Consider the following 111,436-nt stretch of genomic DNA (forward strand, 5'->3'; position numbering starts at 1 on the left):
CTGAATTCAAAAAAGTTGGGTGCCATTTTTTTCACGTGCATCTTCAGCCACCATTTTTTTTTTAAATTTGGGAAAATACCATAACTTACTGACTACAGAGAACTGTTTTTTGATGAAATTGTTAAATTTTGATGATAGGAAACATTCATAAAATCATTATTCTTAATTATTTGTTATAAATATATATAATTGGTGGCCATTTTGAATAAATAATGAGCATTATTTTGAAATTTTTAAAGCATGTTCTACTGCATTTTGCGTTCGATTATGTAACAAAAACGTAACAAAAGACCAGTTTCATGCCACAACTGACCAAGACCTTGGAGAGATAGCACAATTTCTCCGGAGTTATATGAAGCAGGTAGGCTAGAGAGTTTACTTCACCTGATTTGAGCGAGAAGACAGGGAGGGAGGTGTGAGTTTCATCTTGGTGCTCTTGAGGAGCAATTGAAGTACTACTTTGCTCATGATTTCTACAAATATGCTCGGCTTGTGCCAGTCTATTTTGCCCAAATGCAGTTGCTGCAGAACACTGATCAAGAAATCTGGAAAGCTCCGAAAAGAGGGGACTTCATGGTGACTAAATCAGGCATCCCATTCTAGTGATTTCCCTAGAAATTTGGCAAGGCATTGTAGACCAAACACTTTTGGGGCATTTTCACCATTTTAGGGGCACTTGTTTTTCATTAAAAATGCACAGAGTAATTGAAATAAACATTAATGTAATTTATGTGCTTGCTTTAATAAATGAATGGCAAAAGATATAAAAGGCATATTTTATTAATTAATAATACCATTTTGGGGTGTTTTATAAAAGCAATTTTAGAATTAGAAAAAGGCTTGTTTAATCTCAGGGCAGCATGGTGCTGATTAAGTCAAGATGGTGCTAGACTACTGAGGCATGGTGCTGCACCATGCTAAAACAAGCTAGGGAAAACACTACATTCACAAATCTGTTCGTGGATCAAACATTGGAACAACTTATCAGAGAACTCAAGGTTGCAGGCGGAATTGTTGGAATTGCAAAAAAATGAAGATGCACTCAATAGATTCTTCTTGATTGCTCCTGAGCTAATCAGTCTCATTCACGAATTTCAAGATGGTTCTTGCACCGACGGTGACCATTCAACAACCAAGGAACATTATCAACTAAGTGGTTCAATACCAGTTCGCATGTTCAACAATTCAGCCATAATCAAGGAGGGCATTGTCAAACACTGTGGTGAAAATCGCTTCTTGTGTAAGGCCGCAAAGATTATGAACATAGCATCTAATATGGAGGTTCCAGAAACTGCTAAAGAAGACATTCTCCCCAGAGATGACAAGGATACAAAGACATAGAGTTTGTGTCAGAAAGATTAGTTGCATCTACAGCCGAGAAGTCAATTTGGGATCCGATGAAAAAAATTAAGCTAAGACATTCAGTACGTGTCAGAAGAAAAGTTGCTAAGTCGGTAATAAACTGGTAAAGTTAAGAGAAGATCGACAACTGTTGGCAAGGTTTCTTGATAGTTCAGCAATCACGCCCTAGTATGGTACAGTCTCTAAGTGAGTCAATTGGAAAATTTGAGTTTTCTCCTCAGATGGTCTTCTTCTCATTCCAACTGACAAGAGTGACTTTGTCCACGCTATTGAAGAGTACAAAATGGAACATTCAAGTGAATTGGGGGAGTAAGGGGGGGGGGGGGGGGGGGGGTATTTAGTTATAACCGATGCATGAAACGGAGCCGATACAATGTGTGCATTATCGAAGCAATGGCAGTTGTCCAAGCCATCAAGAAGGGTCCATCGATGGTAAATTGCTCCGATTTTGCACAAGCCTTTGTTCGAAGCATCCATAAAATGACTTCTAGGTATAAACAAGGAAGAGTTATCTTTGACAGATATATTGACAACTCACTGAAAGCTCAAGTCACGTGGCAGAAGGTCTGCTGGTGTTGACCCAGTTAAGTTTGACATCAAGGACTCGACTAATATCAAATTAGTACCACTCAAAACTCTGCTGTCTCACATTGACACAAAATCTTATCTAACAGAGTACTTGGGGAAAGCTCTACTTCACGAATATTCAGATAGCAGCAAGAACTTAGTTGTCGGCTATGGAACCTCAACGCATTCCAAAAAAACCAGATGTCTTTGATCCCAATAATGGTGAGCACTCACACGAGGAAGCAGATGCCTTGATCCCAATGCATGTGCTTGATGCATCCAAGACTGACGGAGACATCCAGGATATAGATGTCTTCATTTTCTTAATGGATTTGTTTTCAACTTACACCATTCCAGGCAAGCTTCATTTCATCACTGGAAAGGGAAAGCGAAACGGACAATTGACATACGAGCAAGATGTTTAGCAGTTGGAAGCGAGAGAAGTAAAGGACTACTAGGCCTTCATGCTTTTACTGGTGCTAATTGGGGGTGGGGGTGGGGGTGGGGGTGGGGGGGGAGAGAGAATGTGCCGGTATATCCAATTATAGGTGGAAAAAGCATTATCTAAGCCTTGGATCCAGTTCCGAAGTAATTGACGTTTTCCGGCAATTCGGTGAGGATGGTTTCGACTTCGACAGCATGTCAAATGAGCTTGAAAGCTTTGTGTCCGCAGTGTATGCCAAGAACAGCAAATGCAGCACAGTAAAGGAACTGAGATGGGAACTGTTCAAATCCAAAAACCTTGAAGCTGTAAAGTTGCCACCAACTCTTGGAGCACCGAAACCACATGTTCAGAGAGCCAATCTCATATCGCTAATCGGTAAAGGGTACAAACAGCCACAGCCGCACATACCATCGAGTACTGACAATGGATGGGAGAAAACATCAGATGGGACAATTTCCCCCAAGAAATGCCTTGAGCTACCTGCACCTCAGGCAGTTGTTGAACTTGTCAAGTGTGGGTGCCGTGGCAAATGCGCCAGTAACTGTTCCTGCCAGAAAAATAACTTGCCATGTACAGCACTTTACAAATGTACTGACTATGGTAACACAGTGGATTACAATATGACAAATCAAGAAGACACTGACTAGGTGACCAGTAGGCCCTGGCTTAAATGCTGATTGATTGGAATTGGGATATTTTGAACAAACCTTGATTCATGTACCGAAAAGATAACTCAAAATGTATAAACTGTGTATGTTAAGTTTATAGATAATATAGTACGATTTAATATGTATTACAGCTACATGTTTGTGACCTACACTGTTAAAATGCTTGCTTCAAATTTAACAAAAACTGATTACAATATGAACTTACCAACTGTTTGTATAAATAAAGTTCATATAGTAAATAGTGTTGGTTAAATTTTAAGCAACCTTCTTAACAGTGTAGACACTTTAAATGGTCATTCTATGATGAGGTTTCTCTATATCAAAATAATTTAGAAAAAAACAATGGTTTTAGGCACGCATACATCATTTAATACCCGAAACATCCATTCAATTAATACCAGAAAAACAAATCCAAAAATGGCCGCCATTTTGAATTTCAAAAGGGCGACTGAAGATGTGGTTGAAAAAAATGGCACCCAACGTTTTTGAAATCAGCACACCAAAATTAATAAAGTAAGACAATAAAATCCATTTTGGCACAAAAATCTAGATGGAATACATATGAAACCGTACTATTAGGGTACACTTTTTGGGGGGGGGGTGTACACTTTTAGGTGGGGGGTGGGAGGTGGGGGTGGTGGTCAAAAGTGTACGGTTTGTACGCTCGTGAAAATGTTGAAAATTATGGACGGCCCCTTACTAGTCTGGCCCCGTGCTTATAAAACTTTTAAAGTTTCTACTTAAGACTAACTAAAGTGTAGACTTTAAATTTAAAGTCTGGTGACCCACCAGACTTTAACATAAAGTCTGAAACAGTCTATCCCACAATACATCATCTGAAATGGCTGATATCAGACGACGCCGGCGTCTACGAGACAATTCCAGGGCCCTTAGGGTGTTTAAAGATCGTTCAAACCCATTAGAAGAGATGTCCCGAGAAAACGTATTTAGAAGATTCCGTTTCTTACCGGAAACTATAGTTTACATCACTTCTCTGATACTGGTACCACTGCATCGTTCGACTGCAGGAAATGTGTCTCTGCCTCCGCTATATCAAGTATTAATTGCCTAAGATATTTGGGATGTGGTGCGAACCACATGATTATAGGTGACTGCATGAACGTGTCTCGGGCGACAGTCGGTCGTATTATTATTGACGTGTGTTGTGCAATTACAGCCATTTCCGCACAGTTCATTTTGTGGCCAAATCATGAACACATTCGCCAAGTCAAACAAGCTTTCCATGATATCGCTGGTAATAATTATTCTTTGAAAATTATTTGCTACAATCTCTTGAAAGGAAATGACACATAAGTTGATCGCTGTTGACAAGAAAACCCACTTCTTTTATGCTATAGTCGATTCGTTTTCTATATACTGGTATGAAATGACTAGGGTACGAAATGACTGGGGTACGAAATGACTTTTCACAATGGTACGAATCGACTATAACATAAAAGAAGTGGTGTTTTTGTTTTTTAAACCCACCACTTTATTTTGACAGTTTGAAAATCAGAACACGTTATTGTGCAGCATATGTTATTTGTTTAAATAAACAATAACAACCGTTATAACATTAACTACCCTACTGATTGCCAAATTAGCCAATTGCTAATGTTTCTACAAAGTTGCAATATTTTTTAGTCTTTTACTGATAAAATATCTCTTAAATTAATCACAAATTTGTAAAAAAAAAAAAAAATTTGTAAAAGACACTACCGGGGTGGTTGTTATAAATTGTTATGCCATGGTACGATATGACTTTCAGTTATGGTACAAACTGACCAGGGTACGAAATGACCAAGGTACGAAATGACTTTTTGCAATGGTACGAAATGACCAAATTTGGTACGAAATGACTATGGTAGGAAATGACCATGGTACGAAGTGACTAGCAACCAGTGTTATCAAGGAAAAAAATTTCATTCAGTCGACAGACAGTTCATTGCCATGTTTTTCCATGTTTCCATAAAAAGAACCCAACAATCATATTGATAGCATTTTATGAAGTAAATGTTAAAAAATTTAAAAAATTAATATTTCAATACTTTATGTAAAACACAGCATTATTTATGTTAATCCCTTCCTTCTTGTTACTCTCCTGGGGCGAATCCAGCATTTATTTACTCGCTCACTCACTCACTCACTCACCCTCTCTCTCTCTCTCTCTGTCTTTCCAACTTCCTCTCTGTCTGTCTCTCTTCCCTCTCTGTCTCTCTCTCCGACTCTCCGATTGTCTCTCTTTCTGTTTCTCTATGTCTGTCTCTGTCTGTCTGTCTGTCTGTCTGTCTGTCTCTCTCTCTCTCTCTCTCTCAAAAAATTGTGGCTTGTGTTTTGGACAGGATTTCCCAATGTTGTTGGCTGTGTTGATGGGACACAAATTAGAATACAGGCCCCAAGGAATAATGAGGAAGAATTTATGAATTGAAAGGGGTGTCATGCCCTAAATGTTCAGGTGAACTATATCAAATAGGAATTATTTTACTACAATTTGCAACCATTTGATTACTTTCATCCCATTGTGATAACAGAAAGAAAAATGTTTTACATATTTTATTGGATTTACACCTTTTTTTTTACTACACACACACACACACACACCAGGCTCAACAAACAACAATGGTATAATTTTACAATACTTCAGCTGATCCTAAAATATATTTACATAACAACTTCTTAATTATCTTCTAGCCATCAGTGTTGGTAAATTTATTACAAATTCGTTGTACACTACATCCTTTTTCAAGTGGGGCAGGACGTTACCCAGAGGTAAAATGATTGCTTGATGCATGGTCAGTTTGGGATTGATCCCCGTTGGTGGATGTCTAGTTTCAGCCAATGCACCACGACTGGTACATGGCCGTGGTATGTGCTATCCTGTCAATGGGATGGTACATATAAAAGATCCCTTACTACTACTGGAAAAATGTGACTGACTTTATGTCAGAATTAACAAATGTGTGACATCCAGTAGCCGATGATCAATAAATCAATGTGCTTTAGTGGTAATTTTGACATATAGTCTTAGAGAGGAAAACCCGCTTATTGTTTTCATTAGTAGCAAGGGATATTTATATGCACCATCCCACAGACAGGATAGCACATACTACATACTTTGATACACCAGTCACAAAACTAGGCTTGTGGTGTTATGTGGGGGCCAGGGTTATACAACCATGTGAACTATAGAACATAATGAAATACCAGCATCAGTTGACACCAAAACAAGAATTCAATACATTTGACTAAAATGAAAATTAAAGCTAGTTTCAAGTGTATTATTTGTCTCTCTTTGATGAAGTCCATGGCTGTACCCTGATCAAAATCCTAGTTGGGGGTTGGGGGGAGGCACTACTTTTTATAAACAAATGAAACACTATACAAATTAAACTCTGAGAGAAGAAAAAAAGTGAGGGTACAGCCCTAAGTCAAAACGTGAGATATAGGTGTGACTTTTCCGATAGCAGGAACAGTCAACTTTTGCATTTAGCTCAATATTAAGCTGTCACATCTAGCTGTTTCTCGCAAACAAGAAGTCCTAGATCATTGAAACTTGGTTTATAGTTGTATCTATAAATGTTCATCTGAATGCATATCCTCTCCTCTTATAAAGACTCCTCTAAAATTACAATGGTTGACAATAAATCCAGAGCATTTTTCCTATCATTATGACATTATTATTATTGGTTTTTCTGCTTGTATTGATGTTTGTCTGGTTTGGTAATAAATACTAGATAGAAAATAATTTGTAAAAGCACAAAATGGTAATGATTGTATTTTTTTTAATAAATAAAAATCAGACAATGTTTTGAAAACATTATCTAACCCCTCCCTGCCCCATAATGTTTCATAACACATCCCTTAATACCACTCCCAGAGTATTGTGTAATTGTTGAATAGCCACTTAATAGATGATATCGTATAATGTGAAGGTGAAATTGAAGCTTTAATACTACAAAGTTTTCCCAATATATAAACACAACGGGCCAAATTTACGATGCTGATTTTGCTAAACAGGTGTTTAAGCATTTTAAATGTATGTTGTTATGTGTGTGTAAAAAAAACCCCGACTTTGTAAATCCAGGTCAATGAGGCAGGGCCCGAAACTTCCAGGCGCCAGGTCAACAAATGCGACCAAAGTCCCGTTTAGGTGAGTTTAAAATGTATAAAATAATAGCGTTAGTCACCCAAAAAAATATTATTTGGGAGATCTTTTCTACAACATATGAGCCACTATTAATAACTGTAAATCGCACATTTATTCCACATTAAAATTTTTGCTCATAGTTCGCAAAACAACATATCGTCATACCATAATTTCCCAACATCCATTTATGTACAATGATTGTGTAGACTGGATGTAGTTAGATGTAGTCTTGATAAAACAAAGGCTTCCTGATCCAGTTCGTAACCATTCTGAACATCTCATTTCAATATCATGTAGGCCCTATATTGATATTTTTGCTATCTGGAAGTGGTTCTTCAAATCGATATTACTTTATTGAAGCATATTAGTTTTAGAAAATTAAAATTAAACGTTTTCAGTTATTTAAAAACAAACCTGAAATATGAATATTTCATGTTTGGGCTACCTAAAGCATGTTTGGGCCACTGAAAATTAAACTTTAGTGGCCCAGATATTTAGTTTTGGGCCACCACACTTTCTGATGAATTTCAAGACCAGATGAGGCTTGCCAAATCCTACGTTAATGGTTTAGTTAAGTTTAATAATAAAATGTATCAGAAAATCATTTACATTATTGGTTTAAAGATATTTTTTTTTTCTCTGAAATTATTGGTGTTCCAAGACATCATTTCTTGCAATGATACCAGCTGTCATATAATGCTAATATTAATCATCAGGACTAAACTGAATGCATTTTGTTGAACTTTTATTATTACTGTTACATACCGCTCTCTTCATTGGTACCATGCAACCTTCATGTTTACTTGCAGTTACTTAATATTTCACAGTGATGTTATTAAGACTAGAAATATGTGAACAAATCTATATGAGGCTGTTATCAGGGTAGACTATCAACAGGTGTAAATTAACTTTTAAAAATATCACCATCAGGTTGGTAAGCTTTTTGCTTAAAATTCACTTCCTGGTCACCAAATATTCAACAGATGATAAAAACCAGCTGCTTGTTCCTCGTTAATGACATCTTTGATTTAATACATGGATGCAAGCAGCAATGGGCTATTTGGTTTTCTCCCTTGCAAACTTTGAAATAACTTCTACATTGGTGATGTTCTTTTAGCCATTACTCAAACGATCTTTTTCACTACCAGGATTGCTAGTGTCACAAGTGTTCTCCTGTTTCTCAACATGTTTCTCTTGTTTCTCAACATGTTTCTCCTGTTTCTCACAACTGTTCTCACTTTTTGGACAACTTTCCCCATTTTTCTCACAACTCTCATCTCTTTTCTCACCACTTCCCTCATTATCCTCATCACTTTCTTCATCTTCGTCATCATTTTCATCAACCTGGCCTGGAAATATATAACATGTAGCGATTGTTATACAAAAAATATCAATAATTTTAACAAAACTAAATGAGTTGTCAGTAGATCACAGTGCTGGTCTGTAAATGCAGTTCCCAGCAGTTGAAACTGAGTAGTATCTGACGTCATATAACCGAAATACAATGTGTTGAGTGCCTCGTTAAATAAAACATTTCTTTGAAATTGAGTAGCAGCTGGTTTCCTCTGTAATTATCTGTGTGGTCCTTAACCATATGTCCTACGCAATATAACCGTAAATAAAAACGTGTCAAGTGCTTCTATTAAATACAAGACTTGAAATTCATAAAGGGAGCAATCTCTCCTTTTCACTGTTTAGTCTGAAAACAACTGTTAGAAATTGAAAAGCAGTTCTAGAATTATGGTACTGACATAATCAACTTTTTTTTCACTTTATGAAACTTTAAACTAATGTGGACGGGATGTAGCCCAGTGGTAAAGCGTTTGCTTGATGCACAGTCGGTCGGAGATCGATCCCCGTCGGTGGGCCCACTGGGCTATTTCTAGCTCCAGCTCATGCACCACGACTGGTATATCAAAGGCTGTGGTATGTGTTATCCTGTCTGTGGGATGGTACATATAAAAAGATCCCTTGCTGCTAATCGAAAAGAGTAGCCCATGAAGTGGCGACAGTGGGTTTCCTCTCTCAATATCTGTGTGGTCCTTAACCATATGTCCGACGCCATATAACCGTAAATAAAATGTGTTGAGTGCGTTGTTAAATAAATCATTTCCTTAAACTAATGTAATATTGGTCATCTTAATGTTGATATCGTCACACTAATTTCTTAATACATGTAGTTGACATTGTGGCTCTAATTTCTTAATAGTTGACATTGTGGCTCTAATTTCTTAATAGTTGACATTGTGGCTCTAATTTCTTAATAGCTGACATTGTGGCTCTAATTTCTTAATAGTTGTACCGATACCGTGCTTTAAGATGGAAAGCAAGAGATGTTTATGAAACTGATTATCAGAAGCATATTGTGTTTTGAGTGGCAATTGCCACTTGCTATACTGAGCCTTGAAAACCCCATTTCTTTCTCTCCTTCTGAATCAACCATATAGCCTATATGGTGGCATTAGGTTTCCTCTCTTTCTCTTGATCATTTAACAAGAGTACCTGTGAGGTACATGATATACCTGTCAAAAGTAGGTCGCAGTGACCTAGTTATGGTTAAAGTTTGTTTTGTTTCGTTTGATGACACCACTAGAGCACATTGATTTATTTATCATTGGCTATTGGACGTAAAAAAAATGGTAATTTTGACATACAGTCTTAGAGAGGAAATGCGACACATCTTTCCATTAGTAGCAAGGGATCTTTTATATGCACCATCCCACAGACAGGATAGCATATACCACGCACTTTGATATACCAGTCGTGGTGAACTGGCTGCAACGAGAAATAACCCAATGGGCCCTAGTTATGGTATGCAACACACTGCCATACCAATTTGTACTTGTATGCAAGGTTTGATGTTCCTATATGAATTGATAAAAAAAGATATCTTCCGAAAACTAAACAAAACGTTTATGGACAGACAGACAACACCATATGATAATACAACCCAACAAAGATGGGTGTTCCAACAAATCCCCATATGTTGGACACCAAACAGCTGTAGTTTAAAATTTGCCCAGATTTGGTTAAACATTCCTTTCATTTTATTTCCATAAGAAGGACAAGACCTATCACAGCCACTGGCTTTCGCCCCATTTGTGGTGTACTGATTGGGATTAGTGGGGTACTGATTGGGATGGACAAAAAGCCCTGATTAATCCACAGAGGACAGTCGATCCTATGAACCACTGCTCCTGAAGCAAGTCCTCTCCCATAGAGGTACATCGCACTCTTACCAAATTAAATGTCCCTTGATACATACCCTTTGAAGAGTTATGCTTCTTCATTTTCTTTGCCTTTGCTTTTAATTTGGCCTTTTTCTTCAGTCTGAAAAAGATATGTTTTAAAAATACTCATTGACAAATTTTACAACAAGATATGGTCCAGACAAGGATTTACTGTTATGTGCAGTAGACCGTGAAAAGTAGGTCAGTCACCTAGTAATAGAACGCAACACACTGCCATCCCAAGTTGTTCCTACATGTGAGGTTTGATGATCCTATATGCATCTGCATGCAAGATATGGTCTGAACATGGATTTACTGTTATGTGCAGTAAACCGTGAAAAGTAGGTCACAATGACCCAGTAATAGTATGCGACAAACCGCCATCCCAAGTTGTTCCTACATGTGAGGTTTAATGGTCCTGTATGCATCTGTATGCAATATTATATGGTCCGGACAAGGATTTACTGTTATGTACAGTAAACCGTGAAAAGTAGGTCACAGTGACCTAGTAATAGTATGCGACAACCCACCATTCCATGCTGTTCCTACATGTGAGGTTTGATGGTCCTGTATGCATCTGTATGTAAGATATGGTCCAGACAAGAAAAAGTGAACAGACGGACGTACAGACATATATACGTAAGTACGGACGGACAACAACATACCATAATATGACCCATCATAGATGGGCGTATAAAAATTAATTGCAATTATAAACAGCCTTTAAATTATGTATTAAATAAATAAATAGGTATCCCACTAAAAATGTTTTCTGTACAAGAATAAAAACCACCATAAAAATGATCATGTGCAAAATTGTTTTTGGTAAAATCAGTACGATACGCACGTGAGTGTAATAATTTCTTTATTATACATATTATTATTGTACATTTTTTTATGAATAACATGGGTCGTCTCAATATGTTTCAACCAAACTAGAAGGAGAAGACGAAATGGCGTCATATTTCACATGCACAATCTGGGCTAGGACTGCGGAAGTGATATTATGTTATGATGTCACTTCCCAAAATTACGTCATTACACTTGTTATTATATGTGTTCTTCGTATGATTATTATTAACCCGGTTATGTTGAACCTTGTGGATAATAACTGATTTTATTACACACAAGTGTAAGATATTACTCAGGTCATAACAATTACTTAATATCTAACTAGTGTAATATTGGAACATGCAGACTGGCATAGTAGGTTTTTTAATTTGAAAAAAAAAAAAAATTGGGTGCATAACGCGTCCTTTTTATGACTGCTAGAAAACATTAAGTGCAAAATTTCTGTTGAAAATGTTTTGTTCAGAGATTATTAACATATCTAACCATGTTTGTACAAAATAGCGTCATTTAAAAGTGTACTATTACGAAATTTGGCCATTAATTGTAATTGCGATAAGATAGGCTGTTATATTTGGGCCTATTGTGTACGAAGCCAAAACGATGTTGCGGCAAATGTCGGCAAGCTGCTACTCATTTTACGGCCCTATGTACGCGTCAGCTTCACATCTAGTCAATCCCATTCACTCAGCTCAATCTTTGCTGGTCTGATCTACAATTAGTCATTATTGTGGATTTAAACACCTCATTGATTGACAATTAATGCAAGTTTCGCGCCAAAATCTAAACTGTACATTGCCGACATCTTGTTGCTCATTGTGATTGTGTGATGTAGATTATTTGCTGACCCAAATCGTACCAAAACTGTTCACTCGTTTCATAAAAATGGTATGACAGGCAAGCTCGTTTAGTATTCTATATATAACACAATAGCACTATAGCCTGTAGTACAGGCAGTGGCCACAACAGGCAAAATTAAATAATTTGATTATATAATGTTTGAAAAGTCTTGAGAAAACGTCTGAAGGATCATTAGCTAAAGGACATTGGCTAAGACTGAAATTCTATACCTCTTTTGTCTTTTCTTTGCTGTTCTCTCCTCAGCCTCCTTCTTGTGGGTTTCCAGTCTATCCTGAAATTCTTCGTCTTGGTCTTCCTAAAATATACACAGTATTATCTCCTATATTTGACTAGATGTCCAGCACTAAGAAAGTCGTACTACGGTATTTCTATACGCCAACTGGTGTCATATACTGCAAAACTCATGACATTTTGAACTGACAAAGAACTATAGAATCTGCAAATAACTGTCCATTGTTGTAAATTATAATTAGTGTGTCCCATGCTCCTAGAAAAATTATTTTTGTAAATACTTTCAGTTTGGTTCGATGTAAGAAAAAAAGTAAAAGTATTTGGGAAAGAACAACAAAAAAATGTGTGTGCAATTTAGAAATCAATCAGCTCAAAAATAAACAGTAAAGTAGTAAATTCCACAGTATGAAAAAAGGTGTTGTCTGTGGGAAAGACTACAGATACCATAGATGTAAAACGTACTAGTATATTAAAATGTGTCATCAGAAACACTGTAAATTAATTTTATTTCAAAAACAAAATATGTATCTTGATTAAAGTTTTTAATACTGTTTATTGTCATTCATAAGCCTACCTTTTATCATATCACATATGTTCATTTGACATCGTAAATTAATATCTATGATGTCTTAGTTAATTATGGATCATTTGGTATCTGGTGATAATTTGTGTAACTACCCTTGAGTTCTAAGGACATGCAAGCAATTTATTTTTATAAAACTTCAGGCAAATCCATTAATCTATTTGAAAGAATATTATATCATGTACGAAGATTATTTCTTAAAACTAACAGCAAAAATAAATAAATAAAAATGTAACAAAGTTTTAAAGTGAAAATCATCTCCTCTAAATTTCTCATTAATAGTCATTTTCTCTCATTGAAATTATACATGAAGAACAAAAAAAGATTACTTTTGAATGTTTTTCATTCAGGAATTTCTGTCTGGCATATTCTCTTCGACGCACACCTCGATACACATGGAAGTCACCACTTCCTGCTCCAGCACTTGATCCTGCAAAGGGAAATAGTTTTATTTATTAATCAATATTGGCACAAAATTGGGTTTTTAACATAAAACAAAAAATAATAATGTGCATGGAACATTTTGTTCTGTGTTCAAGTTTCAGAACTTGCTACATACATGTAGTAGCTGCTAATCAATTTGAAACAAATTAGCAACCATCACTAATCAAAATTTTGAAAACAATATTATCTGAATAGCTACAGGTCCAAAACAAATCTGATATTATTACTAGTAAAATCCTAAAGTTATTTTGTAATTGTGAATTACTTTTTAAAACAAATTTTATCAATTACAATTTACATGTATGTGTCTTACTTCAAGATATGAAAAAATTTATTTTATGAACTTACAGTACATGTAAAATGTCTACAGAACTTACAAAACTTATTTTAACTATCAGTCAAACCTGTCCTAGCAGCCACCTGTAATCAGTGGTCACCTGCCTTAAGCAGCCACTTTTCCCCTCCCAAACAATTTTTAATGTAAATGCACCTGTAATAAGCAGTCACCTGTCTAATGAGATCAGTGGCCACCTAAATCGGATCCCAAATTGATAAAATACTTGTACTAAGCGGCTACAGTAAATGCTTACTATGTTATATAAAAGTGATATTTTAACAGCGACAAGGTGCAGGAAATAACCAATCTTCACACCTTCAGGAATATTAGTACCCATTTATTCCTGACATCTCTACTTGGTATCAATTAAGAAAGTATATGTATGGCTGTAATTCATCTAATTGCCTCTGGGTAGACTAGGCTTGACAAAGAAAACAAACTTACTGAGAACGGTTAAATTAATACATTCCAATTACCTTAATTCTGAAGGAGGCGCATGTTGAATGTTTATTTATAGGCAACTGTGGAGAACACAACCATTAATTAGCAAAAAACAAGAGAAAGAAACAACAACAAACATTTTGAAGACTGTAATGTATATGTGGCAACCTGTAATCAACGGTCATTTAAATTCTCTACTCCCTTGTGTGACCGCTTAAAGGGACATTCCTGAGTTTGCTGCAATGTTTAAGATGTTATCGACTAACAGAGACTTTTTAACGATTGCAATTAAATATTAAATGTATTTTTCTGCATAAAATATTAATGGCTGTGTATTAAACATGTTTCTGATCGTTCTAATATTTGTACTGGGTTACATTTCGTTTTATTTCCTAAAATATGTTTTTTTCGTACGTACAAAATTATTTGAAGACGAAATCCACTTTGGGCTTCTTACACATATTAAGACGACCAGAAACACATTGAATATACAGACACTGATATACTAAGCAAGAAAATATATTTAATATGTAAGTTTAATTGTAGAAATACTTTATTAGTCGAAAACATATTACAATGCAGCAAACTCGGGAATGTCCCTTTAAGACAGGTTTGACTGTAGTTAAATATAGTTTTCAGTTTTTGTATCTCCCATACAGTATGTTAAAGAACATGAAAGTTACAATTCACATATTTGTACTGAATATAATATAAATTTCAGGGCTAGCTCTGCTAATCGTCAAATTTGCCAATTGCGAATTTTGAGAACAATTGGCGAATTTTATTTTAATTTGGTGAAAAGAAATTGTGTAATAATTAATAATTTGTTGGACAATAGCTATATATAGGTGAAATATCCAGGTGAAATTTTCTGATCACCCAAAGCTAGCCCTGAATTTATATAAAAACATTCACCATAATTACTATTTTGCTTACCCCAGACATTCCGTATAAATTCCAATGGAGCCCTCATTGAAGAATCTTTAGACTTTTCAGCAATATAAACTGGTTTGGTCTGAAACAAAAATTTAATTTAGGTGGGGGTTTTAAAGTATTTTTTTAACAATAGGTGTGTGTGTGTGTGTGTGTGTATTTGTTTTAAATATACTGGTATTTCAGTCTGTGTTGCTGTCTCTCTCTGTCTCTCTCTCACACACACATAGTCACACACACAGTCACACACACACACACAGTCACACCTTCATAGTTCTAAACAATAATATCCTGTAGCACCAACTTTGACATTCATTCAAATGGTACAAGGATAACATATCAATACATTTACTGCAATTAAGGTCAATGACAGAACTTTCCGTACATCATTTTGACTTTGGCTTCTAACACAGTAAATATAACATAATATTTTGATACATGTATAAATGATGAATTGTACTTTATTTTAAAACAAAAAATTGTGAAGCACTGTCAGTGTACTCTGACGGTGCGGCACATTTTGGTGGAGTGTCAGCATCTTAAAGAAATTTGAAAAGATATAATTGGTCAGAGAAATGTGATGGAATCATTTCGATTCCATCCAGAACTTATATTACAGTTTTTACGTGATACTGACTTTTATTGTAAATTTTAATTTTATCTATCTGTGATTTTTTTTTTTTTGTAGTCCTTTACACTGTGCTTTTATCTAACTGTTGAATTTTTATATTGATGTTGATCATCACTTTAGATTTCCATTACCATAGTTTGACACCAAATAGCCAATGTATTTTTCATGCTGGGGTGTCATTAAATATTCATTTATTTTTTTGTCGTCTATTTAAACTAAAACTTAATATTTATCTTCAATTTTTAAAAATAAAAGTATATTGACATGTAAACAGTGTTTGCATAATGTAGGGCAAGAGTTCCCCCTGTTCCCTCATAACAAATGCTTATTTAAAAATAGTTTTTTAAATAATATTTATATATATTATGAATATTAGAGTTAGGGTGAGGTTACATTCAAGAATACCAACATAATGTTCATATTTCATAATCCAATATCACCATGTAAACTGAATACTCCAAAGGTGGAAACAGGCGGAACTCTTTCGGCATGGTACATGTATCTAATAATATACGGGGTTTTTTTATTTGGGTACCAAAAATTTCACTCACAAGCCAGTTTGCTCCAGTTTGACCAGTTCCAGGGCTCTAACTTAAGAATTTGTCTCCCACAGCAATTTAAAAACAAAATTGCAGTGGGTGAAACGGCTCACCAACGACAATTTAAAGCTTGCCCATGGCAATTTTTGTAAAAATTATTTCTGCAGCAAATAAACACAACTTAAAGGTTATTTTGCTATATGTAGACATATTTAAATAAAATTTTGGAGGAGGTTGTTTATTTTATTTTATTTTTAAAATGTTTTTTTGTTGTTTGTGCATGTGGCAGTGTATCTGTGTATGTGTATTTTTGTTTTGTGTGTATGTGAGTATGTGTGTGTTTGTGTGAGGCCCTTGGATTTCATAGAAAATCATTTCTGATACAACGTCAGTAAAATCACGGAACCTAAATTTTGTTTCCCATGATTATTATATCAAGTACAACTATTTAATGAAAATAATATATATATATATATATATATATATATATATATATATATATATATATATATATATATATATAAAGAATTGCCACTGTGAGTCTTTAAGATGTTGGTTAACGGCAGTAATACCAAAACAGATAAAAGGGCCATAACTCGGGGGCTTGCAGTTGATCACTCAACTACAATTATTCAGTGATTCACAATTAATAATGTCAGATAATAAACAACTCTAGAAAAAAAAAGTTTGTATTTAAAATAGTAATTACTGGATTTTTCATTAACTTGTCCAGCCTCATTCTTTGAAGTTCATACGGTGTTTTGGCCACAACAACTTTCCCTTCCTCCTTTTCAGCCATCTTGACTCTCCTGTTGATTAAAACAACGAATGTCTTGGAATTAACTACTTTTATTAAAAAAAAAAAAAAACCGAAACGTCGATTAAAAAACAATAATTGTTAAATCAATACAAGTAAAGATCTAGATTTAGAGATATTAATTACCGAAGAGATGCGACAGTTACAAGATCTACATTGTAATTTTCACAGTGTGCCAGTGATATCACTGTATCCCCTGGAACGAATCGGTTACACAGACTCGATCTTTTGGGGTTTTATTTTTTATTTCGGACTGATAGTTGGTGTCGAATTTGACAAAATCGAAATTTCATAAATATATTTGAAATTATTTTTAAAATAAAGATTAAATGCATTAAAATTATTTACATATTTATTAATATATTTTCACACAATAACAGCTTCCGTGCTGTCTCAGCATGGTTTACTTTTTAATCACGTGACCTTTGCATAAAGGGTCAGTGTCTAAAATGTAAACAATAACATTTGCTTGTATGCGAAATACGTTTTGTATACATGTGCTAGCACGAAAAGCACGTGCAGGCAGTGATGCCAACTGGAATTAAAACTTGCACCAATTTTACAATATGAAGGTATATGTTGTTGTTTTTCAAATGATGTTTGGAAAGAAATTCTTAAATTGTGCTTTGGTAGCATAATTGCAAGAAGTGTTATTTGATACACCACTTGTCACTTGACTTAACTCCTTTGGCCTACCATTAAAGGGGGCGTCGTCGACACATTTCCATTTTCACGTATATCAGTGGACGGAATATAAATATATTTAACATCATGATGTCCAATGTAATGTAAAGTGAAATGGCATGCATTTTGTCGTTTTGTTTTGAAAATTATTGAACAAAGTAAGTGGTTATTATATATACATAATCTCAGAAAACGATGTGTTGTTGAGATGTAGTTTCATTTTGGATTCCTTAGTCTTTTTAATTCCAGACACTCTGAAGTGCATTCTAGATTATTTTGAATAGGCCTATAAGCATTTCTATTAATTATTTCAGTTTTATATTATTTAGCAAATAAGTGAGCTGTTAAATAAGAGAAAAAACAACCCCCAAACCCCAACATATTCCAGAAAAAGCAGAAAGTACTTAATGTGTTGTGATTTTAAAGACAGAAAGCAAAGGCGGATATATTGGTGGTGTGTGTGTGTGTGTGTGTGTGTGGTTCAGGAGCCCGGGTCCCCCCAAATTTTCCGACAGTTTTAAATTTATATATTAATTTATTTTTTATGACCCCCCCTCCAAACCTCCCCCGAACTTCCCTTGGCATTCCGCGTCATGTCATTGGGGCCCCTCCTAAATGGGTTTTCTGGATTTGCCACTGGAAAGGCAATAACTTTCTACTCCTGTCACTCGGATAACACTTGAAAAACATTTTAAATCAGACTTGTTTATATTATAATTGTATTTGGGAAAAACCAAGATGTTTACTGACAAAATATTTGTGATGGACAAAGCCTAATTAATTTGCGGAAAGACTTCCGAATGTTCCAGCATGCATGCTAATAATATCACTAACCCTAATCCTAAACCTAAGCCTGAATGAACTGAATGCTGGAACGTTCGGAAGTCTTGCCGAAAGTGCTGGGTGTTTTGACTGTTTCCTGTATGCGTATATATTCATGTGCATGGAGCTTGTTTACCCTTTTGCAGGAAGATTACAAAAAGGAATCTTAAGTTATGATCTACTTTTTAAACAATTACACAAAAGATAAATGTAAAATATAACACATGTAGCATGTTTTATGTAACGTAATATATCATATTCTCATAATATAATATCTTACATTTTCAGTGCAATCAAAGTATGTGATATTTTTCAGATCACATACTTTAAGAATTTGATAACTTTGCAAATTAGATGTAAATTAGTTGAGGTCTTGGCACTAGGTTTATTGACATTTAAGCAAACGTACTTGGGTGACACTCCATGATTGACGTATGCATTCATAGTCATCAAATAAAAACATTTCAATGGCAATTTCCATTCAAAAATACACCGCGCCACATATTCTTACGTCATTTGAATATCTAGTAATGGCAGACTGGAATTAAAGTTGCGTGTACAGTTTACAAAAACACGTTGTATTAAGCTTGAGCTTACACGATAAAGAGATTATTACCCTCGTGTATTTCGGTATCGTTAATATCATATACAGGGCCGTACCCTGACCAAAATCCATGGGGGGGCACTAAATTTTATAAATAATTTTTAACATACTATAAAGATTAAACATTTCTATGCTATTACTGGAGATATATAAAAAAAAAAAAGGACAAGATTCTCAGGGGGGGCAGCTGGCCTCCCTGCCCCCCACGGAGGGTACGGCCCTGATATATTAGGAATAAAAATAATGTATTATGCTTACCAGAGGCTCGCATAATACAATTTTTATTCCTAATATATGATATTGACGATACCGAAAAACACTGGTAATAACCTCTCTCTCTCTCTATATATAATATATAACATCCATTGCATACATATGGAAGCACTTCAGTTGATTTGTATATAAACTGTTATTTACTCACCACACATACGTTACCCATTTATGCAGAACATTCAGGACACCATCTACATGGTCACAACAGATTACCCCCTTCTCTCCCTCTCCCCACTCTCTCTGTTTCTCTCTCTCTCTCTCTCTCTCTCTCTCTCTCCCCCCCTCCCCCTCCCCCTCTACCTCTCCCTCTCCCTCTCCTGTACATGCATTGTTGTAGACACGAGGGAAAGCACTTGCATGATGCGCTGTAGGTAAATGATCGATCCCCGTTGGTGGGCCCATTGGACCATTTTTCATTCCAGCCAGTGAACCACGACTGGCATATCAAATGCTGTGGTATGTGCTATCCTGTGTGGGATGGTGCATATAAAAGATTCCTTGCTACTATGGAAAAATGTTACAGGTTTCTTCTCTAAGACTACATGTCAAAATATCAAATGTTTGACATCCAATAGCTGATAATTAGTAAATTAATGTGTTCTAGTGGTGTAGTTAAACAAAACAAAGTTTAACCTTGATATAGACATTTGCATGTACATAGTTTGTTGATATATTTTATTGTACATACAGAGAAAACAAATAATTTGGCACTTGTAAGTTTGCTAACTAATGAAGCCCTGTTTTATATGTGGCGATTATATTACATTATATTAGATTATATTACAGTATATTTAAACTATAAACAGAGAAAGATAACCATGCAGAGGAAGGAAATATATTATATACAAAAGCTTGAAAAAAATGGAAGAGGATAAAGAAATAATACTTCAGGTGCAATGAAACTGTTATCTCAGTTACAATTAATCCACAAGGTAATTTAAATTAAACTTTATTTATTAAAATGATGAGTTTGTTTGATATAAATTTGAACAGAAGTAAATATTTCTTTATTATTAGTACCATTTAATGTTTTGTCAATAGTTGATCATTTAATAGTGTATGTTTATGTACTTATTCTGTTTGTTTGTCAGTTCGTTATGGATGGTTTTCACAAGCTACATGATGACTTTGAGAAGGTGATTGAGAAGGATGGCAGCAGTAGCTCGGTGACGGATTCTGACGATGCATCAAAACATGAACAACAGACGGTCCGCGAATGTGTCAACCATGCGATTCACACAAACAAGTTTCAGATTGGCGTCATCATTCTGGTCATCCTGGACTGTTTACTGGTCATTGTGGAACTCTTACTGGACTTGAGAGTATTCGAGCTTCCAGATCATGAGAATCACATTGCACCTAAAATTATTCATTATTGCAGCATAGCCATCTTGAGTGTGTTTATGGTGGAGATAATGGTGCGGATGTACGCTCTGCGGTTGGAGTTCTTCAAGCACAAACTGGAAATGTTTGATTCTGCTGTGGTCATCGTATCGTTTGTGTTAGACATTGTGTATAGAAACCAGGAGGGGGCGGCCAATGGTGTCGGCTTGCTGATTGTACTCCGGCTGTGGAGAGTTACAAGAATTCTGAATGGTAAATATTAATTTATTAAAGGGACATTCCCGAGTTTGCTGCATTATAAGATGTTTCCGACTAATAAAATATTTCTACGATTAAACTTACATATTAGATATATTTTCTTGTTTACAATATCAGTGTCTGTATATTCAATGTGTTTCTGGTCGTCTTAATATTTGTAAAAATTTAGCCCAAACTGGATTTTGTCTTCAAATAAGTTCATATGTACAAATTAAAAAAAAAATTGCTCTGCTGTCTACAGCAAAGCCATCGACCATTACGTCATATAATCTTATGCGCATTACATGTCGTAATGCAAGTGATGTCATGGCATAACGGTGTTCTTTTTACAGCCAAATGTTTACAATATAATATAACTCTGGTGACATTAGAAATGCTATTAAATTTAAAACCGCTGCTTATGAAAATATATCATTTCATGTTTATGAAAGAAATGAGTCAAAAGTTTGCTTGAAATCTTTATATGTATAACGTATATGTAATCTGACTCATCAGTGGAGACATTATATGAATGAAAGTTCCGGCCGTGGCGAACAACCAACCAAACGTTGCTATTTTTAAGCCAGCCAATCAGTGGCCGTAGAAGCAAGCTCTGCACAGTGCAATTATTCAAAAATATTTTTTAACTATTTAAATAAATATTTGAGCCCATATGAGTAATAAAATATAACAACAGTTTTACAATTGATACAAAGATATGTATTCTATGCATATGTGTACTTACAAAGTACAATGTATCTTAATTTTGTTAAATTGTTGTTTTTTAAAAACAATGTTTGATAGAACATGCAACCAAAAACAACAATTAATGTCAGTATTAATCGTTGTTTAAAAAATAGTGAATTAAATGGGCAAACATTACAACTGGTAGTTCAGTATTACAGTAGGTTTTATGACCACCAATAATCTTGAAGGACGATTAGGGTCAGAAACGAAAGTTGAATTTTTTTTTATCAGTAAATCACTAATTCAAACAATAAAAATTACTAAAAACAAAACAATAACAATTGTATGATCAACAGAATGAAAAAGATTGACTGAAATAATGTTACACAGTGATTAATTGACCTTCCTGGAAATTGTCAAAATCGAGAATGACACCCCACGCACGTGTATGGGGCAACTGCATGATGTATGTGCAGACTATGGAATGTGTTTCGGTGTGTTGATAAACAGACCTGAACTTTCTTTACTAGGATGTCTGTGATCAAAACGTATGTTCGGACTAATAGTTGGTATTAACATTAATATTTCAGGTTCCCCTACTTTTTTTGAAGAGTATAATATATTAAATCTCATGCAAAGAGGAGGCTAAAAATTACTCCTTAGATTGGGAGCCAGAATAATATCTCTTTAATCAGGGCAGGTCTGGGAGACTGAATTTATTTCAGGTCGGATTTACTTGAGGTGGGTTAATAGTTACGAGATAGAGTAACAAGTGATAAATGGAGGACTCTTATGATATTACAGTACCATACTAGAACACAAACTACTGGTTCAATATTTCACAAAGGAAAATAAACATTATCTTTCTACACTTAATGACCTAAACAATATTTCATAATAAGCTTGGAAAATAGGCCAATATAAATACATACGTTACTGGTGTAGCAGCAGCGATGGTTTTTATATTATACCGGTATACGTGTGTGTGTGTGTGTGTGTGTGCCCTCACACTTTTTGGCACCTTCCTACGTCTGTGCATATATGAGTTCAAAATGTCAGTTAACTTTGTCATTATTTACTTCCGTTAACTCTACACGAAAAGAAATACTAAACTTTAAATTACATTGTTAATCAGAAAGATATCACTTCCAGTTGTGTTGTGTCCAATGGAAATAACTAAGCCTTTTGGTATTATCATGTACAGGTACACATATTTAATTCTGTATGGGTAGTTGCAAAAATTAAAACTGGTTACTTTCTCTTATCACAGGAATAGTTCTGTCAGTGAAGCGACAAGCAGAAAAGAGACTTCTGCGAGAGCATCGCCTTCGACTTGCCTGCGAGCAAGAGCTTGCCAAATTCCGAGAATATTGCACAGGGCAGGAGCATGAGATCGAAACCTTGAAAGAACTGCTTCGGAAAAACAACATAGACTTTGTTGAGAATCAAGAAGAACCTCCAATGTTCAGTACAATCGATGTGGTGGCAGAGGTGAACGAAACCATCCATGATTCAGATCCCAATTCAACTGACGGAGCAAAAGAAAGTAGTAGTGACCATTCTTAAAGGTTTTACACAAACACAGAATGTTAAGAAAACTGCCGTGTCCCTTTTCAGATATTTTGCCAAAAACTTAAATTGTCTTGAAGATTTTCATAATGGCATTTGTATTTAAAGATTAATAATAATAATAAAACGTTTGGATGTAGGTACATTTATATATATTTATATTTATACAAAAGTACTTTATAAAATCTTACAAACCAGTCTTAAGTGAGTAAAATATTCCACCAACTCATTGATCAACAATGGCAGTAGTAATTATACAGCCTTGTATTGTGAATAAATAGCCAAAATACTGATCAAGCCAAAGCTTACATGTAAGGAGTACTACAACTAGCTTTTTAGTTGAGAAGTGCTGTAGTTTTAACCTGATCTTTGGAAGACACTTAAGACCATTCAATTTTGTAAACTTTTACCAAAGTTGATCAATAGTTCTGCATCTACATGTCTATAAGGGTGGGACGCAGCCCAATGGTAAAGTGCTTGCCCGATGCACTGTCGGTCTAGTATCGATCCCCGTCTCAATCTAGCCAGTGCACCACAACTAGCATATCAAATGCTGTGGTATGTGCTATCCTGTCTGGGATGGTGCATATAAAAGATGCCTTACTACTAATGGAAACATGTAGCAGGTTTTTCCTGAGACTACGAGTCAAAATTACAAATGTTTGACATCCAATAGGCGATGATTAATAAATCAATGTGCTCTAGTGGTGTCATTAAACAAAACAAACTTTAAACTATGTGTATATATGCGTAAAGATATAGTCACATTTCTTGGAAATGTCAAAATTACATGTGCCTTGCAAAATAAAATATAATTTTTGAAAAGTATTTTTAAAGATTACAAGTAAAATGTTTGTCAAGAAGGCTCTTGTTAGTGGTATACATGTAGGAAAAGATTTTAGGATTTTTATAATAAAAATTAATACATTTTTTTACAGAATATATTTTGACATAATTCATTAAAATATTTGTCATTGTAATTATTACAATTTATTTTGAATAATTTGGATATGTACATTTTTATGTTCCTATACTGAAAACAAATAATTTTATACATATATTTATTTATTCATTTTAAAAATATATTTTCTCTATGAACAGAATCTCCAGCTACATGGATCATAAAAATCATGCAACAATGTTCACCATTTTTGTGACATTACTTTTGGGAGTCTTATTTTTTGATGTTAAGGATCAAATTACAGTCAAATCTATTTCAAATAGCCTTCCAAGGAAACATTATAAAGTGACCTTTTAGTCCATGGGCCAAATCCCAGTGTTTTTTTGTGTGTACAACTAGTAAAAGTTTACTGAAACAATGTATAGAAGCCATATATATGACCAAAACATGTTAAAACAATATGACAGTAACAAAGAATTATATTATAATATAAGAAAGTTTACTAGCCCTTAATTAATTTTGTTGAGTATACATGTATGTGCATCAATATTATGAAGATGTCCCTCTTCACTAAACACCAGTGTTAAAAATTTAAAGCATCAGTTTTGTGTACCTACCATAATTTCTTTTGCATTACATGTACAAGTAATCTATCTCACAGAAGTTCATCTTATACTAGTCTGTGTTTGTAATATTTTTAGATTTGCCTTTATATTTACATTGTGCTTAACTTATGCTCAGGTGTATATAATTAGCTTCTACATCAAATATTGTCTAGGAAAGTTTTGACTTCCTTTCATATTCCTTTGCATTTTCATGCAATTAAAATATGTCTGTCATGTTTACAATTTCTAGTATTTTCCTTCTCTAGACTCTGCTCTGGTCCCCCCCATCAGTATGTCCATCAGCGCTCATAGTATAATATCACTATTTCATCTCTAGTGTTCCTTCTAAAATTTCTCAACCATATGACAGTTTGGTTGGGGAATAGCCTGGACTGCCTGGCATGACTGATACCAAATGACAACTTGGCAATTTGTTCTCTTTATGTGCATTCTCAGTGAATACATACATGTAGAGTGGAGAAGGCTGATTTATATTCTACTGTAGTTCAATATTATCATCCTTGGTTTGGCAACAAACATTTCCAGATATTTCTCAAGTCATGATGTTTTTGTATGTTATTCGCACCTGCTAGATATGCCTGATGACTGTATCTGATGTCAATTATATAAACCTAAGCATAAATTAAGCACAATTTAAATACAAATATGTTTTTAAAAATAATACAAGCTTCTGTGAGATAGATGAATTGTAAATGTTTTAACACACATGCCGAGGAAAGGTACTTATAATTGGCTGGTACTAAGAACAGAGGGACATCTTCATAAATTTGTGAACATAGTATATAAACTCCATATACTTAACCATATTTGAACAATGAAGCCTCAATATGTTATAGAAAAAAGCCAGGTCAATTTGTTTTTTTAATAATAAAAGCTTCAGGCAATCCTAAGTATGTGTATACATAGAAATTAATATATTTCTGGCATTGCTTACTAGTAACCTATTTTGAGAAGTATATAATTATTCATACCTCATATTATATTGTTTTGTAATTGTTATTAACATCTACTTTATAGAATAAAAGAAAGGATGTAGAAATAGAAAATTGTAAACTTCACATATATCATATTTGGGTCACATAAAATGATTGAGAATTAGGAATGAAAGTTAGATTTTTAATGTGCTAGATATTTGCCTGATGACAATATTCTTACTGCAATTCTAAAATATTACAAAAAGCAACAAAGAAACTAGCTATTGTAAGATGAACTGTATTTAAGTAATGCTGCCCTCAGATATTAAATACAATACAATAATAAAAGGATCAGAATGTTTTAGGTTCGGTATGTATATATATATATATATATACACATGTACATAGAGAATTACATATATCGGGAACTGTGTAACTTTTGCTGGCGAGTATACCCCCGGTACTATATCCATACCACATATATTGCACTGCTTTGTGGTTTGTTGTTATGAACGTAATTCAGCATGAATAGCATTCATAATTTGGTCTTAAACCTGTTCAAAATATGTCTGAATGTTAACTTCAATATTGCCATGCAGGCTTTTTTCATATACTATGTTTGTAATAATCAGGACATTTCAAATTCATTGACTCACTATGCTTAGTCAGATGCCAAAAATTTATTATTTTTTAGTGGAATACATTCACCAGTAACCCAGCTTTAAAGTAAAAGCAGTGATATAGTCCAGAATTATTTTCAAAAATTATGTGGAACATTCACCTTGATCAGAAATTTGCCCTGTTAAAAATAAATAGGGTGCCTACACTCAAACGTGCCCTACAGGCACACCCACCAACAGATTGCCAGCAGACAAACTGATTTAAATATGGTTATGGATAGGCTTCAAAGATATATTCATCTTGAAAAATCCCTAAGGGGGGGGGGGGGGGGGTGGGGGGGGTGGTGGTTATAGTACAGGCACACCCACCAACAGATTGCCTGCAGACAAACTGATTTAAATATGGATAGGCTTCAAAGATATACTCATCTTGAAAAATCCCTAAAGGGGGGGGGGGGGGGGGGGGGGTGTGTGTTTATATAGTGGGCCCACAGTCTATTTTTAATACAGGTTAAATAATAATGTTTAAACACATGTACACCAGTCTGTTCTCCATATAAGTTTATTTGAAATATCGCATTTAACCAAACAATCTATTTTCCATTTCTTATAGGTCAATTAAATTGTTGTTGTTATTTTGGGGGTTTTTCAATTAAATTTTTGTTTCATATCGTATATGATATCCACATTTTAGATGGGGCAGGGGAAGAAGAAAACATTTCGAGTACAACTAATGAGCTACATGTACAAGAAATGAATAATTATCTGTTACAAGTGAATGAATGTTGTAAACCCGATCCTTTGGCGAGGGACAGATTAGAAATTGTAAATCCACATATCAAGTTGTTTATTCTCTTTATTACCCATTACCACTTTTAACTGGTTTTTAATATAAAAACTGCTCTGCTGTCTACAGCAAGACCATCGGCCATTACGTCATATAATCTTACATGCATTACATGTCATAATGCAAGTGATGTCATGGCATAACGGTGTTCTTTTTACAGCCAAATGTTTACAATATAATATAACTCTGGTTACATTAGAAATGCTGTTAAAACCGCTGCTTATGAAAATATATCATTTCATGTTTATGAAACAAATGAGTCAAAAGTTTGCTTGAAATCTTTATATGTATAACGTATATGTAATCTGACTCATAAATGGAGACATTATATGAATGAAAGATCCGGCCGTGGCGAACAACCAACCAAACGTAGCTATTTTTAAGCCAGCCAATCAGTGGCCGTAGAAGCAAGCTGCACACAGTGCAATTATTCAAAAATATTTGTTTAACTATTTAAATAAATATTTGAGCCCATATGAGTAATACAATATTTAATAACAGTTTTACTATTGATACAAAGATTCTATGCATATGTGTACTTACAAAGTACAATGTATCTTAATTTTGTTAAATTGTTGCTTTTCAAAAACAATGTTTGATACCCTAAAACAAACCCCCACTTTGGTAAACAATATATTTCTATGTTATTCTTAATGATTTTTTTCTTAATCTGTATCAAATTTTGGTTACAATGGCAAAAAAACAAAGGCTCACAAGTTTGGGAGGGGCATGGGATTTTTCACTCCAAACCCTGAGTGAGTGCTCCGCAAGGCTCAATGGGTAGGTGTAAACCACTTGCACCGACCAGTGTTCCATTACTGGTTCAACAAAGGCCATGGTTTGTGCTATCCTGACTGTGGGAAGTGCAAATAAAAGATCCCTTGCTGCTAATCGGAAAGAGTAGCCCATGTAGCGGCGACAGCGGGTTTCCTCTCAAAATCTGTGTGGTCCTTAACCATATGTCTGACGCCATATAACTGTAAATAAAATGTGTTGAGTGCGTCGTTAAATAAAAAAACAATAACCTTACAGTATAAAATATTACAAATATTACCGACATACATGTAATGTATAGGACTATCATTAGGCAAAAAACCAACAAAAAAATCCCAACCACCAGTGGTTGCCTGATAATGTAGGGTTAGGTTTTTAAATTTATTATTATTATTTTTTTACTATAATATATTCATCCCTACAGGTCCAATTATGCATGTATTCTTTTCACCTGTAGTGTACAAGTCATTATAAACTGACTGTCGTGTGTTCTGTATTGTGATTGGTTAATTACATTCTTTTTCCGGGATCAAATAGACAATAACACCCGGAAAGCTAATGACGTCATTAGAAAGTGACGGCATTAGCAATTGGAACAGGTGAACTTGACGATTCAAGGGTCTACAGTTAGATTGTAGCCAGGTATTTTTTTCAAGAAATGCCAAATATACAGTTAATTCTGTAGAAAAACGATTCAGTTTACAATGGACATAACCATATGGAGTTTTTAGATTTGCGGATGTTATTGTCTATTTGATGCCCGCAAATGTTTCATTTTTGACCTCAGGCTAACGCCTTCGGTCAAAAATGACATTTGCGGGATCAAATAGACAATAACACCCGCAAATCTAAAAACTCCATATGGTTATCTCCTAAGTAAACAAAAAACAAAAAAACCAACAAAACAAAAAAACCAATGAAAAATAAAATTAGGGTTTGCCAGTTTTTATAGATGCCTAGAAACACACACCACACTCCAATGTGGTATAATTATGCTGTATTATACAGCAACACAGCAGTATTTCCAGTTTGGTATTAGACAGTCTCAGGTAAAGTAAATGTGTTTATTCTGTGTACCATGTACATGTACAGAGTAAACCTACCATGGAATATTACTATTTATTTATTGTCGAATACTTTATACTAGACTTAGTGGTGAATACTGAAATACATATATTCACATCAAGTCAAAACTGGTGCTCTTTTATGCACTGAAAGTAGTTTGAGGAAGCACCTTGGGTGTGTGTGCAGGAAATTATGCTGATGGTGGGGTTTTAGACTAGTGAGCAATGTTTCTAGTTGGGTTACGGCCATGCTCCCCTAAAGAGAAAATTTAGTTTAGTGGGGGTGGGGGTGGGGGTTGGGGTTGATAACTGAACCTCCCAACTGGGCACGCAGTGGCATCTGTTACATTAATAGTAGTCTGACAAAAATACATTTTTGGAGGATGAGCAATTCTTGCACACCAAGTATTGAGAAAAAGTATACATAATCATGTAACCAAGTATATAGCAAACACATATGGACTCCAACTTGGAACATTTAACATGAATATTTATGTACATGAATTGGTACATGTCACATTGTGTATTCTTTAATGTCTGACTTTAGATTTCGTTTAAAAACAAATATTTTATGGTTAATACATGTACTTGTATAATTTGTATGTACAAATCCAAATGTATGTTTGTCTTATGGCAGTCATTGATATTTTGCATAACCTGTCATTTTTTTCTTCTACATTTATTTTTTAAAAAGAACGAAATTTACATTAAAAGAAAGTAATTAACATTAAAAGAAAGTAATTAATGTTAATTCTTGAAATATTTTGGACCTCGGATCTAGGGGGCCCCAGGGGCCTGCTTCCCCCTACATTTTGCAATAGTTATAATTTTATTATATATTAATTTTCATTTTTTTTACGATCCTCCGCCAAACCTCCCCCAAAGTTCCCTTGGCATTCCACCTCATGTCACTGCCCCCCCCCCCCCCCCCCCCCTCAAAATGGATTTTCTGGATCCACCACTGGATGGACTTCCATTTGATAACTGACATTTTGACCAGATAATTGTAACCCAATGATATACCATACAATTATTTTTTATTGATCATATATTAAGGGGGAAAATGTGAATGTACGTACATGTATTTGGTGTTATTGACCAACTTAAAAATGATTCATTTGTTCAGTATATTATCCAACAAGAACAAGTTAAACATTAATTTAAAATTGTTGGAAATAAAGATGAAGATAACTTGGTAATATAAAGCTGAACAAGGCAGGGGTTATCAGCAAGAAAACAAAATCAAATCAACTGAAATCGTGAAAGACCACCACACTAATATACATATGTCGGGTATACCGTATCCAAAGAATTTTGCTCATTTTCATCGAACCAATGTCATAGGGCAAAACATACTGATCCAAAATATTACTTGGACTAAACACTTTACATCACTAGAAGAAACACATTAAATTGTCAATTTTATTTTTAAGATACAAAAGATTTTGAATTTTTTATTTTATTTTATTTGTTCATGTACAAACTGCATCTCAAACATAATTATATGTACAGTGAAACCTCTCAAGACTGGACCCTCTGTAAACTGGAATACCCTCAAAACTGGAAATTTTTCAGTCCATTTTTAAAAAACAGTACATAATTGAACCTCTCTAAACCAGATCCCTATTAATACTGGACATTTTTATTGGTCCCAAGGGAGTCTGGTATACAGGAATTTCAATGTCGGAAGTGAATTTCACTGTATATATATAGAAATATATTTTTATCAAAATAGAAAAATGTCCTGTACAGCAATTGTATGAACCTGAGGTGCATTGGTTGTGAGATCGAATCTCTTCGCAGACCCATGAAGATCATATCTGCTGTCAGGTCAGTGGGAAAGATCCCTTGCTGCTAATAGAAAAAGGTAGCAGGTTTCCTCTGAAGACCGAATTACCAAAATTATGTCCGACATCCAACAGCCAATGATTAATGTGCCATAGTCGTATAGCTATAAACTTTAGCTGTATATTCTAGTGCTAAGTTTCTATAATACATGTTCACATGCAGCTGAATATTTTTTTGATAATCTCAGTTCAAATATATTTTTTACTTTCAAGAAAAATGTAATTTGTTTCCACTTTTTAACAACTTATATATTTTGTATATATATAAAACTTGGTGCCAGTAAAACATGATAAAGTGAATATACTGCAATATGAGTTGGGGTAGATTGGCAGTTTTATATGCTGATTCACCCCTACAGGTCAGATCTGATGAGAGGCCATCCATAAGTACAATCCATAAGTACATACATGCACAAAATCTGGAATTTTCTATCCCCCCACCCCCATGTACAAATTCCATACGTTTGATCATTACCCCTTCACCAAGTATGGGCATACATTATTCTTTCACATTGAAAAAGTACACTGGATACTTGGTGTATTCACCCCCCACCCCCAATAATCTCTTTGTAATCTTCACCCTCACTATGTATATGGATGGCCCTAAAGTGTTGTCACCTCCTAATAATAATTAAAAGAAAAAAATATATAGGTCTATCAGCCCTTGCTTCTAGATAGTCTTGTGTGCCCAGAAACACACAATCTTTTTTCAGGACTAAACTGAAAACAACATATATATATATATATATATATATATATATATTTTTATTTACAAAATCAAAAGTACCACTATCTTGTACTAATTACTATTTTTAAAAAGTTGTTTTTTGTATATAATATATAGTTTGTGACAAATATACTCTTCAAAGAAAGAAACGCATAGTTTGAATCTTTAATGATATATACATGCATTTATGTCGGACCAAAAAAGAACAGCTAATCTATGCTTCCACTCTATGCGATATGTTGTCAGTTTAGACTGTTGAATTTCTGAAGACCATTATGTAGACCATGTAATTAGTAAGTCATGAGAGAATCATTTGGACTAAGTTTGATTGAAACCGGCCTGGTGGACCTTGAAAAGAAGCAAAAACATTTCTCTGTCAATCAGAGGCCAGGGCAGCGATCTTGATTTTAAATCTGCCCGAAAAAATAACAAACTTGGTCAGGGCCATGAGAGGATAATTAGGAATACATATGGTTTAAATTTGCATGGTGGAACTTCAGTAAAAGTTAAAAATGTCTCAGTTATTCAGAGGCCAGGGCGGCCATCTTGGACTTTTTTTGGCCTGAAAAATAATAACACTTGGTCAGGTCTATAAGAGGATCATTTGGACCAAGTTTGGTTGAATCCTGCTTGGTGGAACAGGAGAAAAAAGAAAACAAGAAGAAACAAACAAATCACTTTACACCACAGTGTGGATCTCCAGATAGTGGAGGAATATAACCTAAAACAAGAAGAAGAAGAATATAGGACCAGGAGCTTTTTAGCATATTAGTTTAGTCAAGACTATCCCACATAAATGGAACATGTCTATCAGACAGGTAAACTAATTTTGTAGCCTAAGTATCTGACAACATGTAGCACCTATTTTTTTGTTTTAACTGTTCATGTTTTTCACTTTAAAACCATTGTTGTGTTTTTTAAAGAATTATACAAGATGCAAGATGGCTGCCACTGATGCAAGCTTGTAGGTAGATCATCGTAAGCTTACAGGAAGCTTGTTGCAAGCTTGCGGGAAGCTCGTCGCAAGCGTGCGGGTAGCTCGTCGCAAGCTTGCGGGTAGCTCGTCGCAAGCTTGCGGGAAGCTCGTGGCAAGCTTGCAGCAAGGTTGTAAAAAGTTTCCAAATACTAGCTTAAACTGAATAAGCTTGCGGGAAGCTCATCGCAAGCTTGCGGCAAGGTTGCAACAAGCTTCCCGCAAGCTTGCGGCAAGGTTGCAACAAGCTTCCCGCAAGCTTGCGACAAGGTTGCAACAAGCTTGCGGGAAGCTCGTCGCAAGCTTGCGGCAAGGTTGCAACAAGCTTGCGGCAAGGTTGCAACAAGCTTGCGGCAAGGTTGCAACAAGCTTGCAACAAGTTTGCGGGAAGCTTGTTGCAACAAGCTTGCGGCAAGGTTGCAACAAGCTTGCAACAAGCTTGCAACAAGTTTGCGGGAAGCTTGTCGCAAGCTTGCGGCAAGGTTGTAAAAAGGTTCCAAATACTAGCTTAAACTGAATAAGCTTGCATGCAGGAAGCTCGTCGCAAGGTTGCAAGAAGCTCGTCGCAAGCTTGTGGCAAGGTTGTAAAAAGGTTCCAAATACTAGCTCGAAACGCGGTAGTTACTACCTTGCCGCAAGGTTGTTACCAGCTATTTATTAAGCTTGCAATTTTTGTTTGGGAACTATTCATGTATCTATTATCTTGTAATTAAATGCACTTTTAATCTAACTATGTGTTTCTTTTTTTGAACTATATATATTTTAGCATGTTTGCAGTAGAGTTTATCGATATTATATACACATATTACCTAGACAAATTTGAAAGCACTTGTATTATAAATTTATACTTTTATATACACTATTTATACAATAAAGGTTGATGTGATTCACTCAGATTAAAGTGGATGAAGATAATAATTTGCTAACATGTTTGAAAATGATGATGAGCTTGGAAAGATGAATAATGAACAAGTTACGCATGCATGTAGTACATGTATATAATGTTTAGCGACTTGAATAAATACAGCTGTTTATACCATATTGTAGCATGTTTTCATTTTGTATAACTCTTAACGTCAGACTGAAACTATTCCTACAGAACCTGCCAGTAGCCAGACACAACAAATTTCAAGTCAGAACTTGACATGGATTCAATAATTCCGTGCCTTGTGATCATGGGAACCCATCGGAAACTGTTTATATATATTATTTTTGTTGATAGATGTACTCGATATAATAATCATGGGAAAACAAATTTCGGTTCCGTGATTCTACTGACACGGTACCATGAAATCCGAAGGCCTGCGAACACTAAATATGACTACACATTTCTAATAAAATTCTCCATATTACTAATAAAAACTGGACAGCTTATTCCACTTGCACAGCTTGCCAGTTTTGTGACCATTATTTTTGTTTACATTTTTCTTTTTAATGGACTGGTTTTACTTTTTTCGAATTGTCTTGTGCTTAAAGACGTGGAGGAGGAGGGGGTTAAGGGACCAGCATACACTTTTTTGAAAATGAAAAATGTAGATCAACATTTTTCATTTTGAAGATGCTTTGAATGTGCATCAACTTTCAAATTATCCTGGATATCGGCATGGACTGCTGGCAAGCCTTGGTATATACCTGTATTTGTTCAAGGTTGAAAATTAACATGAAAACCATGGTCGCCAATTGATGAATTTTTTTACTGGTCCTTCTCAATTTCAACTAGCCCTCCAATTTAACTGCACAGCCAAAAACATAACTAGAATGTTCTTTGTTGACTAATAACCATGTATATAGTCAGTTTTGCGTCAAAAGAAAACCAATGAATTGGCATGTAACATCATAACGAATGAAGTTAAAATTCATATTAGAAACACATTAAATTAAGTTTTAAACCCATACCAACCCAAATCACATTTAAAGAAGAAAAAAAAATAGTCCAGTATAAATAAGTTACTTTAAAAGTTACCATTAAATATAATTTTTAATACAGGTATACGAAAACAAAAGAAGCTAGAACAGCCAAGGTATATAGCTTCACTTACATTGTCTAAAGGTAGAACTGCATGTGTTTTAGTATATTAGTTTGGAATGGCAGTCTTCTTTGTGCACCTGTGGAGAGGTGGTTCAATATGGAGAACTCTCCAGTAAAGGATTTCCCTGGGAGTGGCTGTCCTAAAGATGAGGCACTAGATAAAGATTCATGGAATCAACCACAATATTGGCCTCCCCCACCCCCAATACTTGCTGCTGGTAATAACTTGGTACTTGGTGATGCCTCGACCAGAAGCGGTCAGGCCCTTTATAAGGGCCCTATGGGCAACCTAGGGAGACACCACAGCATCGTAAAGATCTAAAATTAACGAGCTACTATTGATTCACTAATATCAAAACCTGTATTAGCTCGGCCATTTACCTTTCGACCGACCAACCATTCAAAATTGCGCACCCTTTTCTCTTTGGCATTTAACTGCTCCATTCAAATTCCATAGCACCACCACCACCCCCACCCACCTGCTACCGATTTGATTGGGCTGCTGGTGCTCCCTTGCACCTACCAGTGCAGGCGGTCCCTCCTCTCCCCTCCCCCCACCTTTTCTGTCATGGACAGGCCTGTGTTACAACAGCTTGTTCTGAATGTGCACGTAAAACCCTATGACATGACATGACAACCACTACTTTGCCACATACCCAGTCGACTCTGCATTGTGCAGAGATATGGCCCTGATCTCGTATTGCGGTTTTGTCGTTCAGATTACCTTGGATTTATCCTTTGCAGTTTTATAAATATATAGTTTTTATTTACACTTAATATTTTATCCCCCAAAACGTTATTTCAGATTTACAATTTAATAAATTAATATGTTTTTATATTAATTTTCATCTTTAGGCCTACATGTCTGGTCCTTAACCATATGTCCGATGCCATATAACCGTAAATAAAATGTGTCGAGTGTATCGTTAAATAAAACATTTCCTTTAGGCCTACATGCCAGTTAACTGACTTTTGAAATAATCCATGTACATGTGTAGTAATGGAACATTTCATTGTTAGTAAAAGATAAAATTTGATTTTGTCCCAGAATAATATAAGCTAATTACATATGATTAATTTGTACCATAACATTGAATATTGTCAAAAAGTAGGTCTACTAAATAATTATGGCGTATCCAGTCCATTAAACTGACAACTTAAAAACCCCCACCAAAACATGATGTGTCTGCAATACGTTTTGAGCTATATTTTTTTAAAGCCCCGGACCAAAATTGCAGAAGCTGAGGCCGAATCTAGTCTAGTCTAGTCTGGCATTGTCAAAATATAGAACATGTTCTATAATGTTGTCTGTTGCCAGATCTGTTGTTTGCACCAGCACAAAAGCGGTGTGTTTTATCACATTCGATTCAGTTTCAGTGCATTTATTTTTCACCTGGAACCATACTCGCCAGACCCTAAAATCAATGGTCGCCCAACAGACTGCCTTTGTAAAATTCATAGTCGCCCTTAGCCAATAAAGATCGCCACGGGCGACTGCTAATTTTTAACCCTGTTTGTTAAGGTAGTAGATGGTATCTTGTGTACCGTACATATGCAAGGTAAAAACATACTATTAGTAATCTAAATGTCTTTAGAAACCATGTAAAATGCCTATAATCATGATAATCGGTCAATTTTTTTCTATAAAACTCCTATATTTGACCTTAAAATTCCTATAAAACTCCTATATTTTGGTATGCAAATTCCTATATTTCCTATATTTTAATGTGTAAAAGTGGCTGGGAGGCCTGTAATGAATATATACCGTTTTTTTTTTTTAATACGTTTTAAACATACAACATATTTTGGGTTTTCTTCAGTAGTCTTGGAGTATTGGTATAGTTTGCACATGAACACTATTGAAGCTAAGCTTTTGTACAGAATATGATTCTAATATAAACTTGTTGAGTGCATCAGTTTATAAAACCTTGTATCTCTCTACAAGACTTTTGTAGAGGACGCTATTAACAGTATGCAGTATGTTCTCATGGGATTGCCGTCATGTGCTTTGTAAATAGGACAGTTATCTCCAGGGGTGTGCAGACAGAATGTCAATGGACAAAATGTCAGTGGTCAAAATGTCAATGGACAAAATGTCAACCATTAATGTGTATCTCAGTCAAAATGTCAACTGTTAAAATGGTTATGATCTCAGGTAGTCGAGAGATACATGTGATGGTATTCTGTAGATTGGGTAACAAACTGGAGGTTTTAATGGGTTTACTCGTCACACACCAGTCACCACACTCAATATATTATCATCAAACCATCAATATTTGTAAAATTAATAACCCATTCCACAAACAGAATTATCTGTACATAAGTTCTTTTTGTGTGATTTTGTCATCAGATGCATGGCGTGAAGTGGTGTTCTGTAGTTCCAATAACGTCACCATTTGTAGTTTTTCAATGTTTGGTTAGTGTCTGAACCCATTTCACAAGCAAAAGAATGTGTACATTTTTTGTGTCTTTTTGTCAAGAGATACATGGCTTGTAGTGGTGTTCTGTTGTTCTGATAACATCACTGTTTGTCTCTAGTTTCTCCAGACAGTACAGTAAGGCAGTCTTGTGCAGCTTGGAGTACTGAACAGTTTTGTGAAGCTCATCGAGAAGATGCAGGTAGTGGCAGCCTTTATCACTGTCTGATTTTAAAAGAAAAATATTAACACAAGAATTAATCGGTTGCAGTACTCATTAATTTAGTTTGAAAGCCAAACATTTAAAGAAAAGAAATCTTTGTTTAAATAACAACACAACAACATATCTAAAGAGTGACCTTTGGGTGTTAGATATATGGTAGATGTGACACGCTGTCAAAGAGGGTGAGAAAGTTGAAGATTTAATGGACGGAAATGGAAGTTGGTTTAAAAGCACAGACCCAAGTTTCAACCCGTGAAAAATGGACACTAATTTGGTTAATTTACAAACCTGTAACACATTTGGATAAATTAAGATACAATAGAGTGAAAGAAGAGTCTGTGACGTTAAAACGAGGAAATATCCTTAAAAATAGACTAGAACTCGAATTAATAAACCGCTACTTCTCACATGCGTTTTCAAAAATATGAAAAATTTATTTTTTGGTACATGTATTCGAAACACCAGGATGACCAGAAACACTTCGGTTCTACAGCAATGGATAATCTAAAGGATAAATTATAAGAAATGTGTTATTTTAGTGATCATAAACGGGTTTAATAGTGAAAAATATGCTGTAGTGTTTAGAAACTAGGGTCTTTCCCTTTAAAAAAAAAAAAAAAATTGGAAATTTTAATACAAGTGGCCAGGTACTAAAATTGGCCCTAGGATTAGGGTTAGATAATGGTCTAAAATCACGGCCCCCATTCAGAATGTATGCAAGACATCAGCCAAAGCCGTAGAGTATGTTTTGGATGGAACACATTGAAAATATTGAACAAACAGCCCAAAACCCTGAAACAGTATACAGACAATTAAAAATCTGAATGAATAACAAACAAATGAAGCACAAAAAGGAAAGTAAAAAAGAATACAATGTCATGTATACTTTTATCATTCACATCAAACGAACAGAAAAACAATATGAATTCAGTTATTTACATACTGAAGATGTACTAACATTTTGTTTTCTCCGTTTCTCTAACAAGAATCTGAAGGAGAATCTCTTGAAGTTGATTCTTATAAAGAAGAACCTGAAAGGAGAGAAATATTTAGTACACCCATTCTATATCGCAGTAAGGACATTATTGACAGTCACAAAGGGCTCGAAATAGCGGCATGTAAAAAGACCTACAAGGAAGGAAATGTTTTATTTAACGACACACTCAACACATCTTATTTACGGTTATATCATATATGGCATCAGACATATGATTAAGGACCACAAAGATATTGATAGAGGAAACCCGTTTTTGCCACTTCATGGGCTACTCTTTTCAATTAGCAGCAAGGGATCTTTTATATGCACCATCCCACAGACAGGTAGTACATACCACAGCAAAAAGACCTAGTAGGTGAAACAGAAATTCCCCTGCTAAAACCAAAACACCTTCTAGATTATGGTAGCCCCACTCCCATGGCTAGTGATATTCAATATTGGGCTAGTAAATAACTACTACTGACATGCCCGATGGCTAGTGGAAGAAAAAAGGTCAAATGTTACAGTTAAGTCTATTTTGTAAATATGAATATCCTGCCCAACCACTCCAATGTTAGCATTTTAAAGCTCTATCTCCCTCTGTAGGTGACACATCTGATTATTACTATTATTTAGTAAAATTGTATTAACTTATAGTAAAGTAGGGCTTTTAAATCACTGATCCCATGGCTAGTGGATTTTATAAAAATTCTAGAAGCCCTGTATCTGCTATTTAACTTGTGATTCTATTTTAATTCCATGCTCTAATACACATCTCGGGAGGTCGTAATGTTTTACAGCCTATTCCAAATCCTCCCTTGCCCTATGCTGTTCCAGCAGGCCATAGTTTACATGTACTTCCCATTTTGAGCTCTGTCATGAGCCCATGTGTTTTTATCCTGTCGCCTTGACAAAGTCAAAAGGTGAAGTATAGATATTACGTAGCCCAGTGGTAGGGTGCTCACTCGATGTGCAGTCAGTGTGGGATCGATCCCCGTCGGTGGGCCCATTAGGCTATTTCTCGATCCAGACTGGTATATCAAAGGCCGTGATACATGTATGTACTACCCTGTCTGTGGGATGGTGCATATAAAAGATCCCTTGCTGCAAATCGAAAAGAGTAGTCCATGAAGTGGTGAAAGCGGGTTTCCTCTCTCAATATCTGTGTGATCCTTAACCATATGACTCCATATAACCGTAAATAAAATTCTTTCTTTCTTGAACCATTGAGAAAAAGTCTGGAAATCATATCTTCATATCTCTTAAGTTCAAAGGCCATAACTGTCAAAAATGGGTCAATCGCCATAAAAGTAAAGTTAATTTGTAACTGAAAGACAGACAGACAGAAACACCAGTAGGGGATTGAATGAATGAATGAATGAATGAATGAATGTTTAACGACACCCCAGCATGAAAAATACATCGGCTATTGGGTGTCAAACTATGGTAATGCAAATAAATAAAGTGATGATCAACATCAATATAAAAATTCAAGGTTTAAACAAAAACAGTGTAAAGAACTGTGCAAAAATACAAATACAAATATCACAGAATTTTACGGACACCGAATTTTACTCTAAACTTCAATTTGTGCTGTATTGGCCATTCTCAAAGAGAATGTTACACCCCTGCACCACGGTGAGGTTACAGCATGCGCAGGGGCAGTAGGGGATTGAAAACTGGATAATAAATTAATTCTGAATGTCACATCATAAATTATTTGTTTAATTACCAAAGCAAGTACGTGTATAATGCATTTTAAGCAGCATTTGCCGCCTGCTTCCTGTTAATTTCGAGCCTTGTGCGATTCCTAAGCTACATATTAAAATTAACATTAAAACTGAATTTGACAAATAACATTCATACCATTTCTATCATAATTAAACAAAATTATTTTTTGTACATAGTATTTTCTGTATATTTCTTGTTTATTACTGATGGGATCAAATGAAAATAACACCCAGAAAGCTAATGATGTTATTAGAAAGTGACATCATTAGCAACTGGAACAAGCCAAGTTGATGGTTTAAGGGTCTACGATTACTGACTGTAGCCAGGTGGGGTTTTTTCAAGAGATACCAAAAATACAGTTAGTTCTGTAGAAAAACAATTCAGTTCACGATGGACATACCCGTTAACTATATGGAGGTTTTAGATTTGTGGGTGTTATTGTCTATTTGATATACACAATTTATTTATTTTTCACCTCAGGCTAACGCCTTCGGTCAAAAATTACATTTGTGGGATCAAATAGACAATAACACGTACCCGCAAATCTAAAAACTCCATATGGTTATCTCCTAAATGCATGCCTGCCTGTATAGTTCCCGTCACAACCACTGCCGTATGACTGGTATATAAAAGGCTATGGTATGAGCTGTCCTGTCTGTGAGAAAATGCATATAAAAACAATCCCTTGCTGCTAATTAATGGAAAAATATACGGTAATGGGTTTTCTTTATAGACTATGTCCGAATTATCAAATAGTCGATCATTAATAATTCAAGTTTTGACTGAAATAAGAAATTATTTAATCAATACCTCGTAAGTTCGTTTATCTGTTCTGTGACAAATACATCCCTGTTGTTCTTCTAGCTCTGCTAAGGCCATGGTTACAAGAGAATCATAAGCTGATTCCTAAAATAAAAATGCAAGTATATTTCTGATGGAAGGAAGGACATGTTATATTTAACGACACACTCAACACATTGTATGTACGGTTATATGGTGAAAGCCACTGTAGTGTACACACACCAACGTGCTCAGGTAATGGACATGGAACATATATAACTCATAAAACCTTTTTTTTCAGAAATGCCTAGAACTTCATTTTTTTTTACCCAAAACACACACTATAAGGGTGAAAACCCTTCAAACATAGTTAGCTAGGCTTGCAGAATGTAGCCCAGTGGTAAAGTGCTCGCTCGATGTGCAGTCTGTCTATGATTGATCCCTGTCTGTGGGCCCATTGGGCTATTTCTCATGTGCACCACAACTGGTATATCAAAAGACAGTGGTATGCGCTATCCTGTCTGTGGGATGGTGCATATAAAATAATAATAATAATAATAATAATAAAATTCTTTATTTTCAGAGGGTAAACACATTCAGTACAAGGTGACTGGTCTCCCATGAGGCCCTCTCTAATCTATACATGATATTATACATACATACATTCAAAGAAACAACATCAACATACATGTAATATGTATAGCATGAGGAACAATAGCACATATTATGAATATATAAATAATATTTAAATCAATTTGTTAAGAAACTTGAGTCAGTGATAACTCAATACATCATAATTATTTTAACAAACACAAAATCAACAACAAAGGTATATCTTAAAATTGATTATTATTTGAATAGTGCTTAAAATAACTGGATTTGAATGAGGCGAGGGATTGAGAATATTTTATCTTTGAAGGTAGTGTGTTCCACAGTTTAGCTCCCCTGCATGAAAAACTATGGCGATAAAATTCTGTTCTTGGTTTTAATTCATAAAGGTGATTATGTTGAGTTGACCTCAGATTTAAGGAGTGAATTTCTGAAGTTGTTTGAAACATTGTTTCTAGATATGATGGAGATAGTTTGTTGAGGACTTTGTAGACAAACTGGCAGGTTCTAAAGTCAATTCTCTCTTTGATTTTAAGCCATTTGAGAGAGCTAATTATTTCTGCAGTGGACATTTCTTTGCTAAGATCCCTTGCTACTAATGGAAAACTGTAGCAGGTTTTCTCTCTAACATTACATGTCAGAATAACCAAATATTTGACATCCAATTGCCGATGATTAATGATCAATGTACTCTAGTGGTGTCATTAAACAAAACAAACTTTTAACTTTGCTCGTAAAAGGCCCACAAAATATGGGGAAAGGAAATAGAAATTCTGATTTCTTCCAAGTGATTTGTTCCTATTTCTCTTATTTTGTTCTTCACTTTATTCTGTGTGAATACTGCTGTGCCGTAAACAAAGATAGATAAAATTTCACTTAGCTTTTAACTTTTGATTTTTGTACAATTTTGTATCTGTTGCTATTTTAAAATATCTGACCCATGGGACTACATTTTTCACTAAAAGTGGCAAATATCAATATAGTAATGAGTGTGAAATATTAAAGGGCCATTCCTGAGTTTGAAGACAAAATCCAGTTTGGGATTCTTACAAATATTAAGACGACCAGAAACACATTGAATATACAGACACTGATATTCTGAACAAGAAAATATATTTAATATGTAAGTTTAATCGTAGAAATATTTTATTAGTCAGAAACATCTTACAATGCAGCAAACTCAGGAATGTCCCTTTAACATTACAATTTACAGTCCCTATTCTGTTACATTATTATAATTTTTTTCTTTGTCTGACAAATATTTTCTTAATCATGTCATGTAATATGACCAATGAAGTAATAAAGTGTTTGGTTACTTGTTTGTTTGTTTGTTGTTTTTAGCCAATTCCGTAGTCAGTAAGGTTTTTAGGGTCCACCCTATATGTATGTACATACAGTTGAATCTGCTACCAATAGATTATTTATTTGATTAAATATTACATGCTTATCATATAACTGATATGCATTATTAAATCTAGCATAATAGTGAAGTAATACCCAACACATAATCACATGCATTCAGCAAATCTCTGAAAAGGGAGTGTGGCCAAGTGCTATGACATCCTCACCCCCTGTGAACTTTGGGTATTTACTGTAATTATGAATTAGAACTAGAGATAATAAGCCAGAAAAACAGCTGGAGTCATTGTTCCTGCAGCTGATGCTAGACAACTCCAAGATGGTATCATAATGTAAATGTACAAACCAAATCAGTTGTCTGACAAATGTTACTGAATGCCATCAAGGTGATTTGTACTGTGCATTTAATAATAGCGTGTCCTGATTTCCTGTCAGTAGATTTGGATTCATACATGAGCGTGGGAAAGGATATTCAGATTTATTTAGTAAAGACCAAAATAATTTCATAACAAATAATAAAGAAATAAAAAATAGTTTTGTGGAATTAAATGATTTGTATACCATTTATTCAGCATCACCTCAATGCATGTTTAAAAAAATATCAATTTAAAAATAATAACATTATAATTTATAAATTATTAAAAAAAAATTTAAACATGAACTGAAATGAATATTCATAGATGTATCTATAAACCAAGTTTGATTGATGTATGACTTAACAGCTTGTGAAAAATGAAGTTAAATGTGAAACTTTAAAATTGAGCTACATGCAAAAGTTAGCATCAATGCTGGCATTGGAAAAGTAATCTACATGTATTTACCTATTAAAAAACCCCTATTATTTCTACTTTAGACACCCCCCCCCCCCCCCCCACACCCATCCCAACAACAAAAAACACTTAGGAAACAGCTGCAATGCATATAATCTAAACATAAGATAAAAATAATAATACAAAAATAATTGGGGGGAGGGGTGGGGGGATGTGTACATGTATTTCTAAATTATTTTTGTGTATACATTTATCTATAAACTTATCCATCCATCCAATTTCAAACATCCATCCATCCATTCATCCACATGACATTGTATACATCCATTCATCCAACCATGTAACCAGTCCACCCATTCACACATTCATTTATTCATCCATCCACGAAACATGTTGTTCAATACTGTATTGCAATTTATTATTAAAGTTTCAGAGATGACTACACAATTTTTAAACATTATATATAGTACTATAGTTGATATAATAAATTTTCAAACTGACAACATCAGTTGTTAATCTAAATTTTCCAAACATACAATCTCCATCCATCCATCCACTCATCCATCCACTCATCTATCCATCCATCCATCCAACTATAATACCCACTCACCAATCAATCATCTATCCACCCATACATATGAAATAAGTGTAATCACAAAAATAAAATTAATCAATTTAAAATACTCACAGCTATAATTATTAAATGTATTTTTACACTTTCATTAAAATATGTGATACAGATTATGTGTCAAACAGGACATAGTTTCCAAGCAGGACTAACATCTAGCTGCTCATTGATTGACATTAACCATAAATCAATAGTTGAGATGGATGCTCGACGATGATCACCACCGAGCAGTGTTATCAACACTGGAGTGGAACTGAAGGAACTGCGGATGCTAGGTAGGAACTTTGTTATATACACATCGTTATCAAACATACAATAACTGTATAATAAATACAGGTATAACTAGTTTGAGTGTGTGGCATGAAATTTACATGCCGTTATTTACCTGCCATTAAATTATAAAAAAATTAAATTAAAAAAGATGTTTTATTATTATTATAATGCTATTGTATTTTTAATTTTTTAATTTTACTGTTTTATTATAATACTATTATTGTATTAAAAATATAAAAAGGAATTATAAATTATGATTCAAACAAAACTCAGATGATTTTTATGAATTCATCATGTAATCACATTTTTTAAAAATGTTATACAAATTTAATCAAACAAATTTAGTTAATTAATTAAAAAAATTTTACATTTATTTGTAATTAGATATTTTAATTTTAAATAAGGACCATCTATTGATATTATTAAATATACATCATACATTTTAATTACAAAATGTTCAAATACGTTAATATTCCATTTTCGTAATACAGCTGTAGTCATCTATTGCACAACAAGTGTTTGATGGTCAAAGTCTTACCAGATGTTCTCAACACGGCTGTGGTCTAAATTTGCATGGGGGAAGAAAAGCATGGAATATGTTGTGCCGAAAAGCACAACAAACAGCATGTAAGTAATTTAATTTTTGTTATCCTGCAATCACTGTTTCTATTGGCAGATTATGATGACCAATCAAAGCAGTCATTAACGTATAGTAGCAGGTTATGACTTTTGATGTTACATGCATATCTACATTTCAAAATCATTCATCGGACTTCTAGGTCGTTGTACAATGTAGCTGAAATAACAGAAATAATAGTTTTCCCCTTAATTTTTATGGACTGCTGGATAAAAATAACAAGCATTTTGAGAATACTGCTAAAGCAATGCATGTCCCCTACTGAATTTTTTTTTTTTAATTTTCTCTGTATCTCCTAAATTCAAGATCCATGATTCTGTGAAAAATTGGAAAATCACCATAAAAGTAGTTAAATTTGATCAGTAACAGTTCATGATAAAGGTATATACAAAATTTCATATCAATATCTTCAGGCATTGCAAAACAAGTCTGGAAAACAAATATTCAAATCTCCTAAGTTCTAGGGCCATAATTCCATCAAAAATGGATCTGTAACAGTGCATGACAGAGATATACACAAAAGGTCAGGTCAATATCTCAAGGCTTTTCAAAAAAAAAATTCACATCGCCTAAGTTCAAGGGCCATAACTCTGCCAAAATGGATAAATCACTGTGAAAATCAAATTTGATCGGCAACAGTACATGATAAACTATACACAAAATTTCAGGTTCATATCTCATGGCCTTCTAAAAAAAAACAGTCCGGAAAACAAATTTTCACATCTAAGTTCAAAGGCCATAACTCAGTCAAAAATGGGTAAATTGCCATGAAAGTCAGAGTTGATCTGTAACAGTACATGATAAAGCTACATACAAAATTTCAGGTCAATATGTCAAGGTTTTCTAAAAAAACCCCAAAACATCCAGAAAACTATGTGTGGGACAGATGGATGGACAGACAGACAAACAGAAGGATGGAGACGAAACCTATATTCTCTCATCCTCAGGTATAAGGAACAGAGCTATCCCATGAAAGAAAACTATGTAAGGAATTTCTATCTTACATGGGATATCATGCACTTGCATTTAACAGGACATCGTTAGTAACATATGACGTCATATTAATGTGAGATGGTGATGTAAGGTCATTAGACAGTTTTAAATTAATATTTTGTTATTAAAACCTTCATTTTAAAATATATCTAGTTAATTTGTAGTGCTAAATTTTTATTTAACACATGAAACAAACACGACAAATATGATACGATATGATAAAATGGTAAAATAAAAAAGGTTACTTGTTCAGCCATCTTCGTCCATGGTATTTACCAAATGAATGAGAGAAAAAGACTCCATCATATGCATTCATGTGGAATAGAAAAAGTACACCTTAGGTGGTGAACATTTCGACCAAGGGACTCAGCAAGCCTTGTCCCAGGTTGAAATTTTCACCACCTCGGGTGTACATTTTCTACCCCACATGACCACATATGATGGAGTCTTTTAGCCCCCTCCAGTTAGACCGGTAGAGGGCTAATAACTAATTAATGACATAGAATATTGGCTTTATCCTGTGCAGGCTGAATGGAAATTTTCCAGTCTTACTATTGCAGGTTAAAGCCGATATCCTGTGTCATTGACTAGTTAAAGTTTATTTTGTTTAACAAGACCACTAGAGCACATTGATTTATTAATCATTGGCTATTGGTCATCAAACATTTGGTAATTTTGACATATAGTCACAGAGAAAACTTGCTATATTTTTCCATTTATTACCAAGGGATATTTTATATGCACCATCCCACAGACAGGATAGCACATTTCATGGCTGGACTATACTAGTCGTGGGGCACTGGTCGGAAAGAGAAATAGCCCAATGGGCCTACCGATGTCATTAACTAGTTATTCTCTATATAGCCCGTTTCTCAGTCAAAGGTGAAGCTAATCAGGAAGTGCACATAATCCCTGATTCTCAGTAGAGTTTTCAGTTTTCTTTGTTTAACAACACCACTAGAGCACATTAATTAATTAATCATCAGCTATATTGGAAAAAAAGAAAGAAATGTTTTTACACATTTTATTTATGGTTATATGGCGACACACAAATGGTTACGGATCACACAGATATTGAGAGAGGAAACCTGCTGTCGCCACTTCATGGGCTACTCTTTTCAATTAGCAGCAAGGGATCTTTTATATGCACCATACCACAGCCTATGATATACCAGTCGTGGTGCACTAACCGGAACGAGAAATAGCGATCGCTTTACCACTGAGATACGTCCTGCCCCCAGTTATATTGGATGACAAACATTTAATTATGACATGTAGTCTTTAGGGGATCTGTTATATATGCACTGACCTTCAGTCAGAACAGCATATACCATGGCCTTTGATATATGTCATGGAGCACTGGTTAGGACAGAAAAACAAAACAATAAAAATATTGGTCCAAAGAGGATTTGATCCTTCTACCCAAACACGTTAAGTCAGCTTTCTACTGACTGATCTACAATGTAGATCTCACACCCCCCAAATCTCTGTCATTATGCACAAAAGAAAGGAATGTGTGTTTAGTGACACTCCAATACATATTAAACCATGGTCATAAGATATCTAAAATATACTGTTCAATATAAGTAGGGGATATTCCATTTCAAATATCAATAATTATAGAATGAAATGAGATATAAAACTCAAAATAAGTGCACAATTTTCCCACTCAAAGAGCATGAAATTTTTTTTCCCATTATTTTGATCGCAAAGCACATGACGTGACGTTGCATGTGCAAAAAGGGGTGTGATTTGAAATTGAACACTTAGTTTGTGTGTACGTTGTGTGCACACTGTGGCAATATTCTTTCTTGTTTGTTGCTGGAACACTAAAGCGAATTGTGGCCCGTAGACTTAATGTGTCACAATCAGTCATCAGCCGATTGTGGGCCCGATATCGACCAATCAGAAATGCAGATGATCGTCCCCATTCAGGATTGACAAGGGCCACAACTCCGGTTCAGAACCGCTTCATTAGGACTTATATGTTGAGGAATCAAGGTCAATCAGCCAATCAAATCACAAGAGAATCCGTGTTACAACTGGCTTTACAGTGATTAGTCAGACTATTTGTAACAGACTGCATAGAAGTAACAATCCACGCATGTCGACCCCATGTTACCCCACATTTGACTGCGAGACACATTGCTGCCAGACGTCAATGGTGTACACATCATAGACATTGAGCTAACAGGCGTTGGGATCGGGTAGTGTTTTCAGACAAGTCCAGATTCACACTAGATTTCCATGATCAAAGACAGTATATCTGCCGATGTCCCAATGAACATTACGCCAATGTCAACATTCGTCCTCAAGACAGATTTGGAGGAGGGTCCGCTATCATGTGAAGTGGCATCACCATGACTGCCAGAACCCAGCTGCATATTGTTCATGGAGGGTTACTGGGCAGTACTACTGTGACAACATCTTTGCACCGATCGTTGTGCCCTTCGCATGTCAGGCTGGACGCCATTATGTTTTTCAGGACGACAACGCCCATGCTCACCGGAGTCTACTGGTCACTGCGTATCTGGCACCAACAGAACATCACCACACTACTGTGTCCAGCCCTAAGCCCAGACCTTTCACCCATTGAGCACATGTGAGAACGTCAACGTCAGCCGACCAACTTGGCTGAATTAGGTGCCACTCTCCAAGAGGAATGGAACAGGACCCCCCAAAATGTTATTGGACGTTTAATCAGGAGCATGCCATGTCGGATTCGTGCATGCTTGACAAACTGCAGAGATTTTACACATTACTAGTGCAAATATTAAAAAACATAAACTTGACAAGCACCATCTATGTCTCTTCCGGACCTACATCACTATCCTGGCTATAATCGTTAATGCCAATCCCCTGTCACATGAGTGCTTGTGTTTTACCATTAATTAATATTGCAATAAAAATTAATACATCTCTGTTACATTTTGTTATATTTGAATATCCTGTACTTATTTTGAATATTATATAATGGTACTTGTTTCAGAAGGAACCTGCTTTCAAGACATATGCTATTGTTAGCAAATATCAGCAAGGGGTCTTTTTAAAGCACTTATAACAAACAGATATACCATCTGTCAAACATTTGTTGGAATGGGACAACCCACCACTCTTCAAGCACTGTTACCAAGGGGAACACATATTGTCTCCAATATAGGGCACAACCCCCCCTAGGACACCAAATAATTGTGGCTTTTCCCTAAAGCAACAAATACTGCAGGACCTGTGTCCTCCACAACAACCTCTAGAACTGCCCACGGCTATCGGCAATGCTGTGGAGTTTTTAATTCTCAATGGCACTTTTTTGCCTTGAACTATATTCAGGTGGGGTTTTTTCAAATGCATGTTTTTTGTTGTGGACATTTTCTTTATTATAGGGGCTGCACATGCAGGGTTTCTGCCAGAAGGTAAAATGGGTATGGCGCCATACCCAATTTTTTTGTAGATTTTTTTTTAAAGTTAACCTTTTGATAGAATTAATTACTCTTATCATTACTGTATGATTTTCTTAATCCTAACCCTAAACGTAAACCATTTTCTTTTTGGTGGAGGACCCTCCATATCCTGTTGATCGTGGTTGCATTCAATTCCATAGTGCCATACCCAAACATTTCTTTGTGGCAGAAACACTGACAAGGACATCTATTATATTCCTGTGTTCTTCCACCAAGGCATCAAATACTCTTGTGCCCATCCCTAACAATGTGTGGGACCGACACTATACTGGTACTGTCTTGGTACCACAAATGAACTATGGTAACAGAATTCTTTAATCATATAACTTAAAAGTTATAATTGATAATTAAGCAATTATAGACCTATATTTAAGACTTTCATCAAACAAATAGGCCAAACAGTTTGTTTTGAGTAAACAGTTTAAAAGTTGTTTGAAACTGCAAATTAAAATAGTCATAGCACTCCGCTGAACTAAATTCACCATGCAGTCACCATTTAAATAAATGTGTTGTTATGTGTAATGTGCTCTACAACGTTAAAGTTCTATGAACTACTACAAAACTGAACAATGGTAAGTGACCCCAACAGCATGTCTTTATTATTTATTAAAAAGACAAAACTTCAATAATGATTTTCTCAAATTGGGCTATCAAGATTGTCACAACAGTACCAATATCTAGTGTCAGTCCCACAGTGTGTAAGGCATCAATCTCTTTCTCAGGGCCGGACGTAGTTCAGTGGTAAAGAGTTCGCTTGATGCGTGGTCGGTTTAGGATCGACCCCCGTCGGTGACCTCATCGGGCTATTTTTTGTTCCAGCCAGTGCTCCACGACTGGTGTAACAAAGGTTGTGGTATGTACTATCCTGTCTGTGGGATGGTGCATACAAAAGATCCCTTGCTGCTAATCAAAAAGAGTAGTCCATGATGTCGCGACAGCGGGTTTCCTCTCCCTATATCTGTGTGGTCCTTAACCATAAGTCTGATGCCATATAACCGTAAATAAAATGTGTTGAGTGCGTCGTTAAATAAAACATTTCCTTCCAATCTCTTTCTCCAACCCTGATCCAATGTAGTTCTTTTATTTTTTTATTTCAAGCTTGGGATTATTTTTGTTTTCTGTTACTTTTACTAGAATTAGTTTTCTGCACAATTCATAATTTTAGAAACCCAGCTACTGTTAATTTTCTGCTTCAAATTTATAAAAGACAGAAGAAATTGTATAATATAACATGTAAATAAAAGTATTATCAGCTAATTTTTCAAGGCGCATATTGTTTCAAATATTGGTTTGAATCAAATCTTTACTGCAATATTATGTGCTACAACATTAGTTTGCATTGTGTTGTTTCTGAACTTCTATAAAACAAAATTTCACTTTTGTAACAGATCAACGACAAAAGAACAGGTGCCAGGGGACATAATTCTGGTGACTGGTGGAGCTGGATTCTTAGGTCAACATATCATCCGGTTACTCCAGCAGAGGGCACCACATGTCGGTGAAATCAGAGTACTGGATATCAAACCATATGTGAATCACCTTGGTTAGTCTTACTCTTAGATAACTTTTAAAGAGGAAAGTTTTTTCCAATAACACAGAAAAATGTAGATCTGATTGATATCAATTGTTTTCTTATTTTTACATGTTATTAAGAATTATGCAGTACCACTGAATAATATTCAATAACAGATTTACACTTATGTCATGTCATAGGGTTTTACGTGCACATTCAGAACAAGCTGTTGTAGCGCATGCCTATCATGGGCACAAGAGCCGGCCTTGGCCGGCTCCTCCGTCCATGACAGGAAAGGTGGGGGGAGGGGAGAGGGACCGCCTACACTGGCAGGTGCAAGGGAGCACCAGCAGCCCGATTAAATTGGTAGCAGGCAAGTGGGGGTGGTGGTGGTATTATGGAATTTGAATGGAGCAGTTAAATGCCAAAGAGAAAAGGGTGCGCAATTTTGATTGAGGGAATTTGGCACAATTTTGAACGGTCTGTCAAAAGGTAAATGGCCGAGGTAATATAGGTTTTGATATTTGTGAATTGAGAGTAGCTCGTTAATTTTAGACCTCTACGATGCTGTGGTGTCTCCCTAGGTTGCCCATAGGGTCCTTATAAAGGGCCTGACCGCTTCTGGTCGAGGCATCACCAAGTACCAAGTTATTACCAGCAGCAAGTATTGGGGGTTTGGGTTGGGGAGGCCGATATTCTTTTGTTCAGCTTCCCCCGGGTGCATTGCAATTGTGTACTCGGAACCGGTATTCTTTTGTCCGGTTCCTTATTAGAGTACGTGCTGGGCCATTAAATGGAAGCGGGTGCATTGTTATCATTAGTCAATGCACCCTGTGTACTGATGCAGTGAGCGTGTAGTCGGTGTGTGAATCCTAGTTTTGTGTTACGGTTGTACCTATTGTCTTAAGTCCCTAATCTAGTGAGTTCAATGGTCATTCATGACCACCCATCCCCCTCCGTCCTTGTATAGCATTGAATACAATGACGGAGGGGGAGTTAAACTAGCCTGCTATCTAATTTGAAGGGTTAAACCCTTATAATGTAGGTATTGGTTTAAAAAGCCTAGTGCTTGGCATACTTAACTTTATTACCAATGCAATAAAACGAAACTAACGGTGGCAAGTAGCAATTGTATACATATATGCACCAATCTTGGTACTTAGTTTGAAGAATTTTGATTCCTGCCCCCTAAATATAGGATTTTAGTAGGCTTACTTAGTTTGTCTTCAGGCTATCTGGATAGTTGGGTATCGGTTTTCCTGCATGTCTTTGCTTCTGGAACCCTAGTTGACTTAATTACCGTAGTTAGCTAGGATGGAATGCATCAGTAATAAAATTTTAAAAAATGGTGCGGGTGCAAAGACAAATTCGTGCAGTTTATTTACAGTTAGGTGCAGTGGGGTTCTTGATACGTGATTGGCTGGATTGGACCAATGAGAGTGCTGCAAAAAATAGGTGATAATTAGTGGTGTCCTATCTTGAGATTTACACTGGCATAACCAATGTTTTATAGAGTGTGGGGGTGGGGGCATCCACACTGTCTCTGAGTGTTAATTCCTCCTTATACACCGCCTGACAAATACTGAAGGTGGTGCCATCGGAAAGAAAAAAGGTGTGCCAGTATTTAAATAGACCAAATAAAAGAGTTCAAGACAACAAATTAGGTCAGTCATGTCTAGTACCCAGCATGCTTTGAAGTTGAGACACTTGCTGTAATAAGGAAATACAGCTTTGAAGTTGAGACACCTGCTGTAATAAGGAAATACAGCTTTGAAGTTGAGACACTTGTAGTAATAAGAAAATACAGCTTTGAAGTTGAGACACTTGTAGTAATAAGAAAATACAGCTTTGAAGTTGAGACACTTGTAGTAATAAGAAAATACAGCTTTGAAGTTGAGACGCTTGTAGTAGTAAGGAAATAGAGTTTTGAAGTTGAGACACTTGTAGTAATAAGGAAATACAGCTTTGAAGTTGAGACACTTGCTGTACTAAGAAAATACAGCTTTCAAGTTGAGACACTTGTAGTAATAAGGAGATAGAGCTTTGAAGTTGAGACACTTGTAGTAATAAGGAAATACAGCTTTGAAGTTGAGACACTTGCTGTAATAAGAAAATAGAGCTTTGAGGTTGAGACGCTTGTAGTAATAAGGAAATACAGCTTTGAAGTTGAGACACTTGCTGTAATAAGAAAATAGAGCTTTGAAGTTGAGACACTTGTAGTAATAAGGAAATACAGCTTTGAAGTTGAGACACTTGTAGTAATAAGGAAATAGAGCTTTGAAGTTGAGACACTTGTAGTAATAAGGAAATACAGCTTTGAAGTTGAGACGCTTGTAGTAATAAGGACATAGAGCTTTGAAGTTGAGACACTTGTAGTAATAAGGAAATACAGCTTTGAAATTGAGACGCTTGTAGTAATAAGGAAATACAGCTTTGAAGTTGAGACACTTGTAGTAATAAAGGAAAGACAGCTTTGAAGTTGAGACACTTGTAGTAATAAGGAAATACAGCTTTGAAGTTGAGACACTTGTAGTAATAAGAAAATACAGCTTTCAAGTTCAGACACTTGTAGTAATAAGAAAGTACATTCCAAATGGCACATAGTATACATGTATATGTGTAATACATTGATTACAAAAATGGGTAATTGATGACTTTAAAAAACAAAAAATAACCCAATAGATATTTACTTTAACCAGGTAACAAAGATGTAAAAGTGGTGACCTCGGTTGTTGGAAGTATACTAGACATGGAAGCAATTCGAAAAGCCTGCAATGGAGTTGATGCAGTGTTCCACATCGCTGGACTGGTCAGTTTTGGAACATTTCCAGATGTCAAGGGCATGGAAGACATCAATGTTACAGGTACAATGATTACAGTTGTTTTTCTGGCTAATTTTATTTAGACATGGTTAATATTGCTGAGAGTAGCAACATTTTGATATAATAGTTATTATAGTATGGTGAAACCTGTCTAAACCGGATCATGTCAGGGACCTAATATTTATCTGATTTAGACAGGATCCAGTGTTGAAAGGGTCGTATTTTCGAATTTAGAAAATTCGGGACCACGAAACTTTGCCGGTTTTGACAAGATTCTAGTTTGTTCAGAGTCCGGTTTTGACAGGTTTCACTGAAGTTACATGCCATCAGGATATACACATCAAAATTCAAAACATAAAATCCAGTTCTAAGATATATACATATTATTATTATTATGATTATGATTATTATCAAATTTCAGGAACAAATAATATTGTTAAGGCATGTCTGCTGGAGAATGTTGAACGACTGGTTTTCTGTAGTACTGTGGATGTAGTGATTGGTCACTCTGATGTTGTTAATGGTGATGAGGAAAGCACCAGTATCCCAGACGAGTTCCTCTTCCCAGGATACCCGGACACCAAGCACAGAGCGGAGAGAGCCATACTGGCTGCTCATGGAGAGAGACTGTTGAACGGTATGTAGCCTTTTAAAGGAGCATCATCCTCTAAAACTGTTGTACAGAACCTTTGATTGAAACTTCCAGTTTCTTGCTTGGAATTTACTCATTTCTGTAAATCAAGTCTGAGAACTTCTTGGTTGTTGTAATGTCTACTGAAGTACAGTGACCATTTGGCATGTACCAGAATTTTGATGATACTGCACAGTGGGTTTTTTTTTTTTTTTTTTTTTAAATGATCTTCTAGAAATGCACTCTAGTGAATGGTCAGGATGTGTGACAACTCAGGTGATCACAAACATAAGAATTTATTCATTTCCATATGTAATTATTTATTTTTATTAGTTTTGGAATGCCAGATTAGTGGTAATATACAAACAATTATAAAAAATTTAAAATACACTTCACAGATCGGATGTGATAAATTTACTATTTCAAATACGAACCTTTAAATGAGTGAAAATGTACTGTCAATTAGTTTAATTATGTATAGCAAGATCAGCAGTTTTGAGCCAAACAAAATCCAACAACATTTACCATATTATTATGTCCTTTTTAAAAAAATAACAGGTTCTTTTCACTGTTAACAGTTTGTTTTACATTTTATTCTTTATTTTTTATATTTAAATATATATTGATAATATAGATCCTGAGAATGATTAATTCCTTTTTTTCCCTGTGGTCATGCTTTATATTTTACTTCAAAATGAAGCTTTGCTGTATCATATTCTCAACTTTCTTTTGGAATTTAAGTCCAGAATATTACAATAATGCCACTGTGTTTGCAGGAAAGAAGTTGAGAACGGCATCCCTGAGGGCTAACGTAATGTATGGAGAGGGGGACCCATACTACATCACCAATGGCCTGAGACAAGCCAAAGCTTTTGGTGGAATCATGATGAGGGTGGGTAATGGAACAGCACTATTTCAACAAACATACGTTGGCAACACAGCGTGGGCTTTCATCTGCACAGACTTGTCTCTCCAATCACAAATCGATGTTGGTGGCAGTTTTTACTTTATTCCTGATAACACTCCAGTCATGAACACCTTCCAGTTTATGGAGCCGTATCTACATGCCAGGAATTTCCGACTGTCCAAATTTTACCTGCCATACAGACTTGTGTACAGTCTAGTCTATGTCATGGAAGTTTTCCTCAAACTACTATCACCTTTTGTTAAGATAAACATCCAGACAGCCTCTTGTAGCATCAAGTACATAAACATGACTTTGTACTTCAACAACAAGAAGGCACAAAAGGCTTTGGGGTACAAGCCTATTTTTACAGCTAAGGAAGCAGAGGCAAATTCCCTGGCATACTACAAACAGGTTAAGCTGTGACATGTCAATATATTTTTGGAGATTGTACAGTAATGGTACAAGTTTACTAGGAATTTAATATTTGTGCCACCAACTACTAGTACAGTAATCAGAAAAATATGCAATGTTGAAAAGTTGTGTACTATCGTGTTTTCATGTTCAACTGAGAACATGCATGTTATTGAGCATACTACCAGGCTTTCTGCCAGAAAATAATTTGGAGTATTTTCTCTTTTATAGATACATCACCTGTCTTCAAAAGTAGTGCATATTCCCTACGGTTAGTAGACTGGTCCGAACATCCCAACAGCCAAAGGGATGGCCTGAATTCTTCTACTGCGCACCCCTTCATGTTCCGGTCACGTGACTGTAACTTCCTTCTTTTTCCTTCAAGTTCTTTTTTATCTACTAACCGTAGGGAATATGCACTAGTTTTGAGGTCAGGTGATGCTGAAAAGAAATGAGGGTATGTAATAAAAACAAAACAAATCATAAGTACCCCTACTATAGTCCTTCCCACAGAGAACACCATTTTTTACCATGGTATTTTACTATGAGTTATTTATTTCTGAGCCAATTGTTTTCTAAATTGCACACACAATTAGCGGGTTTATTTGTTAGGCTACTTCCAAAACACTTTTATTTTTCTTCTTACATCAAATTCAACCAAAATTATTTTTAAAAAACCACTGTTCATGCATAGGTACTGTATATCATGTGCATGTATTTTGAATTTTTTTAAACAGCAGGTCTCTTACCTTAATCTTTCAAACAATTATAAAAATGTATCCATTAATTTCAAGATTTTAGGGTATGTAATTTGACCCTTCTCTCCCAACATGTATCCATATCATTCACAATGTTATGTATAATGAACTGTGTATAACATGACTAAGAGTTGATATCAGGGTTCAAGCAATGACAAAAAACTTTATTTATTTGGGGGGAATAATAAACTTAAAAAAAAAAAGTAATTAAAAAATATTGTTAGTGTAATATTTCTTTGGCTTAAAATAATAAATGTGACCAGATTTATGAAAGGTAATTATGTCTGAGTCATGTATATCTTTCCTAAATAACTGTGAATATATTGAATCATTAACATTGCATGTGTTTATCCAAGTATCAAATACTGTAGATCCTGAAATTAATGCGTCCCTAAATTAATGCGAGTGACGGTGGGCAGACTAAAATGCAACATGAAATTAATGCGAGTGGCCTCCCTTTGAAATATTACTTTTCTAACACACGTCTTCAATGAGATCAACTCACTAATGTGTCAGTGTACACATCAACTAACCTGTTTGGTCCCTAGTGTTTTTGGTGAGATCAACCCGAAGCATATTTTTGAAATAATTTACATAACGTGTACAGTTACCTAAATCTGGCTAAACATGAGCATACATGTACCGTTACAACTGTATCTTCCTTATCTGTGAATGGCGATTAAATGGTCACAATGAAAGAACAATTCCAAAATGGTATGCTGACAAAGTTACAGTGAACTTGAACAGTAAAAATAAAGAAACGAACTTGAACAGTAAAAATAAAGAAGCGGTCTACCTGAGGATTAGTGTGCTAAAACCCAATCATAGGCGATGAATTTTGACTATTAGGCAATTAGTCTGTCTTGCCTACGATGAATTGTTTTTCAGTTGTGTTTTGTAAATATATTAGAATTTTAATCTTTGTTGCTTTTTTTTTTTTTTAATAATGTCGGACACATAGACAAAACATAGAAATAAATGCATCATATTATTAATGCGAATAACACAAACACACATTTTTTGCATTAATATTATGATCACATTAATTTCAGGATCTACAGTACTTAATATTTGAAAAACACCAGCATGTGAACATGTCTTATGTTATCTGCATTTAAAACTTACAAACATCTAAAATAAATGCATCATGTTTTTTTCTTAATACTTACTGTGTTGTCACATATCTGGTGTAAAACAGACTGCACATTTTTCAGTCTGATCATGTCCTGTGTTGTGAACAGATGCACTGAAGGAGCTCCAGTCAAATGAGTTCTCACTGCATCACTGATTTCTCTGATGATACGTAGCTGAAGGAAAGGAAAGGAAATATTTTATTTAAGGACACATTCAGCACATTTTGTTTACGGTTATATGGCATCGGACTTATGGTTAAGGACCACACAGATATTGAGATAGGAAACCCGCTGTCACCACTTCATGGGCTACTCTTTTCGATTAGCAGCAAGGGATCTTTTATATGCATCATCCCAAAGACAGGATAACACATACCATAGCCTTTGATATACCAGTCATGGTACACGGACTGGAGCGAGAAATAACCCAATGGGTCCACTGATGGGGATCGATCCCAGACCGACTGTGCATCAAGTGAACGCTTTACCACTGGGCTACATCCCACCCCATATGTAGGTGAAGAATATACAGCAGAATACATTTGATTGCATTCGTCATCAGTGTAACACAATGCCAAAACATACTGGTTATTTACAGAAAACTACCAGCTAATAATTGAATTACAATTAAATACATACTCGCCACAAAACGATTAAGTAATTTATGATCAACATGATATATATTTTTTAATTACAACTGCAATGAGATAAATGTCTGTTCTTGTGTATTATATATAATATATTATTGACATTGTTAAAGTAAGTCCATATATAGTTGGAAAGATAATAAATTTAAGAAAAAAAACCAACCCACTTTTTTTTTAGGAATACATGTTTTAAATTAGCTGTCGTCTGGAGTTTGATTTGTTATTAAGCAATTTGTAGGACAGTGTTAGAGTGCTCACTTGAGGTGCAATGGCTCATCAAATTAAACAATCCCCCCCCCCCCCCCCCCCCCCCCTCCTCCCAGTATCTCCAATACAGATTTCATTGTTCCATCCAATGCCCCATTACTGGTATATCAAACTCCATGGTGTGTTCTTTTTTATCCATGAGAAAATTGCACATACAGTGAAACCTGTGAAAACTTGACCCTCTGTAAACCAGAATTCCCTCAAAACCAGACGTTTTTGCTGCTCCTTTTTAAACATCTGTACACAAGAGAACCTCTTTAAACCAGATACCTCTTATAATTGGACTTTTTACTTGGTCACGAGTGTTCAGTTTAAAGGAGTTTCACTGTATAATATTTTGTGCTGTTTTTCAGTAGGAGTAGCGGTGTGGCAGCAGCAGGTTTTCTCTCTTATCCTCTAGTATCACTCATTTGTCAAAAAAAAAACTTTCATGTTAACACTCCCAATAGCTGTACTTTTTTTGTCTCTCCAATCTGTCGCTATGAACAAGCCGCAGAAACTGTTGAACACATCCTACAATACTGCCAACAGCACAGCCAACTCAGAGATGCTCACTGGCCAACACCGAAAAACACAGAAGAAAAACTTTATGGAGACGAGGAATCCCTCCGTGTCGCTGTGAGATTCATCCTGGCAGCAAACATCTCCCTGTGATATCATTACAAGAAGGAACGAAAAGAAGAAGAAGCTGTAGTTTAAAATGTGGTGAGGTGTTAAAACACACATTCCTTTCCTTTCCTTTCCATTTACTACTTCATTAGATGGTTGCTTAACACAGGTTTGACTGTTCCCTGTATTTTAGATTTACCTGACTCTTTCGGCCTGTTTCCTTCTCCTGTGCCATCAAGGCGATCTCCTGCCTAACTTTAAATGGCATCTGAAACGACTTGTCGTACATCTGTCTGTACAACAAAGGAAGCTCAGTCATTCTCATCACCTCAGCCACAGGATTGGCTACTTTAGCTGTTCATTTGTTCAGGAATAGCAATCATGAAAAATATTAACATTCAAGATGTATTATAAAATCTGTTTTACCATATGTAATAAAACTTAGGAAAAGAATATATAATTAAAGACACCCATCTGCTGGGCATAATAAATTGTAAGTGATTATAGTTAAGGAGACTACAAATGGCCAGCATTTTGTTACCTGCATAATATTATGATGAATTAAAACAGTATTACTTAATACGGCCATCTTTACCAAATGTATTACTTACTGTAACACAATGATGTTGACAAATGACCCAAAAGAGGGGTGGGGATGAGAGAGAGAGAGAGAGAGAGAGAGAGAGAGAGAGAGAGAGAGAGAGAGAGAGAGAGAGAGAGAGAGAGAGAGAGAGAGAGAGAGAGAGAGAGAGAGAGAGAGAGAGAGATGAGGTGAAAAGAGTAGAGGAGAGAGTTGTAAAATCAATCAAAGGAGAGAACGACAGCTGACAAAGAAAAGAATTAAGACAGAAGATTCTCAGACAATTATTTTAAACTTCAGCAACCACTGTTTCTATTGGCCGATTAACAAAGTCATAAATGTATACTAGCAGATTGTGACTTCTGTCATATATAATACATAATATATGTAATACATAGATACATTACAAAATCATTCATTTCATTTAAAGTTCATCGTACAATGTATGTGAAATAACAGAAACAATAGTTTTGCTCCATAACTTTTAATGGACTGCAGTATAAAAACAATAAATAGTTAATAACGTAGCATATCAGCTTTATCCTGTTCAGGTCGAATGGGAAATTTCGCTTGGCAAGCCTTGCAGAATTTCCCATTCTTACCGTCACAACATAAAGTCTATATCCTACTTCATTAACTAGTTATTCTCGATATCTGTTGCAGCAACAAAAATAATTAGTAGTGGCATGTCACAATTTTGTCACAGGAAATAAAACCTGATTTAACCATTAGATTAATTATGCTGTGTCACAGATTTGATTTAGACGTCACAAAATAAAGCATCAAATACTCTAAATTGTTACTAAATGCTGCACCACAAACAAACCTTCATCAACATTTAACAGTTGAGGTAAATTTCAGCAAAAGATACAGTGATAAGAAGCAGATATTTCCTTCATGTCTCGAAACACTTTGATCTTTCCTCGGACGTTCAGAAGATCTCCCAGCTGATATCCTTCATTTTCTAACTCGTCAGACAGGATAGAGTCAACTTTAGCTAACAATGAAGGTGGCAGCTTCTGAAATCTCTTAACAATATCTAAACAGAGACGTAATACTCATGATTATTTTCATGTTAAAATACAATAAGGTCTGATTTTAATTATCAACAAGAATACCGGTGAGGTACATGATACGGCCATCAGGAGTTTGGTGAAAAACCATATCTATATTAATGAATAAGTTATGGGTATGATTCAAGTCTAATTATGTGAAACTTTTGCAATCGGATGGATAAACAGTTTCTTTTGGACAAACCACCATCCCAAGTTGTTCCTACATGTGGTTTGATGGTCTTGTATGCATCAGTATGCAAGATATGATCTGGACAAGGATTTACTGTTATGTGCAGTAGGCCATGAAAAGTAGGTCACTGTGACTTAGTAATAGTACACGACACACTGCCATCCCAAGTTGTTCTTATATGCAAAGTTTGATGGTCCTGTATTTATCTGTATGCAAGATATGGTCCGGACAAGGATTTACTGTTATGTGCAGTTGACCATCAAAAGTAGGTTAAAGTGACCTAGCAATAGAAAGTGACAAACCACCATCCCAAGTTGTTCCTACATGTGAAGTTTGATCATCCTGTATGCAAGATATGTTCCAGACAAGGATTTATTGTTATGTGCAGTAGACCATAAAAAGTAGGTCACAGTGACCTACTTGTAGTAATAATACATGACACACCGCCATCCCAAGTTGTTCCTACATGTGAGGTTTGATGGTCCTGTATGCATCTGTATACAAGATATGGTCTGGACAAGGATTTACTGTTATGTGCAGTAGACCATGAAAAGTAGGTCACAGTGACCTAGTAATAGAACGTGACAAACCGCCATCCCAAGTTGTTCCTACATGTGAGGTTTGATGGTCCTGTATGCATGATATGGTCCCGACAAGAAAAAGTTAACAGACGGACATACAGACAACACCATACCATAATACGACCCATCATATATTGGCGTATAAAAACAGATCCAATTGTAAAAAATACAGAGTTGTTTGATTTAAATCACTGCAAAAAAAAAAAAAATCATGCATTTTGATTTTTTTGATTTTTGTTATGTTTCATTTGATTTTTATGATTATTGCATTTATTTTTATTGATTATTTTGTAAACATGTGATTTATCAATTAACTTGCAGTACAAAAAATGAAGTGTTATTTAAAATCAATTGTTACTTACGCTAGATAATTATTTTTACATATATTTATAATTGAATTGCAATTAGATTTCAACACCATGTAGTCTAACAAGTCATACTGATCAGTGACAATTCCCCCAAATCTATGGTTGTGATGATCCTGGGAGATCAACACAATAGAAGGTGTCAAGTGAAGCCACTCTGCTTCAATGTGATAAATTGGACGAATTTGGGGATGCTCTAGAGTCGGATCTAACAGATGTGACTTGAAGTCACTGACTTCACGTGTCAAATCACCTTATATAGCCATCCTGGCTAAACACCAAGTACTTAAACATTAACTCAATAATCCCCAAAATACATTTTGTTAACTCATTTCTAGATGTTCAAGGTATTTCCTTTCAGAATGCAGTGAAGCTTCCAAATCGTGTATTTAATAGGGAGCAAGTATTCAATTCAGAAGCTCCAAATTAAAGTAAAATTAAAAGAAATCAAATAAATCTGATTTAAATTTTAAAAATCTGATTTAAATAAAAAAAAATCCGACTTTTTTTATTAAAAAAAAAAAAATCATGATTTTTTTCAACCCTGAAAAATATGCATTTGTGTTAAAAAAAACTAGGGTCTGTCATTTTAAGTGTCTGATCATGTAAATGTGTATTATACAGATATGTCTACAGGTACAATTATCATCACAATGTAATCATGGCTGTTGATGTGTTCCATGCTTGAACATTACCTCATGTAACTGACTCTATATCAACTGCCGGATTTCAATTCGGAGTCCGAGATTCAAACAAATATTTAATAATGTTAAAGCCTGGACTTATTAGCTTGCAGTTTGGTGTCAAAGGCCATGATTTGCTATTTGTTTTGATTTTGTTTTGGTATATACGGATAACAAGCATTGAAGCTTCACTCAATAATCTTACCTGAAGTGTTGTCATCATTGTTTTTCCAACAGGAACAAGAAATGACACCAGTACCATCATCAACTGCCAAAAAACAAATGAGCTACCACACATGGGAACTGTCCTTTTATATGCAAACAAAGACATATAAATCAATCAGTGAATGAAAGACATAGTTAGTAGTTAAACCCTGGTTTTTTATTATTACTTTTTTAAAAATAGAGTATCACAATAATAGTGACATAACTTAATAGTAACACGGCAAATATATGCCTGGCGTGTTACCCATTCATCCACAATGTACAAATACAGAACAGCCTTAATGATGTAACGGTCATGCCATCGAATCCACGACTGATTGACACTCAAGACTCAGATTGAGTGTAGGCCTACAAGTAAGTTCAATGTGAAGTGTAAGCCACGATAACTGCAGGGTTAGTTCTGGCACTCACCAAATTTGCCAAGTGCGAATTTCAAAAACAACTGGCAAATTTTATTTTAATTTGGCGAAATCATTTTATGTAATAATTGATCTTTTGTTATGTACAATATTACTGGGTTTTTACAATTTTAGAAATTTAACAGATAATTTGGCGAAATTTTCTGCTAACCCAAAGCTTGCCCTGAATTGGTAGAGAATGAAGAAGGCAGCAATGTGTACAGACACTGCACTGCACAGGAGTTTGATAAAAAAATAAGTCAAGCATGCAGGGTTGTGTTCAGCCAGTGTGATTTTTTTTTGCTAAACAGGTTAAATATATACTGCATTTTAAACCAAATGATTACATAGGGCTCCAATCAAAAACACTTTGAACACTGGCATTGTTCAGTATCCCTGAATACAGGGCATGACCACACAAAAAAACTGCAAAATGTTATTTCGAGAGATCACTGTGAGATATAACGTTACATGGCAATATCTCATATTCATATAAAAGAGAGATGAATTTAAAGACATACACTGTATATGATTGGCTAATTCATGGTGATGACCTATATGTCAAAGCCAAACCATCCACTGAAATTAACACTACTGAAACAGAATCTCCCTTACAATGACAAATAAATGAACTACCTCCAGTATATATTAAATTTTGAGGTTGCAATAAAGTGAAATAAATAAGTACTAACCTGCATACACAAAACACTTGCTTCTTTGTTCAACTCGGACCACAGTTCCAAGAACATCCACTTTGTAGATGGGATGATTCTTGTAGGCAAATGCACCTATGAACAAAAATTAACACAAATGAGTTTTATAGAAGAAGAATGTTTAAAACAAATAGGATTGTCTTTGATGTCAAATGTACATAATTTGAGGACGATTTCATAAACATCCAAAAGCTCCCCCCCCCCCCCCCCCCCCCCCCGAAGATCGAATGAAACATAAATATATGGTAAAAGTAGCATTAAAAGGGTGGGGTTGCTGGAGTCACTGAAATGGGGCCTATAGAAGGGGTCTTGTAAGTGTAAAACTGACCACACATCAGACAAGTGCTTTACCACTGGGTTACAGCCAGCCCTAGACATCAGCAGCATTTCATTATTAGATTAGAAAAAAAAATAATCCTCTAAAACAATGTCATACTGAATAATAAGTACATTTTAGCATATACTATATTATCATAAAGAACGAGATTAAAAACAAAATCTTTTGACTGAAATGCCAAAATGTAATTGGCAAATATATATTTAGATTGGTGAAAGAAATTAAGGATTGGCGAATTTTTTGGCGAACAAAAATAGTAACCCAGGGCTAGCCCTGAAAAGGTTACCTTAATTTTATTTCAAGTAAAACAGTTTTTCACAAATGATTAATTCCTACGTCCATGGTATTTATCTTTCACAGCAAAAGGATGTTTGAAAAAAACTGAGGAAGGAAGTTAATATCATTGCTTAGGCGTATCATAAAATATTGTTTGTTTCCGGTTAACTGACCAACCCTAATTTGAACCTGCCGACCCTAAAACTTTTTTTGCATATCCAAAAATGTTTTTTTTAATATAACAACAATTTCCACGAAAACATTCCAAAACTATCACAAGCACTAATTTGGTGTCATTTAGGGAATAACCCTACTGTGTTTTCCGATTTGCGAACGTATATCGGTGGTTTTACTGTCGCAAATTTAGTTTTATTGGCGACCCATTAGCCACGAAATGTTTTCTTCTAACAATTAATTGATGGAGTTACTTCCCTTTAAATTGAAGTTCGGTAACTTTCGTGAGATATCGGGCGAAGATTTCATGAATAAATGCGATCTTTTCCGATTTACTCTACATCTAGCGTAGTGAGGTGTTCCGGTTAATAATAATAATAATAATAATAATAATAACTGTATTTAATGATTTACTCCAGCGACAAACTGGCCGTGTAGAAATTTAGTGACCTTCTGATAAACTAGGGGAGGGAATGTTTACCGATACTGATGGAGTTTACTGCCAAATCAAATTATTAAATATGTCAGTAAGATCTTGATGCATTTCGTTATTTTTTGTAAGTGGTCACTGGGAACTTCGCGGGTTTCCGCTAACAAAAGTGTCAGAATGACCATGTGTTTGACGTCCAATAGCAGATGATATTAAAGATAAAAATCAATGTACTCTAGTGGCGTCGTTAAATAAAACAAACTTTACTTTTCAACATTCGTTTGAGCATCCTGAGCATTTGTACTGCATTTCTATTCATTGGACCAATTGATTGCTTCAATCCAAGTGTGTACTTTAATACTGGATGCATACAGAATAAAACTAACATTGCAAATTATAAAATTGGTAAGTCTACCATTTCTTAGATACATTAGGAAAGCTAATATTCATAACATTTTTTTTTAAATGTTATTGTTGGACAGATAAATATAGAACCCTTCTTTTCAGTTTTCATTAAAAGAAATTGTTATAACTTATTTACTGGTTTCTATCCAATTACGGTGCAACCAAGTCTGTCCTGGACCAGTACAGAAGTTAAGTGTTAGTATGAGAGTAAACCTTCTGCCTATTATTAAACAGCAAGGGGTGTTTTGTATGTACTCACTCTCCCACAGATAGGTTAGCACCATGTTGCCCTCAAAATCAAAATGCCTTGCCTTTTATAAATTTATAAGTTGCCCATGTAAAAAGAAGCCTTTAAACACACCTATGTGGACAGTACTACATATTTCCTTTTTTAAATTAAGTTATGAAATAGATATAGAAAATAAAATGGCCATAAGGTTTTTGTCCTTTTGAAAATTGTATAATGGGAAAAAAAAAGCCCTTATAATTAAAACTGCACATAAAATATGACCCCAAAACGTCACTTTACCATGCCTTACTTCATTTCTAGGGAAAACACTGTGATGAACGGTATTGTTGGTTTGCATAATGCATTTCTATACATGCAGAGGTTATTTTGGATATCGGTAGTCCACACCTTTATTTAATATCCATAAATAAAATTATTTTCCAAAATAATATGTTTTTCCTACCTACCTACCCTATATTTTTCCAGCATGTACGGTAATAGGAAACAAGTAATTTTTTTTTTCCGGCCTTATAGTTTGAAAATCATTGGTGATTAATAATTAACCCACAGAACTGAAATTATGTAGGACAACAGTTGCTCTGTCAAATTCATAGTAGTTTTGAGTAAAATAAATTATTAACAATATCAGCGAATGATGAGGCAAGCAGTTTTTCGTCTATGTGGAAATAGTTTTAAGCAATTGCAAACTAAGCTAGAAAATGCTCACGTCAGACCATAAGGATGGCAATATCTATTGAACTCTGTGACTTGTATAATGTAAGCATGAAATGTAGATGGCAGAGACAGCGAAAGTGACTGCAGTAAATCATCACCTGCCACCTACATATATTACTAAACACTTCACAAGTCTGCCTTAGATCCTTACATTCATGCTGGGAACATTTTGTTCAGGATCGTGTCGCGATTTACTACACAAGTTTCAGATATGGCTACACAATTTCAAAACATTAAAAATTAGTTGCTAATCAATTTTCAATTGACAAGAAATATTGCTAATCAAGTTTTTGAAAACAAAATGGTCTCTGTCCTGTGCGGGGCGGGACGTAACCCAGTGGTAAAGAACTTGCTTGATGCGCGGTCAGTCTCGGATCGATCCCCGTTGGTGGCCCCATTAGGCTATTTCTCATTCCAGCCAGTGCACCACGACTGGTGTAACAAAGGCAGTGGTATGTACTATCATGTCTGTGGAATGGTGCATATAAAAGATCCCTTGCTACTAATCGAAAAGAGTAGCCCATGAAATGGTGACAGCAGGTTTTCACTCTCTCCATATCTGTGTGGTCCTTAACCTGGTTAAGTTAACCATATGTCTAAAGCCATATAACCGTAAATAAAATGTGTTGAGTGCGTTGTTAAATAAAACATTTCCTTCCTTCTGCCCTGTGCACAAGAATATTTTACAGTATTTGGTATTGTAATCATTGTGACCAGCTACATACATGGATGTCTAATAAATCATATCTTTTTTACCTGAGAATGTAGGGTATTCTTGAAGCTGTAAGATGTCTTTGATGTACATCTTGTTGAAGGTTCGGAAGCAGAAATCCAGACCCCAGAACTCTCGGTCGGTAAACTCAAACACAGGTGAGGTGGACGCTTCCTCAGCCATGGCACGGTCTTAGTGTACACACGGAAATGGAAAAAAACATGCTTCCAGAGTCGAAACTAAAATGAAATAAAAGGAATAGTTAATGACACCTCTGAACATTTTTATTTTTTTATTTTTTTTATGTAACGACATCACTAGAGCACATTGATTTATTAATCATCAGCTATTGGTTGTAAACCATTTTGTAATTTTTGACATATAGTAGTCTTAGAGAGAAAACCCACTATAATTTTCTATTAGCAGCAAGGGATATTTTGTATTCACCATCCCACAGATAGGACAGCACATACCATGGCCTTTGATATACCAGTCATTGTGCACTGGCTAGATCAGAACATTTAAAACTATGGGCTAATTGGAATCTGACATATGATAATTTCAACACATGGGTTGAGAAAGATAATCTGCAGCAAATTTTATGATAAAATAGTGTTTTCAACATGAAATTATATTATTATGATGGTGTTTAACAGTGGTATATGATAGGATTGGTGTCCAGCTCCTATCCGCATAGAGCTAAAACAGTGTCCTTTAATTTTAAATTTAAAAATTAATAAATTAAAATTAATGGCTTTCATTTCTCACCCCATGGTGAAGGGGCGGGATGTATCCCAGTGGTAAAGTGCCTGCTTGATGTGGTCAGTCTGGGATCGATCCTCATCGGTGGACCCATTGGGCTATTTCTCGTTCCAGCCAGTGCTCCACAACTGGTGTTACAAAGGCTGTGGTATGTACTATCCTGTCTGTGGGATGGTATATATAAAAGATCCCTTGCTGCTAATCGAAAGAGAGTAGCCTATGAAGTGGCGACAGCGGGTTTCCTCTCTCAATATCTGTGTGGTCCTTGACCATATAACCGTAAATAAAATATGTTGAGTGCGTTGTTAAATAAAACATTTCCTTCCTTCCCATGGTGCACTGAATTATATATAATTTATAATTGTATTATATATAATGTATATAGTCAATACCCGAGGATGTAAAGTAGGGGAAGGTAACTGCTACAAGTCCTTGTGACTAGGGATCCTACCAGACTAGTGGCACCCCAATTGTTGTTTTGTTATATAAATAGGCCTCTTTTTCGGTTACTCTTACTAAATGTATGTGTTCATTGGCAAAAGTTCTCCTCTTGAAGAAGATAGGGATTTGGTTGTATTCATGAGCTTACCATAAAAGAAAAAACAACGGTTTCAGTTTTTGGTATTAATAATTTATTCCATACTAAAAGCAAAAGTTGACTTCAGATTGCCAGTCATCAACAGAAAATTTAGGATTTATTGTGATTCCAATATTCTAAAATATTGAAGCACAACAAATATATTCTAGTACATCACTGTTGTCATATATATTGTAATCTTTTCACATTGTTTGATGTTGATAATATAAATATAAAAGTTTGATGACCCATAACAAAGTTCTTTTTCTGAAGTAATTTTTGTGGAATCCAATATAGCAGTATTACTTTACAAATTAAATTATTGTATTTACAAACTGATTTCCACATCAAAGAATGGCATATTTTTAATAAAGATTTGTTAAATATTAGAAATTATATAATTTACAAATAGAAAAAGTTAAAGGTAGTTTGTTTTGTTTAACGACACCACTGGAGCACATTGAGTGATTTATTAATCATCAGCTATTGGATGTCAAACATTTGGTAATTGTGAGAGAAAACCTCCTACATTTTTCCATTAGTACTAGTAGCATCTTTTATATGCACAATCCCAGACAGAAAAGCACATACTAAGTACAGCCTTTGATATACCAGTTGTGTGTTGGCTGAATCGAGAAATAGTCCAATGAGCCCACCGATAGGGATTGATCCCAGACCAACCACGCATCAGTTGAGCACTGTACCACTGCATGGGCTACATCCCACCCCTTTACAAATAAAAAGTAGGCTAGAGCAAAATTGAGATTCATAATTATATGAATGCTGGGTTTTTAAAGTCACCTCATATTATTTGGACCAATCCCAAGCATTTTATAATAAAAGTTTGTTTGTTTTGTTTAATGACCCCACAAGCGCACATCGATTTATTAATCATTGGTCATTTGACATATAGTCCCAGAGAGGAAAATCTGCTACATTTTTCCATTAAAAAGTGTTTTGTATAAAGACACCACTGGTCACTTGGATATATAGTCTTATAGAGAGGAAACCAGCTACATTTTCCCATTAGTAGCAAGGGATCTTTTATATGCACCATCCTACAGAAAGGATAGCACAAACCACGACCTTTGATATACCAGTTGTGGTCCAAAGGCTGGAATGAGAAATAGCCCAATGGGCTCACCAACCGCACATCAAACGAACACTTTATAATAAAACTTTAAAAGAGTATGATGCTGAAAAGTGGTGTCAGTTTGCAAATACTCTTACTTCCGTATTTATCTATTTTTTTAAATCGGGGGGTGGGGGGTGGGAGGGGGAGGGCGTTGTCGTGAAATTTAAAAATTGATTCCTTTTAATTATTATCATTGTTTGAAAGGTGTTCCACCACTACAGCTGAAAATAAGATGCCATTTTTTGCAAATCCTGAAAGCGTCTATTCAGATTCAAACACTTGGGTAGGCGTAGAGTAAGCCTAGGTCAAGCTTCAAAATAACAATATAATTACGACCACGTTATTTTATTGTATTTGGCTGTGTGGTAGTCATTACCATTCACCGAACATTCCTGAATGTGACACAATGACAGTCAAATACGAGCATTAAACGAGCAGTTATAAATGCTTGTTTTGCCGCCATTAGCTTGTGTAATGGTCTCAAAACACAGATTGTTTTTACCAAATGGTTGCCTGTGTATTCGTTCTCTGCGCGTGCAAAGATATTAGATAGTCTGTGGTGGGGTGTTCAGTGTTGTGGTCGAGCTTCCCACCCCCCGCACACACACCACCACCACTCAAACTACTTTGAAGGGCGTGTGTGTGTGTACGGTAACCCACAAATTCTCCCTTGTAGTTATAGGTGCAGAAAATTGTGCAGAGAGGTCTAGACATTGGCAAGCAAGGGTCATGCTTCCTAGGGAAATACATTTTAAAAAATAATTTTCTCAGAGCGGGTTGGGTGGTGTGATATAGCATACCAGTCATGAGGCACGGGTTGGAATGAGAATGTCAGATGGATTTATGGAGAGTGGCTGATGCTGTGACCTACTGCAAATAGGCAAGTGCTCAACCACCATTGGACATTATTATTATATTTTTATATATGAATCATGATTATGAATATTGTCTGATGTCCATCTTGTTTAGGAGAGCACTTAATAGGCTCTGCCTGTTGTGCAATCCTTTTGATTCTTTTTTTATCAATAAAATATCTCAAAACAAAACCACCGACTGAATGAATGAATGGTTGACGACACTCCAGAATGGTCGACGACACTCCAGCATGAGGAGAACAGCGGATATTGGGTGTCAAACAAAGGAACTCAACCACTGAGCCACATCTTGTCTCTTGTAAAACATTTTTTTTTAAAGATTTGGTGCTACAACACTGTACAAGAAACTTCTTCATATATACTTACTTGTAAAGAAATGAAAAACGCCAACTTAATATCCAATGTTTTAATCACCACAAATCAGATAACAGTTGTATAATTATAAACAACAAACAGTTTTAAATAATGTATAAAGGCTTGTTAATTAACTAACTGATGATACAGGTCCGTAAGAATGTTAGGCTATGTGAAATAGGGGTGGGTGGGGTGGGGTGTGTGTGTGGGGAGAGACAAGTAATTTTTTTTGGGTTTATTATACTTTATAGGCCTATAATGGTTTAGAACGAAAGAAAGTAAATGCTTTGGGCCTCAAATGAGAGGCAAGTTTCCCTAGCTCCCTCCCAATTCCTATATTCCTGTCATATACATTTAATAATTTATTAAATATACCACAAAACAAGACTAATTCTAATATAAAAGTGATTAATGAAATGTATTTAAGTCATATAATTTTGAGAAGAGACCTATCAACAACTGCATAATGTAACAGTATTAGTTTTGACATAAAAATATGCTACTGGAAAAAGAATTGGCGGCTGCTTAAAGCAATTCTGGACCCTAGCTCTGTTAGAAAATCCATTATTTGTGTGCCTTCTTGACAATTTATACAAACATATCGAGGTGCTATTATGGATGTTAAGCTTAACTCAGATCAACTGAAACAAATAATTTTTCTTATAACCATATTCACACTAAAAAACAGACATACAATAATTTTTTTGTATATTAATGAATATTTTCTTATGTTTAACAGTAATACATATGAAGACAGTGGTGTAGCGTTAGTGGGGCCACCAGGGCAGTTGCCCTGGGTGCAAAATTTTCTGGACTGGTGGAAGAGATTCAGGCAGTGCTAATGGTCTACTTGTTAGGGGGCGCAATACTTGCCTTGCCCCAGGCATTGGCAACCCACGCTACGCCACTGCATGAACATCATTTCACTAAAACAGGGTTCATACACTTGTATCTTAACCAAATTCCAGGACATTTTTTACATGGAGTACAGTCGATAATAATTCAAATACCGGTAGATGAAAAATAAGTGAAATATTCGGGTTGTGGCTTTGTTTAAACCCGCAGTCTCAAGTATTTAGGACATCATCAAAATTAATTTTTGTTACCGTTGCACACTATTATTTTTTTCAATATCCTTTGACCATACGTGTAGTTGCTAAGTTGTCAAATAAAAATGTATTCTTTTTTTATTTTAACACCAAGTAGTAGTGCACTATTTCAGTTTTATGTCATATTGTATCAAAACTCGAACAATGTCCCAAGCACTTGTCTTGCACTCATCAATTTGCAATGAATAAGTAGAGAAAATAAAATGGGCCCAGTGCATGTGCGGAAAGACTTCTGAACGTTCCACACTATGTATGATTTTATAAAATTTAATACAATTAAAAAAAAAAGTTTTGATGGGGGGGGGTTGCCTCCGTGCCCCCCCTCCCCTTGCTAAGACACTGGCGATAATAGTGGCAACATTATTCATAGGTTAATGTTTTGCGTGGGTTTTTTGTTGTTGTTTTTTCGTTATCTTTTCTGCCTGCTCTCGGGCCGCTATCGCTGTATTATAATTATTTTAATGTTGGGTGTAAAATAAAAAAGAAAGAAAACAAAAAATGCAACACATTATCAAGTGTTTTTTCTGCTGAACTCTGGGTAAGACAATAAATGTAACCTTGGGGCCAGATAAAATGTTTGAACTGTCACTATAGGAACACAAAAAGAAAGTTCGGAAAACGTCAGCGATCGGATCCTGACTTGGGGCCAGTTCAAGTAGTGATTATAGGAATGGGAAAATAAAGTTTAGAAAATGTCAGCTATCATCAGTTTACCAGGACATTTCCAGGACAAGGGCGGGATGTAGCCTGGTGGTAAAGTGCTCACTTAATGCGTGGGCCTATTGGGCTATTTCTCGTTCCAGCCAGTGCACCACCAGTATTATCCTCTCTGTGGGAAAGTGCATATAAAAGATCTCTTGCTGCATTAGAAAAAATGTAGCAGGTTTACTCTGATGACTACGTGTCAGAATTACCAAATGTTTAACATCCAAAAGCCGATGATTAATAAATCAATGTGCTATCGTTAAACAAAACAAAAATTTCCAGGACAAAGTGCAAAAATCACAATTTCTATGGACTTTCAAGTATTGTAAAACAGCTTCCTAAAATTAAGTATTTTCAAGGAATTTAAGGATGCATATGAACCCTGTTAAAATATTAGTTTCTGTTTAATTTTTAATAATTAATGACAATGCTTAGATATATATAAAACAAAATAAACAAATTATCACGATCATAGTACACATATATGGTATCACATCTTTTCATTTGTTGTGTGTTCTAACCAGAGATCACAGAACATTTATAAAACAAGAAAAAGATTAAAATGTTTAAAAAAAAAACTATGTATCAAATATTCTATTTTAAATAATATCACATTTGTGTTATAAATATACTAATCAGTAACAAACAGAATTGCGTCAACATCCTGCACCTGTCAATAATGGGTATGTAAATTATTGTAAGCCATGTATTGATGCATGTCTCAGTACATAGCTAAAACAATTAACTGTTCTAAAGTTTTAATTAAATAATTTAAATCAGTATACAATAGATATGCCACTTAGGTACAAATGTGATTACAACTGGGGACAATATTTTAGGTAACATGAGGTTGGTTCACATGAGTTTCATCTTTGGTAATAATTTGTTTGATTACATTAATTATATTTGCGTAACTGGTGAGTTATCTAATCGTAACATATATGTACATTAATTTTGTACTAAATTTTATGTTTCAAATCTGATTTTTCAATGATAGTATTTTGATGTGCTATGCTTTAAGTGTCCAAAAATATATCTAAAGTTTTCTCCTGACGATGTCAACATTTAGTTGACGAAATGTTGAGATTTTAAACTTGTGGTTTTCAACAGAGACATTACTTTTATTAAATGTAACAGTTCACCAGGTGGGGACTGTTTGGTGATTCACATCATTTTAAATTCGCTTAACTGATATGTGAACAGATCAACACATCACTTGAAATATGTACATTTTGAAACAACCTGAGTCGCAAGCCTAAGTAACAAATTCAGTAAGGATCAAAGGTAGAATGTCCTGTTAACTCTCATTAACAATAAACTCGGTTTACCCATTCACTTAAGAAGAAGAGAGACAATCACTCTGACTTATTGTGATACAGTAGCTGATCGATCAAGCTATGGCTCTCTGCTGTAGTGTATTAAACGGGTCAGTGTTTTCTCACTGGCTTGCATCACTGACTTTGCCATCTGTCTCTCTTCGTTTGAGGCTGGCCTCACTGATACACACTTCATAACACCAGTCCGACTGTCGAGAGAACCCACACACCTGAAATGTTCAGTTCTGTGTTCTGTAAAGTCAAATTAACAAACAAGTTCACACATAACTGGGTCAATTTTCACTTGAAGTTGAGAACTAATCCAGGATTGAGAAAATGGATCAAATGGGAGGCACATTTTGGAACCCCACAACTAATGGAATACATGTAGTATCAGACACAATAGTCCTGTTTATCCATCATGCCAACAAGGACAGGGTTTTTTTCTTTGTTATTTATTGAATCCTTTAATTCATTAATAGTTTAACTACTGTTAACCCATGAAAGTATTAAAAATTAAAGGCTTATTAATACACCTACTGTTGTTAACTAAAGCAGTTTATCCTGATTCACACTTTTTAACACATACACCTATAGGATCTCATGAATCCACTCATTGATAATATTAAAAAAGTTGTATAACCATAATTGACAGTGACTTTCACCTCCAAATCAACAATTTTGCAAAAAGGTTCTTCAAATCCCCATGGAGTATTGTAAAGATCATTCACAAATATTATCAGCTGCAACTTCAATATCTGTCTCACCATTTTAATTTCAAACAATGTATTTTACAAACATAAAAGGTCTGTGTAAACAGGTGTCATACAAACTATTCTTCAAACAGGTTTTAGTCCTTACCTATGCCACTGGCCACGAATCAGTCTAGGTAGCTCACGGTCCTATATTATAACGAACAAAACTTTATTTTAACATGTGAGCAACAAGTTTAATGTGAATTCACAGCTGACATGTTAAACTTAGAAATACGATATTCTAAACAATGCATACATGTATGTTACTAAGAAGTTGCTTTTTAAAATCATCTATATATGTGGTGTCCCCTTTGATGAATATTAGTGGTGATTCATTAGTGATATATAGATATTTATTACCCATATGGGCAGTGAGATGCGGGTGAATATATTTTATAACTTTCCCTAGGGATAGAAGCTATCTATAAACACAATAACCCACTCGATACTCGGAATTACGGATTATCTGTCCTGAGTGAAATTAATGTTGTCAGTCACTCGCTAAAACTCTGACAACAAAAATTTCACTCGGGACAGATAATCCGTGATTCCTCTAACTCCCAAGTTATTGTCTATATATGTGATTTTTATCCCAGGGATTTATCCAGGATTTTTCACCAGGGTCCCATGTCCGATGGGATTGGGAAAATTAGCACAAGTTATAATTATACTTGGGCTATGTTTTCAGACCAATGAACGATGCAGTACACTGTTGTTAAATTAATTTATTAGAACAGACATAATTACATATACAGTGTATATATTGGGATTTTCAGTGCCATTTTCTTTTGGACCCAGAGAACGCATGGATGAATCTCTGCATCCTGATGGAAAAAACACCAGATGACAATGGACTGCAGTCTTTTACAGTAATCAATTAGACGTCTTTACTTGGGTTTTTTTAAATGCAAAATATAATTTGCATGTTTGATTTTACCTTCGACACATGTTTTTATAGATGTACCACAAAAAATTAAAACATCAAAATAGATAAGAAAAAATAAAATATTGACAATATTCAAATAAAATCAATCTCTATTTAATGTTACTTTCAATGATATTATTAAATTTAATGTTTAGATAGAAATGTTAGGACCTACAATTTCGCAGAAAACACAATGCAGATTGTCCTTTTTAAATGTACCACAAAATAGAACAAAACATCAACATTTGTACACATAATAAAAAAATATGTTGGCAATTAATGTACCTACTGATTAATATTAAAGTAATTTTTATTTAAATATTGTTGGTTTAATGTTAAAAAGATCTTATGGGTGTATATTGAGTCTATTTCAATATCCATGATTTAGTTTATAAAAAAATTAATGTAATTAAACAAACTGTGTAGATTTTATATATTTATTTAAATGTGTGTATATGTTGAATATATTTGAATATTTTCTGTGCATATAAATTATGTAAGGCACTGAGGCAAGGCACCCCAACCTTGACTTTGCCAAAATGATCTGGGAAAATAATAAAAAAAAAAGAAAAAAGAAAAAAAAGTTTAATGTTAGGACGTACAATTTCATAGAAAACACAATGCAGTTTATCCTCTTCATCTCGTAACAGAAACTCTTTCCCCAATCCAGTTTTATCTCTTAGAACGGCAGAATCAATGATGCCTAAACACAAGCAGATTAAAATTAGGATGTCTTCAAGATTAGGCCAAGGATGCACTATATTTTACACAAATAACTTATCATTTTAATAGAAGATAAATGAGTGAATTTTCATACTGCACATTAAAAAAAAGATGAAAAGAAAACTTGCATTATTTTTTTATGTTAATTATCCAACAGTTACGACAAACATTAAAATGTTAAATTTGTTTTGTTTAACAACAGCACTATAGAGCACATTGATTAATCATCGGCTATTGGATGTTAATTATTTGGCAATTCTGACACGTAGTCTTAAAGATGAAACCCGCTAAATTTTTTCCAATAGCAGCAAGGAATCTTTTTATATGCACTTACCTACAGAAATTATGTTTATACAATATATTTAATATAATAATGCTAAATCAGATGGTAACATTTTGATTAATAGTTTCCTACCATGTAACTGTTTTAGCTGGCTGTTTAGTTTAAGGTAAAGGGCTATAATCACAAACAGGGCCTGTGCTTATAAAACTTCTAGAGTTCAGACTCAATCTCTAATGACGTCACACGCATACAATTTGTATGGTGTTGTCATGACATTAGTGTCTCAGACTCTATTAGTCTCAAGTCTAGACCCTAAATGTTTTATAAGCACCAGACCTGGTTACAATTAAATGATTGAAAATTGAATCGGTAAATTGCATGATTTAAAAAACAAACAAATCATCGCCATACAAACATGGACAAATTACCATAAACTTCAAATATTACAGGACAGAGTTGGATGTTCATTTGATGCCACTTCTTGATGCTGCTTGTTGCCAGTGTTAAGACTTTCAAACTTTTGTCCACCTCCGCAACTTTTGCTTTTTTGTACTGATTACTCCCTTGTGCTGCAGGCTTTGTTGCATTTGGAACCCTCTTCAGAGAAAACAAACAACATTAGTTCAAAGCATATGCATGTGTATATTTAAGCAATACCAAAAAACAACAACTAATACCAAACTTGGAAGACTGATACTTGATAAACACTGACCATTGTCTGAAGCGATTAGTCTACACATACCATGGGTCTTACTATATGTCATAAGCAATGGCGGGCCCACCATCTCTTAAGATTAATTTCTAATACACCCCCCATCCATTGGCAGCGATAGTAATATCCGCCATCCATTTATTTAGGCCGCCATCTAAAATCACAAGTCATGCCATTGTCTTGAACTACCAGAGTACTCAGGTTCATTGTCATTTACAAGACATTTTCAAAGTACCCTGCAAACCTTAGGTACCATCCCTTCCTATGAGTGGAACCAGCTCTACCGATTCCCTCCATCCCTTTCCTGAATACTGGAGAGACCATTGCACACAATGAAAATTTGAATAATTTGAAATAGTAGGTGCTGTCTGACTGTACCAAACACTTTAGTACTAACTGTTTAAAACATTTTATAGACTATGACTTCAAGGTCACATTTATATATTATATTAATATATAACAAAATAAATATTTAATTAATTATTAACAATTACTCCTTCGCAGGAACTTATCTAGTTGATGCATATTTCTAAACAAAATCTGACATTACATTAACCAGATCACAAACCATACATAGTCCTTTAACAGTGATCTAATTTACATAATAAATTACAATATAAATATTTGGCTAAGGCACACTTAACAACGTTAAATAATACTGCTAATTAACTATAAACATACAAAATTCATTAATATTCACATGTTAATTAAATATTCATTGTATAAAATTCTTGGCCTTACATTCTGGTTTCGTTCACAATTTGTATACAGCGACTGCTGTGCATTAAACTGGTTCTTGTTACTGCGTGGAAATGCTGGCAGCTGTTGGGGTACAGGACAAGCTGCTACTGGACTAGCTTGTGCTGGTGCTCCTCCCCACACGTTCATGCTGGAAGTACTCGGTGGTTTGGGTCTTCCACTGGATGGAGCTCTGTTTGACATACTTGAATTGCTGACACTACCCCATGTCTGTTGTCTGAAATTATTATTTCTCTGACTTATTTTCATGTTTCTATCTAGTTAAAATTCAATATTACAAACACAGTGTAACTGGACACAAGCTCGTGTATTTGGGCTTTGTGTTGAAGACAGAGGTAAACCGGCATAGTGGCATAAGTCTTTGGATTTGAGGTTGATAGGTAGCCTACTGGGTTTGCCTCCTGGGTACCGGCTCCCACCCACTATCCTGTCTGAGATGATGTACATAAAAGATCCCTTGCTACTAATTAAAAATAATAGCCCATTGAGTGGTGACAGCAGGTTTCCTATTATCTTTGTGGCCCGTAACCATATTTCTGATGCCATATAACTGTAGTTAAAAGGTGTTGAGTTAAATAAAATATTTCTTTTTCTTTCTTTCACTAAAGTAACAGATACTAATGGAACAGAATTAGATTACTATTTATAAAATATGTTTTAAATCTTCAATTGTTAGTGCATCTTTATGTGACAATTCCAAAACAATTACAAATCTCAAATGTTTTATACCTATGATTGTACTGGTTACTTATTGAAGATGTTGTATTCCTTGATTGTCCCCACTGATTTGAAGGATTGCTCTCAAAGCCGTCGTCCATAGTGGAATCAAATACATCATCCATGTCTTCATTAAATAAGTGACTCTGACTTTGGCCTAAAAGATTTTCAGTATGTGTTAAATACTAGTAATACACTGACAGAGTAATATTTAGAGATAAATGTTATTAGTAGTATCGTTAATGATTAATTACAGCCCCTAGGAATGATATCTGGGGACTGTGGCATAGTCTCTAGTGCAGGTAGCACAAGTCAGGTTTTTATCTTTATATAGAGTAGGAAAACAAAAGTACATTTTCAACCGAATGGGAGCAAAAGAACCCCCCGCCCTGGTATGGAATAGTTTCTAGATAAATCATCAGCGAAATACCCCAATGTTGACCTCATTAACAGTTTTATTCAGTATAATCAAATTAAACTAAATAATACCCACTCAATTTTGTTTCTCTTTATTCTTCTCCATTTGGAGAACTCCAAACATGTATGTTCTTAATGGATTGATGAAAAACAAATTGTTACAATGGATTAACATTAAAATTAACATTTCAAACCTCTCTGAGGCTGCCATTGCCTTTGTACAACTTTACTGGATGGGCACAGCTGATGACTGCCACCAAATCCACGGTTATTACCACCGCCACGACTGATATTTTGCTGGTTAGATCCTCGCTGACTGGTAGCATTATTCACACTGAGGCTGCTGTATTTGGTTTTACCTTGCTGACTAAACATACTGTTGGCACAGCTGTAGTTGAATTGACCTCTGTCACCAGCATTATTTCTAGAGAACTGATTGTGACTGAAAGCACTGGCATTTGGGTTTCCACCATTTTTTCTATTGAATCCATCCACTGGCATAAGCTCTAAGTAAAAGTTAAATACAGTTAGATAATCAGAACTATAAGGACATGTATTTTAATTAACAAATGTTTAAAAAAAAAAAAAAATTCTCACAGGCTTATAATATAATGAGAAAAGACTTCTCTATTTGTGTAAAGGAATAAACAATGTACTCGGAATTAATTCTGGATATGAAGTGTTCTTTATGTTAGCTTTACATTCTTCCATGAATAAGGACAATTTGTAGACTATATATATGTATGTATGTGTGTGTGTGTGTGTGTCAATTGATTACAATAACAAAGAATTAGCTATATTTGAAATTAGCATTATGGTAAATATCTACACTACATCATATCCTTAAATCGAAACTGGATAAACCCCAATAGTGTAAAGATGTGAGGTTTCAAATAATATATAACATTTAAGATACATTGTCTTGTTTGTGAAGACATATGCTGAGGTTTATTATGAACACTTTAAAAAATAAAGAACAATAACATATATCCCAAAATAAATTTTTCCATTGTATTGTGCTGTTTTATTGTCTTGTATTTTATTTCAACTTATTTTTGTGCTTATATCCAATTAAGGTTCAAGCATGCTGTTCTGGGCACACACTTCTGAAGTGTGGGCTGTATGTCCAGGACAAACAGTGGGTTAGTTCTTAGTGGTTATTGAGAAAGAAGAGGGTGTAGTGGTCTTACACCTACCCACTGAGTTGCTAAAACTCGCTCTGGGTGAAAGCCAGTACCAGGCTGCAAACTCAATAACTGCCCCGATGCCATATAACCGTAAATGAAATGTGTTGAGGGCGCCATTAAATGAAACATTTCCTCCAGTACCTATCAGCCTTATGTCCAATAACTTAACCAGGACACCACTGAGGCCGGTTGTCTTGTATTGTGTTGTGCTGTTCTTGCTGTTATGTTTTGTGGTGTAGTATTATGTAATTGTGTTCAGGAGGCAGAGCGCTCACAAACTATTTGATTGGTACAGTTGCCGTCTATCATATCTTATTCATCTAAAGTTAAGCACAAAACATGTCCTCCTGACCATATCTATTGTGGAGTGTGGTGTGGTGTGGTGGTGTGTTGTGCTATTTGTTGTGCTGTGTTGTCTTGCTAATAACAATGATGAGAATATTACACCTGAACAATTTGTGCTGCTTGTTAAAGTACCACTAGACAGTGGATCGGCAAACATGGCCTGGCGCTGTCGTTTCTTATGGTTGAAAATTGGTGCTGGGGTAGGGCGACCACCTTGATTCGACTGTTGATGAGTACAGTAAAATAAAAATAAATTAATATTGAACAACTATCTCACATTAGTAAAAAATATTCATTAAGACTGAATTTACACAAATATCCATTAAGAATGAATTTACACAAAATTGTGGAGTAACAATAGTAGCAAGACTATTACTAAGATGATTTTTCAAGTTTATATTCATTTCACATCCGGCAAACAACTCCTGGACTGTCTTTACTGTTAGCAAAAGCATGTTGCTGACAATTAGACTACTCAGACTAGTCCTGGGTTTTATTTATGAATATAGTTTTTTTTTTTTTAGTTTTTTTTTTTTTCTGAATATAGTGGGGTGGCAAAGGGGGATACAATTTAGTGTAACAGTACATAACTAAATATATTATATGTTGTCATGAAAGTCCATTTTGTGAAACAACACTAAGGAACATGTGATGTGGTGCTATATACCTGCATGTTTCCTAGATTTGTCAGTATTAAAACAAACTATGCTTTGTTTCTGCTGAGAACCTGAAATTTAGAAGAAGAAAAATGTAAGTTTCCATTGTCACCAAGTTTAATTTTAACTAATTTTGTATAACCCAAGCTATTTAGGAGGGATGTAGCCCAATGCTCGCTTACTATATATTAAAAAAGTTACCCCCCCCCCCCCCCAAGGACCTCTAAAGGTCACAGTACTTGGGCCAGATACTAGGCCTATACTGTACAAAATGTTCCATGTCCTCCCCACCCCACTTCACACATTGTTCCTTATGAGCCCTTTACTGTGATCCGTCGACACATAGGCTAATTATATAAAATTGAATTTTTAATGAAATTTTCTGGAATGTTATTTAGTCACATTTATTGGAAAAGTTGACCATTTGAAATGAATTTACACGGAACTCGACGGTCAAGTATAGTTCACTTTGAGTTTGAGTCGTTGACTCGGTATCTCCGAGTCTGTTGCAGACCATAGGCACTTGATGACAGGATAATGTAAATATTGTCAATATACCACAATATACCCCTCAAAAACCCTCTTAGCACACACTAGCCTACATACAAACCCCTGAAAATATTGCTGTTGTCAAAGAGGAAGAGAAAACAAAAAAAATAAAAAAAATAAAAATAATGATAACCACTAACACGTAGCCTATATTGTTACAAGGCTTAACAACAGGGCCGTACCCTGACCAAAATCCATGGGGGGGGGGGGGGGGGGGGGGGCACTAAATTTTATAAATAATTTTTAACATACTATAAAGATTAAACATTTCTATGCTATTACTGGAGATATATAAAAAAAAAAAAAAAGGACAAGATTCTCAGAGGGGGCAGCTGCCCCCCCTGCCCCCCCGGAGGGTACGGCCCTGAACAAGCGTTTTCCCTACACTAAACTCAAAAATATAAATTTGAAAACGGACTTGAAATAATTGATGTTTAATTAATTAAACATTTTAAATCTCTGAACTGGTTTATGAAGTTGCAATAAAATGTCAAATGTAGATATTATACAAAGTAATTAAAGAACTTACATTTTCAAAGTCAAATATATAATCTTTTTATGGTCCTGATGAAGTGTTTTTAATACCTGATTATATCAAAGTCATAAGGTATTTTTCAAGAAGTATGATACAAATTTTCACATTTTTCTCATGTTGTTTCGTGTTTTAAAATTTGCATTATGGGCGGGGTAAAATCCTCATTTCGTCATGGCCGGGAATAAAACGCAAATCAAAATGCTTTGGATAGGGTGCTGTTAAAAAAAAAGAAAAAAAAGAGAAAAGTACTGAATGTTTATCGGACATTGGGCTTTTAATCACAGTGACTAACTCAATGCAGCAACCACCGTATCATGTACTAGTGTCATTTGGAAATGGTTTATTATCCTGTCATCAAGTACCTATGTTGCAGACGACCAAAGTTAGGCCCTACTGGGCTATACATTTTGTAATCGTCAAGTTAAACGTAATGACAATGTTTCAACAAATAATATTAAACTATCTCCAAAACATCTGAACATTTTAACAAATATATTAGAAACACCCAACGAAGGTTATGGAATCACTCGCAATTTCCTTTTCATATAATGACCAAAGAAAACTTACCGAATAAAATGGTATTGCGCAGAACAGAGTTGTTTCCCTTTGTTCACTATGCAGTGGGGGGGGAGGGGAGGTGGGGGGTAGGGGAGTGGGGGGGGGGGGCGACAGACCCCGGTCGCTCGCTAGATTGTTTTTTGCGCCTAACGTTAAATTAATGTGATAATGATAGATGATGACGGTACCAGTCAAATTCGTGTGTGCTCGGCCTCCAGAACACGCCACATTTTTTTCCCAGTTAAATAAAAATATTAGCAGGCAAACTACTGAAAAGTTTTGTTTCTTTTAAAACCCAGAAGAAAAAAAAGAGGCACTTAAATATATTTTAGCAGGAGACGGGTTCCCCCTTGTACTCGCCTATGTTACATGGGCGTTCGCAGAACTTTTTTTAATTTTTCAGAGAGGAGTGGGGGGCGTGGGCGTGGGAATATCTATAGACATAGGCATGGCGAAAATATGTGAACATTTGGGGAGGGGCTCACTGGCTGAGATCGAGGTCGCAATGCACCCGATTTTCTACAGGCGTTCTGGGGACTCTCTACAATGCTCCCTGGAAATACAAATGTTCTGAAATGCATAAATTGTCATGAATTATACAAATAAAATTCATCATTACAAATGCAACACTTTTTAAGTGCATGTTTTTTTGGGGGGTTTTTTTCACGATGTATAGGCCTAACATTTTGTATGCAAGTGTAGGCCTATACGCTATTACCACCACAAAAAAAAAAAAAAAAAAAAAAAAAAAAAAAAAAAAAAAAAAAAAAAATTCAGGTCTAGATCCAGGAGGGGTATAAGTGTCCGCTTCCTTCACCCCTCCACCCCTCCACCCCTCCACCCCTCCACCCCTCCATATATTTAAAGAGGCTATTGCGTTTCCGAAAACCCGACCCTACATAAATGAAAGGGCCGACCCCACATAAATGAATGGGCCGACCCTAATTTTCGATGTATTATTTTAGTTATTTTCCGATTTAAAACAAAAATAATATGTAAGTGAAAAGAATAAATACATAACCGTTTAATTGGACCCTTAGGGGTAAATGTACTCCCCCCACCCCCACCACCAAACCAAAAAAAGAAAAGAAGAGAAAAACCAAGAAAAAAGCGGCCCTACCCGGAAATAGACTACAATAGTTCACGAATATGGGGTGGTGTGTGGTGTGCGGAGATTCTTTTAAAACTATGACGAATACTAGTACATGTATTCAATCTATTATTATGTCGCACATGATTTGACAAGTGAAAACAGGCGTAGTTATATTGAATGATCAATTACTATGATATTTTTTCAAAGTAAATACATGTACTACCTTTCTGTGTTAAGCTGGATGTATTGAGATTTATCACCTGTCATGAAACATAAGCGTCATTCATTTGAAACTAGGTTTGAATGATTTTTGAAAATGTGTTGAACATTTCAATTGAAATAAAGTCCAGAAACATTTATCAGGCATGTAGGAACGTTAAATTGAAAGAGCGAACTAATTAAGTGGGTACGGAACATTTTTATTGTTGAATAACTTAAACACGATTCTTGGAAAATGTTTGACATCCAATAACCGATGATTAATTAATCAATGTAGGCTACTCCTATGGTGTCCTTAAAAAAAAAAAAACTAACTTTAACTGGATATATATAGTATGGTATATCTATATGCATATAATTAATCAACACCAAAATCTATCATTTCATTTCAACGTATTTTCTTGCTTATATCCAATTAAGGTTCAAGCACGCTGTCCTGGGTACACACCTCAGCTATCTGGGCTGTCTGTCCAGGACAGTAGGTTAGTTGTTAGTTGGTTAATGGTTAGTAAGAGAGAAGAGGTTGTAGTGGCCTTACATCTACCCAATGAACCTTTAAAGGCATACTGTCACGGATTTAAGGAACTTATTTCTCTAAAAATGGATAATAAATAAAAATTACATTAATTGTTAGAAACCAAATCTAGCTATCGCATCACCTGGACTGAAACATGATGGAGTGAAATCCATGTCATACCTCTCGGCAATTTTAGTTTTTGAATTATGGACCATTGCCATAATTAAATTATTATTTTTAAAATGTCATTAATAAATGGAGTATGGTGGTTATGAAAATGCTTGAATAAAGTACATTTAGGGACAAATCAAATTATTTTTCTTCATGTAATACTTTATTAGACCATTAAATAGGTCAGTGGTCTGTGGCAATATGCCTTTAAGAACTCGCTCTGGGATAGAGCCGGTACCGGGCTGTGAATCCTGTACCTACCAATCAGCCTGTAGTCCAATGGCTTAACCACTGCGCCACCGAGACCGGTCCTCCACCACCACTGTATAAGATTGAATAAGAAACTTAGAAACAAAACATAATACAAACGTACAACACACTAAACCGACTACGTTAATTATAATCCACGTGATACGTACATGCACGTAATAGCATACTTTTAAGTGTTGTAGGCCTATAAAATAGTTTCATCGCTTTTGTTAAATATAAATATGTACAAAATATATATTGCATAAATATTTGGATCTGAAGGAAAAATAACTCATCAACCCCACAAAAAACAACAAACAACAAAGTAAACCCCCCCCCCACACACACACCCCCCCCCCCACCAGAAAACCCCCGTTAAACTGTGGTTCACAAGCATTAACACAATTCGCTTTTAGTAGAAACATTAACCATTGGGAGTTTGAACATTTGACACTAAATACGAAATAGCTACATTGTATTACCACCCAACCCGTTATCGACATGCTATTTTGATTCAGTAAATGAAATATTACAAGGGGATGGAACGGAATTGCAAGATTATAAGATGGATATAGCTGCGACCATATTGACCGAACGGTCAGATCTCTATTGCTGTCATTTATGATATATCTGTACGATCAAATATTTCTGTCACGATGATAATGTGGACTTAAATGCACATCCTACTACATATCAACTCGATGTCCCGAGGAGCCTGAAAAGGTCAGGGGTTAATGAGCCACTGTAAGCTAGGAAGCACAGCGCCACTGAATACATGTATACTAATACTGGCAGCAAAATATGATGGCACATGCCAAATCCATTGATATGTCAGTCGTAAAGCACTGGTTGGCAGTGAACGTAACACTGACGGGGCTCGATTTGATGTTTACATACACGTACACGATGTCTTATTCTTTACATGTACGAACATTGTGTCTTACTGTCTACCTGTACGTGTATTGTCTTACCCTCCACACATATAATATTACATCTTAAGTATGTAATATGTAATACTATTACACCGTATTGCTTACAAGTACGTATATTATGTCTTACGGTCTATTTGTATATGTATAGTATTACATGTTATTTCTTTAATATGTACGTGTAAATATTATGTCTTACTCCCTACATGTACGTGTGTAATACTATATTGCATCGTGTATAATATTACATTGTACTGCTACATGTGTACGTGTTTTATGCCTTACTGCCTATACGAGCGTGCATTATGTCTTATGTACATTATGTACTATGATGTGAGTATTTTTTATATTAGGGATTTTAGTAGAGATTTAGTCATATTTGTATCTTACTCTCTACATATATGTATATTGTCTGACTGCCTACATGTATGTATTTAATGCTATCTGAAAGCTAAATGTGTACGTGTATTATGCCTTACTGCGAACATGCACTTGTACTATGATCTGTTGTTTAAATTGGGGATTTTTGTGAGATTTAGTCATATCTGTAAAACAACTGTTTTTACTTAGTGTATATTTGATAAATGTTTCAAACATTTTATAACTGACCTGGAACTGTCATACGAGATTGTAACAAACGACTGTAAACAGCTTTAAGACATTTTCGCTTTTTAAAGTTTTAAAGTTTTTAATACATTTGGTTTTCTTGAATTCTTGTTTTATAAGAAACGTCTCTCCTCACACTAATCTACGGTATGTTCTCAGTTTATTTTACTATGTATTAAAAGCAATGGTGGGATAGTCATAATGTTAACTATTTTTATAATTTACTAGAAAAAATGTTTAACTTGGATAAATCAGATTTAATGTCATCCTTAATCTTCCTGGTTATAAGTCATTCACATTCCATTTCATTACCTGCCAATACTGATTGAATGGATATTAAGCCTGTTTACTATGTAATGACCACATGCGCAAATACATCTTCTACTTCCAGAAAACAAAATAAGTCTCTTTAGTTTAGGCACACCTGCATTTTGTTTTAATTTCATTTTCATATTTAATGTCCAATTAACGTTCATGCATGCAGTCCTGGACACACACACACACACACACACACACACACACACACACACACACACACTCTCTCTCTCTCTCTCTCTCTCTCTCTCTCTCTCTCTCTCTCTCTCTCTCTCGCTCTCTCTCTCTCTCACCTCTAGGAGATCTTTTCACCTTTTATCTTAGTGGGGATCGATCTACAATCGGAGAGACAATGTAGTTTACACTATTTGATGTATTTTTAAGTATAGTCCTTGCTATATTTAATTACATGAAAACAATCGCTAACTACTGCTATTTATTTATTTATTTATTCATTTATTTACTTATTCTTAATGCATTGAAAATAAGCCCCACTCGATATGGTGTGCAAATATGAAAATTGATATTGCAGTGACCTAGTTAATTTATATACGAAAAGAAAAGTAGAAAGGAAAAACAAATCGCTGAAAAGGAGTTTTTTCCTTTCTGCCAGCCTGTCCGAGGTGTTGCGCTTTAACGTGTTAAACAATCTGTCATGGTGCCACCAAACACACACTACACACTGTTTGAGTGGATAATTTTAAATAATCAAATATTTAATAAATGATGTGATTAATACCTGCATTGAAAGACATAAAATAAAATAAGGTAAGTTTTTTTTTTTTTAACGACACCACTAGAGAATAAGGATTTACTAATCATTTGCTACTGAATGTCAAACATTTCGTAATTCTGACACACAGTCATCAGAGGAAACCCACAACATTTTCTTAATGCAGCAAGGGATCTTTATATGCACTTTCCCACAGACAGGAAAGCACGTACCACGGCCTTTGACCAGTTGTGGTGCACTAGTTGGAATGAGAAAAAATCCAATCAGTTGTAAAATAAAATAAAAACACAGACTTTAAATAATTTTTGCGCGTTCAGAAAATTATACAGATTGTGGTGAACAAATTTTCTAGAATGGGTTTCGAGTCATTCTTCCCCGGAAAATATATTTCTTTAAAAAGTTCGCTTTGAGTAGGGGGTTAACCCCCAAAATATCCACGAACCCCCCCCCCCCCTCCTCCAAAAAACCCCAAAAAACAAAACAAAACGAAAACGAGATTAAAGAAAGTAAAAAAGAAAGAAATATTAATTTTAATGATGCTTGTTGCTTCGTAAATACGTTGTATTTTTTTTTTCGGTTTTGTTTTGTCATTGTTTTGATAACATAACACGAAAAAAACCCCGATATTTTTATTTCCGCCGCACCCTTCCTAAATAACATTAGTGACGTTAAAGGTTTTAACATGTTTTTTTCTTACCAGAGATCTACAAACAAAAATACTTTATTACGTCTGCGTGTAGATTGTGCACATCACGTGACGACACTTAATGCCTTCCTTCGGCAAAAACTCTAGGGTAGGTCTTACTTTTAAGACGTACAGGTCGTAAATGTGACAGGCTCTGTCAAAGGAAATATACGGGTTACCATTTTCATAACAAAGACAATTTTGTAAGCCATAAAAAAGCTGCGAATTAAAGCGTGACTAGCTGCAACGTCAGCCTTTTCTAGCGTCACAGCCAATCAGACTTCCTGAGTCACAAGTCAACACTGGAAACCCTCGTGACGAAGACACATATAAATACAGGACAGTTTTAACCAAGGTTAATCAGTTTTAAAATACACATCAGCATGAAGTTAAGTGTCTGTATCGGCGTTTTCTTGCTCCTTGGATATGTATTAGCCCAAGGGAATGGCAGAAATCAAAGAAGAGAAGAAAGAATGAAGTTGAGGGAAGAAAGGAAGAAATTAAGACAGCAGAGACGAGTGAGTACAGTGAAACCTGTGTAAAGCAGCCACCAAACTGAATATTAAAACATGGCCTTTTAAGACAGGTGGCTGCTTAATGCAGGCCAGTTAAACAATATTAGATGATTTCGGAGACTACAAATGTGGCCTGTCAACACATATGACTGCTTAATACAGGTGGCCACCATCTAAAGCGGTTTTGACAGTATAATATTTGCTTACTTTGCTTAAAACCCAGTGTATACACATCTTTCACTGTACCTCCGGTACAAATTTAATAGTTTCTTGTTTAGAATATGTATAGAGTGTTTTAGAATGAATGAATGTTTATCGACACCCCACACAAACACAGGTGTCAAACAAAGGTAAGTATATGAATATGATTATTTATATGAAAATGAAAATTATTTAATTATGTAAAAAGGTTTGAGGAATGCCAGAAAGTTGATGGTATTTTATTTAATTTTTTTTGTAAACATTCTTTATAATTATACTTTACTGATTCAGGACACTTTGGCGGATTTTAAACATAAGCATTGACTCGACCCCAGAATAATACACTGGTGTAGGAAGCGAGGGGCAAGGAGGGAATGTGCCCCCACCCACAATTTCGTGATCCAGTAGTAGCAGCGATGGTATATATATATATATATATATATATATATATATATATATATATATATATATATATATATTAAATAAATAATTGATAGATAACTAGATGTGTGTGTGCGCCCCCTCCCTTTGACACCTTCGTGAAAAATAAGGTATCAAGCCAACACTAACAGAAAAGCGACTCCAAGCAAAACCCTCATCCACAATGTCAGGGAGTTAACCGTGTTACTGACCTTCAATCTCACATAACTGACATTCAGTCCAACGTACGTCTTTACGTCTTTATACATCAAACACACGCTAATAATGAGCGGAGCGGATCATTCTGTCATGCTCATATACCACTAAGGTTTCGAGCATGTCCGTCCCGGGTCCCGCTAATAATCACTGAAATTTGTGTCTACGATACCAAGTGTTCACTTCTTTCTTTTTCTCTGTATATAGAATCTAGCCCCGTGCAAACTAATAGGGCCAGTTTAAGTCTGTACCTAGACTACGACAATGTTTGGAGACGTTTGTCATAGAAACGCCATACAACCTGAATGCATCAGTTCAGACTTGATTAAAGTGTGAACTTTTACAACTTTTATAAGCACGAGTCACGAGGATCGTTCTTTTTCGTGTCGGGTGGAGGTGGTGGAGGTGGTGGCATAATCTCTAATGAGGGTATCACAGTCTGTAGTAGGGGAAACACAATTCACATTTTTTATTTATAAAGAGTAGGACCTAAAAAGTATATTTTCTTCTCAAATGAGGGAACAGCTCTCCCCCAACAAACACACACACACACACACACACACACACACACACACACACACACACAAACACACACCTCGTTTCTACTGGCCAGGGCCCCGTTCCACGAAGCAATCTTAGCGCTAAGATCACCTTAAGTGCATGAGTTAGTTATGTACTAAAGGTGATCTTAGTGCTAAGGTAGCTTCGTCGAACAGGGCCCTGTATTGTAAAACGTTTCCCCAAGTTAGCTTACATTAGCTGAAACGTGACGTTCGGCTATATATATATATATATGTAGTTAAGACGCGTACACTAATTACTTTTTCTTTTCTTTTTAAAGGAAAATCGTTTTAAGAACACCTTCAGATGGACTCTTGTGTTGGACGATGCAGCGAAAACCGAGCTGAAACAAGGAGCTTTCGTCAACACAGAAAAGAACTACATTCTCCTCTGGTCTGGTGGCACATCACTAGCGTCCACTGGATTCAACAAAACCATAGTGATGCAAGATAATGCAGTAAGTTAATATGATAGTCTCATGTCTTCCTTACCTAAAGTGTTAATAGATACAGCCGTGTTTTGAAAGGTTCACGATTATTCTCCAGTCTTTGCTGCAAGTAGCGCTGCATGCTGTAAGACTAAAAGTTATATACATGACGATGGTGTTTAAGTCGCAAACAATAGTTTCAGTCTCTGAAAATAAGCACGAAGTTTGATTAATCTACATACCTGTAACACATCTGGATAAAGTTACGATATATAGTGAAACACGAAGTTTGATTAATCTACATATCTGTAACACATCTGGATAAAGTTACGCTATATAGTGAAACACGAAGTTTGATTAATCTACATACCTGTAACACATCTGGATAAAGTTACGATATATAGCGAAACACGAGTTTCTAACATTGAAACGGGGAAATACCCTCTAAAATAGAGATTAGAGCTCGTCTCCGCAACCTTTACTTCTCAGAGGTATGTGCGAGTTAAGAGCTACGAAAAATGAATTTCGTGATATTACAAACACCTGGTTGACCAGAAACACTTCGAAGAATCGGAAGTGGTTGATCGAAGCAATACAATATAAGTAATGTCTGATTTCAATGAGCAAAGTCGGCTCTAACAGTGAACATTAAGTGGAAGTGTTTAAAAACTAGGATATGTGACTTTAATTATGTTTAGAAGTACGATATTGTTTACGTGAAGCAGTCGGCTGTATCTAATAAGTGCAGTGAAGTGTATTAATGTTAGCATGAAACACACAAGGCGGTGACAGCAATAATAAATGACGACACTCACCTCCACCTGCCTCGTAATGAATCCATTACTTCGTGGCCCTAAGTAGGCTACAGATACTCTTGATGTAATTCTCTATAACCACAAAAAGCAGTCATGCAAAAGGTAGGTTTTTGTTGTTTAGGTGTGTGTGTCAGTGGTGTGCCAAAAAGTGTGTGTCAGTGGCGTGCCAAAACGTGTGTTTGTGTGTGTGTGTGTGTGGGGGGGGGGGGGGGGCACACGTTTTTATTTACACACTTTTACCTTTTACACTATTGTAAAGCAAATATAAAGCAAAATATCTGAAAAGTGCCCCTTGGGCCCCTCCCACCGCTTCCTACGCCAGTGAGTGTGTGTGTGTTTTGTTATGAGTTAATTTATTTTCTAGGTACTTTTTCATGTTTAGAGATTTCCTGTTTGCTATTCTGAAGAGGCCATGTATCAATCATCTTTAGGTGTAACCTAATGAAGTGTTAGAGGATTGTAGGACCCATCCCATCCATTGTGTTCATTGCCCGTTCTAACCAGACTAAGACTGGTATTAGGTCGTGGTATACGCTGTCCTGTCTGTGAGAAAGTGCATGTGACATCGACATGATTATTCTACGTGACGAGAGTGTGTTTCTTCTCGAACATTTGATTCTTGAATTAATAAAACTTGTCATTTCCCTGATATTTATTACACAAGTGAAGGTTGTACAAAATACACTTTCACCGGTTTTCGTCAGTAAACAAGCAGTATTCCACAAAATATGATACTGTTTAAAAGAAAACAAGACTCAGTATTTGTAACAAAGATTACATAATCATATACTTGTTTCCATACAGATGGGTGACATGTACACGAATACTGCTGTTTTAAAACAATAATTCTGCAATACTGAAATAATGTTAATTATAATTTCAGTATCATCAACATCATCATCATCATCATCATTTTTAAATTTATAATAATAATAATAATAATAATAATAATTATTATTATTATTGTATTTATTTAGGGCCTTGTCGCAGTGCTTCCATTTAGTCGTGGTGGCAGAAGAATGAATAAACCTTTCCGGAGAGTCAGACCATTTCTCTTGAACAGAGCCAGGCGTCAGGCTCGACCTGATGGAATTGGCGCGACTGACATAGAACAACCTGGGTTGGGAGGCGGACTGGGGCGAAGACGTCCAGGTCAAGGTCGTAGAGGCGGTCGAGGCCGTGGTAGAGGTGGTCAAGGCCGCGGCAGAGGTGGTCAAGGCCGCGGCAGAGGTGGTCAAGGCCGTGGTAGAGGCGGTCAAGGCCGTGGTAAAGGTGGTCAAGGTCGTGGTAGAGGTGGTCAAGGACGTGGCAGAGGCGGACAAGGTCGGGGTCAAGGGAGAGGACGTGGTTTTATGGGAGGTCGAAGAGGAGGGAATGAAAAAATGCCATGCTACATAGTTGCTGCCCAAACATCATACGCTGAAACAATAAATCTACTCAAAGTTAATAACGTGAGTATGCTCTGTGTCACGTCTTCATTTACCAAAACATGAAATGTGCAATTATTATTGTAATTATTGTTTTGTATAGTTACAACCAGTGCTCGATGACTGGTGAATCAAAGGTCATAGCATGTGCTCTTCTATCTGTAGAAAAAGTGCATATGAAATACAGATATGCTTAGACTGTCTTTCAGTTAACTTGTTAGAAATTTAATAGCCGTAATTAAAATGTGATGGGATGTCTTCAAGCAAACATTCTTGTTCGTTATTATTGTAAGAATAACGTAGCTGCCTGACGTATTTAGGAAACAGCTGCCATCCTTGCGTTATTTTGATTCACAACATCAAAATGAGAAAACCACTGCAATTACAACCTTTTGGTAGCAAGTAAATTGCACCCAATGTACCCAATCATAATTTATAATCATTCATTGTATTCTGTAGCCTACTCATTGTTACAGCAAACTTTGAAGTACAACCAAAGAACCCTTTAACTTAAGGCAAGTTTCAATATTTTAAAGTAAATATTTTATTGTTTTTGCTATGTTATATTGTTTTGGAAGTAAGTTAGACAGAAACTATTTATGTATGCATCTTGTTGTTCAAGAAATTGAAAGCTGAGATGAAAGTACATGTAGTTATCTATATTTTTGTGTAGAGAACCAAGAATACGAAATATTAAATGCAGACGTATAAATAGTTGTTTTCTAATTATTATAGGCAAGTGGCACTGTTGACGTGGCAAAAGAAATCCTTGACTTCGTGACCGACACAACACCTATGGTTGGAGATTTGAAAACTACGTTTGCCACTGAACACCCCAACCTGGCGACATTCTGTGATGAACGAGATATTACTGATGCACGAACTGTCACTGCAGGTAAACTCAACTATATTTTGGTCAGATCGAGACATAAAGGCATGAGCCAGACACACAAACACAAAGAAAGAGAGAATGAGATAGAGGAAAAAAGGAGAGAGAGAAAGAAAGAAAGAAATAAATAAAAGAGAGATATGGAGGAAGGGAGGGAGAGAGAGAGAGGGGAGAACAGAGATAGAGAGAGAGAGAGAGAGATATATAGAGAGAGAGAGAGAGAGGGGGGGGGGGGGAGAGGGAGGAAGGAATGAAGGGAGAGAGCTGTACAGAGACTTGGAGATATTTTTGGAGAAGAGCGAAAGAGATAGACACAGGGGGAGAATGTGTCCGAGAGAGAGAGAGAGAGAGAGAGAGAGAGAGAGAGAGAGAGAGAGAGAGAGAGAGAGAGAGAGAGAGAGAGAGGGGTGGGGGGAGAGGGAGGAAGGAATGAAGGGAGAGAGCTGTACAGAGACTTGGAGATATTTTTGGCAAGAGCGAAAGAGATAGACACAGGGGGAGAATGTGTCCGAGAGAGAGAGAGAGAGAGAGAGAGAGAGAGAGAGAGAGAGAGAGAGAGAGAGAGAGAGAGGGAGGGAGGGATAGAGAGAGACAGACAGACAGAGAGACATAGACATAGAGGTGGGGGTGGGGGTGGGGTAGGGGTGTGTGTGGGGGGGTGTGGAGGGAGAGATGTAGATTAAGAAATTATAACGGTTAACTAAAGTCGAAATCCACCTCGCAATAGATTCATTGTGATTGTTCCGTTCCACTAAACCTTCCATGACTAATAATGTAATAATACAGACCATGCTATGAGATACTCTGTGATACTATGGTTACAAATAAAACATATTATTCCTTACAGAATGAAACATATTATTCCTTACAGAATGAAACATTATTCCTTACAGAATGTAACGTATTATTAATTACAGAATGTAACATATTATTCCTTACAGAATGTAACTGCATTAGTTAGTAACACAACAACAGAAAAGTATGCCAAAAGTTGATTTACGGACAGAACCAAAACGAATGTAAGCACTGATATTCAGAAATATAGGAAATTTAAACTATTGCTTTAGAATATGTCAGCTTTATATTGAATCACTGATACACCTACATTATTTTCTTCCTTAACTTGCTGTTTTAACATAAATTCATTTTAAGATCCCTGGGAAGTCCGGTACTAAGAATAGAAAACTTAATAATTATAGTACAAGTATAACTTAATTATTTTTGTCCTATTTACTAGGTGAAGATTTGAACATCGAAAACGTCATCAATGTAATTGGCGTCGGAAGACGTTTCAAAATCCGAATTAAGAAAAACTTGGCATGAAGATGATGTGCACTATGGCGTGATGGCATGGATTGTGTTATTTTACATGGATGTAAAATATAAAGGGCATTTTTCTATAGTATAGCATAATTATGTAGTCTGTTTTAGGGTCTCCAAGTTACATGGAGAAAAATAAGTACAGCAGAAAATTTAGTTTCACACCAAGTCCCTTTTTCATTTTTCCTATTAAATAGGAAAGGGCACGTGTCATATAATTATTCCAAAGGGGTATTGCTGTAACTGACCTATGTATAATATATTTGTTTTCATATCTAGACGTTTTTCCATTTTATTTATTCACAACACTCATTATAGTCACATGGTTTGTTAATAATATTTCACAGTAAAGTATAATATGTTTGCATTGCTTGATAAAATAGAACAATATATAGAGGATATTTCATGCAAAAACCATGAAATTTTCTATTTATTATATAACTTTTGGCAATTTACCTTTATTTTTAAAATGCTAGCAGCAAAATAGTTCCGGCTTTCTTATAGCGAAGATAACACTTTCTACAATGACGATAACACATTTTAGAGTGAAAAAGTGAAAATGTCACTCTAAAATGTGTTATCGTCACTAAGTGACTGATAACACTTTTATTTCACTGATATATTAAGATATTTCATTAAATGTTATATAATATATATGTATATATGTACATATATATATATATATATATATATATATATATATATATATATATATATATATATATATATATATATATATATATATATATTTATGAATGAATGGCGAAGTATACTTATATTAGTTACTAACAGACTACAGAACGAATTCATCCAGATGCTATTTGTTTTCATTTTCACAACTGTAACAATTAAGTTTTTTTAATTTGTCTTCATATTTTATATTTTATTTGTGAAAAATATTCGCTTTTGTAATAAAAAGAACATTTTATACTATATTTATTTGTGTTTTATTATTATTTTATATTATGACGTTAATACGGAATACTATACACTCCTTTCAGTTTAATACTATTTTTATGAACGAGTACATTTGAAAAAGGTATCTAGCTCGCTTTCGCTCGCTAGGTACCATTTTCTAATGTAATCGTTCATAAAAATGGTATTAAACTGAAAGGAGTGTAGTATTTTATTTATTACATATCTATAATTATTGCTTAGAATTCATCAAGAAGTAACACAAGTAAACATGCAGAGCAGCTGGTGTTCGAGTGTCGGCAGAGACCCCGCCCACAATCGAGGTTAATGACCCAGATTTAGATTTCACAAATAGTTTATTCGACGGCGGTTTTAAAACTACTTCGTATAACAGAGAGTAACATCGACCTTAAGTTCAGCCAGCCGTTTTTCGCTAACGTTTGCGAACTATTTTGACTGGTTTTCGAAATGGTCACTATTTTTAACATTAAGTTGATTAAGTGCATACACCAGTCGGGCGGACGTTTTTCTGCTCTGATTGGCTGGCTGAACTCAGCGCTGCTTTCTATAAGAAATGTACTTTGCAATGCACCCGGGGGAAGCTGAACAAAAGAATATCGGCCTCCCCCACCCAAACCCCCAATACTTGCTGCTGGTAATAACTTGGTACTTGGTGATGCCTCGACCAGAAGCGGTCAGGACCTTTATAAGGGCCCTATGGGCAACCTAGGGAGACACCACAACATCGTAAAGGTCTAAAATTAACGAGCTACTCTCGATTCACTAATATCAAAACCTATATTAGCTCGGCCATTTACCTTTCGACCGACCGTTCAAAATTGCGCCAAATTCCCTCAATCAAAATTGCGCACCCTTTTCTCTTTGGCATTTAACTGCTCCATTCACATTCCATAGCACCACCACCACCCCCACCCGCCTGCTACCGATTTGATCGGGCTGCTGGTGCTCCCTTGCACCTGCCAGTGCAGGCGGTCCCTCCTCTCCCCTTCCCCCACCTCTCCTGTCATGGACGGAGGAGCCGGCCAAGACCGGCTCTTGTGCCCATGACAGGCGTGCGCTACAACAGCTTGTTCTGAATGTGCACGTAAAACCCTATGACATGACATGACATAACCACATTCTCCCTTAATGCTCTGTAGGCCAATCGCGTTGGCGTTTATATCCCAGCTTTGTTACGGAAAACGATATCTGAAAATGTGACATTCCCAGTCTGGAGCTCCACGCGGTAAGACGTGTTTGTTTCGCTTGTGCACACTGCGCGTGCTGTCGTGTACTCGACTTTGGGGGTCCTTCATTTCGTTGTGTTTGTTAGCGAAATGAAGTTTTCTACTGGGATGTATGCGGCCATTGGAACTGATTGAACGCTGGAACGCTTCTCGTTTCGATAGCCTGCACCACCAGGTTGGATTCTTTTTTTAGAGAGATTCCTTGCCTCCACGTCATTTCTCCGTCTTACTGTCGACTTGTTTTTTTTTCGTGACTCGTATGACGGCCATTCTGCAGAACGCCACGGTTGTTCGCGTTTAGTCTCTACATGTCCGAGCCTGTCCTAGCAGTACTGGAAGATTGACCGCCCCACTCTAAGAAGAAATAGGAAGCGGGGTCGACCCCTAGTACTCTTTTTCTAGACTTTACCTTGCTTTATAGTGATACCATCTCGTATCCCCCGGAGTCGGGCCCGTCCGTACCACTATACCAACCCATGACGACTGGACTATACCCTAGTCTGATTCTCTCTCTCGTTCAGACGGATCCGGCTTCTCAAGATCTGTATTTCAGCACAGCACTACATCTTCAACGTCTATCGACTGTCAATACAGGGTTTTTTTTGACGGGATGCAACCCATCTCGTCCCTTTAAGCTGTGCACCCAAACAGCCTTAACGAGGCCACTCGCGTGGACATATCGATCGGACTTTAAACTTTTAGATCTGCGTTCAAAATTTTATGTCGAAATTACTTCTTTTAAAAACAAATAATTATTAAATAGTCCGATCCTCTCTTCTTTCTCTTATTTAATTTTGGACTGTTCTTCAAAAATGCCTCAAATTAAATAAATATTCGGCCGAGCAGTCAATTCTTTTTATTTTTGGCTTGTAACCTTTTTTTTTTTTTTTTTTTATTCTGTTAACTTTTTTACTAATTGCTATTTTCAAAATTCTGCTTATTTTCACCCCCCCCCCCCCCCCCCCCCATCCCGAGTCGGGCCACCGATCTTATCGGAGGTCGGACTGGGGATGGGCGTGTTCGAAACCCTAGTGGTATATGGGCACGTTAAACTAGTTATCACCATCACCATCATCATCAAAATGTGACTTACGATTTTGTTATTAAACTCCGTTATCTCTCACAGGTATGTAACAGTGGCGGATCCAGAAAATCCATTTGGGGGGGGGGGGGGCGAGTGACGTGATGGAATGCCAAGGGAACTTGGAAATGAAAATTAATATATAATAAAATTATAACTATCGCAAAATGTAGGTGTGTGTGTGTGTGTGTGGGGGGGGGGGTCCAGCCCCCCCCCCCCCCCCCCCGATCCGCCTCTGCTGTAATAAAATACAATATTAAAACAGCTCTAACGCCCTGCACCCATTTCCATTTCTCAATTTCGTGATCTTTTCACATCGTCTTTTCAATGTCTTGTTCAAAGGAAAGGAATGTTTGTTATTGGTGTCTGTGAAAGAGTGAGAGAGTAAACGTATATATATATATATATATATATGTCGTCGTCGTCGTCATCATTATCGTCATCATTATCATCATTGCTGTCGTCGTCACCATCACTTTGTCGTCGTCGTCATCATCATCATCATCATCATCATCATCATCATCTTTGTTCGATCCAGCCAGAGCACCACTACTGGTATATCAAAGGTCAGGGTATGTGCTATCCTGTCTCTGGGATGGTGCATATACAAGATCCCTTGCTGCTAATGGGAAAAAAAATATGTAGCGGGTTTCCTCTCTATGACTGTGTCAAAAATGACGATATGTTTAATAATCAATGTGCTCTAATGGTGTCGTTAAACAAAACAATTTTGTTTTTGTTTCATCATCTTTGTTGTCATCGTCGTAATCATCATCATTATCATATTTCTCGCTCCAGCCAGTGCACCACGACTGGTATATCAAAGGCCGTGGTGTGTGTCATCCTGTCTGTGGGATGGTGCGGGTTTCCTCTCTCAATATCTGTGTGGTCTTTAACCATATAACCGTAAATAAAATGTGTGAGTGCGTCGTTAAATAAAACATTTGCTTCCTTTCTTCATCATTATCATAACCGTCATTAAGAGTTCAGCCTTCGATAAAATATATTTGTACAAATATCAAGGTGGTGTCCAAATCGGGCTTTCAAATGAGTAGTACGACCATCACGTGCTGGAATCACAGCGGCTCAAAAGTTTCTCATAGACCAAAACAATAATGAATGTCTTCCATTTTAGACGGAAAGATATCTTAGGTGAGTGAGAGTTTCGGGCGGAAAAAAAAAGAAGAAAGAAATGTTTTATTTAACGACGCACTCAACACATTTTATGGTTAAGGACCACACAGATTTTGAGAGGAAACCCGCTGTCGCCACTACATGGGCTGCTCTTTCCGATTAGCAACAAGGGATCTTTTATTTGCGCTTCCCACAGGCAGGATAGCACAAACCATGGCCTTTGTTGAACCAGTTATGGATCACTGGTCGGTGCAAGTGGTTTACACCTACCCATTAAGCCTTGCGGAGCACTCACTCAGGGTTTGGAGTCCGTATCTGGATTAAAAATCCCATGCCTCGACTGGGATCTGAACCCAGTACCTACCAGCCTGTAGACCGATGGCCTAACCACGACGCCACCGAGGCCGGTCGTTTCGGGCGGAGTGCGGGAGTGTGTGTGGCGTGTGCACTTAATGAAAACAGGAGACAGAATCTATTATGATCATATTTTGTTTTGATACTGAACAAACCTAGCACATTTTAAAATTATTTACAAATTTACTTATTTGTATTAGTCACCTGTTTAACGAGTTGTTTTAAAATGTATCTAACGAGCGAAAGCGAGTTTAATACGTTTTTAAACAACGAGTTGTAAGATAAATGGTATCTAACGGACACGAATGTATTATTCGATTTTTTACATATCCTCAAAAACCAGGTTTTAAGCAAATTTTAACATCTTTTTCTACTAAAAGGTATTTGCAGTCGTTGCACTTGTAGCTAACTTACGCGTCATAGACACATGATTGTCAGGTTAACTATACGTCACAGTGTAATATATTTCCACCGTGTTGTTTTCATTGGATGCATGGCACTGGTGACCTGGTCACCGCCTAAGAGCAGCCAGTCGTACGTCTTGAAACTGTTAACACACGTACATGTATAAACAACCCATGCGTTATCAAACATAACGCATGATGTTCTCACCAACGGGTGTGTAAGAAATTTAAATAAACCCTTACAACCCAATAAAATAATTCGTTACATAATAAAAAAGAAAGTTTGTTTTGTTTAACAACACCACTAGAGCACATTGATTTATTAATCATCGGCTACTGGATGTCAAACATTTGGTAATTTTGACTTAAGGAAGGAAACCCGCTACACTGTTCCATTAGTAGCAAAGTGTCTTTTTTATGCACCATCCCATAGACATGATAGTACATACCACGGCCTTTGATATACCAGTCGTGGTGCACTGCTTGGAACGAGAAATAACTCAATGGGCCCATCGACGTGGATCGATCTCAGACCGACGGCACAGCAAGCGAACACTTTACCACTGGGCTACGCCCCACCCCCTCATTCCATAATAAAAGATTTCGATCAAAGAGGTTTTTTTAAATCCATCTATTCCTTTATTCGTGTCAAAACATACATTTATCCTTTTTTCAGTCCTACATTGTGGAACGTGTATTTAAAGGCACACATATCTGTCTTCCAAAAGCCGATGGTAAATGAATCAATGTGCTCTGGTGGTGTCGTAAAATAAAACAACCTTTAACTTATTAGGTTGAAGATGAGAGGGATTTTATTAAAAAAATATTGAGTTCTATATTCTATGAACCCGGCATATTTTTTGGTTGTCCTAATGTCTGTAGTTAAAATAAAGTTAGTTCGTTTTGTTTAACGACATCTCTAGAGTGCATTGATTTATTAATGGTAAGCTATTGGATGTCAAATATGTCTTAGAAAGGAAACCAGCTAAATTTTTCGATTAATAGCAAGGGAATTTTTTAATTCACCATCCCATATACAGGATAGCACATACCACGGCATTTGATATATCAGTAGTGTGCACTAGCTGGAACGAGAAAATAACCCCGACCGCGCATCAGGCGAGCGCTTTATAAGTAAAATAAAGGTATTCGAGGAAGTAGGTACTATTGTATATATGACATCTTATAAAGTAAAGTTAAATCCTGGGCCCTACCTCTCTTCCACAACTTCACAGAATGTGAAATAACGTCTGCTTTCTTTGGGGGAAAAGGGTAAAAGGGCGTTTTGAGGGTGCATGGAACTGCTACTCTGATGTGACTCGTGCATTTATCTACACCAGCAACTCTCATGATAAGACCAGTGACCTGGAACATGTTGACGAAGAAAGGAATGTGTTGTAATGCCAGAATAGGAAGACAATGGAAACCATTCTACCCGCCCGGTATGCCCCATTGCAGCACGCAAAACGGTGTACTTACCAAGTTAACAATATGAGTCACCAGTGAACGATATAAACAACATGCACCCACTACTGAGGGACAGGTGAGGACTTTTGATGACGATGGCCAGTGCAGGGTTCTTGCGTGGAAATAGATCCCTTCGAAGTAAATTGTTCAGTATAAATTGTTTGCATGAACAGAATGATACCACAGTAAAAAGATGGAAAGATTCACAAGTGACGTTGCACTCCCCCCCCCCCCCCCCTGAGTAATTCGACTGTACATTTTGTTATTTGAAAAAAAAAATCAAAATCCCTCTAATGATATTTTGATTGATATATCTGCATTAATTACCTCGAAACTCAAGTTAGACCCCAACAATGCGAGTATATGTGGCAAGGATTCTGAGATATTGGTACTACTAGCTATTGTATGGCGGTCATCTAGGAAATCCACAATTGCAACCATAATGCGATGTACAAACATTTTCCACTTTTTAAAGAGGACAGAATGATACAAAAGCAAAAAGATGGTAAGACTCACAGTAGCCATTGCAGCATTGTTCCTCTATAACTTGTCTATATATTTCATTTCTTTTATTAAAAACAAATCCATCTTGTAATATTGTGAATGATATAAATACATTCCTTACTTTCAAAATCCTCAAGTTAGATTAAAAGAAAAGCTACGAGCCTAGGTGGTATGGGTTGTGAGGTATTGGTATCAATAGGTTTTTGCATGGCGGCCATCTTGGCAATCCATGCTGACGACTATAACGTATCTTGGACATGTGGTCTCTTTTAAAAGTTGAAATTTAAGGCAATGGTAACATATTTTCAAATTGTTACTGGTAGTGTGTAAGGATCTGTTGATTGCCTGCTTAATAATTTTATGTTAGTTTTGTAAATATGACTTTTTGTCGTTTGTTGTAAAGGCAATTTGTTTTTCAAAACAATTTAACAGTGACCCCTTTAATTATTCACAGGGTGTTTATCATTCATATTCTAGGCAGTCGAGTTGAAATGTGTCCCTCATACATGCCAAGGTGTCGGATTTTTAAATTCAACAAAAAGTTATGAACTTTTGACCTTTAGTAACCTAATTATTACACCAATGTGTATATATCATATATCAGTTGGTAGAGTGGTTGAATATAAACATTTTGAGTGCTAATTTGTGTGCAAAGATATGATACATTTTCTTATCGCTACCCAAAATATTGTACAAGAATGTGTCCTCGCCTGACTATGTTTATGGGAGTTTCAAACGATTTTTTTTAGGTAATTGTATATTCAAAAATAAACTTCACGCGACTAGATTTGAAAATATCAAGCAAGAATCTACGGTTTAGATAGACATCCAATACAGCAGAGCTCGCCATTTAAGGGGAGCTGTCACTCCCGCTCCCCATTACTCATCTGAGATTAGTTCCAGGAGAGTAATATTTAGTTCCCCATAACGTATGAATTTATATGGTATCGGTGTGGTAGTATATTAAACAGCTCCTCGTGATCCAAGTTAGGGAAGCAATTAAGCACCTCTTTTTTGTTTGTTTGTTTTGTTATGGTTTTGTTCTTGTTTTATTGGGGGTTATCACGTCGAGGTCTGATACAATATTGTTATAGGACGAAAAGAAGAAATATTTTATTTAACGACGCACTCAACACATTTTATTTACGGTTATATGGCGTCGGACATATGGTTAATATTGTAGGACGAAGTGTATGTACTTTTAAGTAACTGTCTGAATTATAACTATATTCTTATGTTTAGAACACCCACTCGCATGCACGTATGTAAGTATGTGTATATGCCCACACAATATTGTCAGGTCAAACGTCGACAATTAACATGCTTATATTAAGTAAATGTTCAAGCATTGTTCTGGATACAACGTCTGTTTTAGCAAAGCATTGTATCCGAAACAGGGGTGCGGTGTGTGTCACTCGATCCCTACGTCGGCTCGAAATATAACATATGAATATAATTGGATTTGAACCAGTGTCTGTAAAGTACAGCGCTCTACATGGAGCGGTTTAAATCGAATACTATCACCCGAAATCACAGTCGGTACAGATGTTATTCTTTGATATCAGCAGCTGTGTTATTAAACCGTCTTCGTCAGCAAATCAATAACTAATTTGTAGGATTTCAGTTATATGTTTAAATGACTTTGTATTTTTCCACAGTCGTCCGGTACTTGTAACCACGTGTGTCTCATCTGTATATAAATATACCCACAATTTGACTTGTTGTCGCACTACAGTTGCAGCAGGGGTGCAGAAGGGTGCGTGTGTGTGTGTGTGTGTGTGTGCGTGCGTGTGTGTGTGTGTGCGTGTGTGTGTGTGTGTGTGTTAGAGCTGGAAATGGGCAGTATTTTGAAAATAACTATTAGTAAAAAAGTTAATAGAATTAAAATAAATAAATAAATAAGTTAACAAGCCAAAAATAAAAACAATTGACTGCTCGGCCGAATATTTATATAATTTGGAGCATTTTAGAAGGACAGTTCAAAAATAAATAAGAGAAAGAAGAGAGGATCGGACTATTTAATAATATTTAAAAAAAAAGAATGTAATTTCGACATAAAGTTTTGAACGAATGTCTAAAAATTTAAAGTCCGATCGTTATGTCCATCTGAGTGGCCTCGTTAAGGCCGTTAGGGTGCACAGATTGTAGGGACGAGATTGTTTGCATCCCATCAAGAAAACCCCTAGATTGACTGTCATTTGACGTTGAAGGTGTAGTGCTGTGCTGAAATACAGATCTTAAGAAGCCGGATCCGTCTGAACGAGAGATACTAGGGTATAGTCCAGTCGTCATGGGTTGGTATTGTGGTACGGACGGGCCCGGTTCCGGATGATACGAGATGGTATCACTATAAAACAAAAGCAAAATCTAGAAAAGATTAGTAGGGGCCGACCCCGCTTCCTATTTTTGTTTTAGAGTGGGGCGGTCAATATTCCAGTGCTGTTAGGACATGTAGAAACTAAACGCGCCCAACCGTTGCGTTCTGCAGAATGGCCATCATACGAGTCACGGAAAAACATGTCGACATACGTTAGCCGGAAAAATTACGCGGAGGCAAGGAATCTCGCCAAAAAAAAAAAATCCAACTGGTGGTGCAGGCTGTCAAAGCAAGAAGCATTCCAGCGTTCAATCAGTTCCAATTGCTGCATACATCTTAGTCCATGGGCCAGACCCCGAAATTTAACGAATTGGTATCACCTGAGCGGGCAAGCGAAACAAACGCGTTTTACCGCGTCGAGCTCCAAACTGGGGAAAGTGTTATAATTCATTTTACTTGTAAACGCATTTCCAAGGGAGGCAAACCAGTTCAGCTAAATTTTGAAATACAAAATCCTAAATAATTATTCTCTTGAAAATAATTCAGTGCAAATTAATCAATTTTTAAAAACTACAATTCATGATATAAAATAACCAATTATTCTGCCATGTTTCATACATAGATACACATAAAAGGAGTAACAAAGAATAAATATTTTTTGGCTTGTTAATTATAGTCCGTCCCTATTATAAAAATGTGTGGTGGTTTTTTTTTTTTTTTTTTTTTTTTTTTTTTATTATTATTATTTTTTTTTTTTATTATTTTTTTTTTTGTAAATAAAATGTTTGGTTTGTCGTCAAAATAAAAGTAAAAGTGTTTTAGAAATATTTTTTTTTTTTACTATTATTGTGTGCAATTTAGAAAACATTCGCCTCAGAAATAAATAACAGTACAGTAAATTCCATAATATAAAAAGGCGTTCCCTGTGGGAAGGACTATACCGGTAATACATTTTTATGTGACATACATTAATAACTGCATATACAATTATTGAGTTATGACATATCATAGATTAATATTTTAAATAATAACAATAGCCTAAATATTGCAGGGTTAGTATTAATTGTAATGTATAAATAGTATGTTTGTAAATATAACATAACGTAAATGTGTCTCGGTGTACTTTTTACTGTATTTATAATATGTCGAGAGATGATTTCTTACAATGTCATGTAGACATCAATCAAATACGATTCTTGCCCTTGGCGTTATTGTTGTTGTTTTTAAACCATTTCTTTTTCTTTTATTTCAGATTGGCTAGTTTGATGGAAAGAAAACGTGCTTTGCAGAACGAGTTAAATGAATGCCAGGAGGAAAGTAAGTCAGGAATACTTATTCAATCCCACCACATGTATTAGAATGTCTCATAAAATAATTATAAAATAATAATAATATAAATAATTCAAACAACAACAACAAAAGGAACAACAACCCCTAAAAACTCCCCCGCCACCCCACCCCCCCGAAAATAAAATAAAATAAAATAAAAACAAAAAACAAAAAAACAAACAATGGCCATTAATTTAATATCCGTTTGAATACTGTGGCGTATTGTTTGGCATGGTGTGTCTGTAAAATATGAAGAATTGTCTTTCTAGTTTAGAAGAATCTTTTTTGTCTAGATTGAGAAAACCCTACATTAAAATGCTTTGATTGTCTTTTTTTTTATCAGTCCCCCAGCCATGCACACTTTATTATTTTAGGCTAGGTATGACCCTGAATGTGTCGCTACATTTCCATTTATTTATTTACTTATATTGTATATTTATTTATTTATTGTATATTTATTTATTTATTTATTGTATATTTATTTATTTATTTATTTATTTATTTATTTAATTCTAAACAACTTGTTTTATATGTACATACATGTATGTGTGGTCTGGGTGTTGGCAATTGTTCTTTTTATTTTTTATTATTTTAAAAATATATATTTATTGCCCCAGATATTTATATATTGATAATAGCAGGGTTGGGGCCCTGAGATCATTATCTTACAATAAATACATAAATATAAAGTGCATTCAATAAAATTACTAGTTAATTGAAACAGTCAAATTTGGAGCACAAAATTAATGACAGAATAAATATATAATAAACATTTTTAAACAGATAGACAGAGAGAAAAGAAGAAAAGAAAAATCGATATTTCCAAATATAGAAAACAAACGTTATTGGCTTTTATGTTACAACCTCTCCCCCCCCCCCCCCCCCCCCCACACACACAGTATGTGTCTTATATTGGAGTTATTTTTAATTATTAAGGCTAAGTTTAATTTTCTAGACATCTTTGCCAAGGTGCCCAGTTTTCATCAAACTCTTTATGTGAACAGTTTTTATAGAGTACATGTATGTATTTCTCTATTTGTCATTTATCTGTAATTACATTTTTAATTCCAGTTGTATGAAGTATATTCTTTTAAAGTTTTGTTCTATACATATAATGCTTTAAATTGACAATAAGCCAATTCACAAATTTATGATTTGTATGTATGCCGCCGAATAGAACCATACTTTTATCAAGCTGAATATATTCGTCTTTTTGCTGTAAGTGTTTTCAATGTTTGACATGCTTCCATCAAAAACTTTTTAAAGTAGGCCTGTTCTGGATACAACCTCTGACTTCACCAGATAGTTCTGCCCAAGAATAATATGGGTATGCGTAAATGTCATAAATACTCTGACAGTTACTCAGGCCACCCAATAAATAATTGCATTAAACATTAGTTTTAACTTCTCAGATTCTTCTTTTTATCTATAGTAAATTACAAAACAGACATGTATTCTCTATAAATCACGCTTTTGTTACATTTTCATTAATAGTGTTATAAACATATCGTTTATACTGATAATCTATTGTGCCAAAGTTAATAAAGAATTCAATCCAACATAGATCGTAATGCCCATTAGCCAGATTATCATAATCTTAATTGGAACATTTTACCGTTTGCTGACCCAGACCTTATTAGTGTCCAAGAAAATAATGCTATATTCAAATCTGTCCAGAATTGCATTACAAATATCAGGGGTTTTGTGATTAACTCACCATTCTCCATCTTTCGTTCTGCTACTTCAAACACCATATCCAATCTGGTCCTAAATGGTGTGTAATGATAAACATAATAACCTTTTCATCCTTCTTACCTCCCCCTTCTATTTCCCAAGTCTTTGTTAACAAATTTGGAACATGTTATAATTATTGTGTTTTATTTCATTGCTGGTAATATTAATTTTGAAAAAAAATGTGTATGGGTATGAGACATTTTTGGCGTGCTTCCACCAGCCGTGGGTAATGTTGGGAGAGGCCTTAATAATAATTTAAAAAAAATAAAATAATAATAATAATAATAAAAAGGCTAATGCCTGTTAGCCAATCCCAGACCGATAACAACAACACATATTGTTTAAACCAACAAGATTACATGTCATCATGTGCCAAACCACCGGCCTCGGTGGCGCAGTGGTTAAGTCATCGGACTACAGGTTGGTAGGTACAGGGTTCGCCAACCGGTACCGGTTCCAACCCAGAACGAGTTCTTAAGGGCTCAATAGGTAGGTGTAAGGCTACTACACCCTCTTCTCTCTCACTAACCACTAACTATCTAACAACTAACCCACTGTCCTGGACAGACAGCCCAGACAGCTGATGTGTGTGCCCAGGACAGCGTGCTTGAACCTTAATTGGGTATAAGCAGGAAAATAAGTTGAAATGAAATTAATGTGCCAAACCTGGCAGTGAATGAGTTAATTAGTTCAAGATGTAAAGAAAATAATTATGTTAATTGCCAAGCCAATTGACCAATGAACGCTATACTGTAACAACACGCGCTACTTAGGAACGAAATTTTGTTTTCTAAAGGGTAACACATTGTTTCTCTGGCACTAATTAAAAGTGACAGTGAGATAAATAAACATAATGTTTTCTTTGCAAAATGCGTTACTAAATTTCCGCAACAAATTTTAGTATATATTCCATTTCTACAATCCCATTTTAATTCGTAACCGTGTTTGAACCGTAACTGATACAATTGTGTAATAAAATATTGGACTCGCTTTTGAATATTTCAGACTGTTCTTAAAGAAGTGAAGAGCAAGACCAACACGAAAGGATGGACAGTTTAAAGATTTGTTTCTTCTTTATTCTAACATCAATTCATGTTCAGGCGCATGGGTTGTTGAATCGGAACAAATACGAACACGGCCATTCCAGTTTAAAACACAGAAATCAAAAGGTAAGTTAATTACTTTGCTAAGTACTCGTGTTCAGATGTGTGCATTTGTAGATGTTTTAGTTTAAAATTATAACTTTGAGAGATATCTTAAATCGCAATTGCTGAATATGCATAAATATTTTTATTTAAAAACTCGTTTTCTTTTCATTAACCGATGATTTTGATTTTTCATCTTCACAAATTTAGATTAACGTTTTTGGAATGTACATATAAATGTATATTAAAAATCTAATTTGCAAGAAAACATCACATTATGCAAAAGTCAATATAATTAAAATGTGACGTTGAAATATAGCTGACTTTACTTGTAACCGGAGAGATTAAGCATCCTAAAGAGGTTTGATGTAGGTTATATCCTTCACTGGCAAATATATTTCAGGACCCCGTTCCACGATAAAACCATAAAAACGTAAATTACTGGTCATCTGACGGAACGTACTGAAACATATTTTTATACAGTTTTAAATATTACTATATTGTTATAATTAAGTATGAAGCAAACTGTAAAATATTTACTTTCTTTCTTTCTTACTTACTTATTACTTACTTTTTTACTTACTGACTGACTGACTCACTTACTTACTCACTCACTCAATTACTCATTTATTTATTTCAGAATCACGTGTTAAACAGCTCGTACGGTTGGACTCACGACCTTGGAGATATTAAGGTCTACGAAACAGCGACTGTCAATCAAATCACTCAGACGGTTGTCATGGCATCGACTGACAGAGCACTTCTTCAGCGACATATCCGACCGTCAGTAACATTCCACGACTTCAAAACAGTACGTATCTCCATTTAGTTTTCCTACACACTGGACCAAGTCACTCAGTTATACCTGGGGCGGGGCGGGGCGGGGAAAGAGCACGCCTGAACCGTGGAAGGATGTGGGCATGTAAACATTGCTTGGAGTTTGGAATTTGTAGTTTTATTTCAATATTTCTTCGCTTGTGTAATTAATTATTGTTTTTAACCATAAGCTTAAATTTGAAGAAACCCCCCCCCCCCCCCCCCCCCCCACACACACACCACTAGATCACATTTATTTATCATCGGCTATTGGCTATTTGGTAATTTTGACATATAGTCTTAATTTAAACACCACTTCATTTTTACATTAGCCGCAGTACTTAAGTGATCTTTCCCAAAGACATCGTAAAGACATGATATGATAAAATTATTCTTGAATATCTACTGTAGTGTGAAAAAAACCTTGAAAATGAATTCTCATACACACACTTTCATTACTTCAATAAAATTCTGTTTTGAGATATTTTATTGATCCAAAAAAGTCAAAAGGATAGCACAACAGGCAGAGCCTATATAAGTGCTAGATCCTAAACAAGATCTACATCAGACAATAATCAATATTCATAATGATATATAAAACATAATATCATAATGTCCAGTGGCATAAAGTATTTAACATAATTAATACTTATTAATATATAGTAATAAAAGGTAGAGAGTAGATCTATTGTGGAGCTAAACCTTATATGGGGCAGTAAAAATCAGAATAATAAGTTCAATAAAATGTTCGTATTCATGATCTGCACACCTAACACCATTGTTTCTAATACCTGCTGAGTGAAAAACATCATTTTCATATTTCCTCTTGTTCACTGTTTCAGGGACTAATGGCTATAAAAATCAGAAACAAGTTCAAAGGTCATCACAAGGGTTACGGAGGAAACCACGCCCGTCGTTCCCAAAGCACGTGCTATATTATCCCAGTGAGAACTGGTTTTATCGAGACTAAGCAGGAATTAGCTGCAAGAGACGTAAGTCTTGGTTTTTAATTTATTTTATTATTTATTTAAAAAATCAAAATTGATACTAGCTGCACGTTTTACACTATAGAAAAGCTAACATGATCTCAGAGAGAAATGTCGGTCAATTTTGAAGAAAAAAACCCGAACCCCACGATATACTTTTTTTTCTTATTTTGGTGCAAACCTGGCAGTAAAGTTGAAAAAGACAAAGCGACCTACATGTTTTTATTTCCTATTTCAGGGTAAAACTGTCGCCCTCCAGTCCAGCCCTCGGCATTTTGTGACCTCTTCATCAACTATGGCGGATTTCGAAAGAAACGCATTCGGTCGCAAGAGTCACTTCCTGTCAAAAGCATGTCGCACGTCAGCCATAATTAATTCTCAAACCATGTCATCAGTAGGTATGTCGTTAAACATCCATTCGTTCATTCGTTCGTTCATTTATTCATTCATGTCAGTAGGTACGTCATTAAACAT

The 111,436-nt window shown here is 35.5% G+C and overlaps 6 protein-coding genes across 10 annotated transcripts; 3 read left to right on the forward strand and 3 right to left on the reverse strand.

Moving 5' to 3' along the window:
• Positions 1–7,282: 7,282 nt before the first annotated feature.
• Positions 7,283–17,072, reverse strand: LOC121367689 (PRKR-interacting protein 1 homolog). Its single transcript, XM_041492013.1, has 6 exons — positions 16,978–17,072; positions 15,102–15,180; positions 13,273–13,373; positions 12,339–12,424; positions 10,455–10,519; positions 7,283–8,538 (listed from the first exon to the last, which is right to left on the reverse strand). The coding sequence occupies exons 1-6, from the start codon at positions 17,065–17,067 to the stop codon at positions 8,303–8,305; spliced, it is 657 nt and encodes a 218-aa protein (XP_041347947.1). The 5' UTR covers positions 17,068–17,072; the 3' UTR covers positions 7,283–8,302.
• A 440-nt stretch (positions 17,073–17,512) lies between these two features.
• LOC121367688 (voltage-gated hydrogen channel 1-like) lies at positions 17,513–23,876 on the forward strand. 2 transcript variants are annotated; one of them, XM_041492011.1, is made up of 3 exons: positions 17,513–17,657; positions 20,560–21,064; positions 23,007–23,876. In XM_041492011.1, exons 1-3 carry the CDS (start codon positions 17,652–17,654, stop codon positions 23,300–23,302), a joined length of 807 nt encoding a protein of 268 aa, XP_041347945.1. In that variant the 5' UTR covers positions 17,513–17,651; the 3' UTR covers positions 23,303–23,876. The 2 variants fall into 2 exon arrangements, with proteins under 2 accessions (XP_041347945.1, XP_041347946.1); XM_041492012.1 differs by lacking the exon at positions 17,513–17,657 and adding an exon at positions 17,789–17,927.
• An 11,352-nt stretch (positions 23,877–35,228) lies between these two features.
• LOC121389276 (CST complex subunit STN1-like) lies at positions 35,229–70,603 on the reverse strand. 2 transcript variants are annotated; one of them, XM_041520882.1, is made up of 10 exons: positions 70,244–70,603; positions 67,312–67,506; positions 63,949–64,044; positions 62,839–62,901; positions 60,631–60,798; positions 59,379–59,533; positions 57,693–57,830; positions 40,785–40,880; positions 38,226–38,298; positions 35,229–37,269 (listed from the first exon to the last, which is right to left on the reverse strand). In XM_041520882.1, exons 2-10 carry the CDS (start codon positions 67,448–67,450, stop codon positions 37,103–37,105), a joined length of 1,095 nt encoding a protein of 364 aa, XP_041376816.1. In that variant the 5' UTR covers positions 67,451–67,506; positions 70,244–70,603; the 3' UTR covers positions 35,229–37,102. The 2 variants fall into 2 exon arrangements, with proteins under 2 accessions (XP_041376816.1, XP_041376809.1); XM_041520875.1 differs by lacking the exon at positions 70,244–70,603 and adding an exon at positions 70,118–70,224.
• On the forward strand, positions 54,610–56,084 carry LOC121389292 (3 beta-hydroxysteroid dehydrogenase/Delta 5-->4-isomerase type 2-like). The gene has a single exon (XM_041520890.1). It carries the CDS (start codon positions 55,091–55,093, stop codon positions 55,775–55,777), a length of 687 nt encoding a protein of 228 aa, XP_041376824.1. The 5' UTR covers positions 54,610–55,090; the 3' UTR covers positions 55,778–56,084.
• A 2,333-nt stretch (positions 70,604–72,936) lies between the features above and the next one.
• On the reverse strand, positions 72,937–81,795 carry LOC121367690 (spermatogenesis-associated protein 22-like). Of its 2 annotated transcripts, none has more exons than XM_041492015.1 (9): positions 81,591–81,795; positions 81,026–81,146; positions 79,751–79,897; positions 78,987–79,131; positions 78,240–78,474; positions 77,215–77,383; positions 76,383–76,483; positions 74,962–75,002; positions 72,937–74,330 (listed from the first exon to the last, which is right to left on the reverse strand). In XM_041492015.1, exons 1-9 carry the CDS (start codon positions 81,594–81,596, stop codon positions 74,180–74,182), a joined length of 1,116 nt encoding a protein of 371 aa, XP_041347949.1. In that variant the 5' UTR covers positions 81,597–81,795; the 3' UTR covers positions 72,937–74,179. The 2 variants fall into 2 exon arrangements, with proteins under 2 accessions (XP_041347949.1, XP_041347948.1); XM_041492014.1 differs by having other exon boundaries at positions 79,586–79,897.
• A 7,220-nt stretch (positions 81,796–89,015) lies between these two features.
• LOC121367691 (protein FAM98B-like) lies at positions 89,016–95,911 on the forward strand. 2 transcript variants are annotated; one of them, XM_041492016.1, is made up of 5 exons: positions 89,016–89,256; positions 90,932–91,108; positions 92,871–93,344; positions 94,056–94,215; positions 95,447–95,911. In XM_041492016.1, the coding sequence occupies exons 1-5, from the start codon at positions 89,122–89,124 to the stop codon at positions 95,530–95,532; spliced, it is 1,032 nt and encodes a 343-aa protein (XP_041347950.1). In that variant the 5' UTR covers positions 89,016–89,121; the 3' UTR covers positions 95,533–95,911. The 2 variants fall into 2 exon arrangements, with proteins under 2 accessions (XP_041347950.1, XP_041347951.1); XM_041492017.1 differs by lacking the exon at positions 89,016–89,256 and adding an exon at positions 89,754–89,873.
• The last annotated feature ends 15,525 nt before the right edge of the window (positions 95,912–111,436 follow it).

Source organism: Gigantopelta aegis, chromosome 3 (assembly GCF_016097555.1).
Source record: "Gigantopelta aegis isolate Gae_Host chromosome 3, Gae_host_genome, whole genome shotgun sequence".
Lineage (NCBI taxonomy): Eukaryota > Metazoa > Mollusca > Gastropoda > Neomphalida > Peltospiridae > Gigantopelta > Gigantopelta aegis.

Coding starts and splice junctions, on each gene's coding strand:
- LOC121367689 (XM_041492013.1), bottom strand. CDS start 17,067: ATGGCTGAAAAGGAGGAAGGGAAAGTTGTTGTGGCCAAAACACCGTAT. Junction 10,520..12,338: donor GCAAAGAAAAGACAAAAGAG/GTATAGAATTTC, acceptor TATCTTTTTCAG/ACTGAAGAAAAAGGCCAAAT. Junction 8,539..10,454: donor GAAGCATAACTCTTCAAAGG/GTATGTATCAAG, acceptor ATATATTTCCAG/GCCAGGTTGATGAAAATGAT.
- LOC121367688 (XM_041492011.1), top strand. Junction 21,065..23,006: donor AGTTACAAGAATTCTGAATG/GTAAATATTAAT, acceptor CTCTTATCACAG/GAATAGTTCTGTCAGTGAAG.
- LOC121389292 (XM_041520890.1), top strand. CDS start 55,091: ATGATTAATTCCTTTTTTTCCCTGTGGTCATGCTTTATATTTTACTTC.
- LOC121389276 (XM_041520882.1), bottom strand. CDS start 67,450: ATGGCTGAGGAAGCGTCCACCTCACCTGTGTTTGAGTTTACCGACCGA. Junction 60,799..62,838: donor CAATGATGACAACACTTCAG/GTAAGATTATTG, acceptor GTCTCTGTTTAG/ATATTGTTAAGAGATTTCAG. Junction 59,534..60,630: donor AATATCTGCTTCTTATCACT/GTATCTTTTGCT, acceptor ACAAATGAACAG/CTAAAGTAGCCAATCCTGTG.
- LOC121367690 (XM_041492014.1), bottom strand. Junction 79,898..81,025: donor AAGCAGCACAAATTGTTCAG/GTGTAATATTCT, acceptor ACTTTTACTTAG/AGCTTATGCCAGTGGATGGA. Junction 76,484..77,214: donor TGTAATATTTGAAGTTTATG/GTAATTTGTCCA, acceptor GCTTGTGTTTAG/GCATCATTGATTCTGCCGTT.
- LOC121367691 (XM_041492016.1), top strand. CDS start 89,122: ATGAAGTTAAGTGTCTGTATCGGCGTTTTCTTGCTCCTTGGATATGTA. Junction 93,345..94,055: donor ATCTACTCAAAGTTAATAAC/GTGAGTATGCTC, acceptor TAATTATTATAG/GCAAGTGGCACTGTTGACGT. Junction 94,216..95,446: donor TGCACGAACTGTCACTGCAG/GTAAACTCAACT, acceptor CCTATTTACTAG/GTGAAGATTTGAACATCGAA.